The sequence below is a fragment of the Cyprinus carpio genome, unplaced genomic scaffold (genome assembly GCF_018340385.1).
Source record: "Cyprinus carpio isolate SPL01 unplaced genomic scaffold, ASM1834038v1 S000006502, whole genome shotgun sequence".
NCBI lineage: Eukaryota > Metazoa > Chordata > Actinopteri > Cypriniformes > Cyprinidae > Cyprinus > Cyprinus carpio.
In genome coordinates this window covers 543,896-688,074 of record NW_024879170.1, presented here as the reverse complement: position 1 = coordinate 688,074, position 144,179 = coordinate 543,896, and the positions used below count along the sequence as shown (strand labels likewise).

General features: G+C 37.8%; 1 protein-coding gene and 1 long non-coding RNA gene across 13 annotated transcripts; both read left to right on the top strand.

Moving 5' to 3' along the window:
* The first annotated feature begins 41,513 nt into the window (after window positions 1-41,513).
* Window positions 41,514-76,667, top strand: LOC109072342 (gastrula zinc finger protein XlCGF8.2DB-like). Of its 12 annotated transcripts, none has more exons than XM_042754358.1 (6): window positions 41,514-41,782; window positions 43,229-43,336; window positions 68,165-68,456; window positions 75,446-75,499; window positions 75,587-75,721; window positions 75,888-76,667. In XM_042754358.1, exons 2-6 carry the CDS (start codon window positions 43,313-43,315, stop codon window positions 76,172-76,174), a joined length of 792 nt encoding a protein of 263 aa, XP_042610292.1. In that variant the 5' UTR covers window positions 41,514-41,782; window positions 43,229-43,312; the 3' UTR covers window positions 76,175-76,667. The 12 variants fall into 12 exon arrangements, with proteins under 12 accessions (XP_042610292.1, XP_042610290.1, XP_042610286.1 ...); XM_042754361.1 differs by lacking the exon at window positions 41,514-41,782 and adding an exon at window positions 41,822-41,840; XM_042754359.1 differs by lacking the exon at window positions 41,514-41,782 and adding an exon at window positions 41,847-43,019.
* Window positions 76,668-88,886: 12,219 nt separating this feature from the next.
* Window positions 88,887-97,535, top strand: LOC109073687. Its single transcript, XR_006159348.1, has 7 exons — window positions 88,887-89,268; window positions 91,004-91,160; window positions 93,625-93,886; window positions 93,971-94,143; window positions 94,233-94,297; window positions 96,450-96,543; window positions 97,135-97,535. It is a non-coding gene; the product is annotated as an uncharacterized LOC109073687 (long non-coding RNA).
* Window positions 97,536-144,179: the final 46,644 nt, after the last annotated feature.

The window sequence follows — 144,179 nt, the reverse complement described above, 5'->3', positions numbered from 1 at the left end:
TATTATTATTATTATTCTTCTCCAAAATGAATCGCATTTTTGAGGGCCTAAACATGCTCGAAAAGTCATGAAACTTTGCACACACCTCAGAACTGGCGAAAATTTACGTCTGATATGGGTTTCAGAAGTGGGTGGGGCAAAATGGCTCGACAGCGCCACCTATACACGTTCAACGGTGTGCGCCTCGAGCTACGTTTCACGTACATGTATGAAAATCGGTACACACATGTAACTCCCCAATACCTACAAAAAAGACTCTTGGAGCAAAATCCGAAACCCAACAGGAAGTCGGTTATTTTTTTAATTTTATGAGCAAATTTTGTGTATTTTTTGCCATTTCCATGCGTTGTACTTTAACGAACTCCTCCTAGAGATTTATTCAGATCAACACCAAACTTGGTATGCCTAATCTAAAGGCCTTTGCGATGTTAAATTGCGAAGATCTTGAGTTTTCATTGAAGGGCGTGTCCGTGGCGGCCTGACGAATTTCGATGACTCGCCATGAAAAAGGAAGTTGCTATAACTCAGACATACAATGTCCAATCTGCCCCAAACTTCACATGTTGGATAAAACTCCGGACCTGAACAGATCTACATGCCCATATTTAGTCATTGTCATAGCGCCACCTATTGGCAACAGGAAGTGACATATTTTACGCTGTGACAAACTACTCCAAGAAATTGAATGACAACAAATAGTTTTTTTCAGTCAGTCTAATCTAAAGTCCTGTGTGATGTTAAATTGTGAAGATCTTGAGTTTTCGTTAAAGGGTGTGTCCGTGGCGGCCTGACAAATTTCGATGATTCGCAATGAAAAAGGAAGTTGCTATAACTCAGACATTCAGTGTCCAATCTGCCCCAAACTTCACATGTTGGATAAGACTCCGGACTTGAACAGATATACATGCCCATATTCAGTCATTGTCATAGCGCCACCTGCTGGCAACAGGAAGTGTCATGTTTTACGCTGTAACAAACTACTCCTAGAAATTTAATGACATCAACATTTTATTTCGGTCAATCTAATCTAAAGGCCTTTGAGATGGTAAATTGTGAAGATCTTGAGTTTTCGTCAAAGGGCGTGTCCATGGCGCCGTTAAAAGTTTGATGTCTCGCCATGGGAATAAAAGTTGTTGTAACTCAGTAATAAAATCTCTGATCTTCCTTAAACTTCATATGTTTGATAAGAGTCCTGGCCTGAACACAGCCGAAGGCCAATATTCCATTGGTTGTGGGAAAATGGCTCGACAGCGCCACCTATACAGTTTCAACGGAGTGCGTTTCGAGCTACGTTTCACGTACATGCACGAAAATTGGCACACATATGTAAAGCATCAGTACCTACAAAAAAGACTCTTGGAGCAATATCCGAAACCCAACAGGAAGTCGGTTATTTTTAATTTTATGAGCAAATTTTGCATCATTTTTGTCATTTGCATGCCTTGTATTTTAACGAACTCCTCCTAGAGATTAATTCAGATCAACACCAAATTTGGTATGCCTAATCTAAAGGCCTTTGCGATGTTAAATTGCGAAGATATTGAGTTTTCGTTGAAGGGCGTGTCCATGGCGGCCTGACGAATTTCGATGTTTCGCCATGAAAAAGGAAGTTGCTATAACTCAGACATATAATGTCCAATCTGCCCCAAACTTCACATGTTAGATAAGACTTCTACTCTGAACAGATCTACATGCCCATATTCAGTCATAGTCATAGCGCCACCTGCTGGCAACAGGAAGTGTCATGTTTTACGATGTAACGAACTACTCCAAGAAATTTAATGACATCAACATTTTATTTTGGTCAGTCTAATATACAGGCCTTTGCAATGTTAAATTGTGGAGATTTTGAGTTTTTGTTAAAGGGCGTGTCCATAGCGTGGTGACAAAATTTGATGTCTCGCCATAGGAAGAGAAGTTATTGTAACTCAGGCATAAAATGTTCGATCTTCCCCAAACTTCACATGTTCGATAAGAGTCCTGGCCTGAACACATCTGAAGGCCAATATTCCATTATAATGATAGCGCCACCTGCTGGCAACAGGAAGATTGGCACATATAAATGACTTTGACATATTCCACTTAAATTTACAACTTTAATTAAATGCATATTTCTCATTTTTTACTAAAGCCATTCGCTGGCGGTGAGTCCGGGTGCGAGGCCCCGTTCATTGCTGCTTGCAGCTTTAATTAGGGCCCGAGCACCGATGGTGTGAGGACCCTATTGTATCTGCTTTGTTTATTCTTTAGTTATTCTTCTTATTCTCTTCTATTCTTCTTTCTTCTTTTCTCCTTCTTCTTCTTCTTCTTCTTCTTCTCTCTTCTTCTTCTTCTTTTCTTCTTCTCCAAAATGAATCGCATTTTTGAGGGCCTAAACATGCTCGAAAAGTCCTGAAACTTTGCACACGCGTCAGACCTGGTGAAAATTTACGTCTGATATAGGTTTCAGAAGAGGGTGTGGCAAAATGGCTCGACAGCGCCACCTATCGTAAAAAAATCAACAGCCCTCGAGCTGTGTTTCACGTACATGCACGAAAATTGGCACACATATGTAAAGCATCAGTACCTACAAAAAAGACTCTTGGAGCAATATCCGAAACCCAACAGGAAGTCGGTTATTTTTAATTTTATGAGCAAATTTTGCATCATTTTTGTCATTTGCATGCCTTGTATTTTAACGAACTCCTCCTAGAGATTTATTCAGATCAACACCAAATTTGGTATGCCTAATCTAAAGGCCTTTGCGATGTTAAATTGCGAAGATCTTGAGTTTTCGTTGAAGGGCGTGTCCGTGGCGGCCTGACGAATTTCGATGATTCGCCATGAAAAATGAAGTTGCTATAACTCAGACATACAATGTCCAATCTGCCACAAACTTCACATGTTTGATAAGACTCCTGACCTGAACAGATTGATATGCCCATATTCAGTTATAGTCATAGCGCCACCTACTGGCAACAGGAAGTGACATATTTTACACTGTAACAAACTACCCCGAGAAATTTTTATGACATAATTTTTTTTTTTTTTCAGTCACTCTATTCTAAAGGCCTGTGCGATGTTAAATTGTGAAGATCTTGAGTTTTCGTTAAAGGGCGTGTCCATGGCGCCGTCACAAAGTTCGATGTCTCGCCATGGGAATAAAAGTTATTGTAACTCAGGCATAAAATGTCCGATCTTGCCCAAACTTCACATGTTTGATAAGAGTCCTGGCCTGAACACATCTGAAAGCCAATATTCCATTGGGTGTGGCAAAATGCCTCGATAGCGCCACCTATACATTTTCAACTGAGTGCGCCTCGAGCTACGTTTCACGTACATGTACAAAAATCGGTACACACATGTAACACACGAATACCTACAAAAAAGTCTCTTGGTATGACATTCGAATCCCAACAGGAAGTCGGTTATTTAAAATTTTCTCTGCAAAATTTGTGTCGTTTTTGCCATTTTCAGGGGTTGTACTTTAACCAACTCCTCCTAGAGATTTATTCAGATCAACACCAAACTTTGTCAGTGTAATCTAAAGGCCTTTGCGATGTTAAATTGCGAAGATCTTGAGGTTTCGTTTAAGGGCGTGTCTGTGGCGGCCTTACAAATTTCGATGTTTCGCCATGAGAAAGGAAGTTGCTATAACTCAGACATACAATGTCCAATCTGCCCCAAACTTCACATGTTTGAGAAGACTCCTGACCTGAATATATCTACATGCCAATATTCAGATATCGCTATAGCGCCACCTGCTGGCAACAGGAAGTGACATGTTTTACGCCGTAACAAACTACTCCTAGAAATTTTATGACATTTTATAATTTTTTTTGGTCAGTCTAATCTAAAGGCCTTTGCAATGTTAAATTGTGAACATCTTGAGGTTTCATTAAAGGGTGTGGCCATGGCGCCGTGACAAAGTTCGATGTCTCGCCATGGGAATAGAAGTTGTTGTAACTCAGGCATAAGATGTCCGATCTTCCCCAAACTTCACATGTTCGAAAAGAGTCTTGGCCTGAACACATCTGAAGGTCATTATTCCACTATAATCATAGCGCCACCTGCTGACAACAGAAAATGGCTTGTTTTACCACTAACTTAAACATGCAATGTCCAATCTGCACCAAACTTCAAATATTTGATAAGAGTCATGGCCTGAAGATATCTAAAGGCCAATGTTCAGTTATAATCATAGCGCCACCTGTTGGCAATAGGACACAACATGCTTTATACTAACTCAAACATTCCATGTTCAATCTGCACTAAATTTCATATGCTTGATAAAAGTGCTGGACTGAAGAAATCTACATGACAAAATCCAGTTATAGTCATAGCACCACCAGCTGGCAGCAGGAAGATTGGCACATATAAATGACTTTGACATAATCCTCTTATATTTACCACATTAAAAAGCATATTTCTCGCCGTTCGCTGTTTTACAAAAGCCACCCGGTGGTGGTGAGCCCGGGCCCGTTCATCGCTGCTTGCAGCTTTAATTATTAGGGCCCGAGCACCGATGGTGTGAGGACCCTATTGTATCTGCTTTGTTTATTATTATTAGGGCCCGAGCACCGATGGTGTGAGGACCCTCTTGTATCTGCTTTGTTTTGAGATTATTATTATTATTATTCTTCGAAAATGAATCGCATTTTTGAGGGCCTAAACATGCTCGAAAAGTCCTGAAACTTTGCACACGCGTCAGACCTGGTGAAAATTTACGTCTGATATAGGTTTCAGAAGAGGGTGTGGCAAAATGACTCGACAGCGCCACCTATCGTAAAAAAATCAACAGCCCTCGAGCTGTGTTTCACGTACATGCACGAAAATTGGCACACATATGTAAAGCATCAGTACCTACAAAAAAGACTCTTGGAGCAATATCCGAAACCCAACAGGAAGTCGGTTATTTTTAATTTTATGAGCAAATTTTGCATCATTTTTGTCATTTGCATGCCTTGTATTTTAACGAACTCCTCCTAGAGATTTATTCAGATCAACACCAAACTTGGTATGCCTAATTTAAAGGCCTTTGCGATGTTAAATTGCGAAGATCTTGAGTTTTCGTTGAAGGGCCTGACGAATTTCAATGATTCGCCATGAAAAATGAAGTTGCTATAACTCAGACATACAATGTCCAATCTGCCACAAACTTCACATGTTTGATAAGACTCCTGACCTGAACAGATTGATATGCCCATATTCAGTTATAGTCATAGCGCCACCTACTGGCAACAGGAAGTGACATATTTTACACTGTAACAAACTACCCCGAGAAATTTTATGACATAATTTTTTTTTTTTTAAGTCACTCTATTCTAAAGGCCTGTGCGATGTTAAATTGTGAAGATCTTGAGTTTTCGTTAAAGGGCGTGTCCATGGCGCCGTCACAAAGTTCGATGTCTCGCCATGGGAATAAAAGTTATTGTAACTCAGGCATAAAATGTCCGATCTTGCCCAAACTTCACATGTTTGATAAGAGTCCTGGCCTGAACACATCTGAAGGCCAATATTCCATTGGGTGTGGCAAAATACCTCAATAGCGCCACCTATACATTTTCAACGGAGTGCGCCTCGAGCTACGTTTCACGTACATGTACAAAAATCGGTACACACATGTAACTCACCAATACCTACAAAAAAGTATCTTGGTACGAAATTTGAATCCCAACAGGAAGTCAGTTATTTTGAATTTTCTCTGCAAAATTGGTGTCGTTTTTGCCATTTTCAGGGGTTGTACTTTAACGAACTCCTCCTAGAGATTTATTCAGATCAACACCAAACTTTGTAAGTGTAATCTAAAGGCCTTTGCGATGTTAAATTGCGAAGATCTTGGAGGTTTCGTTTAAGGGCGTGTCTGTGGCGGCCTTACAAATTTCGATGTTTCGCCATGAGAAAGGAAGTTGCTATAACTCAGACATACAATGTCCAATCTGCCCCAAACTTCACATGTTTGAGAAGACTCCTGACCTGAATATATCTACATGCCAATATTCAGATATCGCTATAGCGCCACCTGCTGGCAACAGGAAGTGACATGTTTTACGCCGTAAAAAAACTACTCCTAGAAATTTTATGACATTTTATAATCTTTTTTTGGTCAGTCTAATCTAAAGGCCCTTCCGATGTTAAATTGTGAACATCTTGAGGTTTCATTAAAGGGTGTGGCCATGGCGCCGTGACAAAGTTCGATGTCTCGCCATGGGAATAGAAGTTGTTGTAACTCAGGCATAAGATGTCCGATCTTCCCCAAACTTCACATGTTCGAAAAGAGTCTTGGCCTGAACACATCTGAAGGTCATTTTCCCACTATAATCATAACGCCACCTGCTGACAACAGAAAATGGCTTGTTTTACACTAACTTAAACATGCAATGTCCAATCTGCACCAAACTTCAAATATTTGATAAGAGTCATGGCCTGAAGATATCTAAAGGCCAATGTTCAATTATAATCATAGCGACACCTGTTGGCAATAGGACACAACATGCTTTATACTAACTCAAACATTCCATGTTCAATCTGCACTAAATTTCATATACTTGATAAAAGTGCTGGACTGAAGAAATCTACATGACAAAATCCAGTTATAGTCATAGCGCCACCAGCTGGCAGCAGGAAGATTGGCACATATAAATGACTTTGACATATTCCTCTTATATTTACCACATTAAAAGCATATTTCTCGCCGTTCGCTGTTTTACAAAAGCCAACCGGTGGTGGTGAGCCCGGGTGCGAGGGCCCGTTCATCGCTGCTTGCAGCTTTAATTATTATTATTCTTCTTCTTCTTCTTCTTCTCCAAAATGAATCGCATTTTTGAGGGCCTAAACATGCTCGAAAAGTCCTGAAACTTTGCACACGCGTCAGACCTGGTGAAAATTTACGTCTGATATAGGTTTCAGAAGAGGGTGTGGCAAAATGGCTCGACAGCGCCACCTATCGTAAAAAAATCAACAGCCCTCCCGCTGTGTTTCACGTACATGCACGAAAATTGGCACACATATGTAAAGCATCAGTACCTACAAAAAAGACTCTTGGAGCAATATCCGAAACCCAACAGGAAGTCGGTTATTTTTAATTTTATGAGCAAATTTTGCATCATTTTTGTCATTTGCATGCCTTGTATTTTAACGAACTCCTCCTAGAGATTTATTCAGATCAACCCCAAATTTGGTATGCCTAATCTAAAGGCCTTTGCGATGTTAAATTGCGAAGATCTTGAGTTTTCGTTGAAGGTCGTGTCCGTGGCGGCCTGACGAATTTCGATGATTCGCCATGAAAAATGAAGTTGCTATAACTCAGACATACAATGTCCAATCTGCCACAAACTTCACATGTTTGATAAGACTCCTGACCTGAACAGATTGATATGCCCATATTCACTTATAGTCATAGCGCCACCTACTGGCAACAGGAAGTGACATATTTTACGCTGTAACAAACAACCCCAAGAAATTTTATGACATAATTCTTTTTTTTTTCAGTCACTCTATTCTAAAGGCCTGTGCGATGTGAAATTGTGAAGATCTTGAGTTTTCGTTAAAGGGCGTGTCCATGGCGCCGTCACAAAGTTCGATGTCTCGCCATGGGAATAAAAGTTACTTGTAACTCAGGCATAAAATGTCCGATCTTGCCCAAACTTCACATGTTTGATAAGAGTCCTGGCCTGAACACATCTGAAGGCCAATATTCCAACGGGTGTGGCAAAATGCCTCGATAGCGCCACCTATACACTTTCAACGGAGCGCGCTTCGAGCTACGTTTCACGTACATGTACAAAAATCGGTACACACATGTAACACACCAATACCTACAAAAAAGTCTCTTGGTGCGAAATTCGAATCCCAACAGGAAGTCAGTTATTTTGAATTTTCTCTGCAAAATTTGTGTCGTTTTTGCCATTTTCAGGGGTTGTACTTTAACGAACTCCTCCTAGAGATTTATTCAGATCAACACCAAACTTTGTCAGTGTAATCTAAAGGCCTTTGCGATGTTAAATTGCGAAGATCTTGAGGTTTCGTTGAAGGGCGTGTCTCTGGCGGCCTTACAAATATCGATGTTTCGCCATGAGAAAGGAAGTTGTTATAACTCAGACATACAATATTCAATCTGCCTCAAACTTCACATGTTTGAGAAGACTCCTGACCTGAACATATCTACATGCCAATATTCAGTTTATAACCATAGCATCACCTGCTGGCAACAGGAAGTGACATGTTTTACGCTGTAACAAACTACTCCTAGAAATTTTATGACTGTTTTTTTTTTTTTTTTTGGTCAGTCTAATCTAAAGGCCTTTGCGATGTTAAATTGTGAACATCTTGAGGTTTCATTAAAGGGTGTGTCCATGGCGCCTTGACAAAGTTCGATGTCTCTCCATGGGAATAGAAGTTGTTGTAACTCAGGCATAAAATGTCCGATCTCCCCCAACCTTCACATGTTTGAAAAGAGTCTTGACCTGAACACATCTGAAGGTCAATATTCTACTATAATCATAGCGCCACCTGCTGGCAACAAGAAATGGCTTGTTTTACACCAACTTAAACATGCAATGTCCAATGTGCACCAAACTTCAGATATTTTGGAAAGAGTCCTGGCCTGAAGATATCTAAAGGCCAATTTTCAGTTATAATCATTGCGCCACCTCTTGGCAAAAGAACACATCATGCTTTATACTAACTCAATCATTCCATGTTCAATCTGCACTAAATTTCATATGCTTTATAAAAGTGCTGCACTGAAGAAATCTACATGACAAAATCCAGTTATAGTTATAGCGCCACCAGCTGGCAGCAGCAAGATTGGCACATATAAATGCCTTTTAAATATTCCTCTTATATTTACCACATTAAACGCATATTTCTCACTGTTAGCTATTTTACTAAAGCCACACAATGGCGGTGAGCCCGGGTGCGAGGGCCCGTTCATCGCTGCTTGCAGCTTTAATTATTCTTCTTCTTCTTCTTCTTCTCCAAAATGAATCGCATTTTTGAGGGCCTAAACATGCTCGAAAAGTCCTGAAACTTTGCACACGCGTCAGACCTGGTGAAAATTTTCATCTGATATAGGTTTCAGAAGAGGGTGTGGCAAAATGGCTCGACAGCGCCACCTATCGTAAAAAAATCAACAGCCCTCGAGCTGTGTTTCACGTACATGCATGAAAATTGGCACACATATGTAAAGCATCAGTACCTACAAAAAAGACTCTTGGAGCAATATCCGAAACCCAACAGGAAGTCGGTTATTTTTAATTTTATGAGCAAATTTTGCATCATTTTTGTAATTTGCATGCCTTGTATTTTAACGAACTACTCCTAAAGATTTATTCAGATCAACACCAAATTTGGTATGCCTAATCTAAAGGCCTTTGCGATGTTAAATTGCGAAGATCTTGAGTTTTCGTTGAAGGGCGTGTCCGTGGCGGCCTGACGAATTTCGATGATTCGCCATGAAAAATGAAGCTGCTATAACTCAGACATACAATGTCCAATCTGCCCCAAACTTCAAATGTTTGATAAGACTCCTGACATGAACAGATTGATATGCCCATATTCAGTTATAGTCATAGCGCCACCTACTGGAAACAGGAAGTGACATATTTTACGCTGTAACAAACTACCCCTAGAAATTTTATGACATAAATTTTTTTTTTTCAGTCACTCTATTCTAAAGGCCTGTGCGATGTTAAATTGTGAAGATCTTGAGATTTCGTTAAAGGGCGTGTCCATGGCGCCGTCACAAAGTTCGATGTCTCGCCATGGGAATAAAAGTTATTGTAACTCAGGCATAAAATGTCCGATCTTGCCCAAACTTCACATGTTTGATAAGAGTCCTGGCCTGAACACATCCGAAGGCCAATATTCCATTGGTTGTGGCAAAATGCCTCAATAGCGCCACCTATACATTTTCAACAGAGTGCGCTTCGAGCTACGTTTCACGTACATGTACAAAAATCGGTACACACATGTAACACACCAACACCTACAAAAAAGTCTCTTGCTACGAAATTCGAATCCCAACAGGAAGTCAGTTATTTTGAATTTTCTCTGCAAAATTTGTGTCGTTTATGCCATTTACAGGGGTTGTACTTTAACGAACTCCTCCTAGAGATTTATTCAGATCAACACCACACTTTGTCAGTATAATCTAAAGGCCTTTGCGATGTTAAATTGCGAAGATCTTGAGGTTTCGTTTAAGGGCGTGTCTGTGGCGGCCTTACAAATTTCGATGTTTCGCCATGAGAAAGGAAGTTGCTATAACTCAGACATACAATGTCCAATCTGCCCCAAACTTCAAATGTTTGAGAAGACTCCTGACCTGAATATATCTACATGCCAATATTCAGATATTGCTATAGCGCCACCTGCTGGCAACAGGAAGTGACATGTTTTACGCCGTAACAAACTACTCCTAGAAATTTTATGACATTTTATCATTTTTTTGGTCAGTCTAATCTAAAGGCCTTTGCCATGTTAAAATGTGAACATCTTGAGGTTTCATTAAAGGGTGTGGCCATGGCGCCGTGACAAAGTTCGATGTCTCGCCATGGGAATAGAAGTTGTTGTAACTCAGGCATAAGATGTCCGATCTTCCCCAAACTTCACATGTTCGAAAAGAGTCTTGGCCTGAACACATCTGAAGGTCATTATTCCACTATAATCATAGCGCCACCTGCTGACAACAGAAAATGGCTTGTTTTACACTAACTTAAACATGCAATGTCCAATCTGCACCAAACTTCAAATATTTGATAAGAGTCATGGCCTGAAGATATCTAAAGGCCAATGTTCAGTTATAATCACAGCGCCACCTGTTGGCAATAGGACACAACATGCTTTATACTAACTCAAACATTCCATGTTTAATCTGCACTAAATTTCATATTCTTGATAAAAGTGCTGGACTGAAGAAATCTACATGACAAAATCCAGTTATAGTCATAGCGCCACCAGCTGGCAGCAGGAAGATTGGCACATATAAATGACTTTGACATATTCCTCTTATATTTACCACATTAAACGCATATTTCTCGCCGTTCGCTGTTTTACAAAAGCCACCCGGTGGTGGTGCGAGGGCCCGTTCATCGCTGCTTGCAGCTTTAATTTAGATATATTTTTGAGATGGAAAAATGCAGTGTTTTACAAATGCTAGAAATGTGGCTTTCAAAGGAAAGATTGCTATCAAATAGCACACCTATGGTTCCTAACTGATGACGAAGAATTGACAGAGCAGCCATCGAGGCTTAGACAGCGTTCTAGGTCATTACATGCAGAGCTTTTAGGCCCTATAATTAACACCTCTGTTTTTTCAGAATTTAGCAGTAAGAAATTACTCATCATCCAGTTTTTTTATATCGACTATGCATTCCGTTAGTTTTTCAAATTGGTATGTTTCGCCAGGCCGCGAAGAAATATAGAGCTGAGTATCATCAGCGTAACAGTGAAAGCTAACACAGTGTTTCCTGATGATATCTCCCAAGGGTAACATGTAAAGCGTGAAGAGTAACGCCCCTAGTACTGAGCCTTGCGGTACTCCATACTGCACTTGTGAACGATATGATACCTCTTCATTCACTGCTACGAATTGATGGCGGTCATATAAGTACGATTTAAACCATGCTAATGCACTTCCATTAATGCCAACAAAGTGTTCTAGTCTATGCAAAAGAATAGTGTGGTCAATAGTGTCGAACGCAGCACTAAGATCCAATAGTACTAATAGAGAGATACAACCACGATCAGATGATAAGAGCAGGTCATTTGTAACTCTAAGGAGAGCAGTCTCAGTACTATGATACGGGCTAAATCCTGACTAGAAATCCTCACAGATGCCATTTTTCTCTAAGAAGGAATATAATTGTGAGGATACTACCTTTTCTAGTATCTTTGAAAGAAAAGTGAGATTCGAGATCGGTCTATAATTAACTAGTTCTTTGGGGTCAAGTTGTGTTTTTTTGATGAGAGGCTTAATAACAGCCAGTTTGAAGGATTTTGGGACATACCCTAATAACAATGAGGAATTAATAATAGTCAGAAGAGGATCTATGACTTCTGAAAGCACCTCTTTTAGGAGCTTAGATGGAATAGGGTCTAACATACATGTTGTTGATTTAGATGATTTAACAAGTTTATACAATTCTTCCTCTCCTATAGTAGAGAATGAGTGGAACTGTTCCTCACGGGATCTATAGTGCAGTGTCTGATGTGATACTGTAGCTGATGGCTGCATGGTTACAATTTTATCTCTAATAGTATCCGACTTTAGAAGTAAAGTAGTTCATAAAGTCATTACTGCTGTGATGTTGAGAAATGTCAACACTTGTTGATGCTTTATTTTTTGTTAATTTAGCCACTGTATTGAATAAATACCTGGGGTTATGTTTGTTTTCTTCTAAAAGAGATGAAAAGTAATCAGATTTAGCAGTTTTTAATGCTTTTCTGTAAGATAGGTTACTTTCCCTCCAAGCAATACGAAATACTTCTAGTTTTGTTTTCCTCCAGCTGCGCTCCATTTTCCGGGCTGCTCTCTTTAGGGTGCGAGTGTGCTCATTACACCACGGTGTCAGACTGTTTTCCTTAACCTTCCTTAAGCGTAAAGGAGCAACTGTATTTAAGTGTGTCTCATAGACGGTGCTCTTGCCGAAGTGATGGTATTTACTACCTCCTGGGGTAGGTCACCTAGAACTTCCGTGTCCCGTCCTGGGATCAGACATGGAGTTTCCAAGGCTCTGGACATGGGTGCCAAACGGTGCCCCATCTTTGAGTCAGCAGATCCTTCCTCCGAGGAATCGGCCAAGGAGGGTCTTTCACGAGGAGCACTAGTTCAGGGAACCAGGTCCAAGTGGGCCAATACGGTGCCACTAACAAGACTTGCTCCTCGTCCTCCTGGACTTTGCACGTGCTTTCCCTTCTTTAGGGGAAGTCGTGGCCTAATGGATAGAGAGTTTGACTCCTAACCCTAAGGTTGTGGGTTTGAGTCTCGGGCCGGCAATACCACGACTGAGGTGCCCTTGAGCAAGGCACCAAACCCCCAACTGCTCTTCGGGCACCGCAGCATAAATGGCTGCTCACTGCTCCGGGTGTTTGTTCATTGTGTGTGTGTGTGTGTGTTTGTTCATTGTGTGTGTGTGTGTGTGTGTGTGTGTGTGTGTGTGTGTGTGTGTTTTCACTGCTGTGTATGTGCACTTTGGATGGGTTAAATGCAGAGCACGAATTCTGAGTATGGGCGAGAAGGCTCACTGGGGGAAACGCATATTTGCATAGGCCCTGCGGCCAGCTGTGTGCCAGTGCGTCCGTCTCGAGAGTTCCCTCGGTCAGGGAGTTGAACAACTGGCAGTGAGAGGTCTCTGGAGAAACAGGTCTACCTGAGCGGCTCTGAAACAACTCCAAATCAGCTGGACTGTCAGGGGATGGCGTCGTCATTCTCCCGGGAGCATTGCTCGAGCTACCTCGTCAGCTGTACGGTTGAGCAGGCCCGGAATGTGAACAGCACAAAGTGACCTCAGAACCTTCCAACTCCACAGGAGGAGGTGGCGGGCGAGCTGCGACATGCGACAGGAGTGCAGACCACCTTGTCGGTTGATCTACGCAACGGTCGCTGTGTTGTCTGTTCGGACCAGAACGTGCTTGCCTCGTAAGCGAACTTTGAGACAGTTCAAGGCAAGATGCACTTTTAACAACTCTGCAAACCAACCTCGGGGACGGATGCACCCAAAGATGCGTTTCTGTGTCAACAGAAAGGCCCGGTTCATAACTCGCAGATCCAAGATTGGCCGTAACCCACTGCCTTTCTTGGGTACAATGAAGTAAAGGCTGTAAAACCCCGCCCTCATATTGGCTGGAGGGACCGGCTCTATCATGTCCTTCGCCAGTAGGACTGCGATCCCTGGTTGCAGAACAGGGGCATTGGCCGCTTTCACTGTAGTGAAGTGGATACCGCTGAACATGGGGGGATGCCGGGCGAACTCGCATAGCCGAGACTGATGATCCGCAGAAGCCAGCGTGACGGGCTGGGTAGCACTGACCAAGCGCTTAGAAACTGTACAAGCAGGACTAGCGGAAAGACAGCCGTACCCACAGTGGGGCAGCGAGGTGGAACACAGGGACCCAACTCGGGTGGCTTGTGAGCAGGCCGGAGTGTGGTGTGAGTGTAGGGTGCCAGGCTCACCTGGTTCCACAGGTTGGCAGAGGGTGCGTGAGTAGGGCCTTTGTTGACACTCTTGAACCATCCGCCGCTGCCATCTGGCGAAGGAGGAGGATGAGTGAGGTCTGGTGCTTAGCCGTCCGCAACTCTCTGTGCCCTCCTGGGACCCAGAGATAGATAAAGTCGCTCTCTCGTCAAGATTTCCAGATTCTCCACCTGGCCCTCCTCCAGGGGAGGGAGAGGTGCCTTCAACATCCCCCAAAAAGCAGCTACCTCTCTCTGGGTCACCCGTCCTGGGGCCTCTTGCTCTTCCGCTCACCGCAAAGTTTGACGGGGGCCAGGACGGTTTGGGTGGCCTGCCTACGCCGAGCATTATGGCGCCACTTGCTGGAGGCTGCTGCCGCCCTCAGCGACGAGCAGAATGGGGCACTGTGGACAGGTGGAGGAAGCAGCTGCCCGCCGGGCCTAAGGTTGGACCGCCTCAGTCTGCCCCCAGTAGCCGAGAACTGCTGGGCCAGGTTCTCGACCGCGTCGCTGAAGAGGCTGGTCTGGAACACAGGGCATTATGGAACTGATCTTTGTCGGCGTCCCTCATTTCAACCAGACTCAGCCAGAGATGGCGCTCCTGGACCACAAGCGTGGACATCGCATGACCCAGAGAACTCGCGGTGACCTTCGTCACTCGGAGCGCGAGGTCAGTGGTGGTTTGGAGTTCTTTCAGAACTTCGGGATTGTGACCACCCTCGTGCAGGTCCTTCAGTGGTGATCGAGGAGGAGCCTACCAGCCATTTTCTGGCAGTAAAAGGTGCCGTCCACGACCTGGTGAACTCGTCATGCACTTCCGGGAAGAAAGGCACCGCGGAGTGGTGCTGAGAACCAGCCCGAGCCGCCTCGAGAAACCAATCATCCTGCCTCAAGGGCTCGGGACACGGTGGACATTTCCACTCGAGCCCTACCCTCTCGGCGGCCCAGAAAAGCATAGCTGTCAACTCCGGATCTGATTCAGGCTTTGCCATCGTCCCAGAGAGCGGCAGTTCAGCTGAATCTTCATCGAACAGCTCTCCCTCCGATGCTGAGATCGACATCTGGTCAGGGGGAGGCCCACTGGATACTGCTGGCATGAACGGCTGGAAAAGTTCCTGTATCAAATGAAGGCCTGCCTTCTGAAATAAGAAATTCATTGTGATTGGTCAGCTGGGCCAGTGTGTGCTGTGATTGGTTAGCTGGGCCAGTGTGTGTTGTGATTGGCAGCACTTGGCGCCTGGTCGGGAAATGTCATGCCCCTTATCATAGCCGCCTGCAAGCTTCAGTGCATATATTGCGTCAAAATCAAATCTATTTGAGTGTGATTTAAACACGGATGATTGTAACCTTTCTAAGTTCGTGTGTCTTGGGAAGGCTAGCATGTCTCTGACATAGTGATTCTCTAGTGCAACTCAACCAGGTCTCGTCCCATTCGTCGATCTTTGTGATATCACAAATCCCGGAAAATATGCATCGTACAGTAGGTGGCCAAGCAGAACGTGCTTTTTACCGCTGTGGGTGCCGCCGCCGCTGCGTCTGCAAAGTCCATTTGCAGCTTTTGACCGCTGAGTGGCGCTTTAACCACAAGTTATCAAGCAAACGCATCAAAGCACATTTTCGCAAACAGCCATCAGCTTTGTGCAGGGCTATATTTGTTACAAGTACATTTTTAATTTATATTTTAAAATTCCTTTAATAAAACAGTATACATTTTTGTCACGTGCTACTGTTATTTGTTACCTGTTCTTTATTTTGACAGATAACTACTTGAGAAAAAGATGTCTGTCTGTACACTGATTAAGAAGTTGTTGTGTTTTATGAATTATTTCCTTTATTTTAGTAAAACGTGAGGCATTGTATAATTTCGCTCCCATTATTTAGGCCTAACTAAAACAAGAAACAAATAAATTAAAATAAAATAATTTTATATTTAAGCTGCGCCGCACCATAGATCTGGCACTCAGGGCCACCAAGCAGACAGCTGCCATGATTGGTAGGTCAATGGCAGCAATGGGGGCCACGGAGTGGCACCTGTGGGTGAACGGTTTCTTCTCGATACACCAGTTTCGCCCTCTGAATTGTTCGGCACATCCGTTGAGACAGTGGTCAGTAAATTCAGGGAGGCGAAGGCGCGCTCAGCAGCTTATAAATCCTTTATACCGCGCCGGTCTACGTCTGCGCCCAAGCACAAGGTGGAACCTGGCCCATCCTGGTCTGCAGGTCAGAGACAGGGCCAGGTGTGGCTACTTCCTCTCGTTTTAGAGAGTCGTCCTGCTCCGCTCCCTAGAGCTCCACTTAGGCAGTAGTATGAGTTGTAGGCTCTTTCTATCTTGAGCCCTACTAACTGCCTTTGACGCTGAGTGTGGCTAGGTCTCCCCTCAGTTTAGAGAGTCATTATGCTGAGGCCTCCACTCTTAAGTCAAGTCAAGTCAAGTTACCTTTATTTATATAGTGCTTTATACAAAACAGATTGTGTCAAAGCAACTGAACAACATTAATTAGGAAAAAAGTGTGTCAATAATGCAAAATGAGAGTTAAAGGAAGTTCATCATTGAATTCAGTGATAACATCATTCAGCTCAGTTCAGTTTAAATAGTATCTGTGCAATAATTTGCAATCAAGTCAACAATATCGCTGTAAATTAAGTGTCCTCAACTAAGCAAGCCAGAGGTGACAGCGGCAAGGAACCAAAACTCCATCGGTGACAGAATGGAGAAAAAAACCTTGGGAGAAACCAGGCTCAGTCGGGGGCCAGTTCTCCTCTGACCAGACGAAACCAGCAGTTCAATTCCAGGCTGCAACAAAGTCAGATTGTGCAGAGGACTCAACTGGTTCCTGTGGTCTTATCCCAGTGGTCGTCTGAGACAAGGTGTTTACAGGGTATGTGTGGCTCATCTAGTTGTCCTGGTCTCTGCTGTCTTTCAGGGCTGTAGAGGTCCTTTCTAGGTGCTGATCCACCATCTGTGCTGGATACGTACTGGATCCGGGTGAATGCAGTGACCATCTGACTTGGATACAGACTAGATCTGGTGGCCACGGTGACCTCGGAATAAGAGAGAAACAGACTAATATGAGCGTAGATGCCATTCTTCTAACGATGTAGCAAGTACATCAGGTGTTATGGTAAGTGTTCCAGGTTCCGGGTTTACCTAATTAATGCAGCCTAAAAATCCTTTAACGGATTTGGATATTAGAAGCATATTAGTGTGTTATGTGTAAGCCAGGTTAAAGAGATAAGTCTTTAACCTCTTAACGTTCACCAGGACGTGGGCGCACTGAACTCTCCTTGTTTGCACGTGCCAATGTTTACGAATAGATTAAATGAAATGGGACAAATTTAATCTTGACAAACTATATATCATTATAAATAGATAAGCCTCAAGCATCGACGACAGATCGCTGTTTTTCAATGGAAAGCTTATAAAGAATGTATTTGCTAGATTTGTGTAAGCAGTACACATCAAAACATGAAGAATAAAAATGCAGTACAAACCAGATTTGTCGTAATAACGAGTCATAAACACATCCACAGCTGTAAATCCCGGTTTAGTTAGGAATGTAAGTATCCACTAAACTAAATCTCATGGAGCTTGTTTAGTCCAACAAAGCAATAATGTTGTAATATGGATGATAATTCCTTTGTTTATGTTTCAGTTCTTCAGGTACAGAATTGTTTGTGTCCGTTATGGAATAACTCACGATCCGAAACTGCATCTTGGTAGTAAAAAACAGCATGGTTTTGTACTGTACAGTGTCACAAACAGAATGAGATGATCCACCAAAAAAAAGTGAAAGATAGGCGGAAGATTGTTTATTTGAATTCTGGCGCTCTCTCGTGACGTGCGCTGTGACGCACCTGTCATCTGATGGAGGCTGAACTTAGCGATCACCTTTTTCTTTATTTTTTTATTTTTCAACATTTTTTATATATGTGTGAGTGTGTTTTATGTTGAATGTGCCTGTATCTGCATGATTACCATCTGTTTGAGTGCAAATCAGCTCGCTATTACTGTGTAATCACAGCTATCAATGTGAACACCATCTATATGAATAGAGTGTGATTGTTGACTTTATGGCGCATTTATATGATTACCATCTCTATAACTGGCCATCAGCACGTGATAATTGACTATATGACTATTCTGTACCAGAATTCATTGTAAATGCTGCATTTCTAACAATCTCAGGATGTTCTGTAATTGGCATACAAAGTTAAAATCTTTTTTATTTTTCTTATTTACTTTTCCTACTCAAATTATTCTTATTTCATTTTTCTAGTGTTCAAATAAATCACTTATATGATGTCTACGTTTCTGTCTATTGGTTTATAATTGAAAAAATATGCAGTATGTTTAATGACTAAAATAGTTTGTAGGACCCTTCAATACAGTTGGTAAATATTTTTTTTATATGGGGGGGGGACTAGACATAGTCTCAGAAAAATGTTTGCAGGAATCTAATTTTTCATGGTATCTTCTTCAGATTTGAAATATAAAATCATGAGACATTTGACTTTCAACCCATTACTTTTCTAGATTGCTCCAGGACTGATTTCATGTATTTTTATATCAAATAAAAATAAAAAAAAATCAGTGTGGTAAAAAAAATTTCAAGGCACCTCAGTGTCTATAACTTTTAATATTTTTGAGCATTATCAACTGGTTATCAATGGTTGATAAAAAGTAAAGCCCAAAGGGTCTTCTTTCCAAAGACACCAAAATTATGTGTGTGACACACTGAAGTAAGGAACTGTTACAATTTTAAATTAGGTAGGGCACTTCCGGCTGTGAGTCCCATAATGGGGGGTGCTGGCTAACAGGTTAATCTAGATTTAAACTGCAAGAGTGTGTCTGCCTCCCGAACAATGTTAGGTAGGTTATTCCAGAGTTTAGGTGCTAAATAGGAAAAGTATCTGCCGCCCGCAGTTGACTTTGATATTCTAGGTATTATCAGATTGCCAGAGTTTTGAGAACGCAGCGGACGTAGAGGACTATAATGTAACAAGAGCTTGTTCAAATACTGAGGTGCTAAACCATTCAGGCCTTTATAAGTATTAAGCAAGATTTTAAAATCTATACGAAGTTTAATAGGTAGCCAGTGCAGTGTTGACAGAACCGGGCTAATATGGTCATACTTCCTGGGTCTAGTAAGAGCTCTAGCTGCTGCATTTTGGACTAACTGGAGTTTGTTTTTTAAGCATGCAGAACAACCACCCAATAAAGCATTACAATAATCTAACCTTGAGGTCATAAACGCATGGATTAAGATTTCTGCATTTGGTATTGAGAGTATAGGTCGTAATTTAGATATATTTTTGAGATGGAAAAATGCAATGTTTTACAAATGCTAGAAACGTGGCTTTCTAAGGAAAGGTTGCTATCAAATAGCACACCTAGGTTCCTAACTGATGAAGAAAAATTGACAGAGCAGCCATCAAGTCCTAGACAGCGTTCTAGGTTATTACATGCAGAGTTTTTAGGTCCTATAATTAACACCTCTGTTTTTTCAGAATTTAGTAGTAAAAAATTTATCATCATCCAGATTTTTATATCGACTATGCATTACATTTGTTTTTCAAATTGGTATGTTTCGCCGGGCTACGAAGAAATATAGAGCTGAGTATCATCAGCATAACAGTGAAAGCTAACACCTTTTCCTGATGATATCTCCCAAGGGTAACATGAAAAGCGTGAAGAGTAACGGCCCTAGTACTGAGTCTTGAGGTACTCCATACTGCACTTGTGATCGATATGATATCTCTTCATTCACTGATACAAATTGATGGCGGTCATATAAGTACGATTTAAACCATGCTAATGCACTTCCATTAATACCAACAAAGTGTTCTAGTCTATACAAAAGAATAGTGTGGTCAATAGTGTCGAATGCAGCGCTAAGATCCAATAGCACTAATAGAGAGATACAACCACGATCAGATGATAAGAGCAGGTCATCTGTAACTCTAAGGAGAGCAATCTCAGTACTATGATATGGTCTAAATCCTGACTAGAAATCCTCACAGATACCATTTTTTTCTAAGAAGGAATATAATTGATGATACTACCTTTTCTAGTATCTTGGACAGAAAAGGGAGATTCAAGATTGGTCTGTAATTAATAGGGGTGTAAATCGGATGATTCGTCATGATACGATATGATATGGATTCTCATACCCAGCGATACAATATTTTCCGATACTTCAAAAAATTATACGATACGATTACGATTCGATTCGATACAGGAGTATAACGATCGATATATCGATATTTTGATATTTTATATCTATTTTAAACAACCATCTACATTTTTATTAACTCACAAATGCAACCAAAATATATAACAAGAACATTTATCTGAAAATTTTACATTCTGTACCTCAGTTGAGACATTCACAACAAAAAAATATTGGAAAAACAATTCTGGCTGCTATGGGCTCAGTGCTAAAAATCTTTTCTACAGATAACCAAATTACAAGCAATAGCAGAAAATAACTACAATACAACAAAGACACAAGTTCAATAAACAGTGCTTTTCAGGTTTTTCAGCTCAGTCAAAAATACATTTTCAGGTACGCTTCAGAAATGTAATAGGCTAAACAAGTGTAAAATAACTGCACAGTCTTCACTCTATAAATTAAATATAGATGAATCATTTCTGATGTTATAAGAGTTATTTAGTCAGAAGCAGTGAGCACTTGTATTTTTCTTTGACAGCATTAGATTTACTATTAGTTTGCTTTCACTTTAAGAACGAAGCACGGATTTAATACTGATACACACGCCTTTTCTTTCTCAACTGTTTACGTTAAGACATATGCCTAACGACTGTGTTTACTAAGATATTCGTCAAAATGCGCGTTTTGATTTAACCCTCTGGAGTCTAAGGGTAGTTTTGTCATGCCCCGACATTTGTGCTTTTTTCAGTTTCTTATAAAAATCTAAATGGCTAAAGTCTAATCTCACTGTAATCAGCACAAACTGGGCTATAATAATATGTGAGCAGCATGTATGTACATGATTGTGTTTTTGAGAAAAAAAAAAGTTATGCGTGGTTAGTGAAAAACTAAAAATGTTAAATCACTTGAATAAGGCCATAAAACACATACAGAACATTGGTTTCTGGGACTTTTGAGAACTGGAGCTTGTAGCCTAGAATTTTTTTTTTCTAAATGATGTGAAAATCATCTTGTTTACTCACTCACAGAAAATAATATATTGATTTAAAATTTCTAAGACAGTTTTTGTTGGTAAAAGTCATATGCGAGTAGGCGTCAACTATCATGAATTCACACCTGAGAAGACAAAGGCCTGCATAATGAGCTGCAAAATGAGCCATTCAGTCAGCTGTGTCACTGAGAGGGATGAGTTACAAGAAAGAATGTGAGGACAAAATAAATGTATATAATTTTATGTTTGTAGTTTATTTAGAATATATTTAATTATCCCACAACATAATTTAATATTCACTTGTGAGTGCAGTTAAACAGTTTATTAGGAACAATCAAAGCTGACTTTCAAACTGAATTTTTTGCATCATTACTCCAGTCACACAATCCTTCAGAAATCCTTTTAACAATCTTATTTTCTACAAAAAAACATTTATTATTATTATTATCATTATTATTATTATTATTATTAATGTTGAAAAGAGCTGAGAATATTTTTTTCAGGTTTTTTAAGGGGGGATAAATTGAAAGAACAGCATTGTTTGTTACATTTGTTACAGTTACATTTATTGGTACATTTATATATATTTACATCAAGCTTTTGAATGGTATAGTAGTGTATATTGTTATTGAAACTTCATAATATTTCACTTGATTATACATTTAGTCAGGAATTATAGTTTGGAAAAAGTCTTTGGAAAAATAATAACTAGTAAAATGTTTACACATTATGTGAAAACTAGTACAAGTATATAAATAAATAAAAAGAGACTTACTCATGTTTATGATCTCTGCTGGATAAAGTGCTTCATTCTTTTTTCTGAGGAAATCCAAATCTCTAATCCTCAACCACATCACATCTTTTTGGGGTGAATTTATGTCTTATTCCTCTCATCGCGAAGCAAACAGTAAAATAAAAAAAACTTGAAGAACAGTCTCGCTGCGTTGTCTTCTGTTGTGTGGGCGTATTCAAGCCGCGCGCTTCAGTGAAACATTTGAATCTCAAAAGCGCGCTCGGCGCGGGGGCGTGGTCGCATTAGAAGATAACGAAGGGAGACGTGAAAAACTGACATCGCGTTGTTTTCATATGGATTACTTTATCACAGAATATTTGTTTTAGGCAACACTTGTTTAGTTTAAAAGTAGACATGTCAGGCTTTCTATAGATATCTCTCTCATGTCTCTGTGTTGAGTATTCACTGAGTTACAGTTCATTTTAATGACGCGTTTGTAACTGAAGATCAGCGCAGACAAAGGCTGCAGACAGCACTCCTTGTTTGTTATCTTTATTTTATAAGTGCACAAAGTTTTGTTGTTATTATGTCTGTATACAAAAAAAAGTAGACCCTTTACAGATTCGATTGATGTATTGCTCTTATCTGTACGATCAAAACTGAAAGTGTAATTTAAGTTCTTTTCGGGGTTATCAGGAGAAAATACCCCGAAACGCATATACGCGTTAATCGACTTCAGAGGGTTAATTTTGTCTGTATTTATTCATCCATGCACAAAAAACGGAAGAGAGCTCAATTTAGTATTCACGAGGTCTAGACCTGGCTGTCGGTGGAGCAGCAGCACTGATCAAACGCTTCAAAAAGCGCAAACGGGGGAAGCGAGCCGGTGCGCTCGTTAGACTCAGGAAGCGTGGATTTCGAACGCCGTTGCCTAGCATCCATCTGGCAAATCTCCACTTTCTACCCAACAAAATGGACAAAATCCTTCTGCTTTCCCGGACAAATAAGGATTTATCACACTCTGCTGCTCTGTGTTTCACGGAAACCTGGCTCAATGACGCCATACCGGATAGCACGCTCCATCTGCCGGGCTTTCAGCTGTTCAGAGCGGACCGCAACGCAGAATCAACGGGGAAATCGTGCGGCGGGGGGACATGCTTTTATATCAATGAACGGTGGTGCACAGATGTAACTGTGTTAAAGAAGATGTGCTGTTCAGATCTAGAAGTGCTTTTTGTCAACTGCAAGCCGTTCTATTCCCAGCGGGAGTTTCACTCGTTCATTCTGGTGAGTGTTTACATCCCTCCGCAAGCGCGGCTTTACAGAAACTCGCTGATCAGATCACAGAGACAGAACAACAACACCCGGACTCTGTTTTAATCATTCTGGGGACTTTAATAAAGCCAATCTCTCCCGTGAACAGCCAAAATACAGACAGCATGTTACATGTCCCACCAGAGACAGTAATATATTGGATCACTGTTACACCACAATAAAGGATGCATATCACTCTGTTCCACGAGCAGCTTTGGGACTCTCTGATCACTGTCTGGTTCATCTTATACCAACCTACAGGCAGAAACTTAAATCTGCTAAACCTGTAGTAAAGACTGTAAAGAGATGGACCAATGAAACAGAGCAGGGTTTACAAGCTTGTTTTGACCTCACTGATTGGAGTGTTTTTGAAGCTGCTACCACCGATATGGACGAACTCACAGAGACTGTAACATCCTACATTAGTTTTTGTGAGGATATATGTATTCCTACCAGGACTTATTTAACATTCAACAACGATAAGCCATGGTTTACAGCAAAACTCAGACATCTTCGTCAGGCCAAAGAGGATGCCTACAGAAATGGGGACAGAGTCTTGTATAATCAGGCCAGAAACACACTGAACAAAGGAGATTAGAGCGGCTAAAAGGACCTACTCTAAAAAGTCGGAAGACCAGTTTACTTGCAACGACTCAACTTCAGTATGGAAAGGACTGAGAGCCATTACCAACTACAAGACACCATTCCCCTGCACTGAGGCTAATCAACGACTTGCTAAAGACCTGAATGAGTTTTATTGTAGATTTGAAACACCCCACATCCATTCTGACCATCTCTCTACACAACCGTTAACACCTCCATCAATACCCCTCCCCCCCCTCCTGCTCTTCAAATCAGTGAAAACGATGTGCGCCAGGTCTTCAGGAAGAACAAAAGAAGAAAAGCACCAGGCCCAGATGGTGTTACACCAGCCTGTCTGAAAACCTGTGCTGACCAATTGGCCCCCATCTTTTCACAGATCTTCAACAGATCTCTGGAGTTGTGTGAAGTGCCGTCCTGCTTCAAAACGCTCCACCATCTTCCCCGTTCCAAAAGAAACCCAAGATAACAGGACTTAACGACTACAGACTTGTGGCTCTAACGTCTGTCCTCATGAAGTCATTTGAAAAACTGGTTCTGGCATATCTGAAGGACATCACTGGACCCTTACTAGACCCCCTGCAGTTTGCTTACCGAGCAAACAGGTCCGTGGATGATGCAATCAACTTGGGATTGCACTTCATCATGCAACATCTGGACAAAACAGGGACTTATGTGAGGATCCTGTTTGTGGACTTTAGTTCGGCTTTCAACACCATCATCCGAACAGCCCTCCAGACCAAACTGACCAGCTCTCTGTTCCTAGCTCTATCTGACAGTGGATCACCAGCTTTCTGACAGATAGACAACAGCTAGTGAGACTGGGGAAATTCATGTCAAACAGCTGCTCCACCAACACTGGTGCCCCTCAGGGATGTGTTCTCTCCCCACTGCTCTTCTCCCTCTACACCAGTGACTGCACCTCTAAAGACCCCTCTGTCAAGCTCCTGAAGTTTGCAGACGACACTACAGTCATCGGCCTCATCCAGGACGGTGACGAGTCTGCTTACAGACAAGAGGTTGAGCAGCTGGCTGTCTGGTGCAGTCTTAACATCCTGGAGCTGAACACTCTTCAAAACAGTGGAGATGATTGTGGACTTTAGGAGAAACCCCCCTGCACTCCCCCCACTCACCATCATGAACAGCACTGTGGCTGCAGTGGAGTCAGAGCCACAAATACCAGAACAGTCAGGCACAAGAACAGTTTCTTCCCCCAGACAATCTACCTCATGAACAGTTAAATGTTCCCCACTTATGCAAAAAATGTGCAATATTCTTATATTTATTTGTTACCCCTCCATCCAAGTACATCTCTGCATCTTACTCTATTCTGTTCCATTGTCATCTATAGCACAACTGTTCATACAATTTATGTATTTGCAATTTGTTTTTTTGTGTGTTATTGTTGTCTCTGTGTACTGGAAGCTTGTCACTAAAACAAATTACTTGTATGCGTAAACATACTTGGCAATAAAGCTCTTTCGGATTCTGATTCTGAATGCACACGTTGGCGGTAATGCATAGACGGACATTATGTGAAAATGTGGACAGTGCCAAATAAGCGGCCTATTAATACTACAGAAATCGATATTTTACGTGTGGCATCGATGCATCGTATGGTCAGACATCGTATCGATGTTTCGATCCATATCGATGAATCGTTACACCCCTAGTAATTAACTAGATCTTTGGGGTCAAGCTGTGTTTTTTTGATGAGAGGGCTTAATAACAGCCAGTTTGAAGGATTTTGGGGACATATCCTAATAACAATGAGGAATTAATAATAGTCAGAAGAGAATCTATGACTTCTGGAAGCACCTCTTTTAGGAGCTTAGATGGAGTAGGGTCTGACATACATGTTGTTGGTTTAGATGATTTAACAAGTTTATACAATTCTTCCTCTCCTATAGTAGAGAATGAGTGGAACTGTTCCTCAGGGGATCTATAGTGCTACTGTAGCTGACAGCTGCATGGTTACAATTTTATCCCTAATAGTATCGATCTTAGAAGTAAAGTAGTTCATAAAGTCATTACTGCTGTGATGTTGGTAAATGTCAACACTTGCTGATGCTTTATTTTTCGTTAATTTAGCCACTGTATTGAATAAATACCTGGGGTTATGTTTGTTTTCTTCTAAAAGAGATGAAAAGTAATCAGATCTAGCAGTTTTTAATGCTTTTCCGTAAGATAGGTTACTTTCCCTCAAAGCAATACGAAAAGCCTGTAGTTTTGTTTTCCTCCAGCTGCGCTCCATTTTCGGGCTGCTCTCTTTAGGGTGCGAGTGTGCTCATTACACCACGGTGTCAGACTGTTTTCCTTAACCTTCCTTAAGCGTAAAGGAGCAACTGTATTTAAAATGCTAGAAAAGAGAGAGTCCATAGTTTCTGTTACATCATCAAGTTGTTCTGAGGTTTTGTATATGCTAAGGAATTGGGATACATCAGGAAGATTACTTACAAAGCAGTCTTTTGTGGTAGAAGTGATGGTTCTACTATATTTGCAACAAGAAGTAGAATTTACAGTTTTAGCTATATGACGTTTGCACAAAACTAAATAATGATCTGAGATATCATCGCTTGGCTGCATAATTTCAACACCATCAACATCAATTCCATGTGACAGTATTAAATCTAGAGTATGATTTCGACAATGAGTAGGTCCTGAGACGTGTTGTCTAACCCCAAAAGAGTTCAGATTGTCTATAAATGCTGATCCCAATGCATCTTTTTCATTATCAACATGGATATTAAAATCACCAACAATTAAAACTTTATCTGCAGCCAGCACTAACTCGGATATAAAATCAGCAAACTCTTTAATAAAGTCTGTATGGTGCCCTGGTGGCCTGTATACAGTAGCCAGTACAAACATCACAGGGGATTTATCATTAACATTTGTTTCTCTGGATAATGTTATATTAAGCACCAATACTTCAAACGAGTTATACTTGAAGCCTGCCCTCTGAGAAATCCTGAAAACATTGTTATAAATTGAAGCAACACCTCCCCCTTTACCTTCTGGACGTGGCTCATGTTTATAACAGTAATCTTGGGGGGTAGACTCAGGTAAAATAATGTAATCATCAGGTTTTAGCCAGGTTTCTGTCAAACAGAGCACATGTAGGTTATGATCAGTGATCGTATCATTTACAAGAAGTGCTTTTGTAGAAACTCTTAAGAGCTCCCCTACCAGGGTTGAGCATAGTTAGGTTAAGAGCTCCTAAACTAGGGTTGAGTGTTGTTAGGTTTCCTCTCGTTTAAGAGAGTTATTCTGCTGAAGCCTCTGCTCATTTACTTACGTCATAGGCTTCCGCCAGCCAATGTCAAGTTCATTGTCATTTTTTTCATTCATGATTTACATTGACAGTGTTCCCCTAGCACCCTCTAGAGGGCACAGCATCTCATTCCCTATTCTCAGGAAACCATGGTTACATGTGTAACCTGAGACGTTTTCATCTTGCCACTTTCTTGATTAAAAAAAAAAATAAAAAAAAAATAAAAATTTTTTTACTCAAATTGATCATAATGTATTTGTTGTGTTTTTGAACTAAACTCTTCAAATATTTATGGTAGGAAATTTATAAACTATCTTCAGGGAACATGATCTTTACTTAATATTCTAATAATTTTTGACATAAAAGAAAAATCAATAATTTTGACCCATACAAAGTATCTTTGGCTATTGCTACAAATATACCCCAGAGACTTAAGACTGTTTTTTTGGTCCAGGGTCACATATGTATGTAAAGCTGCTTTGCAACCATGCAAAATTGTGAAAAGCACTATTTGAAGTGTGGTTAATTTATTGAAAAGGTAAAGTTTATAACTATACAACGTACTGCATCATTGTGAATTATAAGTATAATTATTTGCAACTCAAAACATTTATTTTTAGCTATACTATTTTTATACTTAACAAGTAGAACTCAAATGCAGTGTATTGTATTGTACATTTAATCAGAACAGGTCAACAGAGGATTTAACTAAAATAAATTACTGAAGTATTACTTCAATATTTAACAAATTAAATTGTTTTATTTTGTAAATCCCCCATTGTTACATTTGTGCTGAAGGCAAAAGTTGTGTTTGGAAACTGCCCTTATAGCACCTGTTAGCAAAAACAGTTTCTGGTTTGCACAAAAAGAAAGTCTCATCTTTAAAAAAAAAATACATGAAATACATGGTGAGAATGGTGACTTTAGCTGGAATTAGTTTCTAGACTCTAAATGTTTCTTCTGAAAAATGTGCCAAATCTGCAACACAGATTCCCAATATTGAAAGTATAAGGTGAGGAGAGACTGACTTATCAAGCCCCCTTCACTGAACATACTGTAGCCTATATTTAGGCCTTTGTTAAAATCACATTATTAAAATACTTAAGAAACTTTTAAGGGGTGAAGGAAAAAACAAATATAACACAAAATGCACAGAATGTGATATTATCTCTGTGCCATAGTCTTAGGTGAGAAATCATACAGTGGCCTTGTTTACTTAAATGATATGACAACATACATTACAAACAATCCCCACAGGCACACATTATATGGTCTTCATACAGTTACAGGATCTTAAGATGAGTTGCTTCATTCATTCCTTTATCGACACTAGTTGCTGGGCTGAGTGAGCATGGACATGTCATTGGGGTTATGAAGTGGTGTCCTCTTTCAAAGGTTTTGTCCAGTTTATGGGTATGTATGTGTGAAAATCACTTTAAACAAGTTTTAAACATGTTGTAGATGGAATTCAGAACCTAGCGAGTGTGCTTTCTTAAAGAGGAATATTTCATTCTTCACCAAACGCATTTGTAAAAAAAAAAAAAAAAAACCAAACAAACAAAAAAAACACTTATAGTATTTTACAAATGAATTTGTAGTGCACTAAGTTTGTGCTTGATGAAAGCATGAAATAACTACATTTGGAGTGTATTTTCAGTTAGTATAGACATGTCAATCTATTTTTAGTATACTTATCATGAATTAAATATATTTTAAATACAATTTAAGTATATTTTATTTTTCACTAGGGCATACGTAAAGTTAGGCATAATCTTTTGACGTGTCTGTTGCATTTTGTTGCAGGTTATGATGTACTGGTTTAGGTCTAGTTGCCATAAGAAAGACATCTCATACAATGTCATCTTTGCATTAAAAATGACATACAGTTGTCCTTTATGTTTAAAGATGAAAATTAAATCAGATATACCTTTATTTTAATGGATGGTTATGCTGGGGTTGTGTGTGTGCAGATGGGTTAAATGCAGAGCACTAATTCAGAGTATGGGACAGCATATTTGGCTACACATTACATCACATGAAAGACTGTGGAAGAGACTGCTCCTCTTGATCTTATTACTGTAATATATGTATACTAAATATAAATAACATAAAAGTATACATTAATGTTTTTATCTGATTCCCTGGAGTTATGCAAACAAGCTCATGTTCCCGTTTCAAGTTTTTCAGATTTCTAAGTTTCTCTATTCTTCTCTTCTTGTTTATTTTTATTTATTTATTTACTTACTTGTTCATTTGCTAAATTGGTGTGTTTGGCTCTATAAATGCTTTCCGGGCTCATCACTGCTGACTGTTTAATCAGAATCAGTATCTTATCAAGGAAACAGGACGATGTAGAATCAGGAAGAAAAGCTACTCCTTCTCCTCATTACCAACTTTAATAGCTTTCTCAATAGAAACATGAATACTGTCAATTTACTAATGTAACCGGTGCTTTGTCTTTTTGCTTGGTGATTAAAATTGCTCTAAAGATCAATACAGCTGATCCATGGACTCCTCTGCCGTAAAAAAAACTGAATGTTGCCCTGTACTCCTGATATCAACTTACTTTTTCCCTTTGGTTTCAAAAATAATAATAATAATAATAATAATAACTACTAATAAAAATAAAAGTAAGTTTAGTCAGCTTGAAATGTTGTACGTGACAACTTGGATATTTGAGTTGATTAAACTTAAGAGCAAAAAAACATTAAGTTGAAACATTTTTAATTTTACAATAATATGTTTTTTTTTTTTTTTTGTCTGTACCTGCTATGATTTTCTTGACTAGCACGGGTCATGATTTACAAACGTAGCTTAAATTAATCAAGCTCATTAATTGGCAACTACATGTCAACGAAGTCTCAGGAGCCGGTTTTCTTTGTTAAACCCAGAGTTTCTTATGATCTCCTTTCCCTTTTTAAAGAGTAATCGATGTTTAAATACCTCATTCATTCATCCACGCTGCAAAAATGCTTTTGTTATAGAGTAGTTTGGACTTAAACTAGAGAAATAATCTTAATGCAAATGGAAACAAGATTATTTTTTATTTGTAAAATAAGAAAAATACCTTATGTCATTTTTCTTATGTAGAAAATGCCTCTTGATTTAAGAATCTTTAGATATTTTGACTGTAAACAAGACAAAAATACTAAGAAAAGCTTTTTTTGCAGTGCTGTACATTCAATTCAATGCACATATTTTCATCATGCAGACATTCTGAAAACAACAAAAACAGCATGTTCTTTTACACAGAATCCTGTAGATGAGGCTGCATTAATTCATAGGGAGTTACAGTAGGTGGCCATCCAAACGTTGTTTCTACCGCCGCTCGTACCGCCGCCGCCGCGTCTGCAAATTGCATTTGCAGCTTTTGACCGCTGAGTGGCGCTTTAATCACAAGTTATCAAACAAGCGCATCAAAGCACATTTTCACAAATAGACGTCAGCTTTGCCTCGCTGATATGTTACATTTGACGGCTGCAGTCGGGGAAAATGAAAGAAGAACACTATAGTTAAAATATTTAATATTCACAGATGAAAGTTTAGTCCTTATGAAGAAGTGCATTTCTTAGAACGAATTCAAGCAGGATAAATATCAAGCCTATGAGCCTGTGCTTATATTGTCTCTACACCATATTTTAGATTAGACACATTTAAATAATAGTGCAGTATTATTTATATAATATGAATTATGTGTTATATTATTCAAAAGAAATTGTGGTTTACTTTGCATCAGAGCATTAAGAGTGGTAGCATAGTGAGCTAGGCTTGCGTGTTTTATAAATTATTTTCTTTTTTTTAGTAAAACGTGAGGCACTGAATAATTTCGCTCCCATTATTTAGGCCTAATTAAAACAAGAAACGAATAAATTAAACCTGCACAATTAATCTAAATCATTGAAACTCTAAAGAATGGATGGATTAATAAAACGTCCTCATCATTAAACTCAAGTCATTAATCAACAAAATACACATGATGTAAAAAAGAGCTTCATTAATTGACAACTTCAGTCTTCTTTACTTGCTTTCATATAACTTAAGTACAGTAAAAAAAATAAAAAAATAAATAAATTGCAGCCACATTTAAATGCAGGAGTGTATCATATTCCGTATAATATCAGTGCAAGATGTGTTAGGCGCGCATGATGCTGAGTGCACGTGCAGCATTTATTCTTATTTGTCTACATATTTTATCTTCATTACAAATCTTGTTTGGTTTTATTTTGGATAATTGCATGTAAATAATTTACTTTGTAATGCAAATGCAAAATGTGAATGTGTGAAAATTATTAATGCGCATGCATGACAGGGAGGCTCCCTCTCGATCACGTGATTTTTTCCCTAATAATGAAATAACTTAAAATTGTGGTGTCTCACATACATGAGAAATATATCTACAGAAAGCTTGAAATGTATTTTAAACGAATCAATTCAAAACGAAAGCATTATGTAATCTGTGAAGGTTGTATTTCTCTTTAAAGGCGAGTCCATGTGGAGAGAGTCAGCACTGTGAATTTCATCTTGCAGCCGACAAGAAAACATTTGTTTATTAATAAATAATTAAAATGTTTCCTTTTTCACGATTATTAAGCTACTTCTGCCTGTGCTTTGTGGCAAACTTAATGCATGTGCTTGAGCGTGGAATATATTAAGGCTCATTATGGATTATAGATGTAAGTTTAATATAAACCTGCGATTAGTTGAATAATGACAAATGAACGACTAGTAACTAGAAAAATCTTACGTGGGGTCAGACTAGGAGGCAGATCTATTAAATACCCTCTAGACATCTCTGTTAAAGTTTTTAAAGCATTTTATACGCGTTTGCATAAATTCTTCCTTCAGAACGGTCCGTAATGGAGAGATGCCTTAACACTGATTTTTCCTCTGAAACACAAAAACGAAAATTGGAATAAAATTGATATTTTATGTTTTGAGAATGGCCAACCCTTCTCTGCAGATATTGTGCTTCTGGTTTGTGCATTTTAAATCACATAAAGTCTACAAAATATAATGTCTCCCAAAACTCTGGTGTTTTTTGTCACGTCTGTAACATGTGTATTCCCAAATCTAAAAAAGCCTATAAAACATGTTCATAGACGGATACTTTACTGATGTCTGATGTCTCAATATTGTATTATAATATTGACGCAACAAAATAAAACGGCTGACGCTCCACTCAGGGCTCGTAGTTGTGATTGGGCTCAACCCTCCCCCGCGCGTTTGAGACACGCTGCCGAGCAGAGTATGAGCGGAGCAGTGTATGAGTGGAGCGGTGTGATTCTGACTGGAGCAAGGAGCAGATTTTTTAAAAGTCAGGAGCGTCGTGGTTTTCACTCGCTCCAGCACCGCTCCATCACGAGTACAAGTCATGCCAACAGCCCGTAATATAACTGCATATTTAGCAAGAATTCACATGATAAACATATTTAGCTATAGCTTGATACACATAATCTCTCGGATCAGAAGATTATAAAGACGGCAATAGTGGAGCGGGATGTTAAAGGCTAGTTCTCAAGGAATTTGTCTTTCTTTTGCTGATTATTTTCGGGTTAAAGCATGATTTAAACAGATACAGCACATTCACAAGTAATCGCTGTCGCAATAATGCATTCAAACAAATGTAATCTCACAGTGCTACTTCATCTGTATCTGATTTTGAAATCTGTAAGAAATGCATCGATCATAAAATAACTGACGAAAATGTAAACTGTTATTTTCATCACAAACAAAATTTGCACAGCAGAAAGCAGCAATAATACCTTTTAATCCTGACAATGTTATTAGTTTGGCGTTTGGTAGGACAAAAAGTTTGCACACAATAGCCTAATCCCCTTTGAAACTCTCCTGTAATTTAATTTATTTATTTATTTTTATAGGCTACGTTATGAACATAACATTTCAACTTTAGCCATGGAGTGAAGGCGGAGCAGTGTTTCTGGTATCAATGAGCGCGGAGCGGAGTGATTATTAAATGCTCGGAGGAGAAATTGTTGCTGCTCCACTCTCACAGACTCTGCTGCCGAGTGAGAGAGATGAACAAGACCGTCCGGTGTAGACACGGTAAGACAGTGTCTGCTATATTTACAAATAATTGATATAATAAATAAAAATAAATACATAACCTAAACCAGCGGCATAACGAGATGAAAATATAGACGAGAAAACTGATTTAGGCCTACACTTGGTCTGTCCTCCGTCCATGACACTGACTCACTGCGGAGCTGCCAGTTTTAATCTGAACAGCTCTTAACGCCGAGTAGTATTAAAAAATAAATAAATAAATAAATAAATAAATAAATAAATAAAATACAGGTCTTTCCAGCATTAAGGAAATAACGTTACTGCTTTTTATTAATCATCTTGTTTCAGTTATAAATTTGACTGGTAAATGCTAAAGAATTATATTAAAACTTGTTTTGAACAGTTTCTTTGTCATTTGAATATTAATTTTAAGTAGGGAGGCAAAAAAATTGATTTAAATCGTAAATCTGATTTTTTTGTGAAAAAATCGGGGATTTTTTTTAGGCCATCGCCCAGCCATAATGCAACAGTTTGCATCTTTTTTTTTTTCTTTTTTTTTAAGTTAAGGCACTTCCTCTGATATTAAGTTATAATAACTTATAAACTTTATTGCACTATACAGTAGTCAACATTTGAAGTGATCAAACCTTTCTTTAAAGTTGTCCTAACCTGTTCTGCAAGTTTGAAACCCTCATAAGACTGTCCATATGAAAGAGCAAGAAATTCACACTTTATCTCGACCCCCACAAGTTATACAGAACTACTATGAGCCCAACATTTAGCAAGACAGAAAAACATTCAGTCTACCTGAAGGAAGATGTATTTCATTGAGCTAATGCTGTTAAATAGACATTAAAAAAAAAAAAAAAAAAATAAAAAAATAAACCTACTGTAGCCTATTCTTAAACTTGGAGCTCATTATATTGAAGTACAAATCCAAACACCAGACACAACCTACACTCTCTCAGTGTTCTTTCATTGAAAAGTATGCATTTTATTTATTCACAGGCTATATGGTTAAAATAGTAATATTTTAGTTGAAAACTTTAAGTGCCATTGTTTAAAAAAATGCATCAAATGTTTCATAGACCTTCAGTTGTCATACTTTAAAATCCCATGCCATTTGTAATTTCACTGTATTTTCACCTCCTAAATTACTACCCCAATTCTATAATGGTAAAATTTATTCAGGCCAATGGCATTTTTTATGACATTATTTATTTTTATTTTTAGAATAATTGTTATAAATATAATTGTTATAAATAATTGTTATAAATAAACAAATATGATAACTTTTTAACTGCAGGCAGATATAGGCCTATATTATTGTACATTAAAATATTTGCATTGTCCCTTATTTTATTAAATAATAAATACTTATTTTCTTCAAGAATAAACATTATAAATAAATAATAAAAGAACCTCATTTTTTTTTTTTTTTGCTCACGGGCTTTGCTACCGTTCGGACGTTCTAGCTTACTACTCTGCGCTTTGCTTCTTATTTCTGTACTTTTCTCTGATTTTTCTAAGATTTTTACTTCAGCAGATCAGCACAGTGCTCAAACAACAGATTTGTGGCACAAACACTAAAACAAAAAACTCTTTGGGACTGGAATTATACTACAAAAAGAAGACTTTGCCTCCCACTGCCAGCAGCTTACATTCCGGAGACGGGAAAACAACTGCCTACATTCAAACAGAAGAGAGAGGAAATGCCTCCTGTTGGATCTACTTTTTGCATGAACTGCTGCAAACTTCTACAAAGGATTGTGATTCTTAAAACAAAGTTACTTGCCGGACTTCCAAAACAGGCGGAACACTCAGCAGACCGTCGTCATGGACCCTCTCAGCATACAGACGGTGAGTCCCATGAATCTTCTGAATCTCAACAGTTTATACCAAGTGTAGAGGAACAAGCCGAAACTGATCGCCACACTAATCGATGGCACAAACAGGGAGCGAGACCCAAAGGAACACGAGACATCAGATTGTCACGAGTTTCTCGTATTGCTGCTGTAGCATCCTCTACCCCAGATTCAACTATGACAAGGCTGGTAAATACCATTATTCTACCTCCCCCTATAAATCTTGAGAACAGATTTGAAGCATTAATGAAGGCGGGTGAGCAATCCCCAAATGTGATTAAACATCTATTGGATCAGCCAGCAGCTAACATCGCTACTAAAAGGCGCTCAAGGTCGAGCAGACAATGGCTTTCAGCTCAGAGTGCAGCCGAGCCCAGGACTCTGAAAGTGGACGACTCTATTATCAGAAACATCAGTAGCAGAAATGCAACAACATGCTACCTTCCTCAAGCAACGGTTTCTGATGTGAACAAGGAACAAATATGTTTTCACGGTTGCTTGGGCTGAACACATGGCTACAAAGATCTTGCAATATAAAAGGAGTAAATTTCATCGACAACTTCAATCTTTTCTGGGGCTATAGACTACTTTTTAAACCAGATGGCCTCCACCCTAACAAACCTGGTGCTAAAGTGCTTAAGGACAATATCTACTTCTCCTCACGTCATCCTTCAGCAGAGTGTGTCAATCCATTCAGCACACACACACCAGGTCCGAGTCATCATGTGGTTGACATATCCCACAAGGACACCATCCAGCCACAACAAGCACTGCTGATGGACACTATCCTGGCCGAGCCCTGCCCACAGAGCTCCTCACAGACAGACTGTGATGTATCAAAACAGATACAAGACTCAGCACCCAAGGACGACTTTCTGGAAAACAGCCAGGGAATCCAGGACAACATATCACAGTCACTGGAAACACCAGAGACACAGCCCCTCTCACCGGACACACTATCCCTCTCTCCAGCATCTCCACTTCTGTGCTTCTCACAGAAAATGGAGGAATTGGTGTATGCTGGGACTAAACTCTCACACTCATTCGCTACAAGCCCACAGATATCACCAAGAAAACAGCGGGCCCCCCAACCACCAAAGCCTGTGGGCCCTGCTCCTGTGAGAGCTCTCCGACCGCTGCCCAAACCCTCCATCTGCTGTAGGTGAACCAAAAACAGCTGATAGCAGCTCTCAGTGATATGTGTCGGGTCCCCGCTATAATAGCAGCAACATTCACAAATGTTTACAGAACAAGCGGGAACCCAGTGTGCCTGTAGCTTTCTCTATTTCAGTTTTATCATGTGATAGAAAGTCTAAGGCCTTTTCAAGCCGAAGGGCAAACTCATCTTATCTGCAGCCTATTATGCATCAAACTAAGATCAATGTAAAGACACAAAGCTCTGCCATCAAGTTAGCATTTTTAAACATTCACTCACTAAAAAATAAATCATTTCTAATCAATTACTTTATAACCACAAGCAAGCTGGAAATGTGCTCCACGCATTCTGTTTATCATTATTTACAGGCCTCCAAAATACTCTCCAGCCTTTGTTGAAGAGTTCACAGAAATGTTATCAATGATTTCCTCAGAGTTTGACAGTTTTGCTTTTGCAGGGGATTTTAATATTCACATATAGATAATGCAGAAAACAAAACTACAAAAGAAAATTTAACTGTTTTAAACACTTTTGACCTGATTCAGCATGTGCATGGACCCACACACAAAGGTGGACACACTCTAGATTTAATCATCAGTAGGGGTCTAAAAATTTCATCCATTGTTATTAAGGACGTAGCACTATCTGATCACTTCTGTATTTTCTTTGATATATTGATCTCTGCTACCACTGAATCTAGATCTGTCTCTGTCAGAAGGAGATGCATTAACGAGAACACTAGTGTGCTGTTTATGGAGGCTATATCTCTAACACCAAGCATCTCTGCAGACTCTGTTGATATTCTCCTTGATTCCTTTAACTCAAAAGTTAAGAATGTTATTGATGATATTGCTCCAATAATAGTCAGTAAGAAAACAAACAGACAGAAATCAGTTTGGAGAAAATCAACAGGAGTACAGAGTATGAAAAGACAATGCAGAAAAGCCGAGCAGATGTGGCGGAAGACAAAACTTTAAATTCACTATAGCATCTATAAAGACAGCCTTCATGCTTTTAATGTGAAACTAGCCACAACTAGACAGAATTTCTTCTCCAACCTTATAAACAGCAACTTAAACAACACTCGTACTCTTTTTTGCCACTGTTGAGAGACAAACCCCCCAAGTCAGATTCCCAGTGACAGCAAATGCAATGAGTTTGCATCCTAATTATCTTACAACATCATCAACATAAAAAATCATCAATATCAGGAAATCGATTAGCACATCCTCAAGTTATGCAGAGGTCAGACAGATTCGGCCGCAATATCAAAAAGATACTATGTCTATTTTTGAAGCAATTGATAGCAAAATTTTGGAAGAAATAGTGCAGCACCTAAAATCGTCAACCTGCTATCTTGACACACTTCCAGCATCTTTTTTCAAAAGTGTGCTTAACTGTTTAGAACCAGACCTCTTAGAAGTGGTGAATGCCTCACTTCTTTCTGGGACATTTCCAAACTCCCTGAAAACTGCAGTTGTAAAGCCCCTCCTGAAAAAGAGCAATCTTGATAACACCATTTTGAGCAATAATAGAGCAATATCAAATCTTCCTTTTATAAGCAAAATTATAGAAAAGGTAGTTCTTAATCAGCTGAACAAATACTTAAACTCAAATGGATACCTGGACAATTTTCAATCTGGTTTCTGACCAGATCACAGCACAGAGACAGCACTCATAATAATCATAATAAATGATATTCGCTTAAATTCTGATTCTGGCAAAATATCAATGCTGGTATTGCTAGATCTCAGGGCTGCGTTTGACACTGTCGATCATAACATACTACTAGAGAGACTGGAAAACTGGGTCGGGCTTTCTGGGATGGTACTCAAATGGTTCAGGTCATACTTAGAAGGGAGAGGTTATTATGTGAGTCTAGGAGAGCATAAGTCTAAGTGGACGTCCATGACATGCGGAGTCCCACAAGGCTCAACTCTGGCACCGCTCTTGTTTAGCCTGTATATGCTCCCACTAAGTCAAATAATGAGAAAGAACCAAATTGCCTATCACAGCTATGCTGATGATACTCAGATTTTCCTAGCCTTATCTCCAAATGACTACAGCCCCATTGACTCCCTCTGCCAATGCATTGATGAAATTAATAGTTGGATGTGCCAGAACTTTCTTCAGTTAAACAAGGAAAAAACTGAAGTTATTGCATTTGGAAACAAAGATGAAGTTCTCAAGGTGAATGCATTCCTTGACTCAAGGGGACAAACAACTAAAAATCAAGTCAGGAAATCGTGGTGTGATTCTGGAGACAGACCTTAGTTTCAGTAGTCATGTCAAAGCAGTAACTAAATCAGCATACTATCATCTAAAAAACATTGCAAGAATTAGATGTTTTGTTTCCAGTCAAGACTTAGAGAAACTTGTTCATGCCTTTATCACCAGCAGGGTGGACTATTGTAATGGTCTCCTCACCGGCCTTCACAACAATACAAATATACAGCTCAATCACACACAAAACTCCTCCCACAATACTCACAAGAACCACAACCAGAAAATCTGAGCATATCACACCAGTCCTCAGGTCCTTACACTGGCTTCCAGTTACATTTAGGATTGATTTTAAACTACTTTTACTCGTTTATAAATCACTCAATGACCAAGGACCAAAATATATTGCAGATATTTTCACTGAATATAAACCTAACAGAGCACTCAGATCATTAGGATCGAGTCAGTTAGAAATACCAAGGGTTCAAACAAAACAAGGGGAGTCTGCTGTTAGTTATTATGCCGCCCGCAGTTGGAATCAGCTTCCAGAAGAGATCAGATGTGCTAAAACATTAGTCACATTTAAATCTAGACTCAAAACCTCATCTGTTTAGCTGTGCATTTGTTGAATGAGCACTGTGCGATGTCCGAATTGATTGCACTGTATTTTACGTATTCACTGTATTCTATGTAAAATCATTTTCTATTTTTAACTGTTTAAAATTCATTTTAAATAAGTGAACTTTTAAATAATTTTCAAAGTTTTAAAATTGCTTTTTTTTTATTATTATTTCTCTTCTTGATTATTTACTTTCTTTTATGTAAAGCACTTTGAATTACCATTGTGTAGGAAATGTGCTATATAGTTGTAGGAGATATGCGAGCGATTAATAGATTTAAAAAAGAAAAAAGTGGGTGCTTGGTTTCAGAAAACGAATACAGCTCGTAAAAAATTATATGATGAAAAAGTCATGTTAACTTATTAATTCATAGAAATAATTTAAGCAATTAAAACCTTTTTTATACTATATTCAACTTGAATTTCAATACTATTAAACTGACTTTAAAATCTTAAGGAGTTTATAAGTTGAAACTGTAAAATGTCACAGTGCATGTTAAATAGCCTAAATGAACTTGTGTCTTTTATAGTATCTGAAGACCTTGATTGCATGTTAGCATAAAACTAACAATATATTATAGTTTTGATTTTTTATAATTTTTTTTAAATGAACAATTCCTGTATAAAATGTGACAGCAACCTTTATATCAAACATTTTGAAATCGTCCACAGCTGAGCAACGCGAGAGGCAGGTTGAGCGTGCGAAGTGAATGTGCTGCACAAGTCATTTTCGGATACAATGGAAAAATAAAGCTGGATAAAACCATACACAAAACTTTAAAATAGTTAATAACATAGCCTAGATTAGACCCATACTCTGTTCCTAAGTATATAATGTAAATTTGTTAACCCACAATAACACATTTTAACCGATTAATCGCCTATTTTCATTTGCTGCATGTATTTTTATTTTTTTAAACACGCTAAAAAATAAATTAAATTTGTGAGAGTTGCATTTTATTACATTCAGAAATAATAACGGCAGGCCTAATAATGCTATAGGCTAATAACAGGATATTTTTAGTTCTCTTCACTTTACAACAAATCCTTTAAATTTAACAAATTTATCAGAACAGAACAAGAATTACAAATATATAATTCTAATGGATAAATATAATTACAGTATATAATAATATAGGCTTATAAACAAAAAAAACTAAAAAAATTTTTAAATGATTTAAAGCGATACATAAGGTAAGGTTGGGTTTATCGCTGTTTTTTTTCCTTTTTTCTTCTTTTTGCCTGTTTTGCCATGGTGAATCCTAATTTCGGAGAGCTCCATAGATCATGGCTTCTCATAGTCTTGGTGCACACGCTAAACTCAGAGTCAGCCTACTCAGAGTGGACTGAACTAACTCTGTTTAGCTGTTCTGTATCGAGAGAGTTTCCCATCTCAGGGTCAGTCAGCTCAGAGTTGGTTGAACCTCCTCATTGAAACGGGCCCCTGCTCTAGCTTCAGCTTTTCTTCTTCTTCTGCAAATCAGTCATTTAAGCAATAACATTGGCAACATTGGATTTTTTAAAGAGACTCAGTCATACTTTTAACTTGTGGGTTTCTTATACTTGAATTGCACTTACCTTACATGTGTTCACAGTTGGATTTGATTTAATCATTTTTTGTTGTGGTTGTGTGGCTAGCGTTCTGACACATGACGTGTTTGTGCAGATATTTTTGTGGCTCTGGATATGGCATAATAAATGTGTAAATGTCCTGAGAGAAGAGCAGTTTAATAATAATAATAATAATAATAATAATAATACACATACTTTATAAGGTAGCACATGAAGAGCTATAAATCTATTAAATCACACTGTTTGCATTTAAATAACTCTGTATTTTACACCAGTCATTACAATTCTGCCTACTAGACAGAATCGAACACTTTATTGTTCTTAACAGGATTCATATTTACAGATGGATCAAAACAGCCTGCTTTATTCATTCCCCGCTATGAAGAAGCAGTCAAAAGAAAGAACAACAGATTATCTGTCAGAATAAATAGCAGTTTTACTGGCGCTACACTGGGTGGAAGACAATAATCAGAGCCAAAGTATTGTCACAGCCACAGTTTATCAGCGCTATCAAGTATTCAGTCTGTGTTAAGAAATGAAACTGTGGATAATGTAGCAAAACGTTCTATAAAACATGAAATATTAGCTATACAAACACCATTAAGTAGAGCAGAGGTCAAGACCATCATAAAGGAGCACTCACTCAAAAGGTGGCAGGAATATTGGGACATAGCTGACACAGACGTCATTTCTACAGCTGGACACTGACACGAGGAAGAAGCCCAGGGGACAGCACTGCACAGAATAAGAAAACATGCCACTGGACTACGCACCCACGGACAGTGAATCATGTACTGTGAGGAGGACAGAGATAAACATCAGGGAAAATACACAGCCTGTTAATTCATTATTTAAAAAATACTGGGTTAAGTGACAGAAATTGGTATAAATATGTAGTTTAATTTCATCAATATGTTTTTATTAAACTTTTCGCCCCTCTTACGTTGCTGTCATTCTCCGGTCTCATAGGTGGCGCTAATGCACCCATTGAGTTGAGTTGCCAACCGCAAAACAACCTGAAAGAAGAAGAAGGCCTGCCGGTGTGACGTCACACGCCCGCGCCGCTGTGGGTCGGCTGAGGAAAGGTTTGTTTGTTTTCACTTAAAGCGTTCAAATAGATGGAAAAACTATTCAGACGGTCATGTAAGCTTTACAAGAACTCTAAAATGAACGAACTGTTATTGAGTGTCACGTGATTAACGCTAAAATAACTGCGATAACGTAGTAGCCTAGTTAACAGTTACTTGTTTACGTGGGGTTTATAAAGTAGTGTATTTTATATTATTGAGACACTCATAGGCTATAGTTTAAGAGGATTCAGCGTGCCAGGGGAGTCAGTCTAACCCAGCTTTGTCTTGTATAGTTTATTTCTTACCCCTGATCTCAGGCCCTACACTTCTGCTGGTCTGATGATAATCTCCCAGAGCTCTTTACACCATTCTTCAGTATCATCTATATCTATCTATAATATATATCTATATCTATATATCTATAGAGAGAGAGACTGTGGATTTCTGAAACGGGTCGCTCTTAAAGCTCGGCTGCCACTTAATATAATCTACTCTGTCTTTGTTCTCGACTGCTGCAAATATTTAATCACGTTTGTTCTGAAAACTGTGACCTATAACATAACTTCTTGTCCTAAATTAACTTCTCAGTCAAGAAGGGGGAACAAAAACACGACACCCCACCTAGCCTACATTCATTAATACTAACAGAATTCAGTTTATCTGTGTAAATGAATTAAGTGCTATTCAGTTTGAACAGTGTGTCTTCATTATTGTGTTATTATAGTATTCTTAGTCTAGACTTCACCACAGAGATTGAAGTGTTTTAAAAGTGTATCGCAGTTAGATTATGAAATAAGCGGAGCATTAACAGTTCCAGATATTAGGCTTGTTGCAGCATTTTGTGAAGTGATGTATTGACTTTCAGTGAGCTAATACAAAACACTTCTCTGACACGCCAAGCTTTTAATTAACCGCTAAACTGTCCAGACCTTATTTACAGCACACAGCCAGACTTGTTTCCAAACTATGCATCGTTTAATGTTTTTGAGGTGAGCAGAAACACGCTAAACATCTATCAGCTGTTAAATATCTGTGAAAGTTTGCCCTGCACATAATAATACTGTATAGAGAACATGAGCAATGCCGTACCGCCGAGTGAACGAGACGGAGGGAAGCCGCTGAACACTGGACCGGAACACAGACTCCGTTCATTATAAACACACATCAAGCAGTGATGAGGAAACTAAGCTTTTAAAGATTCAGAGTCGCTGGAACCGATGGATTCACCAAACGACTCAGTTGAAGCGCTCAGGTCACTGTGGTTATTATCATTATTGTGTTGAGCATACATCGTTTGACGCTTGCTGCTGAAGGGATTCCTGCCAAGTGTTTGTATAATTCGTGTTGTTTTATTGATTTGTATCACTAGTTTTGAGTGTTTTCAGGCCATTCACGACCATTAACTCTCACTTTGAGTGACTTGAGAGATTTAGTTTGGATTTATTTATTTTGTCCGAACAGAGAGATCCTGCTGGTGAAGCGAGATGGTGTTTATCAAAGACGAGAGTGAAGAGCTGAGGATTGCAGAAGTATTCAGCTTGAAACATGAAGACACTGAGGAACAAACAGGTTGGTTTCTTTCTCAAAGCTGAACTCTGTCCTTATTAAAGGTCCAGCTCTACAGAAATGAACAGTATTTCTGAAGAATCTCATATGAGTGTCCTAATTAAGAGCACAAGACCAGACTCATACTGATGTTTGTTCTTAACAAGTTGGACATTTTTCATTACAACAAGCATTACATTTGGAAAAATAATACAGAAGAAGCCTAAACAAAACAATTACTTTTAGTAATATTAAACTCAGAATTAACTTCTGAATCGAAAACAATGAAAACTGATGGTTTCTTTGATTTCATGTAGGATTTTAAAAAGAATAGATGTTATTTGTGACAATTTGACAAATCTTATTTAATATGTAAGAAATAAAGAGTAAACGGGTTATTCTGCTATTATAAGTGTTGTATTCTTCACAGATGTGCATAGGATATTCTGCATATTACTGAAAATGTGAAAAATCTGAATAAATGAAGTAAGATTTGATCCTTCATACTGCCTGAATAATTACATCATGTAAACTTTGTGTTGTTTAATGTGTTTAATATAATTTATTATGGAACATTATTGTTTTGTTTTTCAAATAACAGCCTACTAATTGTATTTTCAATATATATTTTTAAATAATAGTTTCAAAAGCAATGGGTTTTGGTTCACATTGATGTACTTAAGCTAAAAAGATGCTAGGAATTAAATGTAGCATTTTTAAATATCAAAAACAAGTTGCGTATCTTGTATGATTTTCATTGAAATAAGAATTTTGCATGGGTCTCAAATTATTTATATAGTACTTTCAAAATGTCATTCACAAAGTAAAATAATACAGACATTAAAACACTACAACACAAGATGTCATACATCATGCTACATATCACTCACATCAGTTAGATTTAGTCACACGCTGAACACCAGACGAAATCAAGTCTTCAAGCCAGTTATAAAAGTGTCACTACGCTGACCACAGAAAGAGCATTTTAGATGATCAGAAGGTATACTCGTACAAGGCGCTTAAAGTGCTTGAAGCAGTGGAATTGGACTCTTTGACATTTAAGTCTGGGAAAACCCTTGAAAAACAGCCATAATTAGGCAGAAGTACTTGAATTTTTAAAAGGCAGTATTAGGGATGCACAATAAATATTGGCCGATAAATGTTAATTTTTCTGTTATCGTTATTGAATAAGAGAATTTGGCCGATATCTAAGAGTTGATAAATAATGCATTATTTCCTGCAGAGACGCTTCAGATGCGCACTCTTCACCATGATGGCTTTTAATTGCTTGAAATATTATTCAAATCACATCAAAAAGGAAAATACAGTGAACTGCAACATGTGCAGGGCATGTCAGTCATATTATAATGAGATCATTAGCTACTGTAAAATAATGTAAAGGAATCTTTGTTCGCCGTGTTTTATCACGTTGTTAAGAGACCAGCGCATCCACAACGGATCCACACACGACTAGCACAGTTAAGATCGCTTGTGCATTTACAGTCTTTTGTGCAACTGTCCATTGTAATACTATGTTTATTTTATGCATGTAAATCAGATTTTTCTCATATAGAATGCGTTTGGTTACATATATATGTAAAAAATTATAATGAAACATTATGAATTTGTTTGGTTTGGTTTCCGTGTTTCAGTGCATTGTTGCAGGAAGAGCCAAGAGCACATCCACAACAGAAGCTAAACATTCTGATTAGCACATAACTTAGTTCAAGTTCACGTGTGCATTTGGTCTTTTATATTTATGTTGTATAAATATCTGAATATATGATGCGTTTCCTTGTGTTAAATGAGCTGGCAGCACTTCAGTTTACCGGTGTTCATTCAGCTCTTCAGCTTCAGCACACACAGCTTGTGCACAACATTAATAACTATAATTGAGAATGTCATAAACATAATATTATGAAGAGAATATTACCGTAATAAAAAAGGTGTGAATTATTTGAGTTTGTTTGCCGAGTTTCAGCACGTTCAGAGCGTGTCCATGACACATCTAACTATCCGGGTTGTAGCGGGTGCATTGCAATATTGGAAATAGGCTACTTCTGTTTTAAACCGTGAAGGCGAGCCAGTGGATATCATACAAGCAACGTGCAAACTTTGTGCAAGTCAAACTTATGCCGGTGAACGTCTTTCATCATGATAGTAAAAGTAAAAACTGACCGCGCTTTCGGCTTCTGACGACGCATTAACAGCGCGTATTCTCTCAGAGATGACGAGTGACGGATCTCCTAATATGTGGTATATCTAACTGTTTAATTTATTTCTTTAATGTTTCTCTTGTGGCCTGAACATAGTGAAAACAATGAGAAGAAACGTATTTCGTGTTGATGGGTTGTTTTTGGAAATTGGTGCATACAGTAAAGCTGCTCTTTTGTTTAATTGATAAAGTGTTACTGAAGTGTAACAATTTTATTTCGGCTGTAGGGCTATAACTCGTGGTAGGCTATAATAGACCTGTTTTAAAAGACATTTTTAAAACATTTTCAGTGAGGGGTAGCCTAAGCTAATAGCCTAATTTTTTATTTTTCTCACAGGTGTGTCAGTTATGCAGTGATGCACTATGAAATTGTTGCGAAGCAAATTAATTGTAATATTAATTTAATAATGAAAGTAACCTAATAATAATAGCCAGAAAATAACAGGCCTACATTAATTGGAAATGCCAAATACTCTTAATAATGACAGTATCTAATGATTTTGACAATATCTGGCTGTAGTCCCTACACGATTGTCCTCTTTCAACACACTCCATCATCTTATCCTCAGGCCCCCGATCCGCTACGCCACTGTCCATGGAACGATTTTATTTATTTATTTTTACACGTAAGTAATGTTGTCCAGTCACTTGTTTCCATTATTTAGCCATTATTTTATTTATTTGTAAGGGTTATGTAACCTTTTAATGCTGAGACTTTTTTGGTAATCAGGCTCTCAAAAATTATGCAAAAATGTGGATTTAGATTTATCGGCCAACATATTGGCTTTCATATTTAAGGAATTATAGGTATCGACCAAAATTTTCATATTGGTGCATCCCTAGGCAGTATACAGTACAGGTCAAAAGTTTGGAAACATTACTATTTTTAATGTTTTGAAAGAAGTTTCTTCTGCTCATCAAGCCTGCATTTATTTGATCAAACATACAGAAAAAACAGTAATATTGTGAAATATTATTACAACTTAAAATAATAGTTTTCTATTTGAATATACTTTAAAAAAAATAATTTATTCCTGTGATGCAAAGCTGAATTTTCAGCATCATTACTCCAGCCTTCAGTGTCACATGTAACATCCAGTCTATCACATGATCATTTAGAAATCATTCTAATATTCTGATTTATTATGAGTGTTGGAAACAGTTCTGCTGTCTAATATATTTGATGAATAAAAGGTTAAAAAGAACTGCATTTATTCAAAATAAAAATAAAAATTCTAATAATATATTTTCTTTACTATCACTTTTTATCAATTTAACACATCCTTGCTGAATAAAAGTATTGATTTTATTTAAAAAAAAAAAAAAAAAAAAAAAAATACTGACCCCAAATTACTGACCAGTAGTGTATATTGTTATTACAAAATATTAATATTTTAAAAACATAGCTGCTTTTTTTTTTTTTTTACTTTTTATTCATCAAAGTATCCTAAAAAAGTATCACATGTTCTGAAAAAATATTACGCAGCAGAACTGTTTCCAACTTTGATAATGAATCATCATATTAGAATGATTTCTACAGGATCATGTGATAATGATCCTAAAAATTCAGCTTTGCATCACAGAAATAAATGATAATTTACAGTATAATAAATTTAAAAACAATTATTTTAAATTGTAATAATATATCACAATATTAGAATATTACATTTTTTTTCTGTATTTTTGATCAAATAAATGCAGGCTTGATGAGCAGAAGAAACTTCTTTCAAAAACATTAAAAATAGTAATGTTTCCAAACTTTTGGTCTGTACTGTATATGAAATTACTGTTAATTTTTGTTTTTGATAAAAACAACTTTTTTAACGCAAGATCTCGCGATATTAAACGTGACAATGATACTCCTTGAGGTGGAAAGCGGTCTCACGATATCAGTATAAAGTTGGGTTTGTGGTAGAACCTTTGATAGTGCTGATGATAGTTGATAGTGTGTAAAGTCTGTGTTGCAGTGTTATCATTTACAAGCATGAAGCACATCTCCATCTCAGCGGCTCAGTCCACAAACTCTTCCTCTGCATATACTGTGAGTTTGTGTTCTAGGAAAACAGTAGTGTGCGTTATCTCACTAGATTTGAAACGTTAATCATTTATAAACCTATGCCAACACAGGAGAATACATCAACACTTTTTTAAATATGGGATTTTTTTTTTGTCCATCATTTAAACCCTTGCTCTGATTTTGCATGTGGATAAATATTCAAATTAAATGGATTTAAATGTTGTCTGGCCAATATTAAGCAAGGATTTGAATCATGCTGTAAAGGCTGTGAGTGCCCTCTGGAGGTATTTGTTGTAATACATAATCTAATTAAGTTGGTTATGTTTATATTATGTATAGGCATATTACATGCATTTTAATATGTAATTACCTGGGTTTTGATACTTTATTTGAACCAATTATTATTGCCCCATCATTATTATATGTATATGTGTGTGTATATATATTTTTCACTTGGTCCAAAAACCATTTTTTGAGCTTCAAAGCTTCGATAGTAATCAACACTGAATATTCAAAGATTCGGAGGGAGGGGCTGAACGTATTCTTCTCTCTAATAAAGGCAGGAATCTCTGTGTGTCTTGTCTATTAGCATTTATATTATATCGAGAAGCGTTTATCTAATCGACTTAACGCGTGGCGGGTCTGTTGCTGCGGACACAAGGGAGTGCAGTGTCGCAATATGGACACGCAACACGTTCAGAATTAATCAACTTATAATAAATTACAGAACAGCACGAGACAGAAGCGGCGTGCCTCACGTGGGCGGTGCTTATATGCTCTGAGAACAGACACTGCACTAGTGATACAAAACACACAGCTCTGTTACGAGCAATACTTTTAATATAGACTAATTATTATTAGGCTGGGCTACTGTATGTTTTTTATGGCTGCCGTGTTCGCAAGTATTTTCGAGGCAAATTAAGTGCATGTTATCATGTGTAAAATTACTGATTAACATGGCGGATAAAAGCAGGTGTTTTTTTTTTTTTTTTTTTTTTTTTTTTTTTTTTACTTTTCAAACTCGATGTGCTGTTGTGGTAGGACAGTTTCAAATCTCATATCTGGCACACTGCCTTTGTCTTGTCCTCACTCAATCTAAAGTGCTCCCACACAGCTGAGGTGTTTTTGTCTCTCTTCCAGATGAACTGAATCATGACGTCCACTCAGGGGCGATTCATAAGCAGCTTTTCCACTACTGGGCTGAAACCGTTCCATTCCGTGCCGATCCGGGCCAGTCAGCACGGAGACGGTTTCATTTTCCACTGTGGCGCTTATAACGGAGCTCTTTGTAATGCAATACAAATGCTCAGTCCTTGCCTTGTTAACGCAAGTGTAATATAAACAGCGATATGGACAATGATCAGATATTTCTGTTTTAGAACTCCTTTTTTATCTGATTACTTCGTTCAATAATAGAAAAAAAAGACAAATCACTATGTGAAAAATAAAATAAACAGAAGGCGACGACAGGTATAATATCAATAAGCGTATATGTTTCCTCCACAGACCAAACTGTCTCAAGACACTTTTTTTTCTTTTTTATATTGAACGTAGAGTAGCTGTTTACTTGGCTGCTTGGAGAAACTGGTAGCCAGACAACAGAGAGCCAATGTCATGCACACGCTAAGCATGGCTGTCTAACCGTGCCTAGAACGGTTTGTAATCATCCCGCACCATACCAGGCTCATGTGGAAATACAACTGTAACTTTAACTGACAATCCTTAAGAACTGTTCGGCCCGATAGTAAAAAAAAGTGGCTATATTCAAGCGCAAATGAAGACTGTTTTGCGGGGGATGCCAGGTGTTCCAATTATAAGATTAATCAATTGTCAAAATAAATAATCAGTAGATTACTAGATTACCAAAATAATTATTAGATAAATTATTAGATAAAACATTTCCAAAAATGCAACTGCGTTGGTTTGCATTAGGGATGCACCGGATGACCGGCCATAAATCAGAACCGGACGGTTTTTGCTTAAAATATAGTTTTTGGTCTTTTTTCGGCCGATTTTTCCAGAAGTGTGCCCACATGCACAGACTACATTGTAATCATTCGCTATCATGTCATTTGTGTGGCAGTATTTCGAAATCTGTGTGCAGGACATGGGCAGCCGTTCAGCACTGGAAGTGCAGAGTTACATGTCTGAGGCACAGATAGCAGGAAGCGAACAGCCGCTGGTGTACTGGCGCACAAATAAGAGCCCCTTTCCTGCGCGAGCGTACTGTACCTGTAAACGTTTACAGAAGTAAACGTCAGTTCTGTATAAGATGATTTTTTTTATTTTACCTTAAAATTTCATTGACTTAATTTGATTTAAAAATCACCTGCTGTAGCACACAGTTTCATTCATCCAATTACATTTTTTAGGTTAATGATTCGCATCTATATTTTTTTAACTTAAGCCAATAGTTATTTATTTTTCATTGGCTCAAGTAAAAAAATATAGATGTGAATCATTACCCTATTTTTTTTTTTTATTTGACGAATGAAACACTTTGCATCTTTGTTTTATTCGCACCAACATGATTTTAACATTTTGGATTAATTAATTTATATAGCATACTTTTATTTAGTCCCACTGGTAAAGACCTTTTTTTATTTAAAACCAAATTTAAAAACTAAAACAAATACTGAATGCTGATTAAGAAACATCTTCTTGAATGTGTGTTGATTGTGTTGTCTCCTTTAATTTCACATGGTTACAGTTAATCTTTTAATTTAAGGCCAGTTCTATGTAGTTTCAACCCAATTCAAAAACAAAAGCTAAATGCTGATGTCTGTACCATCTATGTTTGTATTGAATGTAGGCTACTTACTGTGCAGTCACTGCCGTTAATTTCAGATGGTTACAGTTATTGTTTTCAATAGCCAAAAGCCAGTTTGGCCTATTAAATACCAAATAAACATCTTGTTTATGTATATTTTCCTTCTTTCTTGAATGTTGCTTAAAGAAAAAAAAAAAAAAATTGGAAATCGGAATCGGCCTGTTTGCTTGTAAAAAAAATCGGTATCGGAATCGGCCATGAAAAATCATGATCGGTGCATCCCTAGTTTGCATTTTGTGATTAAAACACAAATATTTTGTCACTGAAATGTAAAAAAAAATAGTATTAAAATATTGTCTTGTTCCAGTGAACCAAGTATCTGTATTTTGTCTCATCTCGTGAGCTTAGTGTATTGTCACACTCCTAGTGTCTATGAGTGTGATATAGCTCATAATTTTATAAGTGTTTTCATTCTTCAAGTCGTATCACGTTCATGAAAAAAATTATTTTGAAAAAGGAAAGTGATAAATTTGCCATTGCATCCTTTCAAATGTTAAAGTTGTCGCAGTCATTGCATGCTTTGCATGTGCTGCACTTTATTTGTACCATTTTGTTTTATAAGCTTATTTATTAGAATTTTGAAGATAACAACGTTATTGTTTGAAAAGTGAGATAACTGATTTTAGTTCTTGAAAACCAAAAAAGTAGTGCTTGAAAAGTTTGAAAGTCCTTGAATTCCATTTCAGTCATGACAACTCTCGGAAAGGATTGTAAAAGCTTTATTGATAAAATTAGAAAAGCATGGGTTTGGTCTTGGCAGACTAGATCTGCTACACTGCTGCTGCTGCAGAGCAAGTAGACTTGCTTTGGCTAAATGCACAGATCATAAAATAAACGGAAACATGCTGCTGCAGCTGCTAGAGAGAGAGGAAGATCCCCCTGTAGCAGATCTAGGCAGGTGGTGTTGGGGAGGCGGTGGGCTAGCAGGAGGATACGCATCGCCACAGGTGTGGTGAGCATGGAATGTGTCCGGTTTATAGGCACACGGTAATTATAATTAGAACCTGATTGGCTGGGAACGTGAATTTGAATGAACCAATTAGAGCGCCGATAGAGTTTCATGGCTGAACTACTCATTTTTCCTTATCTGTATGAACTCTGTATACTGACTGTATCTCCTTATTCTACTTCTTTAATACTTCTCTATAGATAACCAAACTTCTGTATTTCATTTCTGGTTTGAAAAAGAAATGGACACAAATGATGCTCTGTATGGCACGATTCCTTGATTAATTTCGAGTACTCCATTTTAAAAATGATTGATTGCAGTTTGCCCGTGTTGATTAACTGGCAAAATACCAGAAGTAGTGCATTTCATGTAGAGAATTCCTGAACAGCATTATTAGACTGTTTTCTAATTGCACACAATATATTAAAATAAAAACAAAACAAAGCATAATGCTATTGTGAATTCGTAAATGCTGCGATTCAGTTGAGTAAATATGTGCATTTATTTTTTATATGCATGTAGGTTATGTGTGTCTCAGAGCTTCTCCGTTGACTGTAACAAACAAACAAACTATTATTATTTACATGTTTGGAACATGTATTAAACTCTTTCACATCTCTGCAGAGTTAGGCTACAATCCCAATTAAACGCACCTGAATCAGCTAATTAAGGTCTAACTAGGAATACAAGAAGCTTCCAGGCAAGTGTGTTGGATCTAAACTCTGCCGGATATTGGACCTCTAGTTAGGGATGTAACGATTTACTCAACTCACGATTCGATTCGATACTCGATTTTGATTTCACGATTCGATTCGATTCACGGTTTCTTTTCTTATTTTTTACAAAATGAGATCGACAAATTATAAATAAAATGTGTCATTTTATTATTGCTTGGACAAAATGCTGCATGTTTCTTTGTGAAATTGAAATTTAACACTATCATAATATATTAATATAACACTTGCATATCATTGCTCTTTTGTTGGTTTTTATTGCTTCTGTTGTCCTCATTTATAAGTCGCTTTGGATAAAAGCATCTGCTAAATAACAAAATTTAAATATAATGTAAATAACAAAACTAAATTGAAATTTTAAAACCAGCCCCAAATCAAGTAACACACATAAGAGAAATCCCTTCATAAAAACAAAATAAGGCTTTGTCTGTGCTCTTTCCATTTAAAATGAGAGGCAACCATTGCATTTTAATCATGATCCAAACAAAGATGCTGCATACATGCTACATGAGCAGTTTTTAAAGGGGTCATATGATGCATAGATAAGATCCCTGAAGTTGCAAAGACTAAAGTCTCAAAACCAAAGAGATATTCTTTATCAAAGTTAAGACTCTGCCATGCCCCCCTAAAACGGCTCGTTCAAACACGCCCCACATCTCTACGTCACTGTGTGGAAATATTTGCGTAACACCACCCAGATGTTCAAGCAAAGAAAGAAGGTGTGGTTTCAGTAACACAGTTAGTGTTGAAGCAGCATGTCAGGGAGATGTGTGTGTATCTAGGAGAAAGCAGAAGCACTTTATTTGGCCTTCCGAAAGTAGATGCATTAAGGAATCTTTAAGATTACTTACAACAGAACAGCAATGCATTTTATAGACGACCGTTTCATGAAGCTAGAAGAGGAGGAGATTCAGACTTTGCTACAACAATCTGCTGCTTCTGAATCAGCTACTTTAATTTTTTATCGATATAAATATAAATATATACAATTGACTGTTCAAATGCAGAGTTTTGCGCGTCGTGTGTGTGTGTGTGTGTGTGTGCGTGTGCGTGTGCGTGTGTGTGTGAGAGAGAGGGTCACACAGTGGAGTCAGCTGTCTTAACCGTCCGTGGCTTGTGTACTGCAAACACATAGGAGCTTCATCTCTGTGTCTGTCACGCAACTCTGTTCCCCTTTTGGGCTTGAACTGATGGTAAAACTAGGACATTATTAACTGTCTTTTCATTTATTTTGAAAGATTATGGAAAGGGGCATTACATTTCCGATGAGTGCTTGCGGTGTTCGGCCAATCACAATGCACTGGGTCAGTTTATTCAATCAGAGCAGACTGCGCTTGTTGGAAGGAGGGACTGATTTGAATCATCATATATTTTAGTATATATGTATATATGTATATATTTTAGTATATATTTTAGTAGTTTTTCAACCGGCTCAGGGTTAATCGTTACATTCCTACCTCTAGTACAGAGTACTGGTGCAGCCGTGAGTAAAAAGGGGCACCTGAAGAATATGTTGTCCTCTTGTCTGCAGTGGCCAGTTACATAAACTGCTTAGACTAGTCTTAAAAGTTGGTCATCTAAATTATATCTTCCAGACTGGTCATAATTTTGTAAAGTTAGTTACATAAAAAAGGTAGATCAGTTTGAAAACATTTGGAAAGATAAACAGGATAACTGTAAATTTGTCAAACTATTTCTCAAGACATAGTCTTAATATAGTGTAAAAGTTGATGCAACTGGGACCAGTAGACCTTTGTGTACAAGTGAGGAGCACACGCATTTAGTTCTTGGTTGCATTGTGAGGATTTCTTAGCTTAAACCTCTGTTCTTTCGATGGACGTGCATATGGGTGGAATGCCTTCGACTTTTCATTGAAGCTAGCAAAGATGCATTTGCATTTTTTTCAGCTCTCTTTAGGAATAGTGCTAGCATTTGGCTACTAAGGGAGTTGAAGGCACTCACAGCGATGTATTAGTGTCTGTTCTCGGGTCTTTGTCAGATGCAGGACAGTGTGTCGAGACCGCCTTTAAAGTGGAGTATTGTTAGGTCTCCTCTCATTTTGAGAGTTGTCCTACGGCAGTGGTGCGAGGTAACGAATTACAGCTACTCATGTTACATTAAGTCGTTTTTTCGGGTACTTGTACTTTTTTGAGTATATTTTTAAAGCTGTACTTTTACTTGTACTTAAGTACAAATTAAGCAAATAATCTACTTCGTTACTCTTAAATCATAGTTCGTTACTGAGTACGCCCACAATTTGAATTGATATTCAAACTTTTGACAGCACTTCAGTAGCCAATAAAGATATCCGATCGTAAACGGACCAATAAAAGCTCTGATATCTGAACCGCTGCAGCAGATGAAGAGCTGATCAGACAGTGAGGGAGCTCAGCATCATTTATGGACTCAGAGCTTGGAGAAACAAACTGCATGGTAGTGTTATCATAAATATCTATATTTTGGTACCGACACTGAAATATCGGACACGGTTCCATTACTCATTTTCCACAGTATCTGAATATACACAGATACAAGCTGCGTCTCTCTCTTCTCTCCGACTGAGTTTGACAATCACCCGTCTCCTGTCAATTACAGTCTGAATGTCTGTGCGGGACTGCAGGTATTCCGCATAATTTTAATCATTCCCATGCAAATGTGGCGAGCGCTTTATTGTAACATGAGAAAGCTGTCATGTAATCGCAGAAAACTGGATGCGAGCTCTCAAATAGGCCTAACTTATAATGAACTGCTTGTGCGTCTGTGTGCAGTCGTGATCTCTCCGTGCTTTTAAAGTAGAAATTATTTCTATTTGCTCCTGGATTAAATTTTGTCAAAAGTTATCAACCATTCAGAATAGATCCACACCTGACTGATGAATATCCTTGTAGAAATGTTATTGGTTGTAAGTGAAATGCACCAGAAAGTCTTTAAACAAAGATGGAACTAATTTCTACATTGTACAGTCATTACAGGTCAAAGCCATCTGATGTTCCATTTATCTACAAAAATAGGCCTAACATACTGTATATGGCTCTTAAATCACTGCTGTCATATTTTGAATACCATTATTTCGAGGTCATTTGTTTTATAATTTTATTACTGACTGTGTACTTGTCTTTCTTTTTTTTTTTTGTAAATTCAATTCAGTTTGAAATCAAATTTGAAATCAAGCTTCCTTGTGCTGTAAGTTACCCTATTTTAACGACACAAATACATACTTGTTAAGTATGACGTAAGGACTGCTGTTTCCGGGTCCAAGTCTCTACTCATTTCACTTGAGAATACTATCTCAGAAGCCATTTATTAACACTATTTCATTAATATTATGTATTTAAGCTAAGCGTAATTTGCTGTGCACACTACAGTCTCCATGTTCACAGTCTCAGACACTAATATTTTAGCTGAATCAGTTTGTTGTTTTTTGGGGGGGCGTCTGGCAGAGCATTAGGTCCCAGAAGTGGTGAAGGATGATGTCAGACGTAACAAGCAGATATTCTTAATGAGATCCTATTATGCTTTTTCACTTTTTGAATTTTAGTCAGTGTGTATGTTTGGGCATAACGAAGATCTACAAAGTTACAAATCTCAAAGTCCACTCCAAAGGGAGATTTAATTTTTTAAAAATCCCTTTTCAAGAACTACAATAAACAGCTTGTTTGGACTACAGCGTTGTTTTCCAAAACAATATTAAATTGATATGGCAATATTGATGGCATCCTTATCAGAAGGAACATGCTGCTTTGGCAAAGGGCGGGCAGTAATGAAACACCGTCTGAGCTGTTCGCCAATCACTACACGCTGGGACATCTAACCAATCACAACACATTTCGTTTTTCGGAAGGCAGGCCTTCATCAAACCCAGAACTAATCGAGCTTGTGCCAAGCTGGAGAGAAAGGTATTGTAATAAATGTAAACTATGTGAAAAATAATGTGTTTTTCGAACCACCAAGCATGAGAGCATGTGCTAGTACACCCCCAAAACAAATTCAAGACATTGTAAAAGAGCATAATAGGACCCCTTTAACCACTCCTATCCAACCAAGGTATTGAAGTTAGAAATCCCTGTATCATGACCACTAATTAACATACTTTGTCAATAAGATAATGGGTTTTGTTAAAAGTTGCTATTATCCACATAGATCTTTGATATGAACATTTTTTGGTAATTAAATATCGCAAGCTAAAAAGTTACTAGTAACTTGTACTCTGAGTATTTTTTGAGAGGAGTACTTTTTTACTTTTACTTAAGTACTGTTTTGACAGCAGTACATTTACTTGTAATTGAGTATTATTTCATCACTGTAACAGTACTTGTACTTAAGTAAAAATTTTCAGTACTCTTTCCACCACTGTCCTACGGAGGCATTTGCTGCTGAGAAGCAATATCTAGTCATTATCAAGGGTCCAAGCATCAGAACCATGATTATGGAGATATGCTTCTGTCTATCAGTCCATGTGTGGAAAATTACTCATTTTTGTTCATTCTTTCCTTAGCCAATCAGAATCATTCAGCCTGAAGTAATGATGCAGTTAGTAGTAGAGATGCACTGATTGCAATTTTCTTGGCTGATTCCGATTTCTGATGTTTTGGAAATGTGACCTGCCGATACTGATTTTTGCAGAATCCGATTTTCTTTCTTTCTAAGAATTATAATTGACAGCGTATACGAACAAAAATCTTTACAAATTTCAATGCAAAAATTATTTACAATTATTAAACATTATTTACATTATTAAACATTACAATTCCCCAATCTGGACTAAGTTACAGATTTTCTTTCAAAATAAAATGCTCTGTGACTGGAAAGAGGAAGAAATTGATAACTTAAAATGAGTTGCTGTATGTAACAAAACAGATGTCATTTCCCACTGTTTATAAATGGACATTTTTTTCCCCCTAACCTTATTAAATTTGTCATCTTTCACATCAAACTTACAAACATTGATCAGACAAACTCTTACTTTGTTTCAATTAATTCAGTTAGAATAATAAGAAACTGTAGAGTTGTTACCATTCAAATGAAATTAGTATTAACAAACTATCTTTCCACTGCTGAGGAAACAGAAGCTGCATCTGAAGTGGCATTAGATGCATTTACACAGACCGTTTGATGAAGCTGAGATGCCATTTACACTGCAAAATTACAAATGCAAAAATTTTTTATAAGATTAAAGTTTTACATATTTTTTTAAAATTACAAATAAATGTTGAAAAAATTCAATGATACTTTTAAATATGACTAAACCACCAGTTGGTGGCGGCAAATGTCTGTTTTAATGAGTGAGTCATTTAATCAATCAGTGTTACTGCCCTTAACATTCTGTGATGCCGTGTTCCGGCACGATAAGACAAAACCAATAAAACCCATTACAAACTAGGCATTTGTTGCATTCAGTGGGGACATAATTACTGATTATAATGACTTGTACTGTCTTTTTACGCATAGCGTTGTGTATTGTGCTGCGTAAACATAAAACTATGTCTGCATTTGTGATCAAAGAAACCAAAAACAACAACCACTACTCTACTGCTCAGAACTCATCAGTGGCAAATTCTTTAAATATAAAAAAACGTACTTACAGACTGTGAGCTAGAAGCGCCGGACTGTCCTTGCAAAGTTGGAACTGCCCCACTTTATAGAAACAGCCTTTGAGCACAGAAGCATTGTAGGCTACTCTCACAGGAAACAGTCATCCATAAAATGCGCTGCACACATCTGAATATTTGGGTAGAACTGTTCTTGAACAGTGTTGTAAATACTACTTGACCACAAATTTCTATTTGTGTCCTCTTTTGGAAGACCAAACAAAGTAGTTTCATTTTTTACAATGAAACACACAGCGTCTCCACAAAATGACAGCAGTGGCAACAGCGAGAACAAAAGTTACGGCATCTTTCTTTGCATGAACATTTGGGCGGCATTATGCAAATCTTCCAACATAGTGACGTAGAGATGTGGGGGTGTGTTAGAGCGAGCTGTTTTAGGAGTTGAGCCTTAACTTTTATAAAAATATCTCTTTGGATTTGAGACTTTAGTCTTTTTAACTTTACAGACCTTCTTTATGCACCAAGTGCTTGTAACACTCCAAAGAGAAAGGAAAAATTAAAATCGCATTATGTGACCCCTTTAACTGTGCATATTCTACACTTCAATAATGATGGTGTTTAAATCCTGACTGAAACTGTTCACAAGTACCATTGTAAAGTGAAGGGGACTCTTTTTTTTCCTAATATATGGCAGATTCAGGATTGGTCTTTTGATGTTTTAATACTTTTATCTTGGTTTTGCGCTCTGTTGCTTTGAGCCATTAAAACCCATTAACTTCTGTCTTTTTTTTCACTTTAGACCTGATGGCAATAAAAGAAGAGAATCAAGAACTGAATGAAATAGAAGAGAAAGCTCAATATGAGAGACATGATTTCTTGGCTGTAGAAAAATCCATACCGGATCAGAAGACCAAACCTCCCAGTTACTTATCTTGCCATGAATCTGGAAAGTGTTTCACACTATTAGGAAACCTTGATGAACACATGAAAATTCACACTGGAGAGAAGCTGTTCACATGCCAACACTGCGGAAAGAGTTTCAAACTAAAAGGAAATTTTAAACAACATATGAAAATTCACACTGGAGAGAAGCCGTTCACATGCCAACACTGCGGAAAGAGTTTCGTTACAAAAGGAAACCTTAACGTACACATGAAAATTCACACTGGAGAGAAGCTGTTCACATGCCAACACTGTGGAAAGAGTTTAAAACTAAAAGGAAACTTTAAACAACATATGAAAATTCACACTGGAGAAAAGCCGTTCACATGCCAACACTGCGGAAAGAGTTTCGTTACAAAAGGAAACCTTAATGAACACATAACCATTCATTCAGGGAAGCCATTCATATGTGATCTGTGTGGAAGGAGTTACAAATATGAAGAAAGCATCAAGTCCCACATGATAGTTCACACTGGAGAGAAGTCGTTCGCACGTGATCTGTCTGGACATGGTTACAAATACATTGAAACCCTTAATTCCAACACGAAGAGAGAACATTCAAGAGAGAACGGTTTTGTGTGTCATCAGTGTGGAGAGAGTTTCAGCTGTAAAGTAAGCCTCTACACTCATGTGAGACTTCATACTACAGAGAAGGCTTTCACCTGCAAACTGTGTGGGGATAGCTTCTCACAAAAAGGAAATTTTAATTTACACATGAAAGTTCACACTAAAGAGAAGCAATTATTGTGGAATGATTCTCAGACATAACCCTTGATTCACACGTGAACAGTCCTTACAACTGTAAACTGTGTAGGATCCATAGAAACGTGTTATTCACTACTATAAAGTGACATGACTGGGGATGTTTTGTTTTTAAGTGGAACCAGAAAATATGCATACCAGGGAAATAAGTTACATTCACACTGAAGTTGAATGTGATGCAAATCTGATTGTCCACCTTTATAACCATGCGCATTATTTGCCTCTTTATAATTTTTTGTCTTGTACATATAAACTCCTGTGCCTGCATCTAACCATCTGCTTTGCTATAGCTTAGTTGTTCTAAAAAGATGGTGATTCCAAGTTTGCAAAGATTCCGAGATGGCGCCGATGATGATGACGGCTTCCGTGGCGTCCTCTGCAGTTGTTTTTGTGTTTTTGTTAGTTTCTCCTGTCTTTAGTTATATCCCTGCAATCAGTTTCACCAGGGACGAATTGCTGGACATTCGGCACTACACATCACCCAATATATTACCGGTTTTCATCTATTCTGATGTTTTGCTGGACACGGTAGTTGGCGGAGCAGCTGCACTTATCAAGCGTTTCACGACACAAAGACGGGGGAAGAGAGCTGGCCCGCTCAGGAAGTGCGGATTTTGAATGCCATTGCTTCACATCTGTCTGGCAAACCTCCGCTCTCTACCCAACAAAATGGACAAACTCCTTCTGCTCTCCCAGACAAATAAGGATTTCTCACACTCTGCTGCTCTGTGTTTCACGGAAACCTGGCTGAATGACGCCATACCGGACAGTGCGTTAAATCTGCTGGGCTTTCAGCTGTTCAGAGCGAACCGCGACAGAATCAATGGGGAAATCATGCGGCGGCGGGACATGCTTTTACATCAACGAAAGGTGGTGTACAGATGTAACAGTGTTAAAGAAGACGTGCTGTTCAGATTTAGAAACACTCTTCATTAACTGCAAGCCGTTCTATTCGCTGCTGGAGTTTCACGCGTTCATTCTTGTGAGTATTTACATCCCTCCGCGAGTGCACGTGAGCCTGGCTTTACAGAAACTTGCTGATCAGATCACAGAGACAGAACAACAACACCCGGACTCTGTTTTAATCATTCTCGGGGACTTTAATAAAGCAAATCTCTCCCGTGAAGTGCCAAAATACAGACAGAACATCATATGTCCCACAAGAGACAGTAATATATTGGATCACTGTTACACCACAATGAAGGATGCATATCACTCTGTTCCACGGGCAGCTTTGGGACGTTCTGATCACTGTCTGGTTCATCTTATACCGAACTACAGGCAGAAACTAAAATCAGCTAAACCTTTATTAAGGACTGTAAAAAGATGGACTAATGAAGCAGAGCAGGATTTAAAAGCTTGTTTTGACCTCACTGATTGGAGTGTTTTTGAAGCTGCTACCACCGATCTGGACGAACTCACAGAGACTGTAACATCTTATATCAGTTTCTGTGAAGATATGTGCATTCCTACCAGGACTCAACTAATTTACAACAATGACAAACCGTGGTCCACTGAAAAACTCAAACAGCTGCGACAGGCCAAAGAAGATGCTTACAGGAAGAGGGACAATGTCTTGTATAGCCAGACCAAATACACACTGGAAAAGGAGATCAGACTGGCAAAGAGGAATTATTCTGAATAAATAAGTTCACTTTCAGCAAAGGAGATCATCAACTACAAGACACCATCCCCCAGCACTGTGGAGAATCAACAGCTGGCAGACGATCTTAATGAGTTCCACTGCAGGTTTGAAAGAACACCCATCACCCGCCCTGAACACCTCTCCACAAAACCGTTCACACCATTCACAACTCCTGCAACCCCCCCCCTCCCCTCCCCCACACCTGCAATTCAGATCAGCGAGGATGAGGTGTGCCAGGTCTTCCGGAAGCAGAAAACGAATAACGCACCAGGCTGTCTGAAATCCTGTGCTGACCAGCTGGCCCCCATCTTCACACAGATCTTCAACAGATCACTGGAGCTGTGTGAAGTCCCTTCATGCTTCAAACGCTCCACCATCATCCCCATCCCAAAGAAATCCAAAATTACAGGACTAAATGACTACAGGCCTGTGGCTCTAACGTCTGTGATCATAAAGTCTTCTGAAAAACTGGTGCTTGCCCACCTGAAGGACATTACTGGACCCTTTTAGCCTTTTTAAGGTCATGCCACAGCATCCCAATAGGATTCAGGTCAGGACTTTGACTAGGCCACTCCAAAGTCTTCATTTTGTTTTTCTTCAGCCATTCAGAGGTGGACTTGTGGTGTGTTTTGGATCATTGTCATGCTGCAGAACCCAAGTTCGCTTCAGCTTGAGGTCACGAACAGATGGCCGGACATTCTCCTTCAGGATTTTTTTGGTAAACAGCAGAATTCATGGTTCCATTTATCACAGCAAGTCGTCCAGGTCCTTTAAGCAGCAAAACAGCCCCAGACCATCACACTACCACCACCATATTTTACTGTTGGTATGATGTTCTTTTTCTGAAATGTGGTGTTACTTTTACGCCAGACGAAATGGGACACACACCTTCCAAAAAGTTAAACTTTTGTCTCGTCAGTCCACAGAGTATTTTCCCAAAAGTCTTGGGGATCGTCAAGATGTTTTCTGGAAAAACTGAGACACGCCTTTGTTCTTTTTTCTCAGCAGTGGTTTTCGTCTTGGAACTCTACCATGCAGACCATTTTTGCCCAGTCTCTTTCTTATGCCGCGTTTCCACCAAAATTACCCGGAACATTTGTACCAGGAACTTTTTTCCCCAGGAACTATTTTCCCCCCAGACCTGTTGCTTTCTGCGTTTCCACCGCGGTCTAAAGTACTGTGAAGATTAGGCAAATAGACTGGTGACGTAGGTCTGCGCGCGTTTCTCAATACAAACTACGCAAATTTTGGACTTGCATCCTCGGTAGTTCGGACTTTGCGCGTTTGACTCGGGAGTGTGATGTCCGCGACGACGCAAAATTCTGGAAACAGCAGCGATAGCATCAGTCAGCTCACCTTGGCTACTGCAATTTTCCTCACTGTATATTTACAATAAAACAAAATATGATATGAAGTACCACTACCTCCTTTCGTTTTCATTTAAACATAATAATAGCCGCAGAAATGTTACTTAACAAAACAAAAATATACAGGCATTACAATGAAACAAAATATTATATCAATTGCCTCTTTTTATTTTCATTTTAACATATAGACAAATTGAATAAAGACCAAAGATTACCTGTTAGATTTACCCAAAACGAATTATATTTTATGTTTAACCACTACAGAGACATCAGAGCCAGCGGCAAATGTCAGAAGGACTAGCCGAGTTGACACTGCTCACCACGGATACATGATCACTGAGCTCCCGCTGATTACGTGGAACTGACCGTCTCCGAAATCGGCGAAACACATTTTTAAATAGGCGCTGTCTTTATAAATAAACCACAGATTTGAGTTTTAAACAACAACATTCTCGCCTAAAATACTTTTAAAACTACATTTCATAACACAATAACAGTAATATTTTGAAAATGATCTGAATAAATGGTGGTTGAAATCACAATGCTGCATGAACTCAACCAATCAGCATGCTTAGCGCCCAAGTCCTGCCCCCGAAAGTTACGGAACTTTGAAAAAGTACTACCTCGCCAGCAGGGACTTTCTGAGGGGCATTTTTTTTACCCTGAACTTTATTTAGTTCCTGCAGTGGAAACACACCAAGTACCAGCCCAAAGTCCCTAGTTCCTGGGTAAAGTTCCTGTGGTGGAAACGCGGCTTTATGGTGGAGTCATGAACAATGACCTTAACTGAGGCAAGTGAGGCCTGCAGTTCTATGGATGTTGTTGTGGGGTCTTTTGTGACCTCTTGGATGAGTCGTCGCTGTGCTCTTGGGGTAATTTTGGTCGGCCAGACACTCCTGGGAAGGTTCTCCACTGTTCCATGTTTTTGCCATTTGTGAATAATGGCTCTCACTGTGGTTCGCTGGAGTCCCAAAGCTTTAGAAATGGCTTTATAACCTTTTCCAGACTGATAGATCTCAATTACTTTTTCTTATTTGTTTCTGAATTTCTTTGGATTTCGGCATGATGTCTAGCTATTGAGGATCTTTTGGTCTACTTAAATTTTGTCAGGCATGTCCTATTTAAAAGATTTCTTGATTGTGAACAGGTGTGGCAGTAATCAGGCCTGGGTGTGGCTAGAGAAATTAAACTCAGGTGTGATAAACCACAGTTTTAACGGGGGCAAACACTTCTTCACGCAGGGCCATGTAGTTTTGGATTTTGTTTTCCCTTAATAATAAAAACCTTCATTTAAAAACTGCACATTGTGTTTACTTGTTATCTTTTACTAATATTTAAATTTGTTTAATGATCTGAAACATTAAAGTGTGACAAACATGCAAAAAAAAAAAAAAAAAAAGAAATCAGGAAGGGGGCCAACACTTTTTCACACCACTGTAATTATCAGTGACAAAGTCACTCATTTTGCCACCGCTCTCCTCATTTGTTACCTTAGATGCAGTTTTGTAAGACGCAGCACATTGCTGACATCTTGTAACGACTATGGCCAAACTGACACTGGGCAACATGCTGCTTTGGGCACAATTAATCAACCTTGACCTCAGCTGCCACCACCTGTGAAACAGGTGCATACAAGTAAATTGAAATGGGCATCTGCCAGATGTATAAATGTAAAATTGCTTGCATTCTCTGACCGTGTAGTATGTTTTTTTCTGTTATATTCTGGTTATGTTATCACACTGTTTGCTCTGTTCCCGTTACCCTGTATTCTCTAGGTAGTTTCCTCATTTGTTAAAGGGTCATATGATGTTGCTAAAAAGAACATTATTTTGTGTATTTGGTGTAATGAAATGTGTTTATGTGGTTTAAGGCTCAAAAAACACATTATTTTCCACATACTGTACATTATTGTTTCTCCTCTATGCCCCGCCTCCTGAAATGCGATGATTTTTACAAAGCTTATCATTCTGAAAAGCGAGGTGTGCTGTGATTGGCCAGCTATCCAGTGTGTTGTGATTGGCCAAATACCTCAAGTGTGTGACAGAAATGTCACGCCACTTAATATATTGTGATGCTGTGTCCTGGCATGATGAGACAAAACCAATAAAACCCATTACAAACGAGGCATTTGTTGCATCCACTGGTGACATAATTACTGATTATAATGACTTATACTGTCTTTTTACGCGTAGCTTTGCATTGTGTTGCGTATCGCGCCGTGTAAACATAAAACCATATCTGCATTTGTGATCTGAGAAACGACAAACAAGCACTACTCTAAACTGCTCAAAACTCGTGTTTGAATCATCAGTGGCAAATACTTAAGTATGAAAACACTTGCAGGCTGTTAGTCAGAAGCCCCAGACTGTCCTTGCAAAGTTGGAATTGCCTCACTTTATAGAACCAGCTTTTGTGCACTGACGCACTGTAACTGGCAACTGGTTCAGGAAACAGTCCCTGTCCTCCATAAAATGTGCTGCACACATCTAAATATTTGGTTTGAACTGTTATGGAACAGTGTTGTAAATACAACTTAACCACTCAGTTCTAGTTCAAAGTAGTCAAAGTCGCTTTCACAACGAAACACACAGCGTTTCCACAACAGGGCGGCGGCGGAGGCAACAATACTACAGCTAGAATCAAAGTTATGCCTTCTTTCTTTGCGTGTAAATTTGGGTAGTGTTATGCAAATCTTCCCACACAGTGACGTAGAGATGTGGGGGTATGTAAGAACGAGGCGTTTTAGTGTGGACAAGTCTAAACTTTTATAAAGAATATCTCGTTGGATTTGAGACTAGGGCTGCAACAAACAATTATTTTGATAATCGATTAATCTAGCGATTATTAGAATGATTAATCGACGAATCATTGATTATTTAACTGATTAATCATTAGATAATTATTGATTATTCAGCTTTTGTAATTAGTTAAAATATTTATACATATTCTAATAAATAAATCAAGGTAATTCAGCTGTTCAAGTTCAAGTTCTTTATTTGTCCCCAATGGGGCAAAATTGTTGTGCAACAGATAGTATAACAAATCACACAATCACACACACAATACCAATACAAAAATTGCCTACCATGCAGGCATGGTTAAAATAATAAAAACAATAAACAATCAATAAATAGTAAATCACTAAGTTATCTGAGGTTCTTTATAGAATTAAGAAGCAGAATGGCTGCAGGCACAAAAGAGTTTTTTGGGAGTTTAAAGCGTAATCCTGATGGCAACATCTGAAATTCAGCCTGTAAGGGATGAGAATTATCTAACAGGATAGATTCAACCCTTCTTAACATCTGCTTCTGATAAAGTTCCTCCAGACCTTTCTGCATAGAACCTGTGATGCTGCTGCTCACCTTAATTAACCTTGAAAGGGAGTTAATTTATACAAATAAATATATTTGGCACACAAAATGAGTTGACAGAGAAACTCTTATTTGCCATTTAATTAGAAAGTATCTCTTTTTGTAAATCATATTTATAAGAAACAAAATAAAGGTAAGTGATGGGACGATCTCTCTTAAAATACCTTATAGGGTTATGATAATCAAATCAAAACAGTAATAACAATAATCAAAACAGTCCTGAGCTAGATCAAAACAAAGTAAAACTTTAATGAAATATTGTTTTTTTTTCTTTGGTTTTTTTTTTTTTTTTTTTTTTTTTCTTTGTAACAGAAAATCTAGTTATAATTCTAACTGAAAGTGACACTGACTCAAAAAAAATATTTTATCATTAGATAGCTCCACACTGGAGAGCTGCTTTGTAACAGAAAATCTAGTTATAATTCTAACTGAAAGTGACACTGACTCTGGTTTTTCACATTTAATACTGTAAAGCTGCTTGATTTAAGGCTATCTATTGCATAAAGTACTGTTATATAAATAAACGTGATGTGACTTGACTTGAGTGCCGAACTTCAGAGTTCATGGAAACATCCACATTGCTGTAATCAAATGTGTTCTGAAGTGCTGCTTTCACAACGCGGTCAGATTTTGTTGTTTATTTTTTTACTGAGAGGAAAGCGCGCAGCATATATTAACATATTCATCCGAACGCCGCTCAGTTTACTCTTAACTTGAATTGCATCAGGAGAGCTGAATTACAGTCTTGCGCTACAGCGCCACACTGGTCAAAACGCATTATTGCAGGCTCTTACATTAGGTTAAATCAAACGCCTACTCGACAACAAAAATATTGTCGACATTTTTTTATTGTCGATGTTGTCGATAATGCTGACTAATCGTTTCAGCCCTATTTGATACTTAGTTTTTGCAACTTTAGGGATCTTATCTATTCACGAACAGCTTGTAACACTCCAAAGAGAAAGGAAAAGTTGAAATTGCATTATATGTCCCCTTTAATTAGCCCTGCACATCTGTTCTGTTTCATTCAATCATCCCGCCTTTTTTAGCTCTATTTCCACACTTCATTGTCCAGTTTCATCTATGAAATGTGTAGTTGTTATTCTCCTGTAATAAATACTGTTTTTGGTCTCCATCTCCTTTGTCATGTGCTTTACTACAGCCATACATGACAAACAGAACCTACAAGCAAGTTATAATTAACATTATGGTACTGTAAAACAAGTCAATGTAGACATGATCTTGATTGCCACCAAAGGGCACTCCACCCCAGACTAGTGCCACTCTGTCACAGACTTCATCTCCCATAATCCATTGCCCAAGTTAATCACCATGATCGTTACCAGCAGTTACTCATTAGCCACATTACCTCTGCCTATATATAGCATGGTCTCTCAGTCACGCTTCATTAAGTCTTGCTTGTGGTCGGTATTGAGTTTCTGAGCCGTTTGGCTCATGGTTTTCCTGTGTTTTGGTTATTCTGCTTGATTTGTCTGGATTACTCTTGTTTTGCTGGTATATGACTTTTTGCCGGTTTTTGGACTTTATTTATTGAAAGAATATCCACAAACACTGTGTTTGGATTCTCAGCCTTCGTGTCTTGGAGCAGTTCATACCAGCAGCTCACATTATGGTACTGTAAAACAAGTCACTTGTAAATCTTCCCTTAAATCAATAAATCCTTCATGTGAAAAGTTGCAAATCAGTTTCATAATTAGATTTATTGTTTTGTCACTGAAATTACCTTCAAGTTTTGTTGAATATCATTATTAAAAGGTTGCAATCTGTTTAGTGTGTTTTTACACACAATCTGTCATTTTAAATATATTATGTATGTAACTTGATTATACATCAATGGCACGGAAAGAATTAAATTGATTTTGTTCTTTATGTGTAAATCCATGCACTGTTGATACAGGATGTTGATGCATTTGTGGGGAAATAACATTTTAACAACAACACAAAGCTAAACTCCATCAGCAACATTTGTGGCGTGATATCAATCACCACAGAAATACTTGAAAGCTTATTCTTTAGTTAAAACAGTAAATGTTAAAACATGCCCTATTTCATTGTTACAAGGCTTCAACATTATATGATTTTGTATCTGTAAACTTACATTCAGAGTTTATTTATTTCTATTCTTTCTCTCAGTTGGCAAACCTAGTAATTTTTGTAAGATGCAGATGGATACCTGAAAGTGGTATGACAATCTATATAAATTTAAAAAAGTTATTTTCTGTTGTGCTCAACATTGTGCCACAAATATTGTGAACAGAGTTAAACATCTACTGAACATATGACAATATGATTAACAATTAACTTTGACTACTTTTCTTATCTGAAGCAATATAAATAAAGCACAAAAGACAGTTAGGCAAGACGCTATAAAAATGACTGGACATCAGTGAAGAATGAAGGGTTGGTTATGTACACTGCTGCTGTTGGAAACCTTCGTGTTTGTGGTACAGCAGCAGGTAAATGGAGGACGCGGTGAGAATGAGATCAGTCAGCATCTCAGCAATGATGACAGAAGACCGAATCCACCTCAGACAGACACTCTGAGAGATGAAGCTTCGACTAACAGCCAACAAGACTGCCATCTGAGCTTCTCTGACATCCACGCAGCACTGAGAGAACTGACTGCCACAGTTACAGAGCAGAAAGCAAACATCAGAGCTTTAGAGACACGGCTGAGGAATGCAGAGAATACTGCAGAACAACAGGCGGTCATCCTGAAAGAGCTGAACAAGAAAAATGATGGTACCTCACCAAAACATTCACTCTTTTATCAGTGATCCTCAGAGGAAAACACCAATGCAATACACTGCATAGTAGGGGTTTAACAGTAAACGTATTCGTACCAAATATTTTCTGTACAGGTCTTTTGGTTTGGTACACGTATACCGAAGTAAATTCAAACAATAAATGCTGTTTAAGCGCTCTTTGATGTGTCACAACAGATCGCTGTATAAACGCCTCGGTTCAAACAGCAGTGCGGAGTGCAAGTGAGCGCGATCATCCCTTCCTCTTTACTACTAGTTATAACACAGAATGAACATCTAATGCCTCAGGTAATAGCTCAATCAGTGTTTCAACCAGAGAAAGACGTCAATAAAACAGCTTGTGAACAAAATGATACTCATATTTTACTTAACCTGTTAGTGATGTCTTATTTAATTTGTTTAAATAAATCTGTTATGAAACAAGTTATGACAGCCACTGTGTAAATTATTGTATTTCAACCACAAATAGAAATTTTATATTTTATAAATTAATCAAAAACTGCATTATGTGTAATATACATGTTTGCGTACTTTTTTATATCAGTGTTTATTATTACATTTAAAAATAAATATTCATTGAATTTAAATTTGGGCTTTGTTTTTAATTGTTACCTTATAGCTACGTAAAAGGGCTCCCTATAGTTTAGACCAGAAGCTGAGGTAGATTTTTATCCCTAATTGCAATTATAATTGAATTTAATTAAAGAAAGAGCAATTAGCTTAGTAAACCACTGCTTAATAATAAGGAAAAAGCTATTTTTAGTTTTTTCACAATGCTGTACTGAAACCATACCGAACCGTGATGTCAAAACTGAGGTACGTACTGAACCAATAGTTACTGTTCGTAACCATGGTTCTCTGAAATATCAAGTAGAGAGATCCATCTATGGGAAGGGCATCCGTACCTGACCTCTGCAGAAGCATCCAATTGCACCAAGTCTGGCTTGATAGACAGGAGCATGTAACCAGTGGCAGGTAAGGGACCGTCCCTTCACTGAGCGCATAAAGTCCCTGCACGAACAGTAACCTATTGTTCTCTTTCATCATCTCGTGTTTGAGATCCACCTATGGGAGATATGGACAGCTCCCCGGTTGCCCAGTACACTCACAGCAAGGCCCTGTAAGCCAGAGGCCGGTCACCTGGAATGCGATACTTGACATGTCACCAAGTATCTGACAACTCTCAAAGTGAGCATGCAATACCAGCCATAAAAGCATGACATACAGTAACATGCATACAAAACCTGACAACACATAATGCTGGAAGCATATATAAAGATTTATATATACAATGACATATATATATATATATATATATATATATAGATATATATATATATATATATATATATATATATATATATATATATGAATATATAATATGGTGTCAGAGGAGGGTATAAATGACCTGCTTAATGACATGAATAAGCCAGGCTGGTCAACCCGAGCTTAAAAGTTGTAGCAGGTCTAAAGGCAGAAGGCTACGAAGAGCCTGCACCTAAAACAGAGTGAGTGTGGGTAACATCAAGCTGGTAGTATCTGACAAACATATGTGGAGAGAGGCCCAGCTTGCAGCAGCACAAATGTCCTGCAAGGAAACCACTTTAAATAGAGCCCAGGAGGGTGCTGTACCCCTAGTGGAATGTGCTTTTAAGCCCTCTGGAGGCCGCACTCCCATAGATTTATATGCCACACACCACTTGCAATCATATAGGGAGCATGTAGAGAAGGCTCTAGCATTCTGCATTGTAGCAACAACATGAGGGGGAGCCCCAACGTGTTTAAATTTGCCCTCTCATAGGCCAGGCCCAGAGAGCTACCCTGTACCCTCGGTAGGAAGGTGGCCGACCCTTCCAAGAGAGACCCTTCATCATCTGGGGCAAGACGCGAGTCTGAAAGGCTGTGGCCCTCAAACGTATACTCTGTGCTCCTAACGCCTTAGGAGTTTAGAGTCGTGGGGGTAGATTTTGAGGGTTTCCTAGCCACAGCAGGAGACGATCTACCCCAGGGCTTTGAAGATGGGTTACTCTGCTGTGAAGGGGGTCTGTTGCGAAACCTATCCTTGCCCTGCTGGAAATGTCTTCCCTTAGCAGGGGAATAGGCAAACGGGCATGGAGCTGCCTCCCTGGGAAGGCACAATTTGAAAGCCTTGTCCTTCTCCTTTTTGTCATTGCATCATTGCTGCATCAACGCAACGGCAGGGTCAAAGAGAGCCTGGTCAGGCTCCACGGGGGCGCCTGTGATGCACCTTTTTCATTGTCAGGGACCCCTGACAGATTAAGCCAAAGCACGCGCTCTCCCACCACAGAAAGAGCCATAGAACTCCCGCAGGCTTGGATGGCCTGGTGAGCGTTCTGGAGGACGAGGTTGTTAACCGTGAGGATCTCTTTCCACAGAGTAGGTGAAGGCGATCCCTTGTCGAGTAATTGACCTAAGTTGTCCAAAATCTCCGCCTGGTACGTGGAGAGTAGTGAGGAAACGTTAAGCCCCCTGACAGACAAGACCCAGGATTTATATGCGACCTGGTGAACTGAGGCAGAAAAACAATCCATTTTGTTTGGCAATACCAGCTTTGGAGGGGCGAGCAGCCTACCATGGACAAGGGCTAAGATGCCTGGCGATCGAAGGCTTGATAACAGGGGGATTACTTAAGCCGAGCACCGCCAAATCCTTAACCTTGAGGCCCGAAAGACCATGTTTGAGATTAAGTGGATTGCTCCAGTAAAGCCACATGTGCTTCACGCACGCTGGGAGGACGAGGAAGAGTTGTTTCCCCGGGCCAGGAGAGGGTCCCAGCAGCTTCCCGTCAAAAATATCCCTCTCCTGGGGTCTCTCTGTAGAATTAATCCTAAAAGTGTACATATGCACAAAAGCTAGATTTTGTGCAACAAAAGTTTTCAGATTTATAAAACCATGCATACGCCAGAACCTGCGCAAAAATCCCTTTATAAATCCCAGTCAGGGGAAGATTGTGCGTACGTGCATCTCCACCCAGACTCCTCCCTGAAATCACCATATATGGAGCTTACAACGCCTTGTTTTACTATACATAACTTCATCTGCATATCATTTCCATGCATATTCCATCCACCTGACACCATATTTAACACTGTTAAAGGTACAAGACATCAAGGAAATATGAGATACATACTATAAATGCCATTTATGCCATACACAATTTTTATTGCTAAAAATCATCCAGAATCCTTGTTATGTTTTAGCATAAATATATAAAAATAAAAATCCATAAAATCAAAACTGTTTAAAATAGTTCTCAGATAAATATTTTAGAATAGAGTTGATCCCATTCTTTTCCACTGGCCAAATAGTATTTCAGTTGTTTTAAGCAATTCAAATCAAATTTAATTTATGCAGTTTTGCTGATAAGGTGAACATCTTTTAGCTATTTTTAGCGTATATTTATTGCAGTGTATAGAATTGTCTGACTCGCGTCACTGACAAAGTAGCCTATTTTAAAAAGAAAACATGCAAATTGCCATTTTCTTCAAGTGGTATACTTCAAATACAGTGGTATTTTTCATAATGTTGTGGAGACCCCTCCGTGCAGCTGCTATCATTGGACCTATTCAAACCGGACAGTGGACCGTTTGACCACTGAATCCAGCAGTGTCTGCCATAATATCGAAGTAAGTGCGCACCATTGATCATTGTTCTCACTAAAATATTTTTGCATAGCATGAGATCATAAGACAAGAGAGAGCGTGGGCGGCTCAGGATGCAACACAACTGACCTACTGGCTGAAAAACGTCTGTCACGTTTGGCGGAGGCTGATCTGTCGATATGTCCTCCTGAAGACACACAAGAGAACAGTATAAATGCAACTGAGCTGTGTATAAGTGCAGAGATCGTGAGAAGCAAATGTCAATTGAGGAAAGGTAGTAGTGATGTGTCGTTCTTGAACGATTCTTTCATTTTGAACGAAGCTTTAATGTGACTCGAGAAGAACGAGTCGTCTCGGGAGTGATTCGTTCAGTCGCGCATGCGCAGTATTCTATAGGTTCTGTACTGCTAGTAGTAGTTCACCTGTTTCAGTCAATGCAGTATGAGCCAGAAAGAGAATTGATTAGTTCATCTCATGAGTCTTTCGGGTTTTTGAGTCTTCCTTAATCACGTGACACCCCCATACGCTAAACCTGTGCTGTCTGAGCCGCAAAGAGAATTGATTAGTTCATCTTTCGGGTCTTCGGGTTGTTCGTTTTTTTGTTTTTGTTTTTCGTGACGTGACAACATTGTCTAGAGAAATTAGTTAATTTACAACCTTCCTTACAAATGGGTGCATAGTAATTATTATTATAATTTTTTATTATAATTATTATTTAGTCTTACAGTTACGTGTTGCATTTCTGGTCACAAATTGTTGCTTTTAATTTATGTCACGATGGTACTTTTCCATAACACTGAATGTGGTCATAAAGAGTTGGTTATGCTTTAAATTTTGTCCATATGATGGCGATATCACTTTGATAAAGAAGAGATACTTTTTTCTGTTTGTTTGTTTTTGTTTTTTACAGAGGATTCTAATCTTCAAAAATTACCTTGTATGATTTATGTCTTTTGAGTTCACCCTTCATGAAACATTTTTGAGTCACTCACTATATCTTTAGTCCATTATAAATTACCTTCAATGTTTACAAGTTGTTTTTAACTGAAAAGTCCCATGTATTTGCCAATGATACTCAATTACTTGTAACTATTTACTTTTATACTTGATAACTTAATTGTGCAGTTATTAAATAAATCAGATTGTCTGTGTAAACCATACTTTTGTAACATATGACACTTTATAAACATTAGAAACACTGTGTACATACTTTTGAATTGTTGTTTATTGTTTATTTTTGTGCCAGAAAAGCTTCATAGCAAAGAGGATAACTATTCCAAAATAAATTAAAACAATAAAAAAGGGCATTACAGTTTTTGATAATGTTTTTTCTGCTAGGTAGACTGTATGATGGGTCCAGAAGATGTGAATACTCCTTAAAGCCCTTGTCCTCCACTATAGAAAATGGCTGATAGTCACAAGCAATCATTCTCACCAGAGCCTCATCAAGTTTGCTTTGTCTTATTGGATCCATTGGTCTTGTTACAAAACTGCTCATTGTAATTTGTTGTTGTGGCCTCCTTGACCCTAACTGTTCCTTTGATGGTGGTGTGTGCTGCTGGTGTACTGGATGCTGTAGATGTGGTCAGCGTGCCAAAGCCGTCAAAGGTCCAGCAGAAAAAGTGCTGGTGGTAGAAACAGCTCCAGCTGCTGCAGGGCAATCATCTTCAGTCTCTGTTCTAACTTGTGCTAACAGCACCGTGGGATGGGAGGATTTAAGGTGCCTGAGGTGTTAAAATCTGTCTGACACTGCACGTCGGACCCGGCAAATTGCCGGAACATTGCCGGGTCGACTTCTGTGTGAAAGCAAACACGTCCCGGGATTGATTCCGGGATTGATCCCGGGTCGGGGACCTAGTAACATTGCCGGGTTCAGTCCCGGAACGAGCGCTGTGTGAACAAAACCCAGATCTAATGCCGTGTCGTAGTGATGACGCGCGTTATCTCGCCACTCTTTTAGCGTGTTTTGAAGGCAGATCAACGTCCGCGATGAAACAAATATGTGCAAACTGTAACGAAGCAGAGATCAGTTAGTTCCTCACTTTCCACGCTGACGCTGAGATCGTTCATCAGCTTCAGTGAAAGTTAACGTGCCTAGCGATTTCGACTCGTACATTACACGTCACACCCTGATATCACGTGTGTTCACGGGACCTTTACGGGTTGTGTGTGAACGCACGCACATATTCCGGGTAATCACTGGCAGTGTGAAAGTGCAAAATCTAGCGACCCGGATACAAATGCCGGGACACATTACCCGTGTATTTGCCGGAATCGCAGTGTGAAAGGGGCTTGAGGCTCTTCTCTGCCCCTCACCTAGTGCAAAACAAAGGGGGATGGTGTGGAATGGTCACCGTTCCCTTGGTGACAGTCGTGAGTGACAGGTGTCCTTCAGCTGAACCATTGGTTAAACCTTTGTGTGACCCAAGCACATTATATTTCTAAGTCAATCACTTTAACTCTCCAGTTTTATTTCAGTTTGGGTTACAACTGTTGAAGCTGAAGTTATCATAACCTTAATGTTTTAAACTAACATTAATAATTCAAATTGAAAATGTTATTTTTTTTTAATTTATGTCATTATGTCCTTTTTGAGCAATCTTCTTATACATATATTAGACTAATATGTCAAGTCTGCCTAGGAAAAGCAATTATTATACCAGCAAACTCAAAATTGGAGTAAAAATGAACAAACTAGGCTATAAGTACTTTGTATTGTAGGCTTGGATTATTATATTATTATATAGCCTAGTGTTTATTTACAGATAGACAGTCAAAAAGACAAATTAATCAATATTTTATTTATAACAGGGTTTTATTTATTTATAAAATAATAACACACCACAGATCCTCAAGAAACAATAACAAAAACATAGTGACAGAAATGTCAGAAACATAACATAAATATAACGTAACATTTTAATTACATTTTGCTAAAATGAACGAAATGACTCAAAAAAAAAATTCGTTCATTTTGCTGAACGAGATTCAAAAGTCTGAGTCGGTAAAATGATCCGAACTTCCCATCACTAAAAGGTAGCGGGTGCAGGGACTTTATGTACTTGGTGAAGGGGCGGTCCCTTACCTGCCATTGGGCATGTGCTCCTGTCTGTCAAGCCAGACTTGGTGCAATTGGATGCTTCTGCAGAGGTCACATATGGATGCCCTTCCCATAGATGGATCTCGAACACGAGATGATGAAAGAGAACATCATGTTTGTGTACTGTTAAACCCCTACTGCATAGTGTAAATAACAGTGTAAAATTCAGTACTTACTGTGTAAACTGAGCTATTACAATAAGCATTATAAACAAAATTTAACACAATCTTTATTCCTTCACAGAAGTTTCAAATCTTAATCGGAGTCAAGTGGAGGAGCTGAGAAAGGAAAATAGAGGTGAAACTGTGTGTTTGAATGATGTTAATACATCCTCAGTGTAATACAGTAATATATCTCAGTATTGTTTATGTTTTTCAATCACAGACAGAGAGATAGCATTTTCAGCTGCACTGTTTCAACCTGGAAAGGGTGCAACTGTTGGTCCTTTCACCACTGAAATCACACTAACCTACAGGAACGTCTTCACAAACATAGGGAATGCCTACAACCCAACTACAGGTAATTGTCAATGAAGTGGAGTCATAAAATGAGAATCCTTCTGCTCCATTCAAACTTCTCTGCAGTTGTGTAATGTGAATAAGAGAATTAAATGATCTGCCATGTTTCAACACTATTACACTGTGCACAGCTGATTCTCTTCTTTATCTTTCATTATTTGCTTTAGGTATTTTCACAGCCCCACTGAAAGGAGCGAACATGTTCAAATTCTCTGTCTATGGTCATTGGAATCCCTCAAATCCATCAACTGTCTCCATTGTGAAGAATGGAGAGAAGGTGGTTGTAGCACATGGCCATCAGGATCAGTACGCTGTAAACTCCTCGAAAGGCGTTGTGCTGATCCTGGAGGTTGGAGATGTCGTCTATGTGAGACTTTGGTCTGGAAGGAAGATATATGATAATGAGCATAATCACATCACTTTCAGTGGTTACCTCCTGTTTCCCTTAAGATAACAGGAGCTTTGAAGAATGTGATTCCAGTAAAACTGAACTTCGTATGATTGAAGATGAAAATCATGAGAAATCATTAACATATGAACCTGTATTAATGAGACGTAATATGTGTTTGAAATTTGCAATCGATAACTCTATTAAAGTCAGTATAATGGACCATACGTTCCATAAGACCAAAAGTTCTGAGTTGTCTATGCATGTTAATTTGTATGAAGAGTTTGAGTACTGAGACAGATGGTACCCATGAATATCACATGTGAATCAAAATGATTTAAGATAGAAAATCTAGAATGATAATAAAAGTGTAGCTTGTTACTAATCCCTGACCTGTATCTCTAATTCCTACATTAATTAAAGAATAAAAAGACATTATTGATGCATTTTCTTTCCCTCATGTTTTTGAATATTTCAGTACGTTATATTGTATCCATGTCATTTACAGTCTTTGTCTGTAAATCTAAAATGTTAGTATTAAAAATGAACAAAAAAGTAAATTTTTCTGTCACCAGTCCCCCATTCTTACAAAAAGCTGTATACAATCCAGTGTCTAATGTAACAGAATATAAAAAACTATACCCACATCCACATATACACAACAACACTAGAATATAGAAAAACACAAAAAGATAAAAATAAATAAATAATGTTTAGATTAGGGGTGACACTGAATATTCGCAGAGGAGTTATGAAACCAGGATCATGCCATTTTGGCAATATGGGGGTGCTCAATGTCTAATTTCACATAGAACTACCTGTTTTCTCCCAATAAGTTAATATTCAGCCAATTATGATAATGCTGTAAATAAAAATGTGAAAAGAAAGAAGCTTTTAATAAATATTTTTAATGTGCATTGGTGCGTGACAGATTTAGGTTTCACTTTCCATGATCTGTGATCGCCAGAGGAGCACCTTGGCAGAAGGGATTTAAATCTATAACAATGTCTGGGATAAAAAAAAAATCTAAAGTGTGGAGACACTTTGAAATGGTAAAAGATGATCCAAAAAAAAAAAAAAAAAAAAAAAAAAGATGCAAGTTATGCCAACAGCTCATGTCCTACCACTCAACAACAACAAACATGGCCTTACACTTAAAATGGATAAGTTTTTTACCAATAAGATTCTGGGCAAACACAAGACTGTCCACTCTTTTAATTATATAATGGCTCTATTAATTTATGAATAGCATAAGATGTTAGAATACAAGATATATTCATCTCTGTAGATCCACCCATGATATCAGACTGATGATGACAGTTCATCTAGTAGTACTGGAGCAGTGCCAAAACTAACTTAAAGAAAGCTAGATTTGAGACCCCCAGTGTCCGAGAAGAGGAAAAAAGAAATCACGGACAAAATTGCAGACTTTGTTGCGCTTGACATGAGGCCAGTGAACATTGTGGAAGGCAATGTTAATTAAAGAATTAATGCGCACACCTGAGCCAGGATACACCGTTCCCAAAAGAGAGACGGTTATGCATGCAGTGGATGAGAAATACACGTCCATACGGGCAGAGGTTTCCAGGTTAATAAACCATTGCAAAGCAGTCAGCCTCACAACAGATATTTGGACCTCGCTTCAAATGGAGGCATATCTGACCGCAACGGCCCACTTTATTACTGAAGACTGGCGACTGGAAAATTTTGTGTTAGAAACAGAGAAAATGGAGGAAAGTCATAAAGCAGAACACTGAAAGAGATTGTTTCTGATTGGGACATTCCAGGTACTAAAATCAATTCTATTGTCCAAGACAGTGCAACGAATATGGTTGCATGCACCAATCTTCTGGCCCAGGACCCATCGTGGGGAACTGTACAGGGAGTCCGTTACATTTATTTATTTATTTATTTCATGTTTATTTAACAGGGACAATGCACACTAATAATACATAATTAAATGTCCAGTGTGCCAGAATTAGCCCAAAGGCTATTTTACATCTGCTGTCATCAGATCTTATGATGTCACACCTAAAAAAAAATAAAAAATAAACAGAAAGATTAAAATATTACATAAATGTTAGAGCCAGCCAACCTCATTGGCATAGCACAAGAAACACAAACAAACAAACAGACAGGACAGAGAAGACAGGATAGCAGCAAGATTTCATGTCAAATATAATGTTGACAGTCCTGATTACCTGTTAGCCACTTCTTTAAGTTAATTTTAAAAGTAGCGTACGTTTTAAAATTCCTAATGTGAATTGGAATAACATTCCATTCACGAACAGCCCTGACTGAAAAAGCTGTTTGACCAAGTGCACTCTTCCTAAACGGAACAATGCAGTCACCTCTTGCAGCACTCCGTTGTAGATCTGCAAGCATTTGGTGCTGTTCTCACAAACTGGCGCAATACAGGAGGAGCCAGTCCATGCAAAATTTTGTACACAAGACAGAGATCTGCATATATAATCAAGTTTTCGAAATTCAATAGACTATATATTTTTAAAACATGACATTGATGATAATATATGGATTTCCTATCAAGTACTTTAATAGTTTTCTTACATAGGGAGAGTAGTGGTTTGAGAGAAGTGTTTCTAGCTTGTGACCAGGTTGTCAAACAATAGGTTATATGTGATAAAATCATTGAGTGCATGAACATCATAGCGGCCCTTTTTGACATGCAGCTATGGACATATCTAAAATTTGCCAGGTTGTATTTAATACGATTACAAACCTTCTTAATGTGTAATTTAAAAGTAAGATTGTTATCTATATATACTCCAAGGTATTTAAAATCTGAGACGACTTGTAGTCTCTTCCCTGCTACGACTACATCAGGTTCTACACAGCGGCTTTTAGATTTCCTAAAAAACATACATACAGTTTTGGATACATTCAGTTGAAGGCAGTTGTGATTTAACCATTCTGTAATCTTTTGCATTGAGTTTGATAGCAGATCAGCAGCTTGTGCTGCACTGTTAGCATGTACAAAGATTACTGTGTCATCTGCATACATTTGTATGTTGGCATTAGGACAAACATTTGGCAAGTCATTTACATACAAAGAAAATAAAAGTGGACCCAAAATAGAGCCCTGTGTGACACCTGCAGACAAGGCCATAACATCTGATTGATGATTCCTAACTCTAACAAACTGTGTCCGATGTGTTAAATAAGATTCTACCCATTTAATAGTGCCTATATCGAAATTAAAAGTTTGTAATATAGATAAAAGAACTCCATGATTAATGGTGTCAAAAGCTTTTTTTAAATCTAGAAAAACAGCACCAACAACCCCTCCTTGATCCAACTGTGACTTGACTTTGTCAACGAAATAGCAATTGGCTGTTTCTGTTGAATGATTAATTCGGAAGCCGAATTGATATTGATGTAAAGAATAAGAACTGGTATTTAAATGATTTATCATTTGTTCTAAGACAAGTTTTTCGGCCACCTTGCAAACCACCGGCAGGATACTAATAGGTCTATAGTTGCAGATGGACAAATGATCACCTCCTTTAAATACGGGAAAGACTGCAGCCAACTTCCACACATTTGGGAACAATCCCTGAGCAATAGAAAGGTTAACAATTTTCGTAATTGGGTATATTAATGATTCAGAGAGCTCTTTCAACATAACAGTGTTCATTCCAATGACATCTTTCGCTCGAGATGGCCTCAGAGATCTAATCACTCTCGAAACATCTGCCTCAGTGATATATTCTATGTTGAAAGCTGGCTTTGTTTGTTCGACTTGACAAGGAGTGTTCTTATATTCAGAAGAAAAACACTTGATGATATTTTCTACTGAATCATTGAAATAATTATTGAGAGCATCAGCTACTTCAGCTGGCTTAACTCTTAATTTTCCACCAACAATAAGTTCAATTGATTTGGCATTGTTAACACCATGTCCCATTAATTTTCTTAACTGACTCCAAATAGTTTTAGTATTACCTCCTGCTTTTTCAATTATGGTCAAAAAGAAGTTTGCTCTGGCTATCCTTATCTCTTTGACTACTCTATTCCGTAACATAGTGAAAATATGTTGATCACGGCTTGCTTTAGATTTAATGGCAGATTTTAAAGCCATATCCCGTTTTTTCATTAAATTTAAAATATTTGTGGTTATCCAAAGAATGGTGTTCTTTTTTTTCTTTTATGTCGTTGTGTGCGTGTAAATGTATCTATTGATCTCTGCAGTTGTTGTGTAAATCTTTGACTGTCTTCTTCCAACGATCTTCCTGAAAGTATGTTATACCAGTTGATGCTCTGGATGGCACTTATAAACTGACCCTGCATTTTTTTGGGGATATTTAAAGATTCTTGTTCTTGGACAAATGGAGTGAAACGCTTGTTAGTTAGCTTCCTGGCTATCAAGATCATATTATGGTCTGATAATCCAGTCAGCATATTAAAGGATTTAACAATTCGCTTTGGCCTATTGCTAAATATTAGGTCTATTTGTGTTCTTGTAGAATTTGTTACTCTGGTAGGCCCATTTATCAACTGTTTAAGATCAAAGTCGTCAGTGATCTGTTTTAATGTTTTCCTTGACGCTTTGTCTTCCCAGTTGATGTTAAAGTCTCCTATAATAATCACCTCCTTATTAAAATTACATTCCTTTAACATATTTTCAAAATGTTCATAAAATGTATTCTTAGAAGAAGGAGGGCAATATAGTGTAATAAGTGAGAAGGACATAGATGGGGATAAAGTTATGTTAAGTCCAATACACTCCAATTCATTACATGACCACTGTACCTCATGGCACTGGAAGCGATCTTTTACAAAAATTAAAACTCACCCTCCTTTTGAGCCCACTCTATCTTCTCTATGCACCTTATAACCAGGAAAATGTAAAGCTGATGAAGGTGAATTTTCATTAAGCCAGGTCTCTGTTAAACACAAGAAATCCAGATTAGAGTCTAATAAAAGCTGATGGATTTGATCTCTTTTAGATTTAAAACTTCTTATATTTAAGTGCCCTCCTAAAACACCCCTCGGCTTTAATTTGGGGTCCCAGATTATTCTTGAGTGATTGACAGTCTGGAAAATATTCAGTTTCCTGTTTTTAGTGATTACAACATTTAAAATTTTTGAATGTACACTGCATGTTGTTTGATTGGGTGTAGTTATTGCATGTTTTACGGCCTTCTTTTTTACAGTACACGCCGTCTGTTCAAGTGACGACTTAGATGTATGTGTTGATAGTTCCGCTGTCTGTGCGTGTGGATTTGTTGATAGTTCTGCTTTGTTTGTTGAAATCGGCGAACACTTAGATGTGGCACCTAGTGATCCAGCGATGCAACTGCTGGAAACGGTCTCCGCCAGAATCACACGCCTGTCCCGCTGCCGGTCCGCCGGCCGCTCCCCCCACGCAGACCCCCGGCGAATCAACCGACGCTCCCACGAAACAAGCCGCAGGAACCCGAACAGGTGGCCCGCATCCAGCGGCACCCATGGAGCAGAGATGGCGATCAAGGTTAGTTTGTTGAATCTGTTCAATCGATGGTTTGTTACAAAAAAGAGAGTGTACCTGTGAAACAGCTGTGTTGCGTTTTATAGTATGCTTCCCCTCGCGGGCCAGGACACGGATGAATATCTCCAGATAGTAGTAAGCAGATTGTGATTAGCAACGCATTGCTTTGATGAGTCTTGGTTGAAGGCTGTGTTTCTTTGTTGGATGGTACAGTTGTGGATACATGACTGTTACTGCCAGCGCATGTTTCCCATAGCCGAAGTTTGTTGTGGCTTGGGTTGTTTGTTTAATGTTTGTTGATATTTTATTATCAGTGGGCTTTAATACATTTAAAATCAATCCATAAAATAAAAGCTCTACTGCCGCATCTGTCCTGCCTGACACACGCGGCGCCATTTTTTCATGGGTCATACGCTACAATTGTGCATAAACAGCACATTAAAGAAGGATCCCGTGTGTCACACTGTTGCTGCTGCAAGGCGCCTTGTTTCACACTTCAAAAAAAGTGCAAAGGCAACCACAGAAAAACAAAGAGAACAGAATGTAGCCAAGCATAAACTTGTGCAAGATGTTGCCACTTGATGGAATTCTGTCTTTCTGATGCTCGATCGCCTGTTAGAGCAAAGAGGGCCAGTTTCAGCTGTGCTGACGGATTCAAGTGTCAGCAAACGGTGCGACCATGATCTACAGCTCACAACATCCCAGTGGAGAAGATCAGAGGACGTAGTCAATGTTCTCAAGCCAATGATCACACTGATAGAGCTTTTGTCACAAGATATGAACACATCTCTGTCTGCCACTGTTCCAATGCTTATGAACATTAAGAAACGACACTTGGTGGTGCATGAAGATGACAGCGCTGTTACTAAAACCCTAAAGCCTACACTGACAGAGGAGATTGACAGATGACGGGAGCTTAAAGACGGTCTCCTGGAGAGCAGTATTTATATTAAGGCTGCTGTTCTTGACCCACGTTTCAAGAACCTTTATTTTTTCACTGATGAGCAAAGGAATGAGGCGTACACTGTGGTGGAAAATCTGGCTGAGAGTCTAGCTGCCAGGCCTGTACAGGAGGTAGGAGAGGACAGTGGCAACGTTTACATGCACCCAAATTATCCGTTTGTAATCGGGTTGACGGCTCAATCGGATTGAAAAACATTCATATAAGGCAAGGCAAGGCAAGGCAAGTTTATTTATATAGCACATTTCGTACACAATGGTAATTCAAAGTGCTTTACATAAAAGAAGGTAAAATAATCATTACAAAAATAAAAAAACAAAAAAAAGCAATTTTAAAAACAAGCAATTTTAAAACATTGGAAATGATTTAAAAATTGACTTATTTAAAATGAATTTAAAACAGTTAAAAATAGAAAATGATTTTACATAGAATACAGTGAATATGTAAAATACAGTGCAATCAATTCGGACATCGCACAGTGCTCATTCGACAAATGCACAGCTAAACAGATGAGTTTTGAGTCTAGATTTAAATGTGACTAATGTTTTAGCACACCTGATCTCTTCTGGAAGCTGATTCCAACTGCGGGCGGCATAATAACTAACAGCAGACTCCCCTTGTTTTGTGTGAACCCTTGGTATTTCTAACTGACTCGATCCTAATGATCTGAGTGGTCTGTTAGGTTTATATTCAGTGAACATATCTGCAATATATTTTGGTCCTAGGTCATTGAGTGATTTATAAACGAGTAAAAGTACTTTAAAATCAATCCTAAATGTAACTGGAAGCCAGTGTAAGGACCTGAGGACTGGTGTGATATGCTCAGATTTTCTGGTTCTAGTCAGAATCCTGGCAGCAGTGTTCTGGATGAGCTGCAGCTGTCTAATGGTCTTTTTGGGAAGGCCGGTGAGGAGACCATTACAGTAGTCCACCCTGCTGGTGATATAGGCATGAACACGTTTCTCCAAGTCTTGACTGGAAACAAAACATCTAATTCTTGCAGTGTTTTTAAGATGATAGTATGCTGATTTAGTTACTGCTTTGACATGACTACTGAAACTAGGTCTGTCTCCAGAATCACACCACGATTTCCTGACTTGATTTTTAGTTGTTAGACCCCTAGAGTCAAGGAATGCATTCACCTTGAGAACTTCATCTTTGTTTCCAAATGCAATGACTTCAGTTTTCTCCTTGTTTAACTGAAGAAAGTTCTGGCACATCCAACTATTAATTTCATCAATACATTGGCAGAGGGAGTCGATGGGGCTGTAGTCATTTGGAGATAAGGCTAGGTAAATCTGGGTATCATCAGCATAACTGTGATAGGCAGTTTGGTTCTTTCTCATTATCTGACTTAGTGGGAGCATATAAAGGCTAAACAAGAGCGGTGCCAGAATTGAGCCTTGTGGGATGTCCACTTAGACTTATGCTCTCCTAGACTCACATAATAACCTCTCCCTTCTAAGTATGACCTGAACCATTTGAGTACCATCCCAGAAAGCCCGACCCAGTTTTCCAGTCTCTCTAGTAGTATGTTATGATCGACAGTGTCAAACGCAGCACTGAGATCTAGCAATACCAGCACTGATATTTTGCCAGAGTCAGAATTTAAGCGAATATCATTTATTAACTTAATATGAGCGCTGTCTCTGTGCTGTGATGCGGTCGGAAACCAGATTGAAAATTGTCCAGGTATCCACTTGAGTTTAAGTATTTGCTCAGCTGATTAAGAACTACCTTTTCTATAATTTTGCCTATAAAAGGAAGATTAGATATTGGTCTATAATTGCTCAAAATGGTGTTATCAAGATTGCTCTTTTTCAGGAGGGGCTTAACAACTGCAGTTTTCAGGGAGTTTGGAAATGTCCCAGAAAGAAGTGAGGCGTTCACCACTTCTAAGAGATCTGCTTCTAAACAGTTAAGCACACTTTTGAAAAAAAGATATGGGAAGTGTGTCAAGATAGCAGGTTGACGATTTTAGGTGCTGCACTATTTCTTCCAAAATTTTGCTATCAATTGCTTCAAAAATAGACATAGTATCTTTTTGATATTGCGTCCAGATCTGTCTGACCTCTGCATTACTTGAGGATGTGCTAATTGCCTTCCTGATATTAATGATCTTCTCAGAAAAGAAGGAAGCAAACTCATTGCATTTGCTAACTGAGAGCATTTCACTGGGAATCTGACTTGGGGGGTTTGTCAGTCTCTCAACAGTGGCTATGATATAAAAAATATGATATAAACACCTTAATCGATCCGATTGAGCTCGATCGGAATGAAATTTCGATCAGATTGAAGGGGGTGGTTTATTCCTCTTCTAATACGATTGAGCGTGCATGTAAACACTCGAACGTATTGAACCACGAAACTGAAAGAACTGCGCATGTGCAATAACGCAGAAATAACGTAATGACCTATGACGCACGGAACAAGCGGCTCTTCCTTTTGAATAAAGTGTATAAATGCGTGTCCTGGCATTATAAAACTCTTCTTTCACGCGGCAACTGTGAAGTGGAGCAGGACAAACTTGATTTGGATACTCATCCACAGGCAACCCGTTTTGGGTGCAGGGAGTTTCTTTAAATATTAAAACATGCACGATAAATACCAAAAGCACACCACAACCATTTACAGGGCCGCTGCTGGCCAAATGGGTGCCCTAAGCAGGATTGTATTGTTGTGCCAACAATACAATCCTGGAAAACAAATTATATAGCAATATTCTTATGAAATATTAGATATTATTATGAAAATCTGGCCAATTACTCACATTATTACACTTCTTTTTTCAACATGCTGTTCCAACAAGCACTTAAATGTGCAAATTAGATACAGTGTATAGATAACATTGTGCTTAATTGAAAACCCAGTTTATGGACTTTTTGAACACATATTGTATAAAGCAAAATGGTATATCAAATCATTTTGTTATATTATTTTATAACATAGTTGAGAACCATCCTTAAAGTTTGGTATAAACAAAATCCTAAAACCTAAAAATTGATTGATTAACAAAAAAAAAAAAAAATATCCCATTGTTTTTTCTCTCTCTCTTAAGCTCTAAACAATGACATCAAAATACAAAATTGACAAAGCTTTTTATTTCTGGTTCTCAGGAGGATAGGGGTCAAAATTTAATTAAATATAAAAGTAAATAAATAAATTGTATTATTTACAAATTGTAGTTTAAATTTACAGTTGTAGCTCTAGACAGTTACCTATGGCTCTGACTTTATTAATACAGTTGTCTGATTGATTTTATAGTCTCAAGCATTCAGAAATCATACAAAAGAAAATTAAGTAGTTTTACTATGATAAAACCATGGTTTGTTTTTGTAAGGGTAGTGATGTCCACATGTTTCTGTTGAAGAAATTATAATGGCTGTGTCATCATATAGCAAAAAGCTGGCCAAAAATGAAAGATTAAGTGAATATTTGAATTAAATGTTTGGCCAACAAGGATTTGTTTGATTTAAAGTTTAACAGCAGCAATTACCAGGCCTTTGGCTCCCTTTGCAGGCATTTGTAATAACATTAATGCACATAAATTGTTTATTTTTTTATTAGCCTTCATTATGTATTTTAACAGCCTTATTAATCAATCATTATTGCCTCGTTTTTATATAATGCATTTTAAGTCATTTTAAAGGCTATTGTTTGTATTACTTCTTTTATAACAACAAAAAAAAAAAAAAAATACCTAACATAATACTTCTTAAAAAATTATTATAAGAAACAAAAAAAACATGGTTAATTTGCAGTTACCAAAGCTAAAAGAATGATCAGTTTTATTCGGTGTTATTCGTGTTAAAACCATGACTAATTTTCGTAAAGGAACAAGGAAACTCAGAGAGAATATTAGATGCGTTGGTGATGGTGAAATTATTTCCGACATTAAAACACGCTATTAACGTCAACAGCCAAAAAAAGTTTCACAGGATTATGAATGTGCCTGAAAGTTATGCACAGGCTTCGTTTTCTTCTTTTCTTTCTTTCCTTTTTCTTTTTCTTTCTTTTCTTTCTTCATTAGCATTTTCTTTCTTTCTTTCTTTCTTTCTTTCTTTCTTTCTTTCTTTCTTTCCTTTTTTTTTATTGTTTTTTTTTCTCTCTGCGGCGGATTGCTGATGTCTTTTCACTGGCATAGATGTCCATACATCATTTGCATTCAGCAGCAAACATGAGGCATGAGCGGTTGCGAGCGCGGATGGGGGAATGGCGCGTGTTATTTAGGCTATTTATTTATTTATTTATTTATTTATTTATTTATTTTTGAGCAGCTGGGATGGTGCCCCCCCTAGAAGTTGGTGCCCTACGCAGACTGCGTACTCTCCCAGCCAGCAATGACATGTGTGGCCCAGATGGGTTAAGTATGGGTTCCATGGTTACTGTGTGGGCATGGGCTTTGGCTGGGTGAAATTAGCGGATCCCATGTAGGTTTTGTAGTATGAGTCCCACATAGGAAGCCCATATGAGCTGATTACATGGGCCCCATATGGGACAGGCATGGGCCAATTGGCCATGGGTTTGAACTGAGAACACATATATGGGTCCTGCATAGCATATTTATGGGCCAAGTGGGCATGTGTTTGATCTGGGAACACATATATGGGTCTTGCATGACATATCTATGGGCCGAGTGGGCATGGGTTTGAACTGGGAACACATAGATGGGTCTTGCATGACATATTTATGTACCGAGTGGGCATGGGTTTGATCTGGGAACACATATATGGGTCCTGCATGGCATATTTATGGGCTGAGTGGGGATGGGCGGATGGGTTTGAACTGGGAACACATGGGTCCTGCATGGCAGAGGCGCAAAGTAACTATGTAGGCCTATTGAGTTATGTAATTACTTACTGTACAAGTTTTAGTAACTTGTAGTAACTCTACATGTAGGCTAATCAAGCATGTTGAGATTAAGTAATTCTAACTCAATACATTTCAAGTCACGCTAGTCACCAAAGAACAAACATTGCATACATGTAGATCTTTTGCCAAAACAATCCATCAGTCATTTTTGTTAGTCGTGCAGAAAATGAAAAATGTAACTTCCCAAAAATGTAAAAAACATCAAAATAGGTCAAAGTTTACGCTGTGTTGAATTATGCTTATTAGTGGACTCTCAGAAAGGTTGCAGGCCTACCGTAACACTTCAAATAATAGCCCAGTCCCAGACGCCTGTCCCTTGGGGCAGAAACACATATTTAGACAACTAGGGATGCTCGATATTATCGGCCAATATTGGCTTTAAAAAAATATTGGTAAATATCGGTATCGGTTTTTGAAATGGTTTAAAATGACTAAAGTATGTCATTTTATACCTTATTGGAAAGCTCGTTTCATCTCAAAGCGAATGCAGACAAAATTTGAGTGTTGCTGTAGGTTGTTGGCCAACCAGCATAAACAGAGGGTTTGTAGAGTAAATAAATTCTTGAGCAGGGCAGATCTAAGCCCCAATGAGTGGAATGACTTGAATTTTTGTTCTTGTTTGGCTATTTGTTTTCATTTTACCTCAGTCAAAGAAATGTTCAGTTGGCATCTTCTCTCGAAGGGGTAGTAAGGACCCCGCACCCCAGTTAGCCTACCGGTTGCTGGCTAGTCCTTCCAAAACATTCAAATCCCCAGTATCAAGGGAGTCATGGAACAGTGGGCAGTAAGCCTATAAACGATCATATGTTTCGGTATCTGTATCGGCTAATATCGGCATCGGAAATTAAGCATTGGACAATATTGGTATATCTGATAACGGTACAAAATCAATGTCAAGCATCCCTACAACACCATACGGTTATCCACATGCATAGATGCCTGTCCCAATGGTCTATTTGGTCAAATAAAACTCCAGGATCCTATTCGAAGTTTTATGGTACTTCATTTTTGAAGATGAGGCCAAATAGCTCACAGACAGCTAGTCCCTTTATGGACATGAATATGATGCATTTATTACCTCTTAGGAAATTCAATATTTCTTAGAAAAGGACTTGCAGGAGGCCTCATCATCAATCTGTCTTCCACTTCTGTGTAGTTAGATGTCCTTGGACCAAGGAGTAGCATGTGTTTCTATCAACGTGTAGCTAACACCAACAATGACTGATGTGTTGGCTGTAAAAGGTACAGTAGATCTGTTTGAGAAAAAAATGAGGGAAAAACACTTGTTTTGTATTTTATCAATTATTAATGATTAATAAATTGTTGGCGTTTTAACTTTTGGTAAAGGAAAACACATCCAGCCCTCTGGAGAAGTGACGGTGACATCAGTGGTTAAAAGTAACTAATACTCTGAGTACTTTTTTTTTTTTTTTTTTTTTTTTTTTTTTTTTTTTAAACAAATTGTACTTTTACTTAAGTATTTCTCTAACACCAGTACTTTTACTTGTAATAGAGTAATAGCAATGTAACAGTACTTGTTGAGTACAGATTTTCAGTACTCTTTCCACCACTGCCTGTTATGCACACAACACCTAATTAGGCTCATTCATAATGAAGCCATCGAAGCAGTTAACGTTTGTTAATTCTCTCACATATCTTTTAATTTACGAATTTTACTGTATTTAATTGTTATTTGGTCAGGCAGTTCTTAAGACATCTATAAGGGGCCTGTATGCAAAGGTCTTGTTTCGCGCTCAAAACGTTAACAGTCCATTCGGAATGCAGTGCTGCTAGCTGTGAATTCGAGGAGAACTTCATATCAGACATTCACAAAGTGAGGTAAGTTGAAATATTATCTTGCCAGAAAAATAACACTGCAGATTGTACAGTGGTATTTTTGGTTTGTGCTGTTTAATCTGATGTAGAATCTAACCAAAAGGAAAAACAGCGGGAGAGGTTGGACAATAATTAATATATCACGATAGACTTTTATTCAAAAACGGTGATATGAGTTTTAAACACATTTCCGATATTTCGATATACATTACAGTATACGATTACAGCGTTTCACTGACTGGCGTTCATTCAAGCCGAACAGAAAGAGCTGCAAATGGCTACGTGAGTGATGACAAACACCACAGCAGGAGCCCAGCAGCAGTTGGCTGTGCTCAGCATAGACATATATTATATATTGAGCACAGGCTGCGCTCCGGCTTGAGTCGGCTGCGCCGTGAACGCCAGCCTGTGAAACGCCGTAATCATATACTGTAATGTTTATGGATGTTTATGCTGAGCACAGCTAACTGATGTCTCCTCCCTGACCAGCTCTCTCTGTTGTAGTAATAAAGATTTCTTTTAAATATGTGAAAAACAATAATGAACACAAGTTCTGCACAGAGGGTTTATTCCTAGCATGAACTAACGTTAATTATAGCAGCCTTTAACTGGCTCAACATGATAAATAGTCATCATTTAGCTAACATCTGGATGCGACAGCATTACTCAATTTACACCCAATTTATTACTTTATTACTTGTCTTTTTTGCTAGGTTTTGCCAAATGTAACACAAAACTATCAGACCTATAACTATTAGATTTTTTTTTATTAAGTAATTTTTTAACATGACTGTTTTATTTATGTATATATTTTTAGAGAAAAAAAAAATGAGGGTCAGTTGTGTAAATGAACACAGGCTTTTAGCTGTCGGCTCCGCTGCTTATAGCGCATTTTCTTTGTGCAACCACGTAACCATGAATTAATCTCGTTTAACTGCCACAAGAGGTGTCCAACTTATAATAGCCTAAAGCTCTCAATGAGGATACACATGTTTTTTCTATCCTCACTGCATTTAAATATAGCCTAACACTTAATTTTAATATAAAAATATCAATGATTAATTGAAAATCGATCGTTAATTCTCCTGATGATCGATGAAGACAATTTAATCGAATTTCCATCCCTAGTATTGACCGAAATTTGAAAATATATTGTGATACAAGTTTTGGCCATATCGTCCAGCCCTATCCTAGGCCTACTTGAGTTCCACAAATTGTAGCTTTTATCCTTACGTCAATTTATGGGGCATTTTAATCAGACCGAAAATCGTTCCAGGGCTGTAGGCTAACATTTACTCCAATGTAAGGCCATATTTAGTAATTTTCAGAGCCTTTCTGATGCAATCCGTTGCAGGAGGGCTTGCCCTAGCATGCTGTAACCGTCGTGGCCAGGGGTGGGAAGACACCATCACGCAAAAAATGTTTCAACTATTCAACCCCTGCCTGTTGTATTATATCTTACGGTTACGCTAGCACCCCCCACCCCCATCGTAGCTATGATCGCACCATGCCGCGTGCTCCACGAGGGGTTACCGCCACTCTCCTTTTTTGGCCAAGGAAAAACCCTGATATTGCTCAATTAGGTAGGCATAAAACTCCATGGTAAATGTCACCCTAGGGCAAACATTTTAGCTTACCACATGTGGAAATGTGTTTTACTTGACTGAATGATTTGAAGAGTTGCAAGTTGGAGCAAAAAAGAACCTTGCTAAATTGACTTATGCTCCTTTGTTTTTAGGTGCACTGAAGAGTAATGCAATGACTCAAAATGTGAACCGCAAAGAAGTGGAAATAGCGCTGGGGAAGTGGTTTACCGGCGCACGTGACCGTGGAGGGGAGAGGGCTGCAAGAGCCCAAAGAGAAAAAGGAGCGTCCACCACACAGATGCCATGAGTGTATTTTGTATTAATGTATTTTTTGGAGAGATGTTTTTTTTTTCAGAGATTTTTTTAAAATATATTTTTGATTTGTTTACCGGTATGTTGTGACATTTAAATTTAAATTTCTTGCAGTTCAAAGCGTCTAGTGTCTTGTATTTATCTTGGACTTATATTCATTCTTCGTTTTCTTTCTTATATTGTTTCCTTAAACCACTTGGCATGGTTGGGCTTAGATAGGCCTTGCATGAATTTCCCAGTTAGGACCCACATAAGATCCTTACAGACCCCACTTTAAGTCCATAGGGGCATTCACGGTTGAATCCTGGTGCAAGCCCACTTTAAACCCCTTTAGGCAGGTGGGGCCCAAATGGGTCTGACATGAATTACCCAGTTAAGACCCACATAAGACCCTTACAAGTCCCACTTAAAACCCATCTTGGCATCCACGGCTGGCCCCCGTGTGGATCCCGGGTGCAAGCCCATTTTAAATGCCCTTTAAGCAGGTGGGGCCCAAATGGGTCTGTCATGAATTGCCTGGTTAAGATCCCACATAACACCCTTATAGATCCCTTTTAAAGCCCATCTGGGCATCCACGGCTGGATCCTGGGTGCAAACCCACTTTAGACCCATTTGGGCAGGTGGGGCCCAAATGGGTCTGACATGAATTGCCCAATTAAGACCCATGCAGTACCCTTACAGGTCCCACTTTTTAGTACGTCTGGGCTTCCACGGCTTGCCCCAATGTGGATCCCGGGTGCAAGCCCATAATGGGGCCCACATTTGCCGCCCATGAAGCCCTCATCTGGGCCCCACATGTCATTGCTGGCTGGGCTGCGTATAGGGAGCGGCGGTACTGGCGGTTTATATGTATATTTATCCATAAACGGGTAAATATTAATTCTGCTGTTAAAAACAAATAAAGAAACTGTGTATGAGAGAATTATTTATTTATTAATTATGTGCAAACAGTGAGAAACTCTATATTATCTATATGTCACTTTCACTTTTCACTTTCACTATTTGAGCAGTGTGCGCATGTCTAAAAAAATCTATTCCGATTTGAAGTTTGTGACATATAAACGCACACATCAACCCGATCACTTTATTTAGCTTTCATGTTAACACTATAATCAAATTCATCAATTGTAATGAATTCAGTCCGATTGAACCAAAAAGTGTGCATGTAAACGTAGCCAGTGACATGGTGGAGGAGCGTGACCCTGCAGGCCCTTCAGAACAAAAAGAGAAGAAGCAAGTGGTGTCGATGCTGCTGTCCAGTGATGAAGAGCAGTACCCAGTACCGCCGCTCCCTATACGCAGAGTACGCAGTCTGCGTAGGGCACCAACTTCTAGGGGGGGCACCATCCCAGCTGCTCAAAAATAAATAAATTAATTAATAAATAGCCTAAATAACACGCGCCATTCCCCCATCCGCGCTCGCAACCGCTCGCGCCTCATGTTTGCTGCTGAATGCAAATGATGTATGGACATCTATGCCAGTGAAAAGACATCAGCAATCCGCCGCAGAGAAAAAAAAAAAGGAAAGAAAGAAAGAAAGAAAGAAAAGATGAAAACGAAGCCCGTGCATAGCTTTCAGGCACATTCATAATCCTGTGAAACTTTTTTGGCTGTTGACGTTAATAGCGTGTTTTAATGTCGGAAATAATTTCACCATCACCAACGGATCTAATATTCTCTCTGAGTTTCCTTGTTCCTTTACGAAAATTAGTCATGGTTTTAACACGAATAACACCGAATAAAACTGATCATTCTTTTAGTTTGGTAACTGCAAATTAACCATGTTTTTGTTGCTTCAAATAATAATTTACAAAGAAGTATTAAGATAAGATTTTTTTTTTTTTTGTGGTTATAAAAACAGACCTAAGCCAACAATAGCCTTTAAAATGACTTAAAATGCATTATATAAAAACGAGGCAATAATGATTGATTAATAAGGCTGTTAAAATACATAATGAAGGCTAATAAAAAATAAACAATTTATGTGCATTAATGTTATTACAAATGCCTGCAAAGGGAGCCAAAGGCCTGGTAATTGCTGCTGTTAAACTTTAAATCAAACAAATCCTTGTTGGCCAAACATTTAATTCAAATATTCACTTAATCTTTCATTTTTGGCCAGCTTTTTGCTATATGATGACACAGCCATTATAATTTCTTCAACAGAAACATGTGGACATCACAACCCTTACAAAAACAAACCATGGTTTTATCATAGTAAAACTACTTAATTTTCTTTTGTATGATTTCTGAATGCTTGAGACTATAAAATCAATCAGACAACTGTATTAATAAAGTCAGAGCCATAGGTAACTGTCTAGAGCTACAACTGTAAATTTAAACTACAATTTGTAAATAATACAATTTATTTATTTACTTTTATATTTAATTAAATTTTGACCCCTATCCTCCTGAGAACCAGAAATAAAAAGCTTTGTCAATTTTGTATTTTTGATTCAGACTGCGTACTCTGCGTATAGGGAGCGGCGGTACTGACGCCAGCGGTCCCACACTCTGCGCCACACCACTTCACGCCACCGGTCCCAATCTCCGTCTCACAGCATCCCACGCCAGTGGTCCCGCACTCCACGCCACAGCTCTTCACACCCACGGGACAGCTCTCCACACCAGCGCTCCAGCTCTTCTTATGAGTGCTCCCAAAAACCAGCTAGGGGGAACCAGCACAGAGAGGGTGGAGAGCTATTCCCATTAGATAATGGAAGTAAGTATACCACCTCATATTCTTACTGAAAGTGGTATTTTTTGCAAATGGGACAAATATTTTTCATTCCAATTTGACTTTCAGAATTCCAAAGGCGGGTCCTTTATCTTCTTTCTGATATTCGGGCAAAGCTGTCAGAGGTGGGCCAAAACCGTGAGCCCCCAGAGTCTCAGTTCCACCTTGAGAAAATGAACAGCAGGCGTGAGCTAAAAAATCTGGAAGGGCAACTGGCCGTTGAAGAAAAGATGAATGTGATGGTCAGTATAACTATGCCAGGCCAATACTAATACTGTTTTTTTCTGTGTTTCTGATGGTGAAAAAAATAAAAATTTCAAAATCTTTTCAGGTGTCTCGCTTAGTCAGGATTGGGGGTGCAGACCTTGAGGACTGTGTAAAAAATATGATGAAAAGGTAAATGATACCATGCTTTGGTGCATTTCTCAGATGACTCATGAGTTCATTCACTCAGACACGCAGAAGAGCCAGATGGCATGTTTAAATAACAGGATTCGGTGTCCACAAGCCCGGATCTGCTTATATGGACTCAATGCAGCCGGACAACAAGTTTCAATCACAAAATAGACTAAAACTAGGTAAAATAGCAGTGTGCCAAAACATTGCACGGTACGGTACGGCTTGCTTCGGCTCGCTTTAAATTAGGGCTGTAATCTCCCAGTCGATTAGTCGATTATTTGGTCGATACGTTCTGGCTCGACCAAAATTCTGATTGGTCAATTTTTTGCTGCATTCATTTCATCAGTTTTGCCGTGTTCATTTCAAAAGTTCTGCATTCGTTTTATCAGTTTTGCCGCGTTCGTTTTTGGATTAGCCCAACCCACTGGAGAAGAGAGACCGATTGAAGAAAGTAGGCTACTAGAAGGTTTGCTGATTAATGCTGAATATTATGTATTTAATTGTGAGAGTGTTTCATTCACAGTCAGATTTTTATTCTATTCACCAGTAGCAGTTTCCATGTTTCATTAACAGTTCTTGGTGTATTCACCATGGTAACTCTCGTTTCCATATTAACCCCAAAATGCTACTTTATTGTCATTTTGTGTTTTATATTGTTAAATGCCTGTGGTGGCTCATACCACAGGGTTCGTACAGGTGCTTGAAATCCTTGAAAGTGCTTGAATTTTGATGTTGTGTTTTCAAGGTTTAAAAAGTGCTTGAATTTTGGATAAAATGCTTGAAAATGCTTGAATTTGTAACTGTATTTCTTTCACAAGAAATATCTTTCTGACGAAATAGTTCTTTATTAAATGGAGAAAAAAAATGTAGCCCTTCAGAATCAGATACGGATTGATTTGTGTTACGTTGGCCAGAGCAAAAGTAGGCGGAGTTTTCATTTTGATTTCCACGGTTGTTTGGATGCACCGTTTTTATTGGCCAAGCGGTGGCAATAGTTAAACCATTTTAAACTTTGATTGCTGAGCTCCGCTTTGGTCCGAGTCGCGCGGGGCAAGACATTAAAATATATGGGCTTCATTTCATAGCGCAGCGCGGTCCGCGTCCTATCTGAAAGGGCCATTAGTGACAGAGTACTTGGTGTGATAATGTAATGTAAGTATTGCATGTCCGTTATGTTCATTTGTGGAATATGCAGTGAACATTGCCATTTGGAGAATGTTGCACTCCTGTTTGTCATTGTGCACGAAACTTCATGACAACAAATCATCAGAAATTTTGCTGACTTGTGCACGTCTTCAAGTGCCCTCTTTACGTTTGTCCTAATGCCTGTTAGTTGTCCGTGGATTTGCCTATATTTGGCGTTTAAAATGGAAACGTCTTTAGACATGGAAATTATCAACATTTATTTATAATTATGTAAACATTCTTAACATATTTAAATCCCTAACGCCGCCTTCACACTAGCAGTTGAAATCGTTCTAATCTCTCCGCCATTTTTGTTCTACTCGCTTCCAACGCTTTTCATCGGTGTAGTACGACATCCGCCGGGGGTGTATTGCGTCTTACGGAGCTGATTTCAACTGCCAGTGTGAAGGCGGCGTAACACCAGTTATTTTCTGCAAACTATTTACAACCACATCTCTCACAACATTCCAAATGAATACTTGACAGCAAAACACACTAACCCTTTCTCTTTCTCTCAACATGTAGTGGTCTAGCTTTTGTTAAAACCAGTAACTTTGTATTAGCACCTACTGTATTATTTCTCCTATATGACATATCGCTTATTGCTTCCTGAACTCTTTGTGTTTTGGATAAAAGCATTTGCTAAATGACTAAATGTAAATATAAATGTAAACTCATTAGAACCCATTATAATTCTAAATTTTGTGCGAATGCACCACACAAAAAAAATCAGATGTGGGGGTATAATTTGTAAATCAGAAGAAAATACTAATCTGAACAGTGCAATATTGTTGTAGAAATGTTGATGATGATTCAGGAAATGCACCAAGTGATGGTGAAAAACTGTAAGACATTCCTTTTCTGCTTGAAGGCTCAGCTGTTCTTGTCACTTAGTTGTATTGTTCAATAATCTTAACAATTAATGATTACTGATATTACTTGGTTGTCTTTTTTCTTTTGTCAGAGTTCTTACCAACAGATTGATGGCAACAATGAACATGGACGGCTCAGGATGAAGAAGGCCTTTGGAAAAACACGGCTATGCCGTGTTATAATAGGTACTACATTACTTTTTTTTATGATTAGATGATGTACTGTTGTATCTATCCAGTGTTACCCATTGTGCGGCAAACTTTTAGCCATCACAGATGCACAGTGGCAATACTGTAGGGGTGTAACAATTAATTGTGCAATTATTATGCTCAGTTTCTCAATAAATTATGGTCAAATGCTGCCACATCCAAAACCAGAGGGCGCTCTCATGCATAAACTCAAAATATGCAGTTGTTTATCTAAAAATTTTCAGACAATATTAAAAGCACAGGTTTTAAATGTGTGAATTATGTTATACCTATGCCACCTTTAGTTAAGATGGGTAGCACTTATCATCAGTTAAATTTTTCATCCGAAAAACGAAAAGTTGGACATTGAAAAATTGGATTCAGTTTTTCTGTTTTCCTGCTGTTGCAGCTCACTTGAAAAGAATGGTGAGGAGGATCACTGAGCCACTAGATGGTTATCCATGCTTATTTAAAAAGTTAATTACTTTGTGGATTTACAGTACATGTACAAGTGATGCTTGCTGAAAAATGTATGCTGTATTTTAATGTCTTAAAATGAGTGCTAATTGTGGCTTTATATTCATTAAGGTGCTGTACAGCAGTCGAAACCTTCTGCGTCAGAGGCCGAAATAAAGAAATACATGGGCAGCTATCTCCAGTCTGCTCCTGATAGATATGGGGGTATGGGACGGCAAAAGGGGAAATCGGCCATTGCATTCTGTTGTAGAATGCACCTATTGTTTATCTACAATGTTTCTGTTCATTAATTTGTTTATCTACGAAACAAATTACAAAACTGGTTTTATTTTAATTTAACTTGCTCTTTGTTTTTAAAGGTCTTGAGAGCTTTGATGTAAAAACCTGTAATATGTCTGTCGTGATGACACAAAATGCAATTGTTCATCAATTAAGATTTATATCAGATTGAAATTTATATATAAAATTCTGATATAAACCAGTGGATTTAATAAAACATGTCTTGCGTTTAATACTGTTTTGTCATTATTCTTGTGGTCTAGAATAGGACATCAATGTGTTAAAAAATGTACATAGCTTATGTAATTTGATCAGGTTGGTTACAGATCCATTACGTTCCTGTTGAGAAAGCGTAATTCGTAATATTTATTATTATTTTATACTTTTTTAAATATACTTTATGTTAATTTCAATTACTGGCAAGAATACTTTTTTGAGTGTATTGTAACCTCTGTTCCCTGATGTTTTTATGCATTCCTGTTAAAGACATCAAGTTCTTAACTTGTTGTTCTGGGTAAATTAATATTTTGTTCTAACAAATGCCTTTTGCCTGAAGGCTTTACATTAATCAACAATATGGTAATGAAGAAACCCCTGAAAATACGAATGAAGCTTGCTACACAAGTGTAGAGTTCACAAGTTGAGAAGAAACTGTTTCCAGTAAAATAAAAATGGCAGAGAAGTAGTATGACTGAACCTTTTGAAAGACAGTTAAGGTATCGTTGGATGCAAGACAATCAAGCAGACGAGTTTAAGGGTAGTAGCGCTGTTTTACTGAGGATTACAGACATGTGGGGAAAACATCTGCATCTTTCTTCCCTCATCTGGGTTTACTCATTCACTACTCCCATTATACATTTTTTTAATGCTCAGAAAATGTTAACAGAATGCTTATAGTTTCATTACAATCAAACACAGAGACATGCATGACGAAGTGAAGAATGTGTCAAAGTTATTTTTAACATTATGTCAATTAAGGTAAATGATGAGAGACAGTGAAGATATTCTTGCTCATATCAGTCTCATAAGGACAGAGGGGTACATTTTCTTTTAACTTAAAGTGAACTTGTATGCTGTTCTTCAAAATATAATTAGAGATTGTGTGATAACTTTTCAAAACACAGCAATCAATCTATGTTTTAAAGTACATGAAGAAATCTATTGTGTTTATGTTCACAGCTGTGCTTCATGTTTACAGCACATGCGAAGAACTGGTTAAAAACCACTGGCTGCACATTAACCTCTAACTGAAGCCAAGTACTTATTATATTTATTTATTTTTGGCTTCATGATTGACTTATTTTTATTATTTTTTTGCAGTTATAAAAAAAAAAAAGACAGAAAAGGAGAAGTGAACAGATGATTAGCAAAATGTTGTAACAATCTGTGAGGCTCTATTCAGCCTGTCCTCTGTACTGAACTTCTATTATAATGTACAGGCAAGCCTTCGGTACACGCTAACACAATGTAACGAGTGGACAACTGCCCTCTTTGATATTGACAGTTCGGATATATCTGCTCCCCATTTTGTAATCTACACGTGACCAGAGGAAACGTCTGGCCGCTTACAAAAAAGTTAGAGTTCAGTTGAGTTCCGCCCACACAAACTGCTTTCAATTGATTTTCATTTGCTTGTATGAAGGTGTTGACACGTTTGCAGACACCAGTTTCAGAGCCGATCTTTCTTTCACTGATTTCATTGGTACACATCTCCCTATTCACAAAAGGAGCCCGATGCTGATCGAGGAAGTTTTGATAACGACGCCATGCATACGCTGAATAACCATGAGTGGAGGATGACACACTCAAGACCAGCAGCAGAATCACAGTGGACTGATGAATCTCCATCACCTGCTGAACAACACACACATCACATTTGACTAACTCAAGCAGTTTAGACATGATTCATTAAGAACATGCTTCATCAAATAAACGACTGAACCAGCCACGTGTTTTTAGATCTTAGTTACGTTAACCCAGCTGTGCACTTTTTCATACATACACCGTTGCAGTGCTGTAACTGTGTTCAAGACAAATGTCTTGTATATCTTACACTTCCTGAGTTAAGTTCTGAAGTTCTTACCTTGTTGTTCTGGGTAAATGAATATTTTGTTCTTTCTTCTTTTGCATGAAGGCTTTTGATGAAACTTGCTCCAGACGTGAGTATTTATTGAAAACCGAACTGATCTTTGAACACTGGAAAGTGCAAACATGGCCTTGGCCAATTGATCTGGTTGACGGGAATTCCATCAGCCTTTTTTATTATTTGCAAATATTTAAAAGGAAAACACGAATGATGTTTCAAAGTCCGGTTTACCACACCTGAGCTCCTACAGAATGATCTAAAACATCCAGACGGTTGATCTGATTGTTTTCCTCTGAATCAGTGGTTGTCAGATCAAGTAGCACATGTGATCAAACTGAAGCGTCACTAGCATGTGAACGGTCTATCCGTGTCGTTCACAGTCAATGGAAGAGCGTGGGCAATGCCTTCTACTGATTACACAGAACTACACTGCAAAAAATGCCCCCCTTGAAACGAGCAAGATGTGCTTAAATCTAGTTAAAGTGTACTAAAATCAAGCAAAAAAATCTGCCAATGGGGTAAGCAAAACTGACTTGATAAGAATTCTTGAAAATAGCATAAATATCTAGTCACTAATAAATGCAATTGGATCTTAAAACTAGACAAAAATGCTTAAAGCTGTGCAGTTTTTTTTTAATAAGAATTTAATAATAAATACATTTAGTGAAAATTGCATTAAAACTAGAATATTGTATCTCAAATCTAGTCACTAAAAATACTGTTAGGTCTTATAACTAGACAAACATACTTATAATTATGCAACTTTCACTTTTTATAAGAACTGAATAAGTAATTTTAATGCAGATTGCATTAAAACTAGAATATTTAACCTTAAATTCAGCTTATTTTGATTTTTTAAAGATGCACAATAACCTGAAAATAGATTAAAATTCTTGAAACACCCCAATAAAGAAACATAAAAATATACTAAATGAATAAACAAACAACTTAAGTTTTGCTGAACATTTATTAAAGAACCTCCTCTTAAACAAATGGAGCATATAAGCAGGATGAACTGATTCCAAGGCTATTCAACTGACACATTTACACACACACACACACACACACACACACAACAAGCATATCAACCGCAAATGTTCTGCACAGAGACATGCCTCAGTCTATAAGCTGCATTCACTATAACCTCAAACAGCAATTACTCAGTGAATGTATTGCATTTATGTATGGCCATACCTGTCAACACTCCCGTTTTTCCCGGGAGTCTCCCGTATTTCACACCTATCTCCCGCCCCCCTCCCGTTTTGTTATTTCTCCCGGGAAACTCCCGTAATTTGTATGGCCCTACCTCGTAAAGACATCAATCACATCAATACATTATTCCAAGGTTGTCCAGTTGCCAGATCTTGTATGAAACGTATCGCAATAGATACTCACACAATAGAGACATCATACAATTTTGAACCCATTTGTGACTTCAACCTGGCAACCTACAGCTCTGTTGCGCAGTTGATATCTGCGCAGGTAGACGGGGGAATTTGAATCAAACGTCACTAAAAATGGCATTAGAAAGCTCAGGTGGTGCCACGGCGAAAAAACTAAATACAGGTCCTTCTCAAAAAATTAGCATATTGTGAAAAAGTTCATTATTTTCCATATTGTAATGATAAAAATTAAACTTTCATATATTTTAGATTCATTGCACACCAACTGAAATATTTCAGGTCTTTTATTGTTTTAATACTAATGATTTTGGCATACAGCTCATGAAAACCCAAATTTCCTATCTCAAAAAATTAGCATATCATGAAAAGGTTCTCTAAACGAGCTATTAACCTAATCATCTGAATCAACTAATTAACTCTAAACACCTGCAAAAGATTCCTGAGGCTTTTAAAAACTCCCAGCCTGGTTCATTACTCAAAACCGCAATCATGGGTAAGACTGCCGACCTGACTGCTGTCCAGAAGGCCATCATTGACACCCTCAAGCGAGAGGGTAAGACACAGAAAGAAATTTCTGAACGAATAGGCTGTTCCCAGAGTGCTGTATCAAGGCACCTCAGTGGGAAGTCTGTGGGAAGGAAAAAGTGTGGCAAAAAACGCTGCACACAAGAAGAGGTGACCGGACCCTGAGGAAGATTGTGGAGAAGGACCGATTCCAGACCTTGGGGGACCTGCGGAAGCAGTGGACTGAGTCTGGAGTAGAAACATCCAGAGCCACCGTGCACAGGCGTGTGCTTTTGAACCAGAAACAGCGGCAGAAGCGCCTGACCTGGGCTACAGAGAAGCAGCACTGGACTGTTGCTCAGTGGTCCAAAGTACTTTTTTCGGATGAGAGCAAATTTTGCATGTCATTCGGAAATCAAGGTGCCAGAGTCTGGAGGAAGACTGGGGAGAAGGAAATGCCAAAATGCCTGAAGTCCAGTGTCAAGTACCCACACTCAGTGATGGTCTGGGGTGCCATGTCAGCTGCTGGTGTTGGTCCACTGTGTTTTATCAAGGGCAGGGTCAATGCAGCTAGCTATCAGGAGATTTTGGAGCACTTCATGCTTCCATCTGCTGAAAAGCTTTATGGAGATGAAGATTTCATTTTTCAGCACGACCTGGCACCTGCTCACAGTGCCAAAACCACTGGTAAATGGTTTACTGACCATGGTATTACTGTGCTCAATTGGCCTGCCAACTCTCCTGACCTGAACCCCATAGAGAATCTGTGGGATATTGTGAAGAGAAAGTTGAGAGACGCAAGACCCAACACTCTGGATGAGCTTAAGGCCGCTATCGAAGCATCCTGGGCCTCCATAACACCTCAGCAGTGCCACAGGCTGATTGCCTTCATGCCACGCCGCATTGAAGCAGTCATTTCTGCAAAAGGATTCCCGACCAAGTATTGAGTGCATAACTGAACAGAATTATTTGAAGGTTGACTTTTTTTTGTATTAAAAACACTTTTCTTTTATTGGTCGGATGAAATATGCTAATTTTTTGAGATAGGAATTTTGGGTTTTCATGAGCTGTATGCCAAAATCATCAGTATTAAAACAATAAAAGACCTGAAATATTTCAGTTGGTGTGCAATGAATCTAAAATATATGAAAGTTTAATTTTTATCATTACATTATGGTAAATAATGAACTTTTTCACAATATGCTAATTTTTTGAGAAGGACCTGTATAGCTGCAAATATAACAACAGCTGGTCGAAGGAATAATTTCTTATCACGAAGCAGCATCGACAATTCCCATGTTTTTTGCAAAGTATGTCGCACTGATTTCAGTATCGGACCCGGTGGGAAAACGACGTAACGCAGCACAATAAATCCCAACGGCACAATCGCGCTGTGGAGGCACAAAGGGCTTTATCTAAGTCTGCTACTTATAATTATAATTCTGGATGTAAGAAACACTAGGAAACGCCTTCATGTTAAATACATGAAGAACAGTACTTCGTGTATTTAACATGAAGGTGTTTCCATGTACTTCAAATAGGCTACATTAAATTTTTTGTTACATGTTCCACATCCACCGAAGTGTTTCCTTTTATGTAATATAAAATTTGTTATAATAAAGATAAATAAAAAAGAAACATGAATAAGTCTCATTATTATCACAATAATTCTTATTAATAATTATGTATTATGTATTATGTGTATCTAACTTGCCTCTGACCCGCCCCAAACCCAAACCCCATCTGTTGAGTCCCGCCCCCGCAATAATATACAAATAGTGAGTTCACTGTCACTGCAATTAGCAATTATTATTGTTTAATTAGCTCATAGTAAAGAAATTGTTAATTAACTAGGAGTAAATAGATTAATTCTGTTCAACTCACATTTATTTGTATAGCGCTTTTCACATTACATATTGTTTTAAAGCAGATTTACAGAGAATGCATGTCAACATTACAATTTAGAGTGATCTGTTATCAAATGGCTGTCCAATTTTAGTAATTTCAGAAATGTACATATACAAATCACAGTTAGCTAATAATGTTTTAATTTAAGGTAGAAAACAATGAGCTCATGGAAGTAATGAATAGATGTTAACAATGATTAGGATATATAGCAAAATTCATGGAAAGGTCATGGAAAATGGAAAAATGTCATTAATTAAGTGCTTTAAACCACCTTTATTAGACATTGACTGCATTCATATTAAGTGTTCCTTAAAATGGCATATGTTGTTTACAAGGACATAGGCGTAATGTTTTTTATACTGTACAAACTGTATATTCTCTCCCCCTGCACTGACTCTACCCATAAACCTACCCATCACAGAATAAGGTTTTGAAGTTTTTAAAGGAACACTTCACACTAATGCAATTAATTTAAAAGGTTGGTGTAAAGCGCTTAATTTCTGACATTTTTCAATTTTCTGTGAACTAATCTTAAGTGAGATCTCCTTACAGTTAAAGGGATAGTTCACCCAAAAACGAAAATGATGTAATTTATTTCTCACCCTCATGTCGTAAGACCTTTATTCATCTTCAGAACACAAATTAAGATATTTTTGATGAAATCCGATGGCTCATTGAATCCTCTATAGCCAGCAATAACACTGAACCTTTCAAGATTCATAAAGGTACTAAAGACATATTTAAAACAGTTCAGTGGTTCACTTTCCAACAATATCTAGTGATGGACGATTTCAAAACACTGCTTTGGAGCTTTATGATTCGAATCAATGATTCAGAGCGCCAAAGTCACGTGATTCAGTCCCTCCAGGATTTTGCAGAACTTTTTTCTGATCTTTGCGGCCTAAAATGACTGATTTTGCTGCGGCTTTTCTCAAAATTTGCGGTGATATTTGCAGCATTTCTTATCGTTTTGCAGTGAAAATATACCACAGAAAACATTCTTCTAACACTGTTATGACTTTTCTGACTTCGAGAAACATTGTAGGTCTCCAGACTAACATTTGAGGACACCAGCACCAGTGCCATTAAGTTTTTTTTTAAATAAGTGTTTGCTTTCCTACATTATGTAATTATAAATTCTTTGTTTTATACATGGGGGCAACCTATGAAGGATGAACAAATATTGTCACATTAAAATAACTTTCAAATTCGGTAATACTTAAAGCTTTGAAGTGCTGGGAAAAGTTGTGTGAAGCATTTAAGAAACACTCGAAAACATTCTGCCAAAAGTTGTCACTGTAATTTTACTATGTTAAATCCATGGTAAATGGTGGTGATTTGTGTTTACTGAACAATGTTATTCCTGGTCTCCACATCAGTGGCATTTGTTCTGATATCTGTAGCTTTAACACTGCACTGAATTTGAATACTTCTCACAAGATTTCACAGAGATGTTATTGATTCTGTGGCGAATTCGACTGCGTTCTTCACTGTATCTCCCAGCGCTGTGTACATCAGTGTCGCGTGATCAAGATCAGCCCGCGGCTCGGGCCCAAGCAGATAAACGGTCTGCGCTACTTAGCCCAAACGAGTACGCTTTCGGTTCGTTTATCCAGTGTAGCTCTTGTAAATCGGTCATGATGAGAACACAAGGCTGTTCATTCCATTTTTGGAACTGAGAAACAACCTTTCTTTGATTGAATTCGCATTCGGATGACATCATGGGATGCGTCTAAGCCCAAAATCTGTGGAAAATCCTGGGGTAATTTCAAAAATTTGCGAGCTTTTGCGAAAATTGTGGAGTTTGCTTAATTTTGTGATAAATTCAGTGATCACAGAATTGCAAAATCCTGAAGGGACTGGTGATTACAGCAGTTTAGCAGTTTGATACGCGATCCGAACCACTGAATCGAAACGAAAGCTTCAGAACTTAATGAACCAATGTTTTGAAATCGGCGCACAAGTATTATCGTCACTTCACTACATTAAAGTTGAACCACTGAACTCACTTGAGCTGTTTTAAATATGTCTTTAGTACCTTTATGGATCTTGAGAGGTTATAAAAAGTTGAACCACTGTAGTCACATGAACTGTTTTAAATGTTTTTAGTAGCTTTATGGATCTTGAGAGGTGCAGTGTCATTGCTGGCAATAGAGGCCTCTCTGAGCCATCATATTTCATCAAAAATATCTTATTTTGTGTTCTGAAGATGAAGGTCTTATGGGTGTACAACAACATGAGGGGGAGTAATAAATTACACTATTTTCGTTTTTGGGTGAACTAACCCTTTAAGTTGTTAACAAAGCATAATAAATATTAACTAAGTTATTACTTATGAGCTTATTAAACAAAAATAATAATTGTGTTAATTCCACTGAAAATGAATGAAGAACTCTCTAATTGCATATAGCCTATTAATGTATTCACATTGTAGAGACTACAATATAATAACTATGAATTAAATATAAACCAATAGTTTCCAAATGATTTGTAAGTACTTTATTACTGTATACTTATTATAAAATGTTATTGAAATCAGGTAGGTATTATCTATACAGAATCAATGAAATACATCTTTACCTCCATTTAATGTCCTTGGAGGCTTCATGACTTTCTTCATGACGCCATAAAACTGAACCTTGGAGCAGAAGTTCTCCCACCTGCCTTCCTGCCTGCCTGAGAGAAATATTGAAAGTTATAAAAATCATTAATCTGTATGTCTGCAGTTAGGCAGATATGGGACATTTGTCACTCAGTCTAAAGTATGTTTCAGTGTATACCCACATGGTCCAGTTCTTTGAAGCACGGGTATGCCTGTAAAATTTTTGCGGGTCTGTCTTGCTCCTTCAAAGCATTTGAGTCAATGAAATTTCTTCTGGACTGGAACTCCAGGTCTAATAGATGAGTTACAGCAGCTTTGTTTGGCTTCTTTGCTTTGTACATTTCTTGTAGAGTCCTGTAATGTCGTGCCTGTGTTTTCTGGCTGTCAAGGCTGTTGTCTGGACCGTCGGCTATAATTCAGGCATTCAATATAATTAGAACAAGAATGTATGCCATGCCACATAAAAATAAATAAGGCAGAATTAGGCTTATATTATGTTACTATATTATGTTATTATGTACTGCAAATACTATACTTGTACATTTTCTTGTAAATGTTATTAATGTACATACATGCTTCATGAATGCTGTGATTTTCTTGCCGTGGGGTGCTTGATCTTGAAGGTGGTGATAGATGAACTGTTGATGCACTGGAATCTGCATCATAGTCACTTGCCACTGCAGCAGACGGTACTTCAACCAGACGTGCTCTCTTGGATGGATTGGCCTTCACAGGACTTCGGATATTTGAAAGTCGCTTCAAGAGCTTTTTGGCAACAGTGTCCTGTAAAACAGAAAAAGCATCAATGAATAGTGAGAAACATAATGTTAGCAGGAAAAACATGTTTTTGACTATAAATATTCAAGCAAATGAAGTCTCTCACCCACTCATGACTCGATCCAGTTGACTTATCTTTTATCATAGGGTAGTATTCCACTAACCGCTTTGCCATGGCAATAACTTTATGTTTAGTGGGATATTTGTAGTCATCTGAAGAGGCTCTTGCAATAGATATCATATTTGTCATGGTATTTCAGATGAGCCGGCAGAAGAGCTCCTTTGATAAGGTGACTTCACCCTCTTTTCCAAGACGGTGCTGCTCGAAGTATGCACATCTCACATGTTGTAGTTCACTATCAGTGAAGAGAACGTATTCTGGGCTGGGTAACTTCAAAAACTTTGAAGTGCTGGGGTCATCTCTTTTTGGACTTCCATTATGTTCATCATCAGCTGATGAACCTTGGGCTTCAACAGGAATGTATACATTAATCAAATCAGAAAAGTAATTTATCATTTTATTCCAGAGGGTCTCACTTGAATGTATAAGTGTTAATCTTTAACCACACCAACTTACATATAAATCCTCTGTGCTGAAAATGTAATTACTGATAACAGGTCAAAAACACAAATATTTTAACCTTAACTGTCACCATCCCACTGGTGGGACACGTGGCAATTTTCTTATATATTGCCTTTTTTTATATCACATATTTTAGTAATCAACACCACAATTAGGTTCGACCTATGAAAACCATCTGAAATCGATGTTGTGTTACCATGGAAATGGTACTTTCATTTATTTTAGTGAGCTCCTACCCTAGTGGGTGATGTCAGGTTTCAAATTACAATATTTATTTTAGCTACTTTATAATCGTGACAAAACAAATATTGTTGGAAAGGTCTGAGTCTCACGGTTCCATATTTGCCAACTGTTTTGATATTGGGACAGACATTTATAAATTTGTAATAGTAATTTAAAAATAATAGTACAATTTTGTAATAGTAAAATTGGAATTTTTTCTATTTAAAAAATGAAACAGAATGTCGGTGACACCCAACAGCTTTTTTTTTTTGACATCAACTTCAAATTTGGAACGCAACTTTGATAGACATATTGCTTTCATTTGATAGCAATTTTAGAGTAAAATATATTTGATAAAATATAAATTTTATATAAAATAAATGCTTAGTACAGTACATTTGATTTATAGTAAATTTAAACTTTCATAAGTTTTTCATACTTTTCATCAGCAATATTTAGCAGACCAAATTTAGGTCTGTACTCCAAAACATTCTTGTATTATAAACATTTAAGTTTGGATTGGATTCATGTTTATTCTCAAAAATGGGGTGACAGTTAAGGGTTTAAGTAAAATTACCTGTTCTTCCTTATGAATAAAAAGCCAAATGGCTTTGCGCCGCAGGAAGTGCTCAGGACCAGGAAAGAGATCTCGGATGTCATCCCATGAGAGAGTTGGTAAAATGTCTTCCCCAAAGTTAGCAGCTTAGAACACATGTAAATATGTTAGTTAGCATAGCTCAGGTGCATTATACTTTGTATGCATAACTTTTTCAGATATTGTGAAAAGGCATTTACTTGATTATAGCTATTTAATAACAGTTTACCCAAATAGAGAAATGTCTGCTTTATAACATGGTCCTAACATGGCAGAAATATTAAAGCTGTGAAATGGCTGAATGAAGTGAAATAAACAGGCAATAATGATAAAAGATTCTTAACACTTGACAAAAATTTTATTTTTGTTAGCATCAGTAAATGCATTAGGTATTATAAAAAAGCAATAAACAGTTTTAGAGCATTTAAAAACATTGATAAATGGTAGTACAAATGTTCATTGTATGTTCATTATGAAATAACTAATGTTGTGGTATGCACATTTAAATAAATAATGTATTAGTCCATGTAACACAAGGATCAATAAGTGCTGCAAAACAAATGTTGTAAAACAGTTGACCAATGTCACTGAATACAAATTTATTATAAAGTGTTAACGATAAAACAACAGAAGTGATAGTTTAATTGAATTTGCCTCAGGGTGACGTCACAAAAAAATTGAGGTCATATTTGGATATAAGCTGCTTTTAATAAATCAAGTATTACTTAATTTGTACTAACTAGTACAGCTAACGAGATTGAAAGCAAAACGGAACAGGCTGAAATTTCAGACAAAAGATTACTGAATATCTCAAGAAAAAGACAGAATGATCAGCTAATTTCATTCAGTTACAGGAGCGTTGTTTCTGGTAGGAATCATTTTAGATTACAATTCAATTTCAAATAAACAGAATGACCAATAGAATTAAATGATTTTCAACAAATTTTTATAAATTACTAACCTTTTAGAGTAGAAATCGCAACTTCATCGAGTCCGTCCATCGTGAGAAACTGGCGGGAGGAAGTGCCTTCGTTTCCTTGCTGCGCTTTGGCGCGCTGATTGCGCATGCGTATTACAAAACGTTAATACGTCACAGGATCAACGCACTGTTGCGCATGCACGCTCGCGCGTTTTTCTCATTTCCTGTGTTGTACGTTTTTAATTTGGCACAGTAGTTATTCCGGCTTTAACGTAGTTAATTGGTTGCAGTTGAAAGATACATTTGACATCAATTTTAAACTCAACATCTCTTCTGTTTTATTTGAGGTAGCTACGAAAGCTTGCTTTGATTTTACCGGAGAAAATGATTTGGCGCTGCATCATTTGTTATGTGTTTGTGGCTCTTACTCTCAAATCTTTATTGAGTCACATCAATTTTGCACATAGTCGTAGTCCAGATTTCCGCCTGGTTTGTGGAATAGATGGGTGCACTGAAGAGTACCGAGTCTACAGCTCTTTTCGGTATCACATCAGACGAACACACTCACAATATCTAGACAGAGTGAGTAGCAGCAGATCCCATCGGAGAGAGAGATCAGCACAACACGAGAAGAACGGACAGCAACAACTTGTGGACATATAGTGGACCAACGCTGGTGGCTCAGGATACTCAGAACTCAAGTGACAGTCCGGATAATGAAACGACAATGGAGAATAATGTGGATTTTCAAACCTCTCGTCTTGTTCCTGTGGAACATTTTTGTGATTTTGATGCTTTTGACACTGGTGAAACAGTTTTCTCTGGCTTAAGCAGTAACACTGTTTTGCGGTCTCCTCCGAACCTGGAAGCACAGGATGTACTACTAAATGAAACTTCAGATACGAATCCCACTCTACCTATTCCAAACAGGCCTTCAGATGACTCAAGTTCTCCATGCCTCCCCCAAGAAACCATGGTAAATGAATAACTTAGTTCATGTTGTTTATGTCATAGCATAGTCTCTTATTTAACCTAATTATTATACATTCAAGTATATAATATTTTCTATGTTTAGAATGACAAATTATCAAGTGATGGTGTGCTATCCAGACATGCCACTGCTATTGTGATGATTGCTAGAGAGAAACATCATCTCTCACAGGTTAGTTGTGTTGCAGTGCTTAATAACACAAAAGGTCTCATTCGTTAACATTAGCTAATGTATTAACTACCATGAACTAACAATGAACAATACAGTTGTTAGTTACAGTATTTATTCATCTTTGTTAATGTTCGTTAATAAGAATACAGCTGTTCATTGTTTGTTCATATTAGTTCATAGTGCATTTACTAATGTTTAAAAACTACAGAATTTGATTTTAATAATGTATTAGTAAATGTTGAAATTAACATTAAGATTAATAAATGCTGTATAATTGTTGTTAATTCTGTTAATTAATGTTATCTGTAGTAGTTAACTAATGTGGTAACACTTTAGTATAGGAAACACATATACACTATTAACTATGACTTTTCTTTGAACAAACTCCTAATTAACTGCTTATTAATAATTAATATGTTTGTTGTTAACTTAAGGTATTGGGTAGGATGAAGAATACAGAATAAGGTCATGCAGAATAAGGCATTAATTTGTGCTTAATAAATTTTAATAAACAGCCAATATTAAAATAATATTAATAAAATAATAAAAAGCGACAGTAAAGACATTGTTGGAATATATTTCTATTTTAAATAAATGCTTTCTCTTTTACAATTTTTATTCATCAATGAATCCTGAAAAAAATATTACCGGTTTACATTATCACAAAATATTAAGCATTACAACTGTTTCCAACACTGATAATAACTGAGCAGCAAATCATCATATTAGAATGATTTCTGAAGATCATGTGACACTGAAGACTGCAGTAATGATGCTGAAAATTCAGCTGCACATCACAGAAATAAATTACAGTTTAACACATTTTAAAATTGAAAACCATTGTTTTAAATTGTAATAATATTTCACAATATTTCTTTTTTTCTGTAGTTTTGATCAAATGAATGCAGGCTTTGAGCATACGAGATGTCTATCAAAAACATTAAAAATGTTAATGTTTCCAAATTTTACCTCACAACATACCTCAAAAGTACACCTCTAAAATTTGTATTTGTTACTATAAAACTTGGCAAAAAACTTTGTTCCTGAGTCACATTAATGATCTATCCATGTTCTCATTCAGTGATGTTTGTAACGTTGTAACGTATATTTCCATGCTAATTAATGTTTGTTTTTTGTTTTTTTTCAGAGTGGTGTGAATGATGTTGTGGCTGCGGTTCAGGAGTATCAAGCTCAGTTACTGAACAGCTTGAGGAGTCAGCTACAAACAGTATTCAACAGACATGCAGGAAGTGAACTTCAACAAGAAGCTTTGGGACTCTTTGACTCCTTTAAAGATCCATTTGCTGCAGTTTCAACATCCTATAGACAGGACAGTGTCATAAAAGAAAAATTCAATTTTGTGGAAGCAGAAGAGGTTTCAGTCGGATTAGCAGTATGTCGTCAGAAAAGAAAAAAACAAAGAGACCTCGCAATAAAAAACAAATGTTTCCATTATATACCCCTGATAAAGAGTTTAGAACAATTAATGTCTCATCCAAAAATCTTTGCCATGATAAATGGTGGTTCTCAGAAATGCAGCAGTGGATATTTTTATGACATCATAGATGGCGAACTAATGCTTTCACACCCTTTATTTTCTTCTAGACCCTCTGCTTTACAGATAATCCTTTATTCGGATGAAATCGAAATTTGCAATCCACTTGGGTCTCATGCTTCAAAGAATAAGTTGCTCATGTTTTACTACACTTTGGGAAACATTAATCCAAAGTACAGGTCAAAATTAGCTTCAATCCGCCTTCTTGCTATTGCAAAGCAAAGTGAACTCTCAGAATGTGGAGTTGATGCCATATTGGCAAGATTGCATGAGGACTTGGTAAAGCTATATAATGGCATGAAGATTCATCCTCCATGTGGTGAACATGAGATATACTGTATGGAGCAGTGGTTTCCGTATGTGGAGATACTTTAGCTCAACATGAGTTATGTGGATTTAAAGAGGGTATGGGCTTTGCATACAGTAAATGCCAACATTGTGAATGTTCTTTTTGAGGACATGCAAATGTTTTTTAATGAAGAAAACTTTGAGCAAAGAACACTGGAAAGACATATTCGACAGTGCAGTGACATTGAGAAAGCCAGTACTGAATATCTCAGGAACAGCCTTAAAACTACATATGGAATAAACCAAAGGAGCAAAGTAATGGATTTCCCTGCCTATCAATTTAATCCAACAAACTCCTCAAGATATAATGCATGTAATTCTTGAGGGCATTGCTCCCTTGGAAATTAAGTGTATGCTGAAACAATTGGTTCTTTTGGGACAACTGGACCTTGATGCTTTCAATGCTGATATCATTGGATTCCCATACTCTCCACAAGATACTAGAGATAGGCCTAGCCTTATTGCGTACAGTACGTAAGCAGTCATCAGGTCAAATGCTTGTTTTGCATTAAATTTTGCATTAAATAATTATGTATGTTTAATAGAAACAGTTATTAACATTTAGTGTTTACAAATCTGAGCAAGGTTTACAAATCTGAGCAAGATTTGTAAACCAGGACTTAACCAACTAATACTAGTACTTACCTTTTCTTTTCTTGTCTATCATATCCTTAAAAATATGATACTTCTGTACTAGACTAACTAAGACTTGTCATGGCACTTGTATTCCGTTCTTGTTCTCTTGTTGATCTGATTGCTTCTACTGTTCTCATTTGTAAGTCGCTTTGGATAAAAGTGTCTGCTAAATGATTAAATGTAAATGTAAAGATATTAATGCGTCAATAAAATGTAATATCAATAAAAAAATCAACAAAATTTATACATTTTTTAATCAATAAAAAAACAACAACACACAGTTCAGTACAGTTCAAACAATGCCAAATACTTCTTAAAATTAAAATAAAAAAACAAAAAGAAAAAAACTATTTAAATTTATATAAACAAAAAAAATAACAACAACAACAAAAATAAAAAAGTAAAAATTATTAAAGAACACAGGGAAAAAAACAAACAAGAAAAAATTTGCACTACCAGTTAAATGTTTTTGAACAGTAAGATTTTTAATGCTCACCAAGCCTGCCTTTATTTGATCCAAAATACAGTAAAAGCAATAATACTGTGAAATATTTTATATTGTAAAATGTAATTTATTTCTGTGATGCGCAGCTGTATTTTCAGCATCATCACTCCAGTCTTCAGTGTCACATGATCTTCAGAAATCATTCTAATATACTGATTTACTCCACAAGCAACATTTATTATTATTATTATTATTATTATTATTATTATTATTATTATCAATATTTAAAACAGTTGAGTAAATTTTTTCCCCAGGATTCTTTAAATAGAAAGATCCAAAGATCAGCATTTATCTGAACTAAAAACCTTCTTAACAATATACATTGTACCATTCAAAAGCTGGGAATCAGTATTATTTATTTATTTATTTATTTTTTTTTGTGTGGGGGGGGGGGGGGTTACAGAAATTAATAGTTTTTTTTTTTTAGCAAGGATGTTTTAAATTGATCAAAAGTGATGATAAAGATGAAAAACGTTGATGATGAAAATGTTAAATATATATATATATATATATATATATATATATATATATATATATATATATATATATATATTTCAGATAAATGCTGTTCTTCTGAACTTTCTATTCATGAAAGAAACCTGAAAAGATTCTATTCAGCTGTTTTCAACATAACAATAATAATTAAAGCTGCAAGCAGCAATGAAAGGGCCCTCGCACCCGGGCTCACCACCACCCGGTGGTCATAGGAGAACAGTGAATGTTGGACCATATGCTTATAAAATGGTAAATATTTGTGCCACATTTCCTCCAACAAACAGCTCTCTCATTAAAAAAAAAATAACATCATCAAAAAAACTTCATCACACCACTACTACCAAAAAACAAAAAAAGTTACGGACAGATCAGAGATTGCATGTTTAAGTTAGTGTAAAAGAAGTAATTTCCTGTTGCCAGCAGGTGGAGCTAAGACTGTAAATAAATATTGGCCTAAAGATGAGTTCAGGCTAGGACTCATATCAAACACATGAACTTTGGGCAGACCGGATATTGCATGTTTAAGTTAGTTTAAAACAAGTAATTTCCTGTCGCCAGCAGGAGGTGGTATGATTATAACTGAAACATTGGCCTTAAGATCTGTTGAAACCAGGAATCTTATCAAAACGTGAAGTTTAGGGCAGATCAGACATTTCATGTTTAAGTTAGTTTAAAATAAGTCATTTCCTGTTGCCAGCAGGTGGCACCTGTCAACTCTCCCGTTTTTCCCGGGAGTCTCCCGTATTTCACATCCACCTCCCACCCCCTCCAGTTTTGCTATTTCTCCCGGGAAACTCCCGTAATTTGTATGGCCCTACCTAGTTATTATGAATAATCACATCAATATATTATTCCAAGGTTGTCCACTTGCCAGATATTGTAGGAAACGCATCCTACTCACACAATAGACAAATCATACAATTTTGAACCTATTTGCGACCTCAACCTGGCAACCTACATCCAGTGGTGTAATGTAACAAAGAATTAATACTTTGTTACAGTACTTAAGTAAAGTACAGATACTCCAAAAAAAGTACTTGAGTTTTAATATTTTAGCCAACTTTTACTTTTACTCCACTACATTTCCTAATTAAATGTATACTTTTACTCCGATACATTTCCCCGAAGCATATTCGTTACGTACTACAAAATAGTCAGAAGAACACGGACTGCAGGAAAGCAGGTTTGACGAATCAGTGGTCTGACGTTTGCAAGTTAGACTTCTAAAAACACCTTTGCTCACATGCAAACAAGTGCGCACAAAACCGCAAATGATTCATTTCACACTCAAGTCGAGTCAGGGGTGTATGATAGATACAGCATCGTCTGCGATAATACGGTAAGTGTTGTTGTAAATTGTAATGATATGCAATCTGACATTATCAAGTAGGCTATATCACCAAATCACAGAGTGCACGCACGTTGATTTATTAGTCTATTAATAGGCTACTCAATATTCCAGGCATTCTAAATTGTAGACGGCAAAAAATGCTTCTGTATGCTTTTTATATTTATATAATTTAATATAGTTAACTTAATCTATATGACGCAAAGAGTACCGTTTTTCTGCAGATATCAGCATGAACACATTTAATAATCATTTTATATAAGTTCAGTGAAGCAATAAGTGACTTACATTTTTGGACATAATATTGCTTGTTTTTGCTCCATTTTGCTAACGAAAATAGTTTCAAACAAAGATCACAGCACTGTTTTGCATCTCTGAGAAATGGACGGTGTTTAATTATTGAATGAATCAGCTTTTTGAACGAATCGGTTGAATAAATGATTTAGTGATTCACTCATTAAAATCAAATGCTTTGTTTCTGAATGAATCAGCCGTTTGAACTAATCGGTTGAATCTCAATGACTCACTCAGTAACAGTCACTTGCTGCCACCTACCGGCGGTTTTAATTTCACATTTTGACTATTTTTTTCATGTTTTAAATTATTTCAAATATCAGTATTCAATGTTTTATGTTAAAAACAAAACATTATTTATGCATCTGTAACTGCAGGTTAAATGCATCCATGTCTCCTCTGAGATACATAAACTGTAATACATCTAAATGCTTTTTCAGATGCAGATTCCAGAAATGTTTTCTTATGTTGGAATGAAAGACACTAAGTATAGATGAAGTGCTTCTTATTCTTATCCAAAAATACAAAATGGAAAAAGAGTTAACACTGAACACAATCTTGCTACTCAAGCTTTACATTAATTTGCTTCTTTTCCATTTTGCATTTACTTGTACTTTTACTTTCAATACTTAAGTACGTTTAAGATTTAAAAAATACTTTTTGTCCTTAAGTACAATAAATATCACATACTTTAAGACTTTTACTCAAGTAATATTCTAAACGGTGACTTCAACTTCTACCAAAGTCATTTTCTGGTAAGATATCTGTACTTTTACTTGAGTATGACTTTCAGGTACTTTATACACCACTGCCTACAACTCAGTTGCACTGTTGATATCTGCGCAGGTAGACAGGGGAAGCTGAATCAAACATCACTGGTAGAAATGGCAATAGAAAGCTCAGGTGTTGCTACTGCGAAAAACTAAAAATAAAATATAGCTGCAAAATTAACAACAGCTGGACGGAGGAATTTAATTTCTTATCACAAAGCAGCATCGACAGTTGCCACGCTTTTTGCAAAGTGTGTTGCACTGATTTTAATATCGGACATGGTGGGAAAAATGACGTAATGCAGCACAATAAATCACAATGCCCCAAACCCATATCACCCATGTTATATTGCAGTTTGTAGTGTGATACCGTACAACAGAAATACAGCACAATACTGTTAAAAAAACAAAAAACAAAAACAAAGTGAAAGTGACATACAGCCAAGTATGGTGACCCATACTCAGAATCCATGCTCTGCATTTAACCCAACCAAAGTGCACACACACAGCAGTGGGCATCATTTATGCTGCGGCGCCCAGGGAGCAGTTGGGGGTTCGATGGACCTCAGGGCACCTCAGTCGTGGTATTGCCAGCCTGAAACTCAAACCCACTACCTTAGTGTTAGGATTCAAACTCTCTAACCACTAGGCCACGACTTCCTGTGAATTTACATCAGTTTGACAGTGTAGTTTTCACACATCATTACTGGAATAAATGCATAAATGAGGTTGACATGCAGTTTCTTTCTGACACGTTGCATGCAAGTAACTACTATTTCTGAATGCCATAGATTATTCCCATTAAAATAGGAAGATGAATGTGCACTGTCTCTGTGTCTGTGTGTTTAACAAGTAAGGTAAACTATCAAAAACAAACAAGCATGATCATTTCCCAGACTAAACTGTTTCTCAAATATTGCCCTTGGCTTCATTCCAGTGCAGTCAGACACAAAGATAAAGTGAACAGAGGTGAGCAGGACATCCACACTGAAAAATCCTCTTCTCTAGTTAGAGTATTTTTAAAAGTGTGCATGAGAAGTACCTATAGTGCCTAGATATGCTGTTTCTTTTTCGTTAAGATTAATTCATCATTGACAAACCAACTTTTAGCAGTGGAACTGTCTTACAACTGAAAATCACATTTTTCCATCTTCAACGTCTCATTCCAGATCTACAAAAACAGAAATCTAAGAAAGTAAAAAAAATCTTATTTCTAGAAAATACATCTTGTTTTTTGCCATAAAAGATAAAAATTCTTATAAAATACATTGCATACTAGTTCATAAATCTTACTTTAAGAAAATTGGTCTTATTCTGTCTTGACAAGTAAATGTTAACTAATTTTGAGGTAGATTTTACCAGAAACGAGTGACAGCTAAAAAGTGCAAGTTTTGGTGCATGTTCAATTAGATTGTTGTGCTAATTTTAAGAATAATACCACTCCTAAAAATTCTGTTTTCAAGAATCTGCATTTGTTGATGAGCACAAACATAACTGACAACTTTTTTTCTTCTCAAAAAAGGGGTTTGATCAACATTGTTGTCGATGAGCTCAACTTGTATTGAACACAGATTATTACAAAATATCCCAATGGTAAATTTAAGACTTCTTTTGTTTGAAATTGTTATACAGGTCCTTCTCAAAAAATTAGCATATTGTGAAAAAGTTCATTATTTTCCATAATGTAATGATAAAAATGAAACTTTCATATATTTTAGATTCATTGCACACCAACTGAAATATTTCAGGTCTTTTATTGTTTTTAATACTGATGATTTTGGCATACAGCTCATGAAAACCCAAAATTCCTATCTCAAAAAATTAGCATATTTCATCCGACCAATAAAAGAAAAGTGTCTTTTAATACAAAAAAAGTCAACCTTCAAATAATTATGTTCAGTTATGCACTCAATACTTGGTCGGGAATCCTTTTGCAGAAATGACTGCTTCAATGCTGCGTGGCATGGAGGCAATCAGCCTGTGGCACTGCTGAGGTGTTATGGAGGCCCAGGATGCTTCGATAGCGGCCTTAAGCTCATCCAGAGTATTGGGTCTTGCGTCTCTCAACTTTCTCTTCACAATATCCCACAGATTCTCTATGGGGTTCAGGTCAGGAGAGTTGGCAGGCCAATTGAGCACAGTAATACCATGGTCAGTAAACCCATTTACCAGTGGTTTTGGCACTGTGAGCAGGTGCCAGGTCGTGCTGAAAAACGAAATCTTCATCTCCATAAAGCTTTTCAGCAGATGGAAGCATGAAGTGCTCCAAAATCTCCTGATAGCTAGCTGCATCGACCCTGCCCTTGATAAAAAACACAGTGGACCAACACCAGCAGCTGACATGGCACCCCAGACCATCACTGACTGTGGGTACTTGACACTGGACTTCAGGCACTTTGGCATTTCCTTCTCCCCAGTCTTCCTCCAGACTCTGGCACCTTGATTTCCGAATGACATGCAAAATTTGCTTTCATCCGAAAAAAGTACTTTGGACCACTGAGCAACAGTCCAGTGCTGCTTCTCTGTAGCCCAGGTCAGGCGCTTCTGCCGCTGTTTCTGGTTCAAAAGCACACGACTGTGCACGGTGGCTCTGGATGTTTCTACTCCAGACTCAGTCCACTGCTTCCGCAGGTCCCCCAAGGTCTGGAATCGGTCCTTCTCCACAATCTTCCTCAGGGTCCGGTCACCTCTTCTCGTTGTGCAGCGTTTTTTGCCACACTTTTTCCTTCCCACAGACTTCCCACTGAGGTGCCTTGATACAGCACTCTGGGAACAGCCTATTCGTTCAGAAATTTCTTTCTGTGTCTTACCCTCTCGCTTGACCTTTTCAATGATGGCCTTCTGGACAGCAGTCAGGTCGGCAGTCTTACCCATGATTGCGGTTTTGAGTAATGAACCAGGCTGGGAGTTTTTAAAAGCCTCAGGAATCTTTTGCAGGTGTTTAGAGTTAATTAGTTGATTCAGATGATTAGGTTAATAGCTCGTTTAGAGAACCTTTTCATGATATGCTAATTTTTTGAGATAGGAATTTTGGGTTTTCATGAGCTGTACGCCAAAGTCATCAGTATTAAAACAATAAAAGACCTGAAATATTTCAGTTGGTGTGCAATGAATCTAAAATATATGAAAGTTTCATTTTTATCATTACATTATGGAAAATAATGAACTTTTTCACAATATGCTAATTTTTTGAGAAGGACCTGTACATCCAAAATAAGTCAAAACGTATTAAATTTAGAACACACCCATCAATTCTCACACACTTGAGGCTTTATGTAATTCAATCACATCTCCGAGGTAATATTTCACAGGGACGTATGTAATGTCCTTGTGACTTAAACTGTAATACGGTGTGAAGTCTACAAGGTTGTCTGCATTAACTAGTTCAGTTGCCTCTGCCAGGTTGGGAACCTCAATTTTATAAGACATGTAGTCTCTGTCAAAACAGACTGTACTGTACATCTGACATTCAAAACAATACAAAGATGAATTTATGACGAATATGTTCCTCACAAGTCCAAATTCCGGTAGACTACTACCATTTGCCATACACACTAGTAATGTTTTTTCACTAGTGTATTTGTTTCCATTTAAAGTAATCCACTTAACAGACACTGCATGGTTTATCTGATCAAGTCCAAAGTAGTCCCTTACTTTTCCTTTTAAATACGGCATGTTTTTTACTTCTGATACTGGTCCCAATACACATTCACTGGCAAAAATCGGGTGCTTGGAACTGTTTACATTCTGACAGCATTCAAACATTTGGTTATGCTTAATTAAGGACTTACAGACATTTTTTAAATTTACTTTTGAAACCCACCTTTTAAAAAAACAATGTTTGGATTCGAACCTCATGCACATGTGACGGAGCATTGGTCCCAACAGTTTAATCTGGGATGGAACATGAATCAAGTAATGCTGTTTAGGTGTAATGTTGTTCTCTGAGAAAAGGTCCTTAAAATGTTTAAGCTGTTCAATAAGTACTTTCAACTTGTCAGTAGTCTCAAGGCTAATAACAGGTGAAAACAAAATTTGAACAACAATCTCCAGAAGCTCAAGAATCAAAACACTGAAATATCACCAAAACATTCACTCTTTCTGAAAAATCACAAAAACATTAACAAAACAAGCATTTGACCTGATGACTGTTACGTACTGTACGCAATAAGGCTAGGCCTATCTCTAGTATCTTGTGGAGAGTATGGGAATCCAATGATATCAGCATTGAAAGCATCAAGGTCCAGTTGTCCCAAAAGAACCAATTGTTTCAGCATACACTTAATTTCCAAGGGAGCAATGCCCTCAAGAATTACATGCATTATATCTTGAGGAGTTTGTTGGATTAAATTGAAGGCAGGGAAATCCATTACTTTGCTCCTTTGGTTTATTCCATATGTAGTTTTAAGGCTGTTCCTGAGATATTCAGTACTGGCTTTCTCAATGTCACTGCACTGTCGAATATGTCTTTCCAGTGTTCTTTGCTCAAAGTTTTCTTCATTAAAAAACATTTGCATGTCCTCAAAAGAACATTCACAATGTTGGCATTTACTGTATGCAAAGCCCATACCCTCTTTAAATCCACATAACTCATGTTGAGCTAAAGTATCTCCACATACGGAAACCACTGCTCCATAGTATATCTCATGTTCACCACATGGAGGATGAATCTTCATGCCATTATATAGCTTTACCAAGTCCTCATGCAATCTTGCCAATATGGCATCAACTCCACATTCTGAGAGTTCACTTTGCTTTGCAATAGCAAGAAGGCGGATTGAAGCTAATTTTGACCTGTACTTTGGATTAATGTTTCCCAAAGTGTAGTAAAACATGAGCAACTTATTCTTTGAAGCATGAGACCCAAGTGGATTGCAAATTTCGATTTCATCCGAATAAAGGATTATCTGTAAAGCAGAGGGTCTAGAAGAAAATAAAGGGTGTGAAAGCATTAGTTCGCCATCTATGATGTCATAAAAATATCCACTGCTGCATTTCTGAGAACCACCATTTATCATGGCAAAGATTTTTGGATGAGACATTAATTGTTCTAAACTCTTTATCAGGGGTATATAATGAAACATTTTGTTTTTATTGCGAGGTCTCTTTGTTTTTTTCTTTTCTGACGACATACTGCTAATCCGACTGAAACCTCTTCTGCTTCCACAAAATTGAATTTTTCTTTTATGACACTGTCCTGTCTATAGGATGTTGAAACTGCAGCAAATGGATCTTTAAAGGAGTCAAAGAGTCCCAAAGCTTCTTGTTGAAGTTCACTTCCTGCATGTCTGTTGAATACTGTTTGTAGCTGACTCCTCAAGCTGTTCAGTAACTGAGCTTGATACTCCTGAACCGCAGCCACAACATCATTCACACCACTCTGAAAAAAACAAAAACAAACATTAATTAGCATGGAAATATACGTTACAACGTTACAAACATCACTGAATGAGAACATGGATAGATCATTAATGTGACTCAGGAACAAAGTTTTTTGCCAAGTTTTATAGTAACAAATACAAATTTTAGAGGTGTACTTTTGAGGTATGTTGTGAGGTAAAAGTTTTTCATTTGATCAAAACTACAGAAAAAAGGAAATATTGTGAAATATTATTACAATTTAAAACAATGGTTTTCAATTTTAAAATGTGTTAAACTGTAATGTATTTCTGTGATGTGCAGCTGTATTTTCAGCATCATTACTGCAGTCTTCAGGTGTCACATGATCTTCAGAAATCATTCTAATATGATGATTTGCTGCTCAGTTATTATCAGTGTTGGAAACAGTTGTAATGCTTAATATTTTGTGATAATGTAAACCGGTAATATTTTTTTCAGGATTCATTGATGAATAAAAATTGTAAAAGAAAAGCATTTATTTAAAATAGAAATATATTCCAACAATGTCTTTACTGTCGCTTTTTATTATTTTATTAATATTATTTTAATATTGGCTGTTTATTAATATTTATTAAGCACAAATTAATGCCTTATTCTGCATGACCTTATTCTGTATTCTTCATCCTACCCAATACCTTAAGTTAACAACAAACATATTAATTATTCAATAAGCAGTTAATTAGGAGTTTGTTCAAAGAAAAAGTCATAGTTAATAGTGTATATGTGTTTCCTATACTAAAGTGTTACCACATTAGTTAACTACTACAGATAACATTAATTAACAGAATTAACAACAATTATACAGCAATTTATTAATCTTAATGTTAATTTCAAACATTTACTAATACATTATTAAAATCAAATTCTGTAGTTTTTAAACATTAGTAAATGCACTATGAACTAATATGAACAAACAATGAACAGCTGTATTCTTATTAACGAACATTAACAAAGATGAATAAATACTGTAACTAACAACTGTATTGTTCATTGTTAGTTCATGGTAGTTAATACATTAGCTAATGTTAACGAATGAGACCTTTTGTGTTATTAAGCACTGCAACACAACTAACCTGTGAGAGATGATGTTTCTCTCTAGCAATCATCACAATAGCAGTGGCATGTCTGGATAGCACACCATCACTTGATAATTTGTCATTCTAAACATAGAAAATATTATATACTTGAATGTATAATAATTAGGTTAAATAAGAGACTATGCTATGACATAAACAACATGAACTAAGTTCATTTACCATGGTTTCTTGGGGGAGGCATGGAGAACTTGAGTCATCTGAAGGCCTGTTTGGAATAGGTAGAGTGGGATTCGTATCTGAAGTTTCATTTAGTAGTACATCCTGTGCTTCCAGGTTCGGAGGAGACCGCAAAACGTGTTACTGCTTAAGCCAAGAGAAAACTGTTTCACACCAGTGTCAAAAGCATCAAAATCACAAAAATGTTCCACCGGAACAAGACGAGAGGTTTGAAAATCCACATTATTCTCCATTGTCGTTTCATTATCCGGACTGTCACTTGAGTTCTGAGTATCCTGAGCCACCAGCGTTGGTCCACTATATGTCCACAAGTTGTTGCTGTCCGTTCTTCTCGTGTTGTGCTGATCTCTCTCTCCGATGGGATCTGCTGCTACTCACTCTGTCTAGATATTGTGAGTGTGTTCGTCTGATGTGATACCGAAAAGAGCTGTAGACTCGGTACTCTTTCAGTGCACCCAATCTATTCCACAAACCAGGGCGGCCAAATCTGGACTACGACTATGTGCAAAATTTGATGTGACTCAATAAAGATTTGAGAGTAAGAGCCACAAACACATAACAAATGATGCAGCGCCAAATCATTTTCTCCGGTAAAAATCAAAGCAAGCTTTCGTAGCTACCTCAAATAAAACAGAAGAGATGTTGAGTTTAAAATTGATGTCAAATGTATCTTTCAACTGCAACCAATTAACTACGTTTAAAGCCGGAATAACTACTGTTGCCAAATTAAAAACGTACAACACAGGAAATGAGAAAAAACGCGCGAACGCGAGCGTGCATGCGCAACAGTGCGTTGATCCTGTGACGTATTAACGTTTTTTGTAATACGCATGCGCAATCAGCGCACCAAAGCGCGCGCAAGGAAAGCGCAGACAATGAAACGAAGGCACTTCCTCCCGCCAGTTTCTCACGATGGACGGACTCGATGAAGTTACGATTTTTCTACTCTAAAAGGTTAGTAATTTATAAAAATTTGTTGAAAATCATTTAATTCTATTGGTCATTCTGTTTATTTGAAATTGAATTGTAATCTTAAATGATTCCTACCAGAAACAACGCTCCTGTAACTGAATGAAATTAGCTGATCATTCTGTCTTTTTCTTGAGATATTCAGTAATCTTTTGTCTGAAATTTCAGCCTGTTCGTTTTGCTTTCAATCTCGTTAGCTGTACTAGTTAGTACAAATTAAGTAATACTTGATTTATTAAAAGCAGCTTATATCCAAAATATGACCTCAATTTTTTTGTGACGTCACACTGAGGCAAATTCATATTAAACCTATCACTTCTGTTGTTTTATCGTTAACACTTTATAATAAATTTGTATTCAGTGACAATGGTCAACCGTTTTACAACATTTGTTTTGCAGCACTTATTGATCCTTGGGTTACATGGACATGGAAAATACCTAATTATTTATTTAAATGTGCATACCACAACATTAGTTATTTCATAATGAACATACAATGAACATTTGTACTACCATTTATCAATGTTTTTAAATGCTCTAAAACTGTTTATTGCTTTTTTATAATACCTAATCATTTTACTGATGCTAACAAAAATAAAATTTTTGCAGCAGTGTTAAGAATCTTTTATCATTATTGCCTGTTTATTTCACTTCATTCAGCCATTTCACAGCTTTAATATTTCTGCCATGTTAGGACCATGTTATAAAGCAGACATTTCTCTATTTGGGTAAACTGTTATTAAATAGCTATAATCAGTAAATGCCTTTTCAAAATATATCTGAAAAAGGGTTATGCCATACAAAGGTATAATGCACCTGAGCTATGCTAACTAACATATTTACATGTGTTCTAAAGCTGCTAACTTTGGGGAAGACATTTTACCAACTCTCTCATGGGTGACATCCGAGATCTCTTTCCTGGTCCTGAGCACTTCCTGCGGCGCAAAGCCATTTGGCTTTTTATTCATAAGGAAGAACAGGTAATTTACTTAAACCCTTAACTGTCCACCCCATTTTTGAGAATAAACATGAATCCAATCCAAACTTAAATGTTTATAATACAAGAATGTTTTGGAGTACAGACCTAAATTTGGTCTGCTAAATATTGCTGATGAAAAGTATGAAAAACTTATGAAAGTTTTAAATTTACTATAAATCAAATGTACTGTACTAAGCATTTATTTTATATATAAGAATTTATATTTTATCAAATATATTTTACTCTAAAAAATTGCTTATCAAATGAAAGCAATATGTCTATCAAAGTTGACGTTCCAAATTTGAAGTTGATGTCAAAAAAAAAAAGCTGTTGGGTGTCACCGCCATTCTGTTTCATTTTTTTAAATAGAAAAAATTCCAATTTTACTATTACAAAATTGTACTATTATTTTTAAATTACTATTACAAATTTATAAATGTCTGTCCCAATATCAAAACAGTTGGCAAATATGGAACCGTGAGACTCAGACCTTTCCAACAATATTTGTTTTGTCACGATTATAAAGTAGCTAAAATAAATATTGTAATTTGAAACCTGACATCACCCACTAGGGTAGGAGCTCACTAAAATAAATGAAAGTACCATTTCCATGGATAACAACAACATCGATTTCAGATGGTTTTCATAGGTCGAACACTAATTGTGGTGTTGATTACTAAAATATGTGATATAAAAAAAGGCAATATATAAGAAAATTGCCACGTGTCCCCTACCAGTGGGAGGGTGACAGTTAAGGTTGAAAATATTTGTGTTTTTGACCGGTTACATCAGTAATTACATTTTTAGCACACAGAGGATTTATATGTAAGTTGGTGTGGTTAAAGAGGTATAACACTTATACATTCAAGTGGAGACACCTCTGGAAATTTAAAATGATAAATTATTTTTCTGCTTGTTGATTAATCTATACCATTCCTGTTGAAAGCCCAAGGTTCATCAGCTGATGATGAACATAATGGAAGTCCAAAAAGAGATGACCCCAGCACTTCAAAGTTTTTGAAGTTACCCAGCCCAGAATACGTTCTCTTCACTGATAGTGAACTACAACATGTGAGATGTGCATACTTCGCGCAGCACCGTCTTGGAAAAGAGGGTGAAGTCACCTTATCAAAGGAGCTCTTCTGCCGGCTCATCTGAAATACCATGACAAATATGATATCTATTGCAAGAGCCCTCTTCAGATGACTACAAATATCCCACTAAACAAAAGTTATTGCCATGGCAAAAGCGTTTAGTGGGAATAACTACCCTATGATAAAAGATAATTCAACTGGTCGAGTCATGAGTGGGTGAGAGACTTCATTTGCTTGAATATTTATAGTCAAAACATGTTTTCCTGCTAACATTATGTTTCAAAACTATTCATTGATGCTTTTTCTGTTTTACAGGACACTGTTGCCAAAAAGCTCTTGAAGCGACTTTCAAATATCCGAAGTCCTGTGAAGGCCAATCCATCCAAGAGAGCACGTCTGGTTGAAGTACCGTCTGCTGCAGTGGCAAGTGACTATGATGCAGATTCCAGTGCATCAACAGTTCATCTATCACCACCTTCAAGATCAAGCACCCCACGGCAAGAAAAAACAGCATTCATGAAGCATGTATGTACATTAATAACATTTACAAGAAAATGTACAAGTATAGTATTGCAGTACATAATAACATAATATATAGTAACATAATATAAGCCTAATTCTGCCTTATTTATTTTTATGGGGCATGGCATACATTCTTGTTCTAATTATATTGAATGCCTGAATTATAGCGGACGGTCCAGAATTACAACAGCCTTGACAGCCAGAAAAACACAGGCACCTCACATTACAGTTCCTCTAAGAAATTTCAGAAATGTACAAAGCAAAGAAGCCAAAATTTTTACAAAGCTGCTGTAACTCATCTATTAGACAGTGGGAGTTCCAGTCCAGAGAAAAAAAAATCATTGACTCAAATGCTTTGAAGGAGCAATATCAGACCCACAAAAATTTTTACAGGCATACCCGTGCTTAAAATCAAATCCTCCCACTGGACCATCGTGGGTATACACTGAACATACTTTGGACTGAGTGACAAATGTCCCATATCTGCCTAACTGCAGACATACAGATTAATGATTTTTTATAACTTTCAAATATTTCTCTCAGGCAGGCAGGAAGGCAGGTGGGAGAACTTCTGCTCTCAAGGTTCAGTTTTTATGGCGTCATGAAGAAAGTCATGAAGCCTCCAAGGACATTAAATGGAGGTAAAGATGTATTTCATTGATTCTGTATAGATAATACCTACCTGATTTCAATAACATTTTATAATAAGTATACAGTAATAAAGTACTTAAAAATCATTTGGAAACTACTGGTTTTATATTTAATTCATAGTTATTATATTGTAGTCCACTACAATTGAATACATTAATAGGCTATATGCAATTAGAGAGTTCTTCATTCATTTTCAGTGGAATTAACACAATTATTATTTTTGTTTAATAAGCTCATAAGTAATAACTTAGTTAATAGTTATTATGCTTTGTTAACAACTTAAAGGGTTAGTTCACCCAAAAAAACGAAAATAGTGTAATTTTATTACTCCCCCTCATGTTGGTACACCCATAAGACCTTCATCTTCAGAACACAAAATAAGATATTTTTGATGAAATAGGTGGCTCAGAGAGGCCTCTATTGCCAGCAATGACACTGCACCTCAACTCAAGATCCATAAAGCTACTAAAAACATTTAAAACAGTTCATGTGACTACAGTGGTTCAACTTTTTATAACCCCTCACAGATCCATAAAGGTACTAAAGACATATTTAAACAGCTCAAGTGCGTTCAGTGGTTCAACTTTAATGTAGTGAAGTGACGATAATACTTGTGCGCCGATTTCAAAACATTGGTTCATTACAGTTCTGACGCTTTTCGTTTCGATTCAGTGGTTCGGATCGCGTATCAAACTGCTAAATGCTGTAATCACCAGTCCTTCAGGATTTTGCAATTCTGTGATCACTGAATTTATCACAAAAATTAAGCAAACTCCACAATTTTCGCAAAAGCTCGCAAATTTTTGAAATTACCCCAGGATTTTCCACAGATTTTGGGCTTAGACGCATCCCATGATGTCATCCGAATGCGAATTCAATCAAAGAAAGGTTGTTTCTCAGTTCCAAAAATGGAATGAAACAGCCTTGTGTTCTCATCATGACCGTTACGATTTACAAGAGCTACACTGGAATAAAACGAACCGAAAGCGTACTCGTTTGGGCTAAGTAGCGCAGGACCGTTTATCTGCTTGGGCCCGAGCCCGCGGGCTGATCTTGATCACGCGACACTGATGTACACAGCGCTGGGAGATACAGTGAAGAACGCAGTCCAATTCGCCACAGAATCAATAACATCTCTGTGAAATCTTGTGAGAAGTATTCAAATTCAGTGCAGTGTTAAAGCTACAATTCAGAACAACTGCCACTGATGTGGAGACCAGGAATAACATTGTTCAGTAAACACCAAATCACCACCATTTACCATGGATTTAACATAGTAAAATTACAGTGACAACTTTTGGCAGAATGTTTTCGAGTGTTTCTTAAATGCTTCACACAACTTTTCCCAGCACTTCAAAGCTTTAAGTATTACCGAATTTGAAAGTTATTTTAATGTGACAAATTTGTTCATCCTTCATAGGTTGCCCCCATGTATAAAACAAAGAATTTATATTACATAATGTAGGAAAGCACAACACTTATTTAAAAAAAAACTTAATGGCAACTGGTGCTGGTGTCCTCAAATGTTAGTCTGGAGACCTACAATGTTTCTCGAAGTCAGAAAAGTCATAACAGTGTTAGAAAGAATGTTTTCTGTGGTATATTTTTCACTGCAAAACGATAAGAAATGCTGCAAATATCACCGGGCAAATTTTGAGAAAAAGCCGCAGCAAAATCATTCAAATTTTAGGCCGCAAAGATCAGAAAAAAAGTTCCGCGAAATCCTGGAGGGACTGAATCACGTGACTTTGGCGCTCTGAATCATTGATTCGAATCATAAAGCTCCAAAGCAGTGTTTTGAAATCGTCCATCACTAGATATTGTTGGAAAGTGAACCACTGAAACTGTTTTACAAATATGTCTTTTAGTACCGTTTATGAATCTTGAAAGGTTCAGTGTTATTGCTGGCTATAGAGGATTCAATGAGCCATCGGATTGTTCATCAAAAAAATATCTTCATTTGTGTTTCTGAAGATGAATAAAGGTCTTACGACATGAGGGTGAGAAATAAATTACATCATTTTCGTTTTTGGGTGAACTATCCCTTTAACTGTAAGGAGATCTCACTTAAGATTAGTTCACAGAAAATTGAAAAATGTCAGAAATTAAGCGCTTTACACCAACCTTTTAAATTAAATTGCATTAGTATGAAGTGTTCCTTTAAAAACTTCAAAACCTTATTCTGTGATGGGTAGGTTTATGGGTAGGTCAGTGCAGGGGGAGAGAATATACAGTTGTACAGTATAAAAAAAAACATTACGCCTATGTCCTTGTAAACAACATATGCCATTTTAAGGAACACTTTAATATGAAATGCAGTCATGTCTAATAAAGGTGGTTTTTAAAGCACTTAATTAATGACATTTTTCCATTTTCCATGACCTTTCCATGAAATTTGCTATATATCCTAATCATTGTTAACATACTATTCATTACTTCCATGAGCTCATTGTTTTCTACTTAAATTAAAACATTATTAGCTAACTGTGATTTGTATTATGTACATTTCTGAAATTACCTAAAATTGGACAGCCATTTGATAACAGATCACTCTAAATTGTAATGTTGACATGGCATTCTCTGTAAATCTGCTTTAAAACAATATGTAATGTGAAAAGCGCTATACAATAAATGTGCGTTGAACAGAATTAATCTATTTTACTCCTAGTTAATTACACAATTTTCTTCCATATGAGCTAATTAAACCATAATAATTGCTAATTGCAGTGACAGTGAACTCACTATTTGTATATTATTGCGGGGGCGGGACTCAACAGATGGGGGTTGGGTTTGGGGCGGGTCAGAGGCAAGTTAGATACACATACGCCATCATACATTAATTCTAATATAAGAATCTATTGTGATAATAATGAGAACTCTTCATGTTTCTTTGTTTATTTCTCTTTATTATAATCAGAATTTTATATTACACTAAAGGAAAAACCCCTTCGTGAGGCTGTGGCAATGTAACCCAAAAATTAATGTAGCCTATTTAGAAGTACATGGCAACACCTTCATGTTAACTACACGAAGTACTGTTTCTGGCCTGTATTTAACATGAAGGCGTTCCTAGTGTTTTTACATCCAGACTTATACTTATACGTAGCAGACGTAAGATAAAGCCCCTTTGTGACTCCACAGCGCGATTGTGCTGTTGGGATTTATTGTGCTGGTTTACGTCGGTTTCCCACCGGGGCAGATGTTGTCCGATACTGAACTCAGTGCGACATACTTTGCAAAAAACATGGGAAATTGTCGATGCTGCTTCGTGTATAAGAAATTATTCCTTCGAACAGCTGTTTTTATATTTGCCAGATAGTACAGGTCCTTCTCAAAAAATTTGGCCTATGTTTTTTTTTTTTTTTTTTTTTTTTTTCTTTTTTTTTTTTTTTCTTCTGAAAACAAAGTTCATATTTACCATAATGTAATGATAAAAAAATTAAACTTTCATATATTTTAGATTCATGCACACCAACTGAAATATTTCAGGTCTTTTATTGTTTTAATACTGGGCCATGATTTTTGGCATACAGCTCATGAAAACCCAAAATTCCTATCTCAATAAAATTAGCATATTTCATCCGACCAATAAAAGAAAATGTTTTTAATACAAAAAAAGTCAACCTTCAAATAATTCTGTTCAGTTATGCATCTCAATACTTGGTTCGGGAATCCTTTTGCAGAAATGACTGCTTCAATGCGGCGTTGGCATGAAGGCAATCGAGCCTGTGGCACTGCTGAGGTGTTATGGAGGCCCAGGATGCTTCGATAGCGGCCTTAAGCTCATCCAGAGTGTTGGGTCTTGCGGCTCTCAACCTTTCTCTTCACAATATATCCCACAGATTCTCTATGGGGTTCAGGTCAGGAGAGTTGGCAGGCCAATTGAGCACAAGTAATACCATGGTCAGTAAACCATTTACCAGTGGTTTTGGCACTGTGAGCAGGTGCCAGGTCGTGGCTTGAAAAATGAAATCTTCATCTCCATAAAGCTTTTCAGAAGATGGAAGCATGAAGTGCTCCACAAAATCTCCTGATAGCTAGCTGCATTGACCCTGCCCTGATAAACACAGTGGACCAACAACCAGCAGCTGACTATGGCACCCAAAAATTAGACCATCACTGACTGTGGGTACTTGACACCTGGACTTCAGGCATTTTGGCATTTCTCTTCTTCCCTTCTCCCAGTCTTCTCTAGACTCTGGCACCTGATTTCCGAATGACATGCAAAATTTGCTTTCATTCCAGAAAAAAGTACTTTGGACCATGAGCAACCAGTCCAGTGCTGCTTTCTCTGTAGCCCTAGGTCAGGCGTTCTGCCGTTGTTTCTGGTTCAAAAAGCACCACGCCTGTGCACGGTGGCTCTGGGGTCGTTTCTACTCCAGACTCAGTCCACTGCTTCCGCAGGTCCCCCAAGGTCTGGAATCGGGTCCTTCTCCACAATCTTCCTCAGGTCCGGTCACCTCTTCTCGTTGGTGGTGTGCATGCGTTTTTTGCCACACTTTTTCCTTCCGGCCACAGGACTTCCCAATGAGGTTGCCTTGATACAGGCACTCTGGGAACTAGCCATATTCGTTCAGAAATTTTCTTTCTGTGTCTTACCCTCTCGCCTTGAGGGTGTCAAAGATGGCCTTCTGGACAGCAGTCAGGTCGAACACAGTCTTACCAATGATTGCGGTTTTGAGGGTAATGAACCAGGCTGGGAGTTTTTAAAAGCCTCAGGAATCTTTTGCAGGTGTTTAGAGTTAATTAGTTGATTCAGATGATTAGGTTAATTAGCTCGTTTAGAGAACCTTTTCATGATATGCTAATTTTTTGAGATAGGAATTTTGGGTTTTCATGAGCTGTATGCCAAAATCATCAGTATTAAAAGCAATAAAAGGACCTGAAAATATTTCAGTTGGTGTGCAAATGAAATCTAAATATATGAAAGTTTAATTTTATCATTACACAATATGGAAAAATAATGAAACTTTTTCACAATATGCTAATTTTTTGAGAAGGACTAGTAACCCCCCTTAGTTTTTTTTTTCGCCGTGGCACCACCTGAGGCTTTTATAATGCCATTTTTTAGTGACGTTTGATTCCAATGCCCCCGTCTACCTGCGCAGATATCAACTGCGCAACAGAGCTGTAGAGTTGCCAGGGTTTGAAGTCACAAATGGGTTCAAAATTGTATGATGTCTCTATTGTGTGTGAGTATCTATTGCGATACGCTTTCATAACAGATCTGGTTCACTGTACTAACCTTTGAATAATTATGTATGTGATGTGATTATTCCTAGTAGCTAGGTAGGTAGGGCCATCCTTAAAATTAGGCCGGGATGTTCGACGCGGAGACAATACGACAAAACGGGAGGGAGGGGCGTGAGGATAGGTGTGAAATACGCGGATACTCCCTGGCAAAAAAAACGAGTGTTGACAGGTATGTGCCAATAGCATAATGCCACTACTTCAATGGAGATAATTGGCTGTTTGAGGTTATAGTGACTGCAAGCTTAGCGACTGAGGCATGTCTATGGGCATGAACATTTGCGGTTGATATGGCTTGGTTGTTGTGTGTGTGTGCTTGTGTGGGTGTTTTGTAAATGTCTGTCCGTTGAATTAGTCCTTTGGATCCAGTTCATGGGCGCTGCTTATATGCTCCATTTGTTTAAGAGGAGAAGTTCTTTAATAAATGTCAAAGCAAAACGTAAGTTGTTTGTTTATTTTCATTTAGTATTTTTTTATGTTTTCTTTAATTGGGGTGGTTTCACGAATTTTAATCTATTTTGCGCAGGTTATTGTGGTGCATCTTTAAAAATATCAAAATAAGGCTGAATTTAAGGTTTAAATATTCTAGTTTTATCTAATGCAGATCTGCATTAAAATTACTTGGGGGGGGGCAGTTCTTATAAAAAGTGAAAGTTGTGCCATAATTATAAGTATGTTGTGCTAGTTATAATGACCTAACAGTATTTTTAGTGACTAGATTTGAGATACAATATTCCTAGTTTTAATTGCAATTTTCACTAAATGTATTTACTTATTAAATTCTTATTAAAAAAAAACTGCACCCAGAAGCTTTAAGGTGCATTTTTGTCTAGTTTTAAGATCCAATTGCGATTTATTAGTGACTAGATATATTTATGCGCATTTTCAAGAATTCGTTATCAAGTCAGTTTTTGGTCTTACCCCCCAGTGGCATAGATTTTTTGTTTTGCTTGATTTTAGTACACTTTAACTAGATTTAAGCACATCTTGCTCGTTTTCAAGGGTGGGGCATTTTATTTGAGCAGTGTAGTTTCTGTGTAATCAGTATAGGAACGGCATTGCTCGATCCTGGACTCGTTCCCATGTGCACCGTGAACTACACGGGATGGGAAGACGCGTAGTAACCTCATCACTAATGGCTTAGTGACCGGCTATCCATGTTTTGATCCAGGCAGATGTGCTACTTGATTCTGAACAACATCACATGATAATTCCAGAGGACAATGCAATGCAGATCAAACCGCATCTGTGGATCATTTAAGTATCATTCTGGTAGAAGCTCAGGTGTGGTAAAACAGAGGGCCGAACGGTACTTTGAAAACATTCATAGATCGTGTTTTCCTGGCTTTAAGATATTGGCAAATAATAAAAAATGCGGATGGAATTCGCAGTCTCGCAGTATGCAATTGCGCAAAGGCCAATGTATATGCAACTTTCGCAGTGCTTCAACACAGGTAGCAGTACGGTATTCAATATAAAATAGCTCCAGTCGTCTGGAGCAAGTTTGCATCAAAACAGCCTTCATTACGGCAAACGAAAAAGAACAACATATTTCAATTTACCCCAGCAACAAACAATCAGGTAAGAACTTCATGAACTTAACTCAGGAAGTGGTAAGATATACAAGACATTTGTCTTGAAACACAGTTTATGCAGCACTGCAACGTTGTATGTATGAAAAAGTGCAGGCAGCTGGGTTAACGTAACTAAGATCTAAAACACGCGTTGTCTGGTTCAGTGTCGTTTATTTGAATGAAGGATGTTCTTAATGACTCAATCGATCTAAACTGGGGCTTGCGTTATGTCATAAATGTGTTGGGTGTGTTGTTCAGCATGGTGTATGGAGCTCTCACTTGTGACAAAGACATGCAATGTGATCTTCATGCTGCTGCGCATTGATATGGGTCATCTTGGGGCGGCACATGCATGGTCTTGGCCAGCGTAATGCCTTGGCCTGGCAGTTATCATAACACTTACGTCCTCGCAAGATGCATCATCGGGGACCATCCTTTTGTGAATAGGGAGATGTGTTACAATGAAATCAGTGAATTAGAAAGAATCGGCTATGGAACCATGGTGTCATGGCAAACGTGTCAACGACGCTTCACTAGCAATCCAATCGAAATCAATTGAACGCAGTTTGTGTGGGCGGAACTCAATGAAATCACCTTTTTTGTAAGCGGACAGACGTTTCCTCTGGTCCACGTGTAGATTACAAAATGGGGAGCAGATATATCCGAACTGTCAATATCAAAGAGGGCAGTTGTCCACTCTCGTTACATTGTGTTAGCGTGTACCGAAGGCTTGCCTGTACATTACAATAGAAGTTCAGTACAGAGGACAGGCTGAATAGAGCCTCACAGATTGTTACAACATTTTGCTAATCATCTGTTCACTTCTCCTTTTCTGTCTTTTTTTTTTTATAACTGCAAAAAAATAATAAAAATAAGTCAATCATGAAGCCAAAAATAAATAAATATAATAAGTACTTGGCTTCAGTTAGAGGTTAATGTGCAGCCAGTGGTTTTTTAACCAGTTCTTCGCATGTGCTGTAAACATGAAGCACAGCCTGTGAACCTCAGCACAATGCGATTTGTTGGCAAAAACATAGATTGAATTTAAACATGTTTGAAAGTTATCACACAATCCTCTAATAATTCTCTTTAGAAGGTGTATACAAGTTCACTTCAAGTTAAAAGGCTATTTTATCTATCCTTATAGGACTGATGCAAGGCAAGATATCTTCCTGTCTCTCATCATTTTTGCAATAGTGTATAATGTAATTAAAAATAGCTTTGGCATTCTTACTTCACGTCATGCATATCTCTGTATTTTTGATTATAATGAAACTTCAGCATTCTAACCTTATTTCTAGGGCATTAAAAAAAATGTATAAGCTAGGAGTAGTAGATACGATAAGAAGCCCAGATAGAGGGAAGACAGGTCACAGATGTTTTTCCCCACATATCTATAATCCTCAGTAAAACAAGCTACCATAAGCACAAATCTGGCGGTTGTCTAACATGCAGCGATACCTTAACTTTAACTCTTTCAAAGGTTCAGTCATACTACTTCTCTGCCATTTTTTTATTTTGCAGAGCAGTTTCTTCTCTCAACCTTGAGCCTCCTCTACATGTAAGCAAGAAGCTACATTCGTATTTTTCGAGTTTCTTTTATTACCACATATTTATTTGATTAATGTAGAAGCCAACTAGGGGCGAGGGCGACATTGGGCCATTTTAAACGCACGTATATAGGCAATCCACGGACAACTACCCAGGCAGTAGGACAAACTAGAGAGGGCACTTGAAGACGTGCACAAGTCACTCAAAATTTCTGATGATTTGTTTGTCATGAAGTTTCGTGCACAATGAAACAGATGCAACTGTCTCCAAATGGCACTGTTCACTGCATTTCCCAATGAAGATACCGACATGCAATACCTTACATTACATTATCACAACCAAGTACTCGTCACTAATGGCCCTTTCAGATCGGACGCGGACACGCGCTGCGCTATGAAATGAGCCCATACATATTTAATTGTCGTCCCCGGCGACTCGGACCAAAGCGGAGCTCAGCAATCAAGTTTAAAATGGTTTAACTATTTGCCCACCGCTTGGCCACAAAAAACGTTGCAATCCAAACAACCGTGGAAATCAAATGAAAAACTCCGCCTACTTTTGCTCTGGCCCCACGTAACCAAATCAATCCGTATCTGATTCTGAAGGGCTTACAGTTTTTTTCTCCAGTTAATAAAGAACTATGTCGTCAGAAAGATATTTCTTGTGAAAAATACATTACAATTCCAGCATTTTTCAAGCATTTTAATCCAAATTCCAAGCACTTTTCAAACCTGAAAACACAACTCAAAATTCAAGCACTTTTCAGGATTCAGCACCCATACGAACCCTGTGGTATAGCCAACCACAGGCATTTTAACATAGAAAACACAAATGACAAAAAGTAAGCATTTTGGGGTTCATTGAAACGAGAGTTACCATGGTGATAACCAGAACTGTATGAACATGGACCTGCTACTGGTAATAGAATAAAAATCTGACTGTGATGAACACTCGCACAATTAAATACATAATATTCCGCATTAATCATGAACCCTTTCTAGTAGCCTACTTTCTTCAATCGTCTCCTCTTCCCAGTGTGTTGGGCTAATCCACAAACGAACGAGGCAAAACTGATAAAACGAATGCAAGAACTTTTGAAATGAACACGTCAAAACTGATGAAATGAATGCAGCAAAAAATTGACCACTCAGAATTTTGGCGCTCCGAAACGTATCGACCAAATAATCGACTAATCGACTGGGAGAATACAGCCCTATTTAAAGCGAGCCGAAGCAAGCCGTACCATCGTGCAACGTTTTGGCCCTGCTAATTTTACCTAGTTTTAGTCTATTTTTGTGATTGAAACTTGTTGTCCCGGCGGCATTGAGTCCATATAAGCAGATCCCGCGGGCTTGTGGAACCCTGAATCCTGTTTTTAAAAACATGCCACTGGCTCTTCTGCGTGTCTGATGACTGAACGCATGGTCCAATCTGAGAATGCATCCCAAGCATGGTATCATTTTAACCTTTTCATCTATTTTTTACACAGTCCCAAGGTCTCACCCCAGCCTGACTAAAGCGAGACACCTGAAAAGTTTTGAAAATTTTTTATTTTTTCCACCATCAGAAACACAGAAAAAAACAGTCTATATTGGGCCTGGCATAGTTTATACTGACATCACAGAGTCTCTTTTCTTCAACGGCCAGTTGCCCTTCCAGATTTTTTAGCTCAACACGAGCCTGCTGTTCATTTTCTCAGGTGGAACTGAGACTCTGGGGGCTCACCCGTTTTGGCCCACCCTGACAGCCTTTGCCGCAGATATCAGAAAGGAAGATAAAAGGACCCGCTTTGGAATTCTGAAAGTCAAATTGGAATGAAAAATATTTGTCCAATTTGCAAAAAAAAATACCAATGTCAGTAAGGAATATGAGGGTGGGTACAGTGCTTACTCCATTATTAATGGGAATAGCTCTCACCGATCTGTGATGGGTTCCACCTTAGATGGGGTTTGTGGGGAAGCAATCAAAGAAGAGCTGGACGCGCTGGTGTGGAGAGCTGTCCCGCTGGGTGTGAAAGAAGCTGTGGCGTGGAGTGGGGGGGGGAACACTGGCGTGGGGTGCTGTGAGTCGGAGGGGAGATGATTGGGCCAGGCGGGTGGCGAGTTTAAAAGTGGTTTAGTTTTTTGGGGCAAGAGTGTGGGGGACCGCTGGCGTGGAAGTGGTCAGTTACCACCGCCTCACTATACGCAGAGTACGCAGTCGAATCAAAAATGTACAAAATTGACAAAGCTTTTTATTTCTGGTTCTCAGGATAGGGGGTCAAATTTAATTAAATATAAAAGTAAGTAAATAAATTGTATTGTTACAAATTGTAGTTTTAAATTTACAGTTGTAGCTCTAGACAGTTACCTATAAATCTGACTTTATTAATACAGTTGTCTGATTGATTTTATAGTCTCAAGCATTCCTAGAAATCATACAAAAAGAAAATTAAGTAGTTTTACTATGATACAAAACCATGGTTTGTTTGTAAGGGTAGTGATGTCCACATGTTTCTGTTGTTGAAGAAGAGAAATTATAATGGCTGTGTCATCATAACAAAAAGTTGGCCAAAATGAAAGATTAAGTGAATATTTGAATTAAATGTTTGGCCAACAAGGATTTCATTTGATTTAAAGTTTAACAGCAGCAATTACCAGGCCTTTGGCTCCCCGCGCGGGCATTTGCTTAATAACATTAATGCATATAAATTGTTTATTTTTTGGTTAGCCTTCATTATGTATTTTAACAGCCTTATTAATCGAATCATTGTTGCCTCGTTTTTTATATAATGCATTTTTAAGTCATTTTAAAGGCTATTGTTGGCTTAGGTCTCTTTTTTATAACCATAAAAAAATAAAAAAAATCTTATCTTAATACTTTTGCTTTTTGTAAATTATTGGCTGGAAGCTTAACAAAAACGCTGGTTAATTTTAGAAGTTACCAAAGCTAAAGAATGATCAGTTTTTATTCCGTGTTATTCGTGTGTTAAAACCATGACTAATTTTAGAGTAAGGAACGAGGAAACTCAGAGAGAATATTAGATCCGTTGGTGATGGTGAAATTATTTCCGACATTAAAACGCGCTATTAGCGTCAACAGCCAAAAAGTTTCACAGGATTATGAATGTGCCTGAAAGCTATGCACGGGCTTCGGTTTCATCTTTTCTTTCTTTCTTTCTTTCTAATCTACAATACTCTCTGCAGTGGCCCGTATTGCTGATGTCTTTTCACTGGCATAGATGTCCATACATCATTTGCATTCCTTGCTTGGCAAACATGAAGCTTGGCGGTTCTTGCCTTGGATGGAAGAATGGCGTGTTATTTAGGCTATTTATTAATTAATTTATTTATTTTTTTGAGCAGCTGGGATGGTGCCCCCCCCCTAAGTTGGTGCCCTCATGCGGGCTAAGTACTCTGCGATATAGGAGGCTGGTACTGGGTACTGCTCTTCATCACTGGACAGCAGCATCGACACCACTCTGCTTCTTCTCTTTTTGTTCTGGAAAGTGCCTGCAGGGTCACGCTCCTCCACCATGTCACTGGCTACGTTTACATGCACACTTTTGGTTCAATCGGACTGAATTCATTACAATTGATGGGTTTGATTATAGTGTTAACATGAAAGCTAAATAAAGTGATCGGGTTGATGTCTTGGCGTTTATATATCTAAACTTCATCCCGGAATAGATTTTTTTTTAGACTTATCGCACACTGCACAAATAGTGAAAGTGAAAAATGAAAGTGACATATAGATAATATAGAGTTTCTCACTGTTTGCACATAATTAATAAATAAATAATTCTCTCATACACAGTTTCTTTATTTGTTTTTAACAGCAGAATTATCTTTACCGTTTATGGATAAAATATCACAGTACCGCCGCTCCCTATACGCAGTATCTGCCAGCCAGCCAGCAATGACATGTGGGGCCCAGATGAGGGGGGCTTCATGGAAGCGACAAATGTGAACCCCATTATGGGCTTGCACCGGGGATCCACATTGGGGCAAGCCGTGGAAGCCCAGGCGTACTAAAAAGTGGGACCTGTAAGGGGGTACTGCATGGGTCTTAATTGGGCAATTCATGTCAGACCCATTTGGGCCCCACCTGCCCAAATGGTCTAAAGTGGGTTTGCACCCAGGATCCAGCCGTGGATGCCCAGATGGGGCTTTAAAAGGGATCTATAAGGGTGTTATGTGGGATCTTAACCAGGCAATTCATGACAGACCCATTTGGGCCCCACCTGCTTAAAGGGCATTTAAAATGGGCTTGCACCCGGGATCCACCAGGGGGGCCAGCCGTGGATGCCAAGATGGGTTTTAAGTGGGACTTGTAAGGGGTCTTATGTGGGTCTTAACTGGGTAATTCATGTCATCAGACCCATTTGGGCCCCACCTGCCTAAAGAGGGGTTTAAAGTGGGCTTGCACCAGGATTCAACCGTGAATGCCCCTATGGACTTAAAGTGGGGTCTGTAAGGATCTTAAGTGTGGGTCCTAACTGGGCAATTCATGCAAGGCCTATCTTAAGCCCAACCATGCCAAATGGCTTAAGGAAACAATCTAAGAAAAACCAAAAACTAAGAATGAATATAAGTCCAAGATAAATACAAAGACACTTGACGCTTTGAACTGTAAGAAAATATATATTGTTAAATTGAACAACAAAATGATCTTTAAAAAACAATTTAAATGTCACAAATATACCGGGTAAACAAATCAAATATATTTTAAAAATGTAAATCTCTAGTACAAAACATCTCCAAAAATACATTAATACAGGAATACACTCATGGCGCCTGTGTGGTGGATCGGCCCTTTTCTCTCTTTGGGCCTTTGCAGCCCTCTCCCTCCACGGTCACATGCTCGTAAACCACTTCCCAGTACTTACTTCCACTTCTTTGCAGTTCACATTTTGAGTCATTGCATTACTCTTCAGCACCTAAAAACAAAGGAGCATAAGTCAATTTAGCAAGGTTCTTTGTCTCAACTTGCAAACTCTTCAAATCATTCAGCTCAAGTAAAACACATTTCCACATGTGGTAAAAGCTAAAAATAAAGTTTTGCTCCTAGGGGTTTATTTTTTCTACCATGGAGTTTTATGCCTACCTATAACCCCTTTTCCATTACATGTTGGAAATTTAGCCCCAAATACACTAGATTTGAGCAACATTAGAAACGGCTTTCCATGAATATATCAACATTCATGAATTCTCCCGAGTATGCACTTCTTGGTATGCATTATTTTAATGCGCCTAGATAGTTTTCTCTTTACTAGTTAGTTACTATATTACTAGTGTGTGCTAACTTCTACAGGAGCACTTTTGTGTCCCACAACCACTTTGGATAAATAAAAGAAAGGCCAAAGACAAGTTTCATTGAGCAAATTAAAAACTGAAAATTGTCTTCATCGATCATCAGGAGAATTAACGATCGATTTTCTCATTAATCATTGATATTTTTATATTAAAATTAAGGGGTGTGTTAGGCTATATTTAAAATGCAGTGAGTGATAGAAAAACAGTGTGTATCCCAATTGGCTGAGAGCTTCTCTTTAGGCTATTATAAGTTGGGACACCTCTCTTGTGGCAATTAAAACGAGATTAATTCATGGTTACGTGGTTGCACAAAGAAAAATGCGCTATAAGCAGCCGGAGCCGCACAGCTAAAAGCCTGTGTTCATTTACACAACTGACCTCATTTTTTTTTCTCTAAAATATATACATAAATAAAAACAGTCATGTTAAAAAATTACTTAATAAAAAAAAAATCTAATAGTTATAGGTCTGATAGTTTTGTGTTACATTTGGCAAAACCTCAGCAAAAAAGACAAGTAATAAAGTAATAAATTATGTAAATTGAGTAAATGCTGTCGCGATCCAGATGTTAGCTAAATGATGACTATTTATCATAAGCTGGAGCCAGTTAAAGGCCAAGAGGTAATTAACGTTAGTTCATGCTAGGAATAAACCCCTCTGTGCAGAACCTAGGTTCATTATTGTTTTCACATATTTAAAAGAAATCTCTATTACTAGCAACAGAGAGAGTTGGTCAGGAGGAGACATCAGTTAGCTGTGCTCAGCATAAACATCCATAAACATTACAGTATATGATTACGGCGTTCCACAGACTGGCGTTCACGGCGCAGCTGACTCAAGCCGGAGCGCAGCCTGTGCTCAACTGCTGCTGGGCTCCTGCTGTGGTGTATGTCATCACTCACGTAGCCATTTGCGGCTCTTTCTGTTCGGCTTGAATGGACGCCAGTCAGTGAAACGCTGTAATCATATACTGTAATGTATATCGGAAATGTGTTTAAAACTCATATCAACGTTATTGAATAAAAGTCTATCGTGATATATTAATAATTGTCCAACCTCTCCCGCTGTTTTGCCTTTTGGTTAGATTCTACATCAGATTAAACAGCACAAACCAAAAATACCACTGTACAATCTGCAGTGTTATTTTTCTGGTAACATAATATTTCAACTTACCTCAATTTGTGACTGTCTGAAATGAAGTTCTCCTCACTAGCAGCAGTGCTTTCCGAATGGACTGTTAACGTTTTGAGCGCGAAACCAGGCCTTTGCATACAGGCCCCTTATAGATGTCCTAAGAAATGCCTGACCAAATAACAATTAAATACAGTAAAATTCGTAAATTAAAGGATATGTGAGAGAATTAACAAAATGTAACTGCTTCGCTGGCTTCATTATGAATGAGCCTAATTAGGTGTTGTGTGCATAACAGGCAGTGGTGGAAAGAGTACTGAAAATCTGTACTCAACAAGTACTGTTACATTGCTATTACTCTATTATAAGTAAAAGTACTGGTGTTAGAGAAATACTCAAGTAAAAGTACAATTTGTAAAAAATAAAATAAATAATAATAAAAAAAAACCTACTCAGAGTATTAGTTACTTTTAACCACTGATGTCACCGTCACTTCTCCAGAGGGCTGGATGTGTTTTCCTTTACCAAAAGTTAAAACGCCAACAATCTATTAATCATTAATAATTGATAAGATACAAAACAAGTGTTTTTCCCTCATTTTTTCTCAAACAGGATCTACTGTACCTTTTACAGCCAACACATCAGTCATTGTTGGTGTAGCTACCTTGATAGAAACACATGCTTTACTCCTTGGTCCAAGGACATCTAACTACACAGAAGTGGAAGACAGATTGATGATGAGGCCTCCTGCAAGTCCTTTTCTAACAAATATTGAACAAAGTATTGAAATGTATGGGGTTGTAGGATGGAGACATTGATTTTGTACCGAGCATCCAATTTTATTTTGACCAAATAGACCATTGGGACAGGCATCTATGCATGTGGATAACCGTATCGTGTTGTAGGATGTTGACAGTACCGCTATCAGATATACCAACTGCTGTCCAAATACTTAATTCTGGCGCCGCATATTACCGATGCTGCCAGACAATTCAAACATATGATCGCTTATAGGCTTACTGCCCACTGTTCCATGACTCCCTTGATACTGGGGGATTTGAATGGTTGAAGTTAGACTCAGCCTAGCTAACCTGGTAGGCTAACTGGTAGGCGGTAAGCGACCCTTCTGAGAGTAGAAGATGCCAACCTGAACATTTCTTTGACTGAGGTAAAATGAAAACAAATAGCAAAACAAGAACAAAAATTCAAGCCATCCCACTCAATTGGGGCCAGATCTGCCCTGCCAAGAATTTATTTACTTCTGCATTAACCCCTCTGTTTATGCTGGTTGGCCAACAACCCACAGCAACACCTCTCAAATTCTTTGTCTGCATTCGCTTTGAGAGGAAATGAAGCTTCTTAATAAGAGATATAAAATGACATACTAGTCATTTTAAACCATTTCAAAAAACCTATACCGATATTTACCAATATTTTTTTTAAAAGCCAATATCGGCCGATAATATCGAGCATCCCCTAGCTGTCTAAATATGTGTTTCTGCCCCAAGGGACAGGCGTCTGGGACTGGGCTATTATTTTTTGAAAGTGTTACGGTAGGCCTGCAACCTTTCTGAGAGTCCAATAATCAGCATAATTCAACACAGCGTAAACTTTGACCTATTTTGATGTTTTTCTACATTTTTGGGAAGTTACATTTTTCATTTTCTGCACCGGGACTAACAAAAATGACTGACTGTATGGATTGTTTTGTGCACAAGCACACAAAAGGCAAAAGATCTACATGTATTGCAATGTTTTGTTCTTTTTGGTGACTAGCGTGACTGAAATGTATTGAGTTACAATTACTCACATCTCAAACATGCTTGATTAGCCTACATGTAAGAGTTTACAAAACAAGTTACTAAAATTGTTTTGTACAGTAAGTAATTACAAACATAACCATCAATAGGCACCACCTAGTTACTTTGCGCCTCGGCCCCTGCAGGACCCCATGTGTAACTTCCCAGTTCAAAGAAACCATCCGCCCATCCCCACCCAGCCCATAAATATGCCATGCATGACCAATCTATGTGTTTCCCAGATCAAACCCATGCCCAAACAAGAAAAAATCGAAAGTACAATAATATGGCATAGCCACGACCCAATCCTATAGTGGTTCCCGTTTCAAAACCCCCCCCCCCAGTTAAGCCCACATTCGTTCCCATAAGATGTCCCTGCAAGAACCATATATGTGTTTCCCAGAGCAAACACATGCCCCACATGGCACATAAATATAGCTACTTGCAGGGACCCCACTAATATTGTGTATCTCAAGTTCAAACCCCTGGCCAACATTGGCCCATGCCTGTCCCATATGGGGACCCATTGCATAATCAGCTCATATGGGCTATCCTATGTGGGACTCATACTACAAAAACCTACATGGATCCGCTTACCTGTTTCACCCCAGCCAAAGCCCATGCCCCCACACCAGTAACCATGGAACCCATACTTAACCCATCATGGGCCCCAACAT

Bases quoted from the DNA above. Each gene is read 5' to 3' on its own strand.
- LOC109072342 (XM_042754352.1), top strand. From the start codon at position 43,252: ATGGTGTTTATCAAAGACGAGAGTGAAGAGCTGAGGATTGCAGAAGTA. The intron at 43,337-58,405 runs GTTGGTTTCTTT...TTTTCACTTTAG, and splicing joins AGACACTGAGGAACAAACAG to ACCTGATGGCAATAAAAGAA.